At 41.6% G+C, this 144,179-nt stretch overlaps 5 protein-coding genes across 17 annotated transcripts; 1 reads left to right on the top strand and 4 right to left on the bottom strand.

Moving 5' to 3' along the window:
* Positions 1–9,006: 9,006 nt before the first annotated feature.
* Positions 9,007–25,129, bottom strand: rce1a (Ras converting CAAX endopeptidase 1a). The gene is made up of 8 exons (XM_069159036.1): positions 24,798–25,129; positions 22,153–22,255; positions 21,861–21,944; positions 20,809–20,887; positions 20,426–20,593; positions 17,170–17,241; positions 17,016–17,078; positions 9,007–15,843 (listed from the first exon to the last, which is right to left on the bottom strand). The coding sequence occupies exons 1-8, from the start codon at positions 24,965–24,967 to the stop codon at positions 15,614–15,616; spliced, it is 969 nt and encodes a 322-aa protein (XP_069015137.1). The 5' UTR covers positions 24,968–25,129; the 3' UTR covers positions 9,007–15,613.
* Positions 25,130–33,208: 8,079 nt separating this feature from the next.
* Positions 33,209–59,287, top strand: peli3 (pellino E3 ubiquitin protein ligase family member 3). 4 transcript variants are annotated; one of them, XM_069159035.1, is made up of 7 exons: positions 33,209–33,425; positions 47,507–47,707; positions 49,229–49,358; positions 50,952–51,053; positions 52,631–52,855; positions 57,683–57,871; positions 58,471–59,287. In XM_069159035.1, exons 2-7 carry the CDS (start codon positions 47,535–47,537, stop codon positions 59,068–59,070), a joined length of 1,419 nt encoding a protein of 472 aa, XP_069015136.1. In that variant the 5' UTR covers positions 33,209–33,425; positions 47,507–47,534; the 3' UTR covers positions 59,071–59,287. The 4 variants fall into 4 exon arrangements, with proteins under 4 accessions (XP_069015136.1, XP_069015134.1, XP_069015133.1 ...); XM_069159033.1 differs by having other exon boundaries at positions 33,339–33,425; positions 47,510–47,707; XM_069159032.1 differs by lacking the exon at positions 33,209–33,425 and adding an exon at positions 33,469–33,629.
* Positions 59,288–63,453: 4,166 nt separating this feature from the next.
* Positions 63,454–73,769, bottom strand: rab1ba (zRAB1B, member RAS oncogene family a). The gene is made up of 6 exons (XM_069159031.1): positions 73,426–73,769; positions 69,359–69,431; positions 69,091–69,186; positions 67,430–67,525; positions 66,185–66,316; positions 63,454–65,716 (listed from the first exon to the last, which is right to left on the bottom strand). Exons 1-6 carry the CDS (start codon positions 73,437–73,439, stop codon positions 65,522–65,524), a joined length of 606 nt encoding a protein of 201 aa, XP_069015132.1. The 5' UTR covers positions 73,440–73,769; the 3' UTR covers positions 63,454–65,521.
* Positions 73,770–76,743: 2,974 nt separating this feature from the next.
* LOC138203977 (ephrin type-A receptor 2) lies at positions 76,744–93,637 on the bottom strand. The gene is made up of 15 exons (XM_069159030.1): positions 93,341–93,637; positions 89,315–89,376; positions 88,181–88,799; positions 86,370–86,525; positions 85,923–86,255; positions 85,546–85,732; positions 84,533–84,624; positions 83,385–83,498; positions 81,982–82,062; positions 81,802–81,894; positions 79,936–80,057; positions 78,474–78,583; positions 78,044–78,203; positions 77,829–77,965; positions 76,744–77,661 (listed from the first exon to the last, which is right to left on the bottom strand). The coding sequence occupies exons 1-15, from the start codon at positions 93,444–93,446 to the stop codon at positions 77,310–77,312; spliced, it is 2,724 nt and encodes a 907-aa protein (XP_069015131.1). The 5' UTR covers positions 93,447–93,637; the 3' UTR covers positions 76,744–77,309.
* Positions 93,638–95,921: 2,284 nt separating this feature from the next.
* Positions 95,922–143,577, bottom strand: ehbp1l1a (EH domain binding protein 1-like 1a). 10 transcript variants are annotated; one of them, XM_069159020.1, is made up of 33 exons: positions 143,292–143,577; positions 137,263–137,320; positions 131,504–131,599; positions 131,330–131,383; positions 130,740–130,918; positions 128,666–128,811; positions 127,765–127,833; positions 127,216–127,458; positions 125,971–126,111; positions 124,606–124,740; positions 124,337–124,480; positions 121,659–121,883; positions 121,378–121,437; positions 121,188–121,293; positions 118,134–118,418; positions 114,111–117,965; positions 113,962–114,027; positions 109,425–112,540; positions 109,280–109,334; positions 108,875–109,084; positions 107,990–108,541; positions 105,255–107,561; positions 104,883–105,039; positions 104,446–104,612; positions 104,318–104,366; positions 103,700–104,209; positions 103,541–103,580; positions 103,347–103,390; positions 103,020–103,131; positions 102,761–102,860; positions 100,879–100,952; positions 99,755–99,869; positions 95,922–99,045 (listed from the first exon to the last, which is right to left on the bottom strand). In XM_069159020.1, exons 1-33 carry the CDS (start codon positions 143,393–143,395, stop codon positions 98,952–98,954), a joined length of 13,668 nt encoding a protein of 4,555 aa, XP_069015121.1. In that variant the 5' UTR covers positions 143,396–143,577; the 3' UTR covers positions 95,922–98,951. The 10 variants fall into 10 exon arrangements, with proteins under 10 accessions (XP_069015121.1, XP_069015122.1, XP_069015124.1 ...); XM_069159021.1 differs by having other exon boundaries at positions 127,216–127,449; XM_069159023.1 differs by lacking the exon at positions 99,755–99,869.
* Between the last annotated feature and the right edge of the window lie 602 nt (positions 143,578–144,179).

Below are 144,179 nucleotides of genomic sequence, written 5' to 3'. Positions count from 1 at the left end.
CCTATCATGCAGAATAAATAAAAAGCCTACAGTAACCAGGATGAAATGGCTAAAATGGACATATGGAGACATCAAAAGAGAAATACCGCTGGACAAGAACAGCTACAAACAAAAGATATCGGCATCTCTGGCATCCAGAAATCCCAGAGAGGCCTGTCAGGGAATTAAAACCATGACCAATGTTCCACACACAGGCAGAGGAAAATCTTCCCACATGGTAGTGAGGGACTAGAAAGGGCAAAACCAACTCAACACCTTCTGTCACTTTGAGAGTGGAAACAGAGCCCAGGCTGCCACTGGAATGCCCCGACTCTAACCAACCGTAGCATCATCAGGGTATCTGAAGTCCTTCCAACGCTTCACAATCTGTAACCCACGGAGAAGCCCTGCTCCGGACAATACCTGAGGGAGTGTTTTAAAACACTACTGAACAGTTAGCACCTGTGTTAACAGACATCTTTAGGTCTTCACTTAATCTTCACGAGGTCCCAACTCTATGGAAAAGATCTACAATTACACCCATGCCAAAGATTCTCTGACCTGCAGAAGCCAAACAACTTCTGACCAATAGCACTGCCATCACTGGCCATGAAGTGCTTGGAGATTCTTGTGATGAGTTTCAAAAGAACCTCATGGACACCCTGCAATTTGCCTATCAAACCTCTATGTGGACTTGATCAGCTTTTAACGGTATGCAACTGAGTATTTTAGCAGATATTCTGACCTCTGAATTTTCTCTGGAAGCCGTTTTAATTTCATGGATCCTGGATTTCCTTATCTGCAGTGTCCAGCAGGTCAGAGTAGGCTTTTCATTCTCTGACAAACTGATAACCTGCAGAGTCCCCCCCAGGGTTGTGTTTTATCTCCTCTATTGTTTATTTTATACACCAACTCCTGCACCAGCATTTTTCCAATTAGGCATTCTATTAAGTATGCAGATGACGGATGCCTTGTTGAGCCCTGTGTATGATGGGGAGGAGGAGAATGGGCCAGTTTTGGACAACTTCCTTAACTGGTGTCAGAAGTCAAACCTCCTCCTAAACCACCTCTAAAACAGGAAATATTCAGTGATTTTTAGAGAGATCAAATCCTCATGTCCTACGTTCATAAATGGGGAGCCAATAGAATATTTCGCTAACTGCAAGCACCTCGGCATCGTGCTCGATCATAAAGCTGAAATGGGACCTGTGGACTGACCACATAAACTGTAAGACACAACAAAGAATGAAAAAAAAAAAAAAAAATTGAAAATGAGCATTAATTTTTCATAGCAAAATAAAAAATTCTCCGTTTCAACATTTGTTATGTTGTGTTTGGTAAAGTTTTCTATTAAATGCCGGTTTACATGATTTGAAAACCATCGCAATCTTTTTTTCAATTTACATTTTACACTGCATCCCAACTTTTTTGGAAACGTGGTTTGAACATTTTGCGACATGACACATTTCTATTACCATATGAATGTGCACTCAAGTTTTTAAGACAGTAAGTGTGGGTATTGGAACAGACCCATTATTTCTATATAATTTGTAGTTGCTAATAGTCTTCTTTACGGCGTTTTGCTGCCTTTTGTGAACGTGAGAAAATGTGACTCAATTAACTGTGTCTGTTTACAGTCACTGTACCTCAGCCTTAACAAGCAAAAAAATTTGAATTTGATAAAACATTAAGTCTCAGCCTTCAGACACATTCTCAGCTCCTCAAATCCTGCTGGATTATTCATTATCATGAAATGCCTGAGGTAGAGGGAGGGAGGAAAGCAGGAACAAGAGCACGATAAACTCTGGACAGAATGACAGGCTGCTGTTTCATCATGCCTCAGCTGTATTTCTCATCGGAATAGAGGGGAATGGAGGAAGACCAGGAGCCCGAAAGGATCTGTTTATGGGAGAGCAAAGAGAGATGACAAAGTAAGGGAAGAAAAGCTGTCCTCTTTATCCCCTAAGGAGCTGGCCTTACTTCCTCCCTGAGCTACTTGAGGTTAAAACTGCTCCACTCAGCCCCAGCAGTCATGTACCCTCCATAAATAGATGCCGATGCTTCGGCGGAGTGGGAACAAGCTGTACCCATCAACCTGAGAAGCAAAAGAAAAATGAGAATCCCAAAATCCCATGGAAATCCCATCAACAGGACTCACAACATCTCTGAGGACCAACAGAAGCTGATGGTTTCTGTCATTCTCAGTACAGTCACCCTTGAATTTGATTATTCTTTTTTAACACCTATATATATGTTGGGTGTGAGAAAATGCCTCTGGTCATCCATAACATCTTTCTGCAATAGCAGTTTAAGGGCTATTTTCATTTGATTTCACAAACCTATAATTAATTATTAATAATATCTCATGTAAACATCCTTGGTTGATGGCTTGAATGGAAGAAGGCTCTTGTATCATCAATTATCAAGGACATAAATTACTGAATTCATTAATTTCCATAAAAATACTGAAAACTATGAAAACAGAACCAAGTTAAATATGATTCTTAAAACAGTTTATATAGTCTGGTTTCAAGTGAATCAAAAATAATGAGTGAACAGTGTGCTTTGGCCTCCTTTTGTGCACCAAAGTGATCCAAAGTTGTTAAAATATATCTTTCAATATGTTAAGGACAGATAGTTTAAAAAATAGATTATCTCTTCGAGCTAATAACAAATATATTAAAAAGAATTTCAAATCAATTCAGTACTACATAGGCCTATATAGTGCCTCTATATATATATATATATATATAGCCATTGAAGCCATATGGAAATGTAATATATGATATATGCCCCTTCATTAAGACTGATGCTACAATTAAGGATATATATATATATATATATATGAATGTAAGAAGGCTCTTGTATCATCAATTATCAAGGACATAAATTACTGAATTCATTAATTTCAGTAGTTCAAACAGGTGCCATTAATACAGGTAACGAGTGGAGGACAGAGGAGCCTCTTAAAGAAGAAGTTACAGGTCTGTGAGAGCCAGAAATCTTGCTTGTTTGTAGGTGACCAAATACTTATTTTACCGAGGAATTTACCAATTAATTCATTAAAAATCCTACAATGTGATTTCCTGGATTCTTTCCCCCCATTCTGTCTCTCATAGTTGAAGTGTACCTATGATGAAAATTACAGGCGTCTCTCATCTTTTTAAGTGGGAGAACTTGCACAATTGGTGGCTGACTAAATACTTTTTTGCCCCACTGTATATATATATACTAATTTCACATTTTTGGATGTATAGATCACAGACACCCTTCCCTAGTCCCTTAGCACAAACCACATTGTCATGAAGGCACAGCAGATACTCTATTTTTTTGCGCTTCACAAATTATGGAATGTCAAAAAACAAACTTAGTCAATTCCACCCTCGTACCATAGAAAGCACTCTTGCTGGAGGTATACTGATATGATTTGGCAATCTGACTGAACAGGACCACAAACAACTAAAAAGGACGATAAAAATGGCATTAAAACAATTTGAACACCACTGCCACAGATTTAGGACATTTATATCAGCTGTAAAAGGAAGGCACGTAGTCTCATGCAAATGTAACCATAATTGTAGTACGTGTTCCAAGTTTTGCTGACCACTCCTGGAATATTTTTCAGCCAGGATGTGATACAAATGAGAAAAGTATGTCTCATTATTGGCTGCAGGGATTCGTACAAAATTTGGTTTGCACAATCTTGGGTAAAAGTGAAAACCACAAGGCCCAAAAACAAGAAAATTGACAAGTGGGTAGGAAATTTCCCCTTCACTCAAGCCCCAAAACATGAGGTAGCATACCCACAGGCAGTGTTGTAATAATGAAATTTTGCATTTTGGCTCATATCTTTATAATTGTGTGGCCTAGAGCGAAAATTAGTTTTTTCACATCAGCCTCTAAATTTACTTCTACCCTTGCTTCACTGGTCTTCTGCTCCATGTTAAATGTTAAATTTTGCCCTTTTTCTTAAAAATCTTCTCTCGACTTCTCACAGGAACAACTGGATCAGTTGTTACAAAACTTGGCTCAGATCATTTTCTGACTTTTCAGATTTATTTTTTTTAACTACCCAAATGACTCAAAAAGGTGGAGAACCACTTGATTAAAATAAAGTTCACAAATGATTACCCTAATTACATTTGTCTTATTTGTGCAGGCGTTAAGGGACCATTGACAAGAGTAAACTTTCATGGTTTTTTTTGCTATGCCCCTGAATAGGGAATTGATGTTGGTTATACATGACAGAGCCAGAGGAAAGTTGATATTGTGTTTCTACTACAACAGTAATGCTGGTTTGATCTCCATTAAGGCTTCCCCTATTCTTCCACAGTAGTGCTTTGGTTTAGAACATTTTAGCCCTGTGGATTACGTTACCACCCTAAGGCTGCTGAGGAAAACACAGTTTTCTGTGTTTATGTGCTCAGTCTCTCATGAGATAACTGGAATTACACATTTTGGAAAGGTCTCCAACTGCTTGAGTTAGCTACCTTGCAATCCTAACAGCATGAATCGAGCAGAGGCACTTCCCGACGGCGTAAACATTGGTGGAATGGGTCAAGGTTATCTTTACTGCATACCACTGCAGCATACCCCACTAAATTTAATAAGCAACGTACGCAAGTCCATATACCGTGAGTTTAGAGGGAGGCCTCACTGCTGCAGGGACAGAGGTGATAGGTCAGATCACACTATACAAAACCACTTGATGGTATTATTCAAGGAGAAACTCCCGAGTTGTTGGCTTTGCTAATGCAACCTGAGAGGCAAGTCTGCAAATATGACAGGAAATTTTGTGTGTAAGATAAACTGCATTCTTGTTGAACTTCTGCTTTTCTCATGATTTCAGTCAAGGCGAGGGGAAGGTTATGTGTGTGTGTGTGTGTGTGTGTGTGTGTGGTGGGTTAGAGGGGGCGGGGAGGCAAGAAACTCACATATGTTAAACATTTTTAGAGAGGGAGATGAGGACAGACATCAGTCTAATGTCTGTGTGTGTGTGTTAACTGTGCAGTTATATTCAGAGCATCATTTGCCTGGCTTGACTTAAAAACTGAAGGCAAAAACTGAGAGCTTTCCAGTTTCTGTCTAAAGAGAAAAGGTACCAAAAAAAACCCTGCAAATTAAAAAATGTGTGCTGGATAGGCTATAGCACTGGTTGCCTGACAGTATCAGGGAGCGCTGGTTTTCGTCTTTACAAAGTAATGAAGGTACCAAATTTGGCAGTGTAACAACAAACGCGTAACTCCTTTTAAAACCTAAAATGTGCATGTCTATTTATGTGTAGTTAAGCAATTGTGACATAAATGTGTTAAAGGAGCAGTTGATAATTCAGAAGAGAGTGGTCTTAGATTCCACAATGAAGGAGGAGAACTTTCAGGTCCCTCCTCCTCCCTCTTTGTTGCACTGTAGCCCCGCCCCTCCCTGCATAGGAGGCTGGCGTTCACACACAGCTTCTACCATGGCAACTGAAGAGGCAACATAGCTCACACACTGTGGTAAGAAACATGTCCTCACAGTCAGATGCAACACGCCTTACAGTTGGAAGTTACTATACTTTGCCTAGAAATGTTGTCCTCAAGTCATTACCTTTTAATGTCGTCACAAGTAGTCTAACTTTGCAATCTAGGCTTTCTAAGGTGCCGTGGGCATGACTTGATGATAACCCAAGTCAGATACTGCACGCTCTCTCCTTGTTGCCAAGGCGTTGTGCTAGGAAGTAGTGGATTCTCTGGCTTACAAGTGGCGTGAGCGGTGTGAGTCTCTGATGAACTGTGAGTGTAACCAGTTATTTCTGAGAGAGTTGGAACACCTACTGGAGGTAACACTGCCCAGATGTTATACAGCCCAGAACCAGCCAGAGGTCGCAAGACATGCCTCAGATCGGCCTGTTGCCCATTTACGATCAGCGGCTCCAGATCGCAACAGTCACCTGTCCTACCCCATGGCCTTATCACATGTTGCTCCAAAGAAGCAGCTATCCATCCCTTGATTGGAGCTGTGTGCAGCACTCACTGGGGCCCAGCTGCAGAAACTACTATATGATCACTATTTGGTCTGATTCAACATGTTGCCACTTGTTGGCACCAGAGTCCGGCTAAAGAGCCGAGCTGCATGTGGATTCGTCAAGAAATGCAGCTGATGACATCCCCAGTAATGGAATTAGAGTCCCTAAACAGGTGGGGCCAAGACCCAGATTTCCTCCTCCCACGTCCAGGTAATTGGCCTTCCTACCCATCCTTAGACACAATGGAGACACAACAGGATGTTAGAGTATTGAAACGGTAGGCTATCTGTGGGATGGCTATCTCTGTCCCTTGATCCAAGACATCAGGTTGGTACATGGAGAGAGAGTTAGTAGATATCACGGCTAAGGAGGTCTATGGGGCAGCCTGACTGCTCCTTCCCCCAGGTAGTCGACCCAGAATCCAGAATGCTGGGAAGGCAAAGATGGAGACAATCAATTTATTTCTGGTGCATTATACCTTACCTGCTTATCTGTTGATCAAGCACATGTTAGATTTTATTTGAACTACAAGTGAGCCATTTAAGTTGATCATTTGATATTAAGTTGATATTTTAATTCTTCTGATTTGTATTTGTTCTCGTTATAGACCACACGGTACACTCATCCTTCAACCTGCCTGTAAATCCTGTGTGGTTGAAATACAGTGCTGTTGTGTTACAAATCAAACCAGTAAAGAACAGTTCATGGAATCCGGGCCTCCTGTGTGTAACAACGTGTAGTGTCCCATTTCCTCTCAGTCAAGTCATTGAAAGAGTTTATAACAATAATCACCTACTCTGACACTGGCCATCTCATCAGACAAATATTCCTTGAAGCCTGAACCCGGCATAACAGCTCCAGTGGACACGTGTGCATTGCTGGTCGGAAGGATACGGTGCTATGCAAAGTTGAGCGTTTGGAAGATGGAGTCCAGCCATTCTCGGCTGCTTTTCACTCTGTCTTACTGTCAGGTGCCCAAAGCAGAGGAATTTAACTGAAATGGATCTTCTCCCTGACATCAGAAGCCAAACAAATGTGTAGATCCCAAACTGTGGGACGGCCCCAATACGAGATAAATCAGATCCACATGCCTTGTCCGCTTTTTGCTTTCTTTTCCCCACCCATAAGCTCTTAAACATGGTCCCTGAGGAGGAATGATGTGCATGCTCCAAGCATGCAGTCCTTCCTTCCATATTTTTTTTATAATGCAGAGAGGAGTCATGCTACCACTACAAACAAGGGTCACATGCGTGTGTGTATATTTGTGTTTATACATGCACCTACTGAGACGGTGAGAGAGACGTACCGGGCAGAAGGGCACAGGTTAACAAAACAGAGTTCATAACTAGCCAGGAAGCTGGTATCGTATCACGGCTGCTTGGCTCGGTTTATTTACTGAACCTGGAAGCAGGGGTGACGCCATGCCCGAGAGCCACTAAGTTGTGCGTTGAGGGAAAAAGAAATAACATGAGGAGAGGACAGCTGGGGTGTTTCATTACAGAGAAAACTCTGCGGGACAGAGACAGTGCGGAAAACAGCACTGTCAGTGTTTGGAGATTTACACCACATAACATTTTTTAATAATGTCAGGTACTATAGGACGGACTCTTCAGGACACGGATATTTTATCGCCTGTGACTAGTAGGACCAAGAAACACTGGTACCTGGTACTCAGTGTTGGTAAGGTTACTTTAAAATGTAATAGGTTGCAAATTACAAGTTACACTGGTAAAAAAATGTAGTAGGCAATGTAACTATTTACATATATAATTTAATGAAAGTAACGTAGCTGAACAATAATGTCCTAAAAAGTAGTAGAAACTGTGCCTCTCTTTTTCATTCTCTCTGATAAAAGTAACATGCTCAATCTTGGCGCTGGTTCTGTTTGCCATTTAGATAATGCCAGAACACTATTTAATGGCAAAATCTTCAGAATATGACCAAATAAAGAGCAGAGGTGAATGATATGCAATTTCCTTCTTTTTGATACAATGCATGTAGACATACAAGTCTACAAGGGGAAAACATATAGAAACTTACCAAACCAATTGTGGACAAAAATGAAGAGTGACTGTTTCTTAAAAGGCACTAATTGTGAACAGAGAAAGTAATCAAAGGTCTACAGTCACATTTCTCCCTTTCAAACTATCACAGCATTCCAAAAACCCACACATAACATGTAATTCACAGACATATTGATACTGTGAAGTTGTATGTTGGCATTGTGCTGTTAATTTGGGATGAATCCTCCCACTTACGAATGAGCAGGATGCTTTTATTTTGAAAATGACAGGTATGCTACACACTTAAATCAGCAAAGCTTCAATAGCAGTATGTGCTGAAATGTAGAAACACTTGACGTGAACCATTCTTCAATTTTATTTCACAATCATAAACCCTCTTGACGGCAACAATAAACAGTACATAAGTATGAGTTAAAAGTTAGAGAAATTGCATGGCAATATGTGGAGTCCGGTTCTCCATGTATAAATTGTAATTTTATCTGGTTGAGAAATAAAAAATTAGTTTCTATAAGGTTTTAATGAAATGAACTACGTTGTAATTAACAGTGTATAACCTTAACTGGTTACAATCACATTGTTTTGACACAATTTTGACTGTTTAGTAGGAAAAGTTTGTCTTGTCTTGTCTTCTATACAGTTTAAATGATAGTTTATAGTATTATTTTATAGTTCTCACTGAAACTTTACTGTCTGATTAGATGAATGGCATTTACAAGGTCAAATGCCAAATGTTGCACTGTTGATGCGAGTGAAAAATAATGGATCCTTCCTTTGCCCATGCCTCACCTTTACACCGAGTCTCATTAAAATCAGGCAGTTTTTCCAAAACACTGCTGACAAATAAACCATAAGGAAAACACGGAGGTAAATAAATACATGTAGAAGAGGTTAAAAAGAAAATCATCAGATAGAGTAAAAATGGGTTATTGTTGATAAAGATACAAAGAAAGAGAACTAAACTGTCATGATGTTTTAGAGGCAGAAAAAAGTCATTTGCAGTTGTATCAAACGACATTCTTTATTTACAAATAGATATTTTGCAGTGATTTCAAAGTTCCTGTAAAAGATTGTCATTCTAAAAGAGGATTCTGCAGGTCTCTAACTTGAACTGTACAACGAATGGGACACTGAGCATAAAATACATGCAAATATCTGTACACTCAGTTCCTGTCACCAAAATAGATCTGATTACAAAATATAGTGCTCAATATAAACATCTGTGGAGTTCTGTTTCACCAGCTGTCAAGTTCTGAAAATGCACATTTGAAATTATTTGTCCTCTGGGTGCTGTATATGAAAATAATGATGCTTCTTAAGCTTCGCAAAAATAGACCTTTCAGTCTTTGTCGATGCTGCATATTATTACGCATGTTCATGTTCTGCATCTTCAGCAGCAAACACTTGGGATTGTTGACTAAAGAAGTGTTTTTTTTTTCTTTTTAGAGCAGTAAAAAAAAAAAACACACAAAAAAACTAGTGCTTTAGTCTGATCGTCTCATAAATGCCCGTAAGTCTGCGAGGTCAGGTCGGTCCCCGGGAAACTGAAAAGGTCAAGATCCGGCAAGGACAGTGAAGTGTCACTGAAAAGCCTGCACCCAAAATAACATGCGGAACGTGGTTGGACTGCAGCCTGTGTAGGAACAACACAACGACCGTACAATACTGCGTGTTTGACCAGCAAAGGAAGTAAAAGGAGCGACGGTAATGTGTGGCTCTGTGAGGTAAAGAAACTACTGTCACCTTTAGGCAGGAGGAGACACATGTCAGTTTTTCAAGCCATTGCTTCGTCACTTCTTTAAGATTAAATGCCACTATGTTTAGCATTTGAACATATCAGAATCTGGTGCCGTGTATTCCGTTAGCTCTCAGTGGTTATGACTTCATGAGCTTCTTTACAAATAAAATTGTAACTATTAGGGGGGGAAAAAAAAAAAATCACATCCTTCCCCACAGTTTGTTTAAATGTTTAGACCACTTCCCTCCGATACTTTGACTTGTGTTTGTTGGGAAAGCGCAGGTGTATGACTGATGGCTGAATTCATAGAGAGACCGTGCTCTTGTGCATGTTGGTTCACTGTCCTGGCTGACTGGAACAGAACCATCATTAATACACCTGTGCTTTCCCCTACAATGACAAGTCAAAATGTCTGCAGTGGAAAAAGGTCTATTTCTTCATCAAAGCCATCAACTTGTCTTTCAGACCCCATCACGACTGTAGTACTCAAGAATGGTTCTACCCTTAATTCACAGTTCCATAATAGATCTGACCAAATTTGCCTTCATTAACAATTAACATTTAAGGGTTGCTGTAATTAAAAACCTCGACTTAAAACTTAGCTAACTATAGACCTCTAACCAAACTCCCACCTATCTACATGCGAGATAAAAACAAATCACTGAGTCAACCGTCAAACATAAAAGGCATAGAGGCATGAATGACCTGTAATTTTCTAAATTCAGACAAATCTGAAGCTATGGTATCTAACCTAAACTCACCGTCTAACCACACAGTTACTCTGGACCTACAGCACGACCGCGTGGACCCTTGGGAGTTATTTTTTTGACCACGATATGTCCCTAAATTCTCACACGAACCACGTCTCTGAAAAGTTTCCAGCTGATCCAAAAGGCTGCAGCGAGAGTACCGACAGGATTTCATTTCTCCCAAATCAGCATCTCTTCATTGTGTGTAAAATCAAGGATGGGTGGCAGTGTTCGCCCAGTGCATAGCTCTATCTCTCCTCTGTGTTGTCTCGCTATGAGCGAGGGTAAACGGAAATCACGTGACTGCGTTTTGGTTACAACTCCGCACTTGTTGGAACTCAAACTTTTGATGACTGATGAGATGACCAATATCAAAATATTGCAGTTGAATATCAATGTAGAGAGATAGGACTGGCAGTTGCACACAGAAACCCGCCAAGCACGTGTCGGGACTCCTGCTTGCCTGAGCTGACTGACTCCCTGTTGACTAGCTGTCCATTAATGGCTTTAAATACAATCTTCTCTGGAATTAAATTTTTCTCAAAATCACAGTGATCTCGAGTAGGTTTGAAATGGAGGTATATGATCATTTCTACACATTTATTTTAAGCTCCCTCACCAGAATTAAAGAAAGCCCTATTCTAAAAATGCATGCATCACAAAACGTCTACAGTGAAACCCAAACTGGTTAAAGTAAACCGGCAGCTCTAAAGTTAGAAGGTGTTGTCTTGTTGGGATCAAATCAACAATTACAAGGGAGTTTCTTGTGTGTAATAAAACACGCCTGTCAACTAAAAGCAGAGCAATCAAATGCTCGTGATGTAAAAGCAGCAAGCAGAGTTGTGAGAGATGGAAATGGAAAGAATACTGTTAAATAGGAAGCTAACACCAATAAGAGTCTCTTCGCAGGGTCTTATTAGAGCTTGCGCATCAATCTCCTGTATTGGTGCGAAATATAAACTCCAGGAAAAATAAGATGGAGTGAATGATGGATTGACTATCTGTCAGGCTGATAAAAAAGATTGAAAGTCCTCGTAAACTCCCTTTAGTGAGTTTACAGCAGCTCTGACTCCCTCTGCTGGCACCTTCAGGGAACTACAGCGCAACTCGCATCCAAATCTCTGTACACACTACATGCCAAAAGGTTTCTACACTTCCTACAAATAGTTCCACAGCCCAAAATAATCTGTGAACAGATATGGCTGTTTCATCTATAGAATAGAAACTGAACCAGAAACCCAACCCACATACGGGATTTATTGCTTAAGACCCAAGCAGCCTACTTCTTCTTCACAGTACAAGTATAGTTTATAGTGCTTCTGCCATCCAAAGTTCTATCAGTCACTTTCAGAGGAACCTCAGATGTAAATAGTCAACATTTAAAAGTGGTTCTCTCGTTCTGCTACTCAGTCGTTTCACAGCAAAGCTCAGACACTGGCCGGCCGTGCCGATCACTCCTGAAGAAGGAAACAACAGAAAGGCAGCGATGCCCCCAATATCACTAGACAGGATTATTACAGAGGTCTATTCAAACAGCCATGAGTGAGCTCTTACTGAATTTTTTTTTTTTTTTTTTTACAACTTGAGGCCATTATCTCTACCTAATTATGACATTTCATCACAAGCTCCACAATTAATATAATCTAAACCACTTATCTAGAATGTATCTGGAATGTAAATGAATGAATCTCAACAAGACTCACCAAACCGCTGAGTCATGTTGTGATTTCCGATGGACCATTAACGGGAAATTGCAGATACACTTAATGGGTTCAACAATTGCAAAAATCTCCTTATTGCTGTACTACTCACAATGTAAAATATCATTTTAATGTCGACGCGAGGGTTGAACAAACGATCCCACGTAAGACGTACTGTACAAGGTCGCACCAGGTTAAGAGTTGTACATGTACTGCATAAGAGACGGCCTAAGAAATCATAAAACCGAATTTCAATCGAGACTTGGTTTAGCGACTAAGTGCCGACGGCAAGATGTTTGGAATGGACCGAAAAACAATTAGACACCGAGGTTAACACCATATAACAATCACCGTCTTTAAAACTGAGACACTCACAGACAGGTTTTGGTCAAATGCAAAGTCGATTTCAAGAGTTGCCCTGTTAGATGAACCATCAAAGCGCTTTTAAAACACTGTTTCCCATTCACACACACACTAATGAGGCTGAGCTGGTGCAAGGTGCTCCCCTTCCATCACAGGTACATTCACACACCGACGGCACGCCATCGGAAGCAACTCAGGGTTCAGTTTCTTGTCCAAGGACACTTAAGACACGCGGGATTGAACCGCCAAACCTTCCCATTAGTGGGCAACCCGCTCTACCACCTGAGCCACAGACCGCCCAGCCTCTGTCCATGCTGCACTGTGGACATACACACACCGACTTGTCTTGCACACACTATAACACCGTACAATAATGCACAACAGATCATGTAAACATTGACGGGTAACGTCCACACACCTGAACCTTTGAAGATGCCCTCTGCAAACTTGCAAAACAAACGAGACGCCAACAGCAAGACTTTTCGCATTCGGTTGAACAACACACACGCGTGCTCAGGACAGCTGTCGGCGCAGTTACAAATTCTAGGTCACACAAGTCCGAGACACGTTAGATCGGGACTATCCATCTCACGGATAACCACCCCTTTTTCTATGACGCACGAATCAGATTGAACCGTAGGCATGAATGGATGCGAGTGTGCATCTTGAGTTATACATGGTCTACATGGGTAACCTCTGTGACAGGGAGGTTCAGGGAAACCCTCTGTGTGTGTGTGTGTGTGTGTGCGTGTGTGCGTGTGTGCGTGTGTGCGTGTGTGTGTGTGTGTGCGCGCGCCAACAGGACTGCACCTGCTAAAGTTAAAAACAGGCTTCAAAATGTCGCTCTCCAAGCTGAAGCGACATGAGGCCGATTGTGAAAACCGCCAAATAGACCGACTTTAGACATCTTCGACAGATGCGACAAGTAATAAATCATTGTACTAGGCTGCTGTCTGGAGTTATAATTAAAAGGTAAACTTTAAGGGTTATTTAAACAAGGAATTCTGTGTGGCCCTGGAGTCCCCTGTGATTTTCTAGTTGGCCCTTTTGCTATTTAAATTGAATTGGCCTGTACGTGAAGTTTTTTTTTATTTTTTTTATAAATAGTCATTTAGTTGGATTTTGGAGAAGCGAGCATATGTGAAGACCAAATATTTACGGCTGGCCGACAGGGTGTCAAGAGGATGCGGTGGTACAAGTGTGATTAGTGGGGGCTCACACTTGGTTTCTTTGTGCAACAATTGCATTAGAAACAAAAGCATTTGAAAGCAGAGTCGTGTAATCGGCACGTGTGATCAACGTACGCGTGTTCCTCTACCGGAGCCATACAAATGTTCGATTTCTTTAGCTTTGCACTTGTGGCTAAAGCGCCAAGTCTGTGTCTCACAGTGCAATCACTGTTTCGTATTGATGGTTTTTTTTTTCTTTCTCACAGACCATTTAAATACCCCCCTTTAAAAGGATCTGCCGATAACATCTTGGTGCCAGATATCACAGGGAACCTTCACCTTGTAGAGACCAGGGTTTTTTTTTTTTTTTTTGGAGGTCAGAGCTGTTTTAGTGGCACAGAAAGGAGCCTCTTAAATGTGTTTTGGCTCATCGGTCTGTTCTGGATTTATGTTTTTAAGCAAACCTTCTAAACTCTAATGATTTGCTGCTTTTGCAAACAGAATACGAGTAAACTGAGTATGTGACGCTGCCGCCGTGACTTCTGTGAAATTGTGATGGACTAGCGATTTTTTTTTTTTTTGACTGATTAAAATTGTAACTTGTTACTTACTACAAAGGGCAGGAGGTCGGTGTAAAGTCAGCAAGAGGGTGGATGTTTACAACGGACAGGTAACGATACTGCACACCTTTGTTTTCTATAGGAACCAGTTTAAAACTGAACTGTACCTCTGATGTCACCAGCCGAGGCCGCTGGGGGACCTCGCGATGCACTGAGCTTCTTTCCTCTCGCTCTTTTACTCTCTATACACTCACCATGTCATCTCATTAACATCATGCTTCTCCTCTCCCATAGTTTCTGCTTATTGTCTGTTGCCACTCCATAAAGTTCCCTCGCTCGCATAGTTTCTGTTCTTTCTTTTGCGGACGTCTCCGGCCGTGGAGATGCACGTCTCTGCTCTGTGATTGTCCGCCCCACCAACAGTTCATGTTTTGGATCTCTCTGCTCTCCTTTCGCCCCAACCGGTCGAGGCAGATGCTCCGCCCACCTCTGACCTTCTGTCGGAGGTTTCTTTCTGTTAAGAGGGAGTTTTTCCTTCCCTCTGTTGGAGGTTTTCCTCCCTTAAAGAGGAGTTTTTTTCTCCCCCCCCCTCCTAGCATATGTAGGAATTGTTGGGTTTCTCTGTATAATGTTGTAAAGTTCTGCTGTAAGGACTTTACTGTGTTAAGTGCCATGAAATAACCCGTGTTGTGATTTGGCGCTACATGAATAAAATTGAAATGAACTTTGTTTTCTGATGATTTCCAGGGGAATGCATTATTGCTGACAGAAAAATGTAAAAAAAATAAGAAACAAGACTGGAATAAAGCACAATCTTCCTTTAAAGAGGACGGAGTCTGAGGGGCAAATGAGCACACCGGAAATGTACAATATGACGCTTCATCACAAAACTGATGACCTACAAGGATTCAGGGGATCTGAAGAGGACTTGTTCTCCAGTGTTATGTCAACAGTATCACATATCAGGGATACAGCATAGGACAAAGAAGCTTCTCCTTGGAACCGGACGGTCCGGACCTCACTCCCTGCAACGTGAACCCTCAACTAACACATGCTCTGAGATAAGCACCAGCTGACAACTGATTTATAATGTCATATTATAGTAGATAGGGGTCCATAAACCCCTAGAAAAATGGCAACAAGGTTCCTCACCGCTCCACGGCAACAGAACCCACGTGGCTGTCAGTGTTACCGGTCCAAACTGGACTGGGCCGGACCTGAACTCTAACTTGGAACAAAACAAAACAAAAACAAAAAAACAGCCTGAACTGCTCCATCAGCGGAAGGTGACATGACAATAGCAGAGAAGTGTGCAAGGTGAGGGTGGGGATCAGGAGAAGCAGACAGAGCTAGGGGAAGAGGAGAGGGTGCAGACGGGGGTGGGGAGGCCGTAGAAGGAAGGGTTGGTTAGGGGGAACAGGAAGAAGAAGAAGAGGAACACTCCTAGCAGGTAGGAGGAGAGGACGGTGTGGCGGTGGGGGTGCTCCAGGGCGGTATTGATGGCAGGGAAACCCATGTAATTACAGAAGGAGTGGCACAGGACCGGACCCATCAAGTGACCTGCAACAGACAGGGAGAGGAGCCGTTATCAGCACACTTCACCAGCGGAAACGGGACTCTTTTAAACTGCTGTATAACCCGTGAGGCAAAATGACTAGTAGAGATTACTGGCTCTACATTTTAGCATGTGGATAAGTAGCTCATGTAGACGGTGTTGTGTGAAACAAACATGTGAAAATCCAGAGGTGGAAAAAGCTTCTGGTGTTACTTAAATGTTTGAAGGCATAATTGGTTTTTTTTGGAGTAAGTCGCAAATGCTGAAGTTGGCATCCGATTTGCTGCCTTTCGAGGAGAAAGGTAAGGGGAAATCGAAATGTTGATACCAACAAAATAACCTGGCAACCGATTATCAATGTGTTAAGATGTCCCATTTAAAGCCATAACATTTGTAAGTACGAATTACAGGTTGCGTTGCTTGAGCAACATCGGCCCCTTGAGTTACACACTTTGTTGTTATCATTGGTCTGGCACATCTGTATTTTCTCCACGCACTTGAAACTCGAGCAGAAAGCTCGCATCGAGGTTTGGAGGAAATTTTGAGGAGCAGAAAGAAGCGTCAGTGAGCCAAATCTGGCAAGTAGAGGGATGGTGGGAGCAGCAATTGTGTTGTTGAGGTCGAGATATGCGTGTTTTCGATGTGCTGTGAGTGGACGTGCCATCAGGCTACAGTTCAGGTCGCTTGCATCAAATGTGTTCCCCTCAGGGATGATGATCTGATTCTTTTGGGGGGTGGGGGGGGATCTGGGAGAGTGACGTTCTGCCCTTTAGAAATGCCAGTGTTACTCAAGTTATCTCTCCAGGCTCATTGCTTTATTGCTGTGAGCTTTCTGAAGCATTTTAAGGAGCTTCATTGCCAATTTATCAGGTTTGAAACTAAATATGATGCGCGCGTGAAGGTTACAGCCGCCTCATGATCTGCGTACCGTTCCCCATGCAACGACAGCGGTCTCTTCCTGATCCACCCTCGTGCAAGAACCCCGCATCATGTTGTGTTCGTGGTGTTTATAAGTTCGACAACTTAAACATAGATGATTTAAAAACACCGAGGTGAATTTTTTTTTTTTTTAAACCGACGCACGTAAAAGCAATCCCGTTTAAAAGATCAGCGTCTGGATCCGGCGGACACAAACAAACCAAGTAAAGAACGTGAGGTGTAAATGAAAGCTCATCACCTGTTCTGATGAAGATGAAGGCGGTGTAGGCCCCGAACACGGCGGTGTAGGAGAACTGAAAGACTGAATCAGAAAACAAAAGACATCCCTCATCAGCTTCTTCCGTCCGACCGCCGCGTGTGATGCGGTCGGCGTGAATGCGGTGCCAACACACCTGCAGCGAGGAAGATCCCCGCCAGCGTCCCCTGTCTGAACCGCAGCAGCTCGATCATATGGTGGAAGTGAGCTGGAAGAGAGGCAACAACAGGGACTCAAAAAAAAAAAATTGCAGCGACGCGTTCGAACCGTGCCGCAAACGTTCGGCCCGCGACAGAGATTTCAATCAATAACGTGTGTGCTGCTGTCAAAAACGCAGTTTTTATGACCCCCCCCCCCCGCTTGCCTTCGACACAAACAAAAGGGCACATTTTCAAAACGACAAAGTTTGAGTCACGGCAGGTGAATCGTTTAGCGGGGACGCATCTACGCCATCAAATTCTCAGCATTGCTTTTCTGTTATTAGAGAAACCAGTGAAGTTTGAAATGAAGCAATCAAGATGTAACTGAAGTGTAAACATTCAGCTTTAATTTGAGGGGTTTAGAAAAAAAAAAATCTATTGCGGTAACTATTTAGGAGTTAGTCATGTATTACATACAAACCCCATTTTCACAAACTGAAAGTAATTGGACAATTAAATAATCAGCAGTTTTCATGGCTGCTCCCTCATTATTTCATGACACAATACGGAGATGAAAGGATCGGGATTAAATTCCAAGTGTTGAGTTTGCATTTGATAGCTGTTCATGGGAACTCGTGAGGTATTTAAAAAAAAAAAAAAAAAGGATCCCATAATTGGATTGACAAACAAAATAAACCTCACAGTGATGTCGGGAAACTTTAGAAGCGGCCAAATGAACAATTTGATTTCTCATTAAGTGCTAAGTGCAGTAACACTAAGGAAGAAAGTGGATAGTCAAAGAATTTATCAAAGAAAAAAAATAAAACATCTAAACTATAGACTTCAACAACAAGGGGGCCTTCGTGAATGCAAATACAATAAGTTTACATCGAGTTGCGAACCAACGGTAACACTCAAGAACAGAAACTATGAAGAACCAAGAAACCATCTAAAAAAAAAATCCTGCCAAGATCCATTAAGAGATTAAACCAAGATGAACTTGTGCTAGAATGATGGGATGAGAAAAGCATGGAGAAGGAAAGAAAAGGCGCAACCAAATTGAAAGGGATCTCCACTGTTGTATGTATTGTGTACAATGAATCACCAAAATTTATGGAAAAAGTGTAGTTTGTATTATTGGCATGCTGGGTTAGTGACAATATAAACAGGACCAGTAAAACTTGGACCTACTGGCTCAAACTTTTTTTCTGTTGAACCCTTTCATCACTTCCTCTTTTCATCATATTTGACATGAATTCTTGAGTTCTGGCCAAAAATGGGTTTTGTGAGGTAACCTCGACCGTTTGGCCATCACACTGGAATCAATTCCTCTTTTAGTCCGCGGAGTCCCCACATGGAACAAAATACAGCGCTGACAAAACCCCATCAGGCTCTGACGCGACACATTGGAAAACCACCTAGCCAGCTGACGTCCTTTGAATAAACGATAAAAAAAAAATATATGAATGCAGCTCTAAAGTTTCTGTGTTCATATCTGACACCTGATGCTTCCACATGTTTACAGCAGGTTCACTGGGTTTTGGATGTGCTTTTTTTTTTTTCCTCCACTCAGTTGTTCGCCTGAAGATTTCTGCCTGCTCTTCTTTTACTTTTATGAAAATACAGACTGAACTATACAGACGGCATGAGAGATTTACTGCGAACTTTGGTTGTAAAGCAGCTGATTAGCGAATTAAAACAGGCCAAAACCCTCCTCTCAGTTGATCTTTTTTTCCTTTTAGTTCATGACGTGCAATTTCAGACACGCATCAGACAACACCAGTTCATTGATTCATAACTAATTAATCTGACACGAGCCAATCAGATCCTCCCGTTTCAGTTATTAGGTTTAGAACCATGAGTGCTCAGACTTTTACAAACGTGAAATACAAAATACAGTTCTTACAGAGGGCTCATTGAAATGAGGCTCTCGTTCGGTTAACTGCCTGTTGCTTAAATTCCTCTTCTCATGTATCTGTTCACGTTATGTGCTTATTTACTCGTTTACTTCTGTGTTTATTTGCATACAGAGCGGGGAAGTGAGACCCGACCTCAAGCAGCCACTGGAGACGCATGCGACGACGCATGAAATACCAGTTGGGCTTAAAGCCGGCCACACGTGGTCTGATCTCACCAGGACGCATGTCGATGAAAGGTGGAAACAGGGTCTGAGAATGCCAATATTTTTACAGAGGAATGCCTTTTATCCCACAGCAGGCTTCCCTGCCTCGCGGTCATCATAACGTCACGTGTCGATAAATTCTCGATCTAAGTTTCAAGGCCCACATTGACAAAGTGACGAAAACGTCTTTTTTTTCCCACCTTAGAAACATCGCCGAGGTTTATAAATCAGACAGATGCCGAAAAGTTGATTCCTGCCTTCATTTCCAGCCGACCGGACTACCGTGATGCACTTTTTACTGGCTTACCGAGGAAAACAAGAGAGACTTCAGCTCATCCAAAACTCTGCAGCTCGAGTATTTAACCAGAACCAAGAGGAGAGAACACGTCAGTCCAGTTCTAGCTGCTCTGCGCTGTCGATAAAAAAAAATAATCTTTTCTCTCTGTGGCCACTCCGGAGCTCCGTATGAAGGCCATTAGTGCCACAATCCACCCGTATTTACAATTCAGTTCAGCACCGCTCCACGAAGCCTTGTTGCCAAAGATGCCATTTCAAAAGCGCCCACGTCCACCATCATTGTCTATTCACACACTCGTTTAACCCCACCGGTGCCACATGTTTTGCTCGTGTAGTTAGATTCGTTTATTGATCCGAGTGATATTGAAGGATTCGTGTTTTGAGTATCGGGACATTTATTAATTAAAATTAATATTGGTTCTGGATTCTGTTGCTATTAATAAATTAGTTAACTTTAAAAAAAATATACTGGTCATTGATTAATTTTGCTATATAAATTCTGCAGTCTGTGTTGGTCAGTGCTCAGATTCTGTCATGTATAGTTGTCTACCATTTGAGATGGAAATTAGAGTTTGGTTATTGGTCCCTGATACCAGGGTGGTGCTCCGTGATTTGTTAATAATTATTAATAATGTTATGAATAGTATGGTAATAACAAAATCTTCTCCCCCGAGGCGTGATATCGCATTCGTGAGCATTGGACGGGCAACAGAATGCCTATATATAAGCACAAAAGTAAAAATATATGCAAAGATCCATAAAAAGAGGTTTGGAAAATGTCCAAAAAAATTTAATAAAGATGCAAATTGCAAGTTGCAAAAACTTGAACTCACCTACTCCAAAAAAAAGAGGGCACGTGAAGATGGCAGTGGAAGGACCAGCACAGGGCACCAGCATCGGCAGCATGCAGGCTCTGAACACCAGTTCCTCTGTTAGTGGCGCCACCACCTGATTCCTCAACCAGCGCATGTCACTGACACACAACATCCAGAACCACGGGTCTGCAGGGAGAGCGATATACCGTATAAGATATGATACATGATATAACACGTGACATAAATAGGAAACGTAAATGTCAAATTTGAGACGTCGTCAAAAGCAACATGTTGTACCAATATTTGGATCACATTTTTAAAATCCCTGATGACGTAAGAATTTTTTATTTTTTTTTCTTAAATGAGGGGGGAAAAAAAATCTAGCTGGTTATCTAGCTCACCGAATGCCACTCGGACCCCATCTGTGAAGCTCCAGGGACAGTCCATGGCCAACTGTATGAGGGGCCCGAGAAACAGGACCTGCAGGATAGAACCACACACACACACACACACAGACAAAACTGCTGAGGAAGACCAAGAAGATGAAGGAAGTGCTTGGCCCAAGAAACACGAGGGATCAACATTAGGCCAGTGGAAATCTGTACTGTAGAGTCTGATGAGTACTGATGAGTGGGGCTGGTGACACTGTTGGAGATGTATTCAGGATTTGAGGCAACAGCCTAATCAACTCGGCATTTCCAGACGAACCAAGAAGCAAAGTGATGAGGCGCCGCATCAGACGACCTCGCCTCCAAAATGATCAACCAGTCAACACAAGTGCCCAACGTACGTGCAAACGGCTTCCTGTTGACTGATCACTTTCACACAGGCCCATACAACCTATTAAAATTAAATCTTGATTTTTTTTTTTTTTTTTTTTTTTCTTTTTTCTGCTAAACAGAAAGTGGTGGCCTGATTAAAAATGGAATCCATTCCACACTGCTACAAAAGCTTCAGATGACCACCTCATGAGTGCAGGTATGAGAATAAAGAGTGTGCAAAGCCGCTATATAAGCAAAAGATGGCTACCATACAAAATCTCAAATTTAACTCTTATACTTTGTTTAAAAAAAAAAAAAAATTCTTCCAAATGTTGCTCGCGTGGGAACTCTTGAATTAAGGAGATTTCTATGTTAAGTATCCTGAGAATACTTTTGTTGTGATTATAAATTTACGTGTACATGTCTTTCAATAAACTCCTGCACTCCAACTCTACTTTCATAATGGATATTACTACGTACCTTTGCTATACAATAACGTACAGACATTCTGCAGAGATCCCTGAAGAATGTCAACCATTACTTAGAAGTTAGAATAGGAAATGTTAAAGAGGAAGCAGTAGGTAGTTAAACTCATACCATCCACAGACGTGTCGATTTTTGTTGTCATATATATTCATTCATACATACATAGTGTACATCATCATAGAGTGAGGTGTGTGTGTGTTTCTTACCATGGTGAGCAACAGAGGAAGTACAATGGCAGGAATGAGGCCTTCAAACCGGATCCCCATGAGAGCAAGTAACGATGGTCCAGTCTGACACAGACACAGAGAGACACACACACACACACACACACACACACACACACACACACACACACACACACACACACACACACACACACACGCGTCAGTTTAGGATAACAAAAAAAACAAAAAGAAACGTTAATATGTCAGATAGCAATGTGATGAGCAAGACAGACACAGTAAAATGATGTTATCGGTTTCTGAGACATAAACTCACCGTGACACCTGTGAATTCCTTCCACGCCCACACAAAGAGCGGCGACAGACCCGACACAATCAGGACGCTCGTGAAGCGCCTCTTTATCACCGCAGGATGATCTCTGGGGACGGAGGACAGGGGGACAACAATCAGTGTTGCCACAAGTGCGGCTGACACAACCGAGCAGTGAAAGGTACTTGACCAGCCCTCACACACTGAACTGGATTGGGCAGGATTGTTTTCTCAACGATATTTTTTTTTTTTTTTTCCCCCATGACAATTTTATGAAATCTATTTGAATAAAAAAAAAAAATCAACTTCACCATACAACCCTGTTTACGCTGTGAAAATGTAAATAAAAACAGAATGAGATGATTTGCAAATCACATAAAGCCATATTTAATTGAAAATAGACCAAAGACAACATGTCAAATGTTGAAACTGAGAAGTTTCCACTGTGCTGCATCACCTCTTCTTTTAACAACACTCCAATTGCTGGAGTTTTTAAAAGTGAAATGTTGTCCCTTTTTTGCCTGATATAGGATTTCAGCTGCTCAACAGATCAGGGTCTCCTTTCTCGCATTTTCCATTTCATCGTGCGCTAAATGTTTTCAATGGCTGACGGGTCTGGACTGCAGGCAGGTCAGAGAGCAGCGTTGTAATTGGATCAAAGTATTCTTTACGTTCAAAACCAAAGTTCTATCTCAGTGTAAACAACATTTATCAGGTAGAAGAAACCAGATTTTGGGAGTTATTATAGACAATAAATGTTTATATAGGACAAACATACATGCATATACATACGATACAGAAATTGGTAACTTAAATGGGAAACACTTTGTCTAATAATCAAGAGGTGTGCAAGATATTTGACACAAACTATTAAACAAGTAATTCAGGCTTTGGTTTTGTCTCACCAGGATTATTGTTCAATAGTTTGGTCCAATACTTCACTAATTAATATAATAAAAATGCAACTGGTCCAGAATAAAGACACAGGTGGAGATCTTTCTTGTGGGTTGAGAAGTAACGTTTAATTTCGCAAGAATGTCTGTCTTGGTTTTGAAGTGACAAATCGATTGCTGTACTCATTGATAGTTTTCATTAAGAACGTCACAACAACAAATACTCCACTCATTTTACACAAAAAGCAGGCAGGCGACTAGAAAGCTGGAAAGGAAATGGCGTTCCACTAATTTAGAAGAATTTCACCTGGCCTGGAAGGATAGTCTAATATTATATAAGAAAGCTCTTCGTAAGGCCGCGACTTTATATTATTCATCACTAATAGAGGACAACAAGAACAACCTCAGGTTTCTTTTCAGCACTGTAGCAGGCTGACAAAGCGTCACAGTCCTGTCGAGCCCTCTATTCCTTCAGCTCTCAGCAGTAATGACTTCATTAACTTCTTTACTAATAAAATTCATACTATTAGGGAGAGACCGATTCTCTCCCTAATAGTAAGAATTTTATTAGACCCTTCCTGCCACCGTCACTGACGTCACGTTAAGCACAGCAGCCCTGAAAGCAACTGTAGGAACAGATGTAAACTTGGAAAATTTCTCTCCTGTTGAGCTCTGGAGCTCTGGAGGCAGATGGCTCCGTCCACCCCTGAGCCTGGTTCTGTCGGAGGTTTCTTCCTGTTAAGAGGGAGTTTTTCTTCCCTCTGTTGTTGGTTTTTCTCCCTTAAAGAGGAGTTTTTTCCCTACTAGCTTATGTGGGAATTGTTGAATTGTTGAATTTCTCTGTATGATATTGTAACGTCTTGCTGTAAGGACTTTAATTTGTTAAATGCCATGAAATAACCTATGTTGTGATTTGGCGCTATATAAATAAAGTTGAATTGAACATGAAGGACGAATGAAGACTTCATTTCAATGAGATAAGAAAGAAAGAAGTGTTAGTAAACGCGGCTGCAGCAACAGCAAAAAAAAAAAAAGAAGTGATATTCCACCAGGAGAATGTAAAAAAAAAGTTACCGATGAAGAAACATTTCCCAAAATATTAAAGGATATAAACAACTGCAGGATGTAAATATTGAAATCTATCAGTTACTTGTGATTCTTTACAATAAATGATGAGAGAACACGGAGTATCCGTGACTGTCAAGATAGTCGAGGTCGGGGCGGGTTTGGCTATGAGATCGAGAGGTGTCCGTCACATCTCCAACAGTCCAGCTGTTGACAGGTTTGGATCAGATCATCAAGAAGTCAAGCAGCTGTGGAGCAACTCGTCAAAGTGCATTTCCACATTGTTAACTGCAAAATGCAACGCGAAGCGCTCCATTCAAGGTAGGAGAGTGTTATATAACTGCAGCTGATCTACCTTATTATTCACGGGGGTGGCTGAGAGGGAAAATGAATGCAGGGCCACACTGCGGTCCTTGTTAGTGTCACTTTCAAATACTGTAATATGGCTCGTGTGCTCAGAGGAAGCCGTGTGCCTGTTATCATTTCTATGACATATCAAATAATAGTCATTTCAAAAGTTTATATAAAGTTAATAAAGCAAGAGAAGAACAGAGAGCAGCAATCACCCCAGTAAATAAAGCACACTGCGCTTTTTAGGGTCTCTATTAAAACTGTGTGTGTGTGTGTGTGTGTGTGTGTGTGTGTGTGTGTGTGTGTGTGTGTGTGTGTGTGTGTGTGTGTGTGTGTGCTCACCTCGGCAGGTCACTCCTCCACACGTACAAGCTGCCAACATAAGTACAAGCCAGCAGCAGGCAGGACAGGACCGACAGCGAACACAAACCATCCGGAGGCACGAAGTCGCCATTGCCGTGTTTCACCTCGTCCGTCAGAAGGTTTGGTGGCAAATTCTCCTCCTCCGCCATAACCACTGTCGGTCGAGACTAAACCAAACAACTTCTGGGAACCGGGACTGCTGACGGATCATCTAACAATTCAAACCGTCCGCCGACATAAGCGGCGAAGTTGTCAATAATCTCCTTTCCGAACGTGTGAGCTAACAGTAGCTAACCGGAATACCAGCTTCTCCGGCGCTTGGTAATTACGTCATCGCGAGTTCTTCGTAAACGTTCTTCTGACGTGTGGCGTCCAAGCGTTTAAGGTGCATTACCGCCATCTGCTGTATTGGAGTGTGGACAAGCGTTAACTATCCCCATTAAAAAAACAAAAAAAAACACCCCTTGCGATGGATTTCTAAATCCAAATTAACACATTTTGTTTTAAATTAAACTCCCTCTTTAACTTGTCTCACTTTCGTGTGTACTTATGTCAATGAAAAATGTCATTCTACTGACTCCTTTATTTGTTCATTCATCTATTGTGCTCCTTTTGGATGTCCTCACTGTGCCACCATCTCTCCGAACTCCGTAAAGGTGTCTCCCTGAGTCTCTCTGTGTCTCCCGAGTCTCCCTGTGTCCCAGCTGTGCTGCCATACTTTAATCACGTTTCTTCTGTTTTGCTTAATTAAATCATCTCCACACACTCCAGAGCTTGTTTTGCTCATTTGTCCGCCCTCTCGTTGCCATTTAACCCTTCCGTGAGCCGCCGGCCACATGAATGATACTAAAGTTGTCATATTTTTAAGCTTGTTGTTTCATATATTTCTTAAATAAATTCTGCCTGCTGCGAGGTGTGAAGGATTTGAGTGACATTAATGCTGAAATCAAACCTGAACAAAGACTGACATTTTTTTAACTTTTATCTTCCATCCACTGCAGTGCTGTTAAAATCGCCAACATCTCCACTGTAAACACGGACAGATGTTCTGATGTTCTCCTTTTAACTGAACACTGCAAAGTTGGTATACTGACTGCGAAACCACTTTTTCCACTATTTGGATCTTTGGATCCACCGGTACATGCTGGGACAAATTATTGATATGTTTGCAATCTATCATCCAACTCGACAGCAATATTGCCAAGATCTTTATGTACTTGCATTTTTTTTTCCAAAATGTAGTAGTAGGTGGTACTGATAATGATCCAATATGCAATCTGACTTGAGTAGTTTTGCACATCTGGTCTCACTTTTAGCATGGAATGACTTCCAGTCTGCTTTCCCTAACTTTCTCCTTGGAATTCTTGATCTTCATCGATGTCTATTCCAATTTTGATTACTGTGGGATAGTGGTTCAACACCTCCAACATACTAACAGCCGCTTTTCATTGGATGCTTACAATCTATTATACTTTCAGTATTGTGCGTACAACTGTAACTACCATGTTCTTTTTCCAGCATTAATACATAATGGCCAATTTTTGGCAACTGAAGCATCTTAGTGGTGACAGAACACAGAGCCTAACTCCAGAACTCATGTAAGCTATAAATACCTTGTCTGGGAGACAGTTTCCTCTCATCAAATTGTAAGATCTCAGACAAACTATCGTACTTTTCCTTGTTTCCGGTTCCATATGGTACGTGCCGTGCCCTCTAATGGGCTCCACTATTGATTAATCCCATCAAGGCTCTGCCTCGATCTTTTGTATTCACGACCAATCAGGACGTAGCACTACTGTAAAATTGGGCTGCTATAAAACCCCGGAAAACCTGTTTGTCATCCCTTTTTTTACTCAGCCATCCTGGAGATAGGCTCAATCTTCGAATTCTAGTTTTGCAGCCGCTGCGCCTCAGCTCTGCTAGGCTCAGACCCGCACCAGACCTGCTTCTTCTGCCTCGTTTGGAGCCTCCAGACTTCTGCCCGTGTCGTGCTCTCCAGGGAGGAGCGCGACTTGTAGGAAATTGGACTACTATGAGCAGCTGGGTGCCACAGTAGTAAATGTTAAATTGTACACAGGGGCTAATGCCTTTTTGAAACAGAATTTTTTTTTTCAAACTTGACATTTGTCACTTGGTTGAACCGATTTTGGTGTTCAAATGTCAATATCTTTTTTTTTCAACAGGGAGGGAACTGGTGGGTATGTGAGAAGACAGGCAGAGGTTCTTTGTAGTCTAGAGGGAAGTGAACAGAATGTTCAGTGAAGCCAGGAAAGCCAGGGACTGTGTGTGTGTGTGTGTGTGTGTGTGTGTGTGTGTAGGGAATGTCTGTAATAGTCCAGGGGATGGATATCTGGGAGTGTGTGTTGTCTGCGCTGGAGGAGCTGTAGGAGCTTGGGTGGAGAGGTGTCTGCAGGCAAGTGGTAATACTGACTGAGCGGCTGAGGGTGAGTGAGTCCAGGAGCTGGGTGGCAGGTGAGTGTGGCTGACGAGGGATGTGGAAATCAACTGGTGACCACTGAGGGTCAACATAGGACAGGCTAGACGAGGGTCGACTGGATCTCCATGCATCGGCGCAGGACTGCACAGGTGAGTTTTTCAGGCTGAGGGATTTCACCGGATTGAACAGCAGGAAAACCATCGAGGATATCAGGTCGGTTAACACGTGGCTGGTGGACTGGACTATAGCACAAAGAGACATGGATCAGACCTTGGCGAAGGACAAGAAGCACGACTTACTGCGAGCGGTCTGTAGCATGATACCGGGCAAACTGACAGAACGATCTGACGGAGATGAATCACAAGACTCTGGTCTACTACTGCCAGGAGGTGATGAGTCGAATTGAGCGCAGCTGTGCGCAGAGGAGTCACCATCAAAAGGGGTCTTTGGAGAGGACACCCTAAGGCCCACACCCATGAGGAGTCACACAAAACATCACACGAGCATAAAGAAAAAGACAGGGACCCAAGGGAACGCCATTTGCGAATGTCATCACATTTGGCACAAATGTTCACTTCGCCTCAAAGATGAAGCGATTCGATTTTGGTGGTCAATGGTAGGGGTTCATGATCACTGTGACCTCACATCTTTCCCATTTTTGAATCTCGGGAATGACATTTACTGGGACTCGAGGATAAATTTATTGCAACCCAGTTTCCAAAAAAAGTTTGGATGATAAAAACAGAAAGTGATGATTTGCAAATCATGTAAAGGCATATGTGATGAAATCATATTGTTTTTTTGGAAAATATTTGAATTTGATGCCAGTAACACATTTCAAAAAAGTTGGGACAGGGGCCTGTTTACCATTGTTTTGCATCACCTTTTTTTTTTTTTTACAACACTCTATAACCGTTCGGGAACTGAGGAGACCAGTAACCACATTTTTGAAAGTGAAATGTTCCCTGATACAGCCTGATGTATCAGTATTGAAAACCTGAACAGTTTCTCAACAGTTCAGGTTTTAGGTCTAGACGGAAGGCAGGCCAGTTTAACGGCCTGTTTCACAAAAGCAGAATGAAGAAAAGCAGGATAACAGAGCAAACGCGTAACGTTCTTCACTCCAAGTGAGCAGCAGCTTTTAATGGAGACATATGAAGATTTTAAACACAAAATATACATAAAAGGAAACACAGCTGCGATAATTAAAGAGCGTGAAAAGGCATGGCAGACAATAGCGGACCGACTGAATATCCTAAAAAGAAACCAAACAATGATTTTTACTGAAATTCATAATAAAATATTTCAAAGAGTTGGTTATTTGCTCAAATTATTATTGGTATGAATTACAGATCTCGCTCTTATATATTTTACATTTCTATATCGAGCCCATCTATTTAGGCCTATTTGTCTATCTGTGTAGGCCTATCTATATACTGTATGTATGTTGAGATGGATGGATGCATGCCTTCATCTGAAGCCTATATAATATAGCTCCTCCTATGTGTGATGGATTAACAGGATTTATGACACACAAAAAAAGAAGAAATTGGTGAAACACTTTGTCTTGGTCGGGCACACATCTATTAATGTTGATGCAGAGCAAATATGAAGGGACAAAAGAGAACCTGCAAACAGGTAAATGTTGAATACAAGAACATTTTGCAAACTGGTAAGTGTCTTGATTAATTATTTTTGAAATGTCTTATTGTCTCCACTGATTTTTAGCAGTGAAAACAAAGGTCTATGTGTCTGACACAGGGGGATGGTCCACCAGATTTCACTCCAATTCAACCAAGGAAGGCCTGTCTTTGAAGGAATCCGGGGGGGACAAGCACTGACTCTGTCCCACCTGCAGAAACTGCTCCCCCTTCATACAAGGTAGGAGACACTGTTCCTGTAAGACTGCACATGGGATAAATCTATGTGTAAACTCTGTCATTGTCTTGCAGTGTCTGGAGACACCATCACTTTTGTGGATCTCCCAGACAAAACTTTAATCCAGGAAGTATAATTTATTAAATGCCAGGCTTGGCGGCTGTCAACACTTGGTCAATAAAGTTTCTTGAATGTGGCAGGATGAAGCCACTTCTGGCTGTGACACCGGGTGGGAAGATGAGACTCTGTCACTGCACCCAAGAAGGCTGGAGGTATCATTTTAGTCATGTGAAAATGTTAATTTAGTCCATAATGGATACAAGAATAGCATGTGGGGCTGATAGAAAATATATTTGAAACAGGACCTTGAAGCTGGACAGCCGGAGACCCAGTCTGGCAACATGGTGAGTAGCCTACTACCTGAAGGACATCCACACCTTGCACAATTCCCTGCTTTGTTAAACAGAATACTCAAACTGTCAGACTTCTATACAGCATACACATAAAGAAACAAATAGTGCTGGCAGAGACAAAAACTCAAAGAAACTGCAGGATGTGGGCCTTGTCATGGTGATTAAATGAAAAAACTGGGAAAATTGGACAAGGAAATAGAAAAATTTGAAAGAGAAGTAAACGATACTGTGACAGAATGTATTAATGTGTTGATTATTTTTCTTTTTCTCTTTTAAGCTTTCAGGACAGGAGGGAACCCAGACAAAATAGAAGGTCAGAACAATGTGATGTCTCCTCCGTGTCTTTCATGAACGGAACAAATGGTCTAGTGAACGGTGACTAAGACCAAAAATTACATACTACAACGCAGAAACAAAACAAAACATAGTTGTATTTAAAACTAGTAGCCTATTCCTAGATAATGTGCTACACTGTCAAGTAAAATACAGACAGACATGTAAAATACAATCTTTTAGTTGAGAAAAAAACAAAACATCAACTGAAATAATTATGGACATATTGGTCTATGACCAGTCTGCCAGTGACATCATCTGGAAAAAGGGCAGCATTGTCCCAGTCCGTCTCCAGTGTCACTCTAGGAGCCCTCCCCTGTCTCATGGAGGCAACATTGTGGAGGACAATGCATGCAACAATTATGTCGCACGCCCTATCTGGCGTGACTCTGAGGGCGAAGGCGCTGGAAACGTGCCTTCAGAAGGCCAAATGCCAATTTGACGCGGACAGGCGTTCTCGCATTGTTCCTGCTGTCTGGAAGTCTGCAAAAGGAGTTCAAACAGCTGACAGATGTAACCTTTGTATCCCAGCAACATGCCAGAGAATTCACCTGACAACAAAAACATTTATTCTGTCAAAATGAATAGCAGAGTTACTCATCATGAGGTTCGAGGTTGATTAATTAGCCTAACTTTGGTAGCTTATACCTTGTGATAGTCTCTGGTCAAATTTTACAGGACTGAGCTCAGCCACTTCGCTTCAGTGTTGCTGAAGGCAAAGTCAGCATCAAAAATCATCTGAAACAATGCATGTTAAAGTTTGATGCACAGGATTAAGTTATTTAGTTGATACTAATGTGACCAGGTGATAATATCGAGGGGCCAGAATAAACTGGAACCGAGACTGATGTAGACCAAGATGTGAGCTTTACTACTTTATAAAAAAAAAAATAGCTCCAGTTAACTGGATAATGCAACTAAAACACAGGGAAAGATGAAGGGGTTGAGATAACTGTTTAATACAACAACAACAAAAAAATCAAATTAACCATAAATGAACAACCAAAGAAATAAAGAACGTGAGTTGAAACTGCACTGACAGGGAGACTGTTGGAAAGTAAGGTATACAACAAATAAACACCACTGCAGAACAAACTAATCGGAGCTAAAACAAACCATTTCACAGCACTACAATATGCTGAAACTTAAAAGAACTCAAACAAAACATGCATGAAGACTGCCACCATTTTGTTCTCCCTGGCAGAAATGAAACAACAAACGGCCCAAACAATTTTGTCTTTAAAACCAACTAAAACCTAACAAATGTTGGAAAAAAGAACAGTGGCTGGCTTCTCAGAAGTGTCTGGTAAAAGAACTAAGGAAACAAACAAACAAATTAATATACAAAAGAAACTTTACAACCACATTTTACAAACAAAAGCAAATACCTTCCAGGCCAGAAATAAAGCCCTTCCCCTCAGTTGGAAGCATGCAGATGCCTGGAGACTATTTATAAATTTAATTTTTTTTTTTTTTTTTTTAAAAAGGCCAAGTTAATATGTTAAAAAGACAATTGATTAATACATCTTTTATTTTGTCTAAAAAGCTAAAGGGCACAATGCATCTAGTAAAACCATGTTTTTAAACAAACAATTTAAAACAAAGGGAGCCTACCAAAATCAAAAAATAAAGTCGGGCCTCAGCTTGAGCTCAGGTGTGCAGGAAAAAGGCCCAGGTGAGCTTCCTGTCTCCCTTTATAGCCTCTCCTCCCTTCCTCCCTGGGTCCTAGTGCTCGACTGGTATCTGCCCGGCCACACTAACGTGCCCCAAAGTTACTTTTTTTTGTAATCTGTAGGCTACTTCATGTTACCTGCGATGTTGTACAATTTCTCCTTGATGAAAGACATTCTTCTGTGGCCAGGGAAGGTAATGAAGATGAGTTACTTTAATGTCAGATACAGACGTCTAATTAAAGTGGCACGCAGTGGCTTTGCTCAGATTTTCTGCATCCCCTACACCATATAAAAACATGCCACAGGCAAATCATCGTAGCCCAACACAAATCATGTGTGGCATGGTCAGGGCATGGCTCCGAGCTGTGCTCTGCTGAATTTTGGGACCCAGCAGTTGGCACAGATAGCGTAGGGCATCCCCTGAAAACTGATACTTATACAGGTATTCATCTGGAAAACCAAAGGGGTCCAATCTGTCCTGAAAGACTCCCCCTAATAATAATTGTTTCCTCATCAATAACATCCTCTATGAACGGAAAAGCCATGTAAGGGAGAAACCAGGAGAAACATGCATTTCCATGGGCTTTATATATTGCCCTTATAACGGACTTAATTGGAAACATCTTTGCAACTTTATTGCCTATTTCTAATCATATCAATAACTGCAATATGATATTCAACAAACCATAAATAACAACATAAACACCTGTTTTCATAAACATGAACCTAGTTTAATGCTTGTTTTAAAGCAAAATGGCCAACTTCCATTAGAACGTGGAATACATGTAGGAAACTGGTTTCTGATCAGAATAAACAAAACAGTGACTGAAAGGCATTGGGATTAAGTAAGCATGGCTGTCAGTCTGGTCTGGACCAGGCTAGTGGCACAGGATAAATCTCCACGGTAACTTATGCGCCATTGCTTTCGTGAAACTGAACCAAGGCTTACTAAGCCAAGATACCCGCAAAATCCCTTATACAGTGTGACGGCCCACCCTCCTCGTTTGCTGTGCTGCTCAGCCCGGTTTCCTCCTGGCTGCTTCCTGGGTGGGTCTTCAGGGGAATCAGCTGCACCTGAGAAGTCGGTGTAGCTACATCTACAAGGGCATGCTCCTTCACAGTGTTCTCTCTCTCTCTCTCTCTCTCTCATGCTGGGCAGCTCTCCACTTACACCTCCTCAATGGTAACCTCAGTTCTTTAGTTTAGGTTCGTTTTGCACTTTGGTGTACACCGTTACTTTTCTACACTCCCTGCACAATCCAAACCAGCCATTCAACTTAGACATCCGTCACATAAAACGGTGCAGAACATGTCTTGGCTGATACTTTGTCTTTGTTTTTATATATATATACGTATATGTATATATATATACGTATATGAAGAAATGCAGGCATAAAAACAAAAGAGGCCCGCGCTGTGGCTTTAGATGTCATTAGACATCTTTGGATCTTGGTTCTTGAACGTACCATGCGGGAACTACAAATTTACCAGGAACACTTGAATGCAACCCAATATTATGACAAGATGTGTTTTTTTCTTTTGCCAGAGAGAGAGAGGGCGAAAGAGCGAGCGAGAGAGAGGGAGGCGTAGGCGTGACATCGGGTTGTCTGCTATTGTATTCGGGAAGAATGGACGTGTCTCCGTCTCCGGTGTAACGTAAACGGAGGAGAGGCGATGCCACCGTACCTGATGCTCTGCGTTTATTTGGCTTCTTGTCCTTCCTCTCCCTCTTCTTCCTCCTCCTCACCCCTGTTCATCACGCTTCCCAGGCCGTACGGGGACTGACGGAGCCCGCGCACGCACTTTCCACCCACAGGAGGAATTACACACCGATCCGAGCCGGTCCCGGATCTCCATTGGCAAACATCATCGGGTACGGGCCTGTTTATCTCATCTCTCCCATCACCTGCCTTTATTACAGCAGCTCCATCTACCAAACAAGCAGATGGCAGGAGACGCCAGCTGGACTGTGTGTTTCACTGCTCTTCTGGGGAGGTGATGGAGGTTGTAGTCACTTCTTTATTTGTGGATTGTTGACTTTATCGCCTTTATTCCAGCTGACGTGCGTCCTTATGAGGTAAATAGATCGGTAAGTGATATCAAGCTGATGGAAGTGATGCAAACGAAGACTTTAGCAGGAGAGGATTTAGTTTGCTTTTTTTTTTTATCATTCGCCCCTACATCACTGCTGCTGTGTGTGTATGACAGGTAAATTCGTGTTTGTTCGTGAGGAGGGTGTGTGTGTGTGTGTGTGTGTGTGTGTGTGTGTGTGCGCGCGCGCTAGCCTATATGTAGTGTGTGTGTGTGTGTGTGTGTTGTCTGTGCTGTGGAATCCCCCAGTGTACAAACCCAGCCTGCGTGCGCTTCATAAATGACACAAAAGGCTGTTTATGTCGCCCAATAACTGCAATTGATTCGCCACAAAAAAGAGAGAAATCATCAGATTTTGCTTTTCCTGTATTTCCCGAGAAGCCTGTTCATACCGCCAGATGTGATCAGGTTACTACATCATGTCTGAACAGAGGGAAGAAGTGTACTCGTCCATCCACACAGTTGGCCCTGGCAAAATGCAATCCGCTGCAATCCGCACAGCGGAGTAGGAATAATAAGAGGAGATAGAGGCCATGTTTGAATCGTCCTGTAGCACAAATCAAACCTTTCGGCTGCATTAACGATCCAAATGTTTCCCTGCTTCTAGATGATTCCAATGTGCAAGAAGGAGGAGAGGATTTAGAGGGATGGTCACTCAAATTGTCTCATTGGCTGAAAATGAGTAGCAGCGCTTCTATGCTGTTCATGATCCAACACTATTATAGTTTGCTGAGTAATGAGTCATATTTGTAGCTTGCTGGGAAATGGCAGTTTACTCACATGGGCTGATGGACCCTCAGCGGTGATGCTGTGATTAGGAGGAGGCTGCAGGACTATTTTAAACCACACGGTACAGTCAATACCATCCGCCACTCTATTAATGGATATAATGCAGTTTATTGATGAAGAAATGATTAACGTGCCTGTTCTGGCATCAGTGATGTATTCTGAGTTTTGGGGAAAAAAATACAAATATGAACATTTTAACTAAGAAATGTAATCTATAAGAAGTCTATAAGAGCAGTGTCACTTTAACGAGAGATACAGGTGTTAGATTACGGAGCCGGTGTGACTTCTGAAAAAAGAACACTATCTTCTTCCAAATTTATTTGCACCCGCTCTATATTCAGTGCACTCTGGGGGTTTTGTGGCTATAACTTTGATCCTTATCCCCATTACAACCCAAAAAAAACACACACTACTCGTAGATTGCTGTGTTTCAGAGACTTAAGTGTAGCCGCCTCTGCTTGCCGGTGTTTCACCAGGAGAATAGTATTTTTTTTATTTTTTTTGTGTACGTGTGTGTGCGTCTGTTCTCACTTCAAAAGTAAAGTCATGGTTTCCACGTTTGTGTCTGTGCACTGTTTCAGACTCAAACGGCAACAATTGGACCTGAAACACAAGCACACAGGTTACTACAGAGATGGGTATTTGTTTGTGGGCATGTTGCACACGTGCATTAGGAAACATGATGGCAATAAGAAGCTGCTTTGTTCATTGTGTTTGGCGGGATCACATTGGAACGATCACATGAAAGGACAATCGGTGTGTGCAACTGTTAACAAGAACTGGGCTCGGGATGTGGAATACAGTGAAATCCTTTTATTCCAAGTTTCATTGCTTGAGCAACACCTGACTTGTTTTATGTGACCACTGGTATGGGCACATCCGTGATTTCTACGTGGAGATGAGCGGAGGGCGCTTGTAAAATTTTGGTATCAGACTCTGTAAAACGTCAACAGAAACTCTTCAGTAAAATGTCCTACAGTGAAGCAATGATACTGAAGAGGTGCATTGTGGAACTTAAGCATTTCTGAGGGGCCGAAACGTTACTTACCAACACTGTCATTTTTGTGTTTGCCAGCTAGCGGTCTTCTTTTCATCCGCCACTGGTGAACGCTGGTTTATAGCAAATTTTGTTTCTGTCACTCAGTGGGAATCAGTTGGAATTGGAATATATATTACACCACTGGTGTTCTTGTACATTTAAGCAGGATGCAATCAGTAAGCAGGACCCACTCGTAAAAACATTCAAAAGAACTCCACAGTGTACCTTTAGTAGGCCTCATCTACAATGCAATCTAATAATATGACTACTACTTGTAACGATATAATTAATGATGAAACAGCAATACTTGTAGCAGCAGCGTTATCATTTTGCAGTAACAATAGGCTGTCAGTGATATCATCACCAGTACCAGCAGCAGCTGTTGTAGTATCAGTAGTTGAAGCAGCATCAGTAATAGTAACGGTAGTGCACGTAGCGGGAGGTTTTAGCAGTAATAATGCTAAGAAACATACAAGTATGTATGTAATCAGTACCTTATTAACATTTATTATTGTTAGCTACAGTAGTAGAAATAACACCAGTAATTGTAGCAATTAGTAGTTAAAGAACTTTTAGCATCAAGCACTAGGTATAGTTTAAATTAACCAGGAAGAGATAGAAATATATCTTATTAGCTATTCACTATGCCTTATAATTGTGATACAGTTATTGTAGCAGGAAAAAAAATACAGGTTGAAGACAGTATTCATCATGTCAATGTGGGAGCTATTATTATTACTGAAGGCCATTGTATAAGCACTGCAAAGGACACGACAGGTAGATAGATTCTCAGTGACCTTCTGCCCGACATGTAAAGAATTGATTCTAAAACTACACTAAGTGCATCCAGATTTAGTAAAAACATTTTAAGGTTTGTTTCATGAACACATGATGATAACTGTGTATAAAATCCACAGCTTCAAACGAGAGAATTTGTGAGTATGTGTATGTCAGCAAGATGAGGTAACAGAGCTGTGAGGCTCTTACTAAGTTAAAGGGGTCAAACTGAGAGGAGGTATGCCTGCAATAACAGGAAGAAGAGATCTAAAATAACACAAATATTGTTGGAGCTACCTGTAAAATGATGTGAAGTGTTTTTTGTAGCTCTACTTCAAACCCATTTCAGTCTGAAGTCAATTCACTTCAGTGTTTTACCTAGGATAAAGGAGTTAGTTTGCATCTAGGGCAGGATCCTCCACACAGGAATTTACATGAATTTGTATTGAACACACCAACCGCAGTTCACACTGTACCATTTTAACACAACACAACATTTGTCCCCAAAATATCAAACTTGAATTATAAAGTGTGCACATAAAATAAGCCCCTAATGCTCATTAGTCCAGTCTTAAAATATCAAATTGTTGGATCAATCGTTGGGCCCAATTTCATGTTTTTATCGTCGTCTATCCTATGGCACCTTTAAGTGGAGAAGGAAATACATTCTCAAAAGGAACCAGTCCATACAGTTCCAATCAAAGAAGCTGTATATTAGCTCAAAATCTGCTATTTACCAAAACCTGACCTATAGATCATATAGGTTACAAATTATAGGTCCCACATCCATGTAAAGTTCCATCTGCAGACATTTATCCTTAGAGTCAGACATCATCGAATGTTAAAATAACCCCTGATTTAAATAGTATTTCCGATTGGCAACTTGTACGACACAGATATAGTTACTTAAGCTGAAGTTGAGTTTCCTCCCCCCCTCTCACACACACACACACACACACACACACACACACACACACACCATTTGCTAACATTATTATTATAAGTCTGTAGCATGATGCTCGTATTAGCCTCGCAGATTTTTCTTGAGTTTTCTTGAAATTTATGACGTAGGCCGATTTCATGTCAATGGCTGGACAAAGTATAGTGAGTTTGTAACTCAGAACCTGAACTCTCAGCACCGAATCATTGCATTCAGATATTTGTAATTGTTCTAGCAGAACGCCGATACGCAGCTCTTTACCACAGTGAATAAGTGAACTCTGCGAGGGGGGGGGGGGGCAGGGCTTCTTCTACGTTTCTGACGTTTTTCAGAAATTAGACGAGGTAAACCGAAACAAAATCAGCTAAACCCAAAGTAGGTTTAGGTGAAACAAGTCTCACAACCAGCTTGTGTTTTTAAATCCAAAAACAGAGGAGAAAAACACGTAGCGGTTCCAGCCTCGGTGAGGGTCCCCTCCTGAGCGTGGGCCCCGGGCTTTTTTGTAGAATTGCATGGTTCAGAACTGCTGAGTCATTTCTGATTATCTGTATTACAAACATGATGGGACAGCTTGCAAGCAGTTGTCATATTCATTGTTGCATGGCAACATGCACGATGTAACCTTATGGGCTAACACACTTCTCCCCACCGAGCGGGGATTTGTGTGATTCCAGCGCCTGGCCATAATAACTGCTGGTCACCGGTGTCACCTGTGTGACCCCTCAGAAGTCACGACATGTGGCTGGATTTATTGTCAGCTGTTTGAATCTCTTGTCGGCTGTTTTGCTGAAGTGCTTCGTAATGAGAGGGCAGACCAAAGGTAACCTTCTCAAACTTTCTCTTTTAATTTCAGGGTCAGGACTGTGTGCAAATGTCATGTAAACTGGCTTCTGCAAAATCCAAACAGAGCTAGTGAGGAGTGCTACAGGTGCATTTCATCAGAGTCCAAGTGTTTCTCTTTTGGTTACTTTCTTGCCCTATTTACTCATTTTCTATTGACGTACTGCATCCCGGACAGCAGGGCTATTTAGGAGCAGACAGGACTGCAGGACATATACTCAGTGAGCAGTGCGCACACACACACACACACACACACACACACACACACACACACACACACACGGGGGCACAGACACACACACACTAATTATCATTAGCAGCGACATCGTGCTAAATATATAGATTTAGGTTTTTTAGGTATAGGTTTTATAATTATGGAGAGAAACATCTTGATGAAGTTATCAATGGAGCATGCTGATTAAAGTTGCAGGGTAATACGGCAAGGCTGCAATTGTGACATTGCGTACAGATGATATGATGCTGTTTGATCAATTGCACCGTGGCAGCCCTTAAATGAATACCGTGATGCTCGGGGACATGCTTGTCTTTGCATAACAAAATCAGCTATTTGAATTTTCTTGAATGTGTTGTGTCAAATGAAGTGCAAAGGGATTCTCGAGGCTACACCAGAATGAACTCACAATATGAATTAAAATATTCCTCTTTTGTTGACAACTTTGTTTAGGACCAAAATACCTTCAAAGCAAACTACTTTCCCATCCTGCTAAGCTCTACTTTGTGTTTTTGTGCTAATTAGCACATTTGAGCATGCTAACTCATTGAGCTAAATCTGGCAATGGAAAAATGTATTTGCTTGACATCGGCATGCTTATCACTGGGGGGTGTGTTGGCACGCTCACTTTAACATTAGCTTAAAGCAGAGCTGAATCTCATTCGCATCATTTCAAAGCCATCGTAATTACAGATTTAGCCTAAAAGTGGCAATTATAATTGGAAAAATGAAGTCTGTTCTGTTATATAATAAATAATTAACAACAATTATAAAAAGCACTTATGTACAACAGCCAGTAATCAGTCTTTTGAGGAGTTTTTTTGTGATTGTTGCAATAAAAAAAATCTTGAATTTGTGATGCAGTTTTATGCTTTTTTTTTTTCAGTGAACTTGCAGGATTTAGCAAAGATTGCAAGGCGATGAAAAAAAAAATACTTTTTAACCATTACCTAATGGGAAAAAAACATTTTCTCTCATGAATGTCTTGGATGCTTTATGTACATTGCCATTTAATCACGAAGTCTGTTTTCAGTGTTTTGTCGATACCTCAGCCAAGCATCAAAGCTTCTTTTTTTATATGTTTCAAGATTTTCCACTGAGATATTTGAATGCATGAATTGAAAATATTCATAAACACAGGTGGATGGAAACACACTTGGGCTTCCCATGCATGTTATGAACGCTTATGAAAGTTATTTTGCTTTGTTTCAGCCGTAGACTGAATGTGTAATGATGAACAACAAACCAAAATATCTCAGCCTGTTTTTTTTCATCATTTAAAGCACTGCATAACAGTTGCCCAAAAAAAAAAAAAGGCAGGAGAGCGAAGTTGGAAATGTGGTCTTATAACGAGACTCAGGCATGCGTTTAATTACGAGTTGTATAGACCCTTAGACTTGTTAGAAATTGTGCTTCATTTGTGCATGTTTTGATGAATATTATTTCAAAAGTATTTAAAACATATTGCAGTCAGACCGTTTTGTAAAGTAGTAGCTATAGAAAAAAAAAGCCTTTTATTTCCGTGACCAGCAATTTTTGCCAATTTACCAAATTTCACAGCAAAAACTTCACCATAGCCAATTGATGAGCAATTTTTTTGTAAAAAGATGTTGCAAAGTCAGGCCTCTTTGATTGTAACAATTAAAAATAAAAAAAACTTTGAAATGCATGGTGTGACTGATAGATACCAAATATCTGACAAATTCCCCAACATAATGGACATTTACTAGTACAATGGAGGAGTAATTTACTACTACCTGTAAATAAAAAAATAAAAAAGTATTTATTTGTAGTTGTAGCCAGCTAGGTAGGACAATGATGTACCCAACCTTAGTACCACCAACAAGCTAGGAACTAGTCAACAACGAATCTGGGAAATTCATAACTCTGAAACCTGGTCAGAATTTAATATATAAATATAAGTAAAAGCCCTAAACATGCCATAGATGATATATTTTAAAACTGAATGGAACTTAATGTAAGCCAAAAGAGAAAAAGTGAAAGAGATGGAAAGAGAGGAGGCTGTATTTGGGTTGGATAACTATTCATAACACTGGCTTGTATGATTTGTAGCCTACAGTATGAAGTGTTACATAATGTTGAAGCAGACGTGCCCTCTGGCCATCTGTCTTAGTATGAAAACCTACAATTCAATTCAAATTCGTTTATATAGTTCAACAAGTATGTTAGCGACTGTGGGGTTAGAAAAACTCCCTTTTTGACACTTTTCTGTTTATGAATTACTGTTTCATACTTTTACAGGTTTGATTACTAAAAAAAAATCTGCTCTTATTGTTACAAACAATTGGCTTTAATCATACAGTAACACACTAACCGAAAGAACGGCCTCAGCTCCAGTGACTAAGAATACACGTGAGGACAGAAGTAGAAAATCTTTATTTAAACAGGCTGAAGAGGAGCAATAGTGTGATGAGTTTTGTCACGAGGCCATAATTCACCGCCGAGTTCATTTTTCACTGGAGTAAATTTAGCTCTTTGTTCATTTGTTTCTAGAGGAGACAATTTTGACTCTTCCTTTCTGTCTCTCCTTTTTTCTTTGTCTCCCACACACTTCACACACACTCAGCCTTCCCCTGCAGTGGGCAGTTATAGATAATGAATGTTGGGAGTGAAGGAAAAGGAAACCAGGAAAAGAAAACAGGACCGCAGACATTCCGCAGGATGGAAGGGGGAAATGTGGAGCCATAGTTTGAATGATAGAACGTATAGTTTAACGGGCACTTATGTGCCTGCTAAAAAGAAAAGTAGCTTGTAGCTTATAGTGAAATCTGTTTCCATTTGATTTTTTTTCAGTTAATCCCTTAGTCTGTGAATTTTCCCACAGCCGAGGTTTCCATCCTTAAAGTTTCCATGTTGTACAATTTCAGATTTGCATTTCTTTTTTGATGATAAATCAGGAATAGGTGCTACATAAACTGTGAAAACAATTCAGTTCACGGAGAAATGCACAAAACACACAAAATGGCTATCGGACATTGTTATGTCAGTGTCCTTGTTTGAGGAATCTATTACATTAGCTCCGTCACACCAATAGGGATGGCTATCAAAATTTGATACTTATCAGAAATGGTACCAAAGCGGCGCTGGAACATTGCATTGATAAGCTCTGACGTTAACAGTTCTACTATACTGGAGCGATTACAAAAAAAAATAATTTTGTGTTTATTATGGCTACATATTCTACACATTTTATTTGACCGACTCCGTTTCTCATTAAGACATTCGTCTATTTTCTTTATTCCCGGTCACGCACAGACAACACTAAAAAATAAGATCAACCTGAAGCATTCTTTAAGATATAGATGTGTAGAATTGTGTTATATATATATATATATATATATATATATATATATATCACAGTGTTGTATCACGTGTTGTCGAGAGTTCTTCACGGTACACTTCTTAGTGGTCAGCACAGTGGTGCTGTATTGTAATGCTGTGATACACAGTCTTATGTTGCTTTTATTTGTGTTGTGTAATACTGTGTGTGTGTGTGTGTTTGGAGCCCGAGCGCTGTCCTTCCTCCTACAGGCCCTCCAGCCAATCAACCCTGCTGCTATGGACATCATTCCTTTGATCTATTTCTCTTTATTATTCTTATTCTCTCCTTCCTTTGTCCTTAGACAGCTTTTCTTTGTTTCATTTTTCTCTCGCGTGGTCTTCCTGCTTCCCTCTCCCTCCCTCCCTCGCTCCCTCCCTCCCTCCCTCCCTCCTTTCCTCCATCCCTCCCTCCCTCTCTTTCTCTCTCCATCCCCAGAATGTGGCTGTGGGTTGATTAGAAAATGCGTGGCACTGAACAGGCAATCCATCACCCTGCCAAAGCCCGCCACTTCCGTGCATGCGCTTACTGACACAAATAACACACACACGCAGCCACACACACATGCTCCTCCTCGCACTCCTCTTCCTCATTTTCCTCCTCCCTTCATCATCCACACAGATACGTACAAGATTTATTTTTTTCAGGGAGACCAGCAAAATCTCACGTGCCCCTTTTTTCAATTCCTTCCTTCACCTCTCGCTGCCCTTCAAACCCACTCCTCCTCCTCCGCCAGTTACTCCTCCCTCTCTGGCTCCTATCGCCAACATGCCTTCTCCTCCTCATACTCCTCGTATACATCCACTCATCCATCCTGTGGCAATCATAACTCTTTGGGTTTAATAAATTATCCTCGAGGTATTTCTGCTCAGATCATCTACAGTTCAAAGGTGAAACAAGATGTGTGATGATGTGATGACAGCCAACAAATCTTTATATTAAAAACCATTTGTTTCTTTTATACTTGTACAGACATTTTTTTCCTTAGGTTTTTACTTTCTGTTTCAAGTCAGCCTCCTGTTATTAGCAACCAGAAAGTATTCCTGATGTAAATGCTTGCAGAGATGTTTTACATGTATCTTAAGAAAACCATGATTACAGCCTTATGAAGTACAATTACCTGAGTTAAAATGTACATGACACATATTTTACTATCTGACTTTAGAGTTTCAAGCATTTTATGTTTAAGTTTTAATCATCTAAATGTTGCTCCTGAAGAATCACTCTATTGGCCTGAAAATAAATTGACCGCAATTATAATACAGTCCCCCTTTTCTTATATTTGGTTTTGAGACTTTTTGAGGATATGAAACACTGACACTCTCCCTGAGATGCCATCAATCAATGGAGTAGACAGTCTGGATCAAAAAATGTTTAGTGACTACTTGTCCAACCCAATTCCAAACGAAGGGACACTGTGTAAAATGAAAATAAAAACGATATGATGATTATCAAATCACGTACACTCTTATCTAACTGAAAATAGACCAAAGACAACATATCAAATGTTGAAAGAGAAATTTTATTGTTTTAAAAATAAATTTAAAAAAATTAAGCAGCAACAGGTTAAAAAAAAAAAAAAGTTGGGATAGAATCAACAAAAGACTGAAAAAGTTTGGTGACGCTAAAAGAAACACTTGGTGGAACATCTCATAGCTAATTAGGTTAACTGGCAACCGATCAGTAACATTATATTAAATAAAGAGCATCCCAGAGAGGCAGAGTCTCTCAGCAGATGGGGAGAGGTTCACCACTCTGGGAAAGACTGTGTGGGCAAATATCACAACTGATAATTTATATAATTTAATAATAACATAAGATTACAAAGAATTTGGAGATTTCATCAACTACAGTACATGATATCATAAAAACATTCATAGAATCCGCTGAAATCTCTGTATGCAAGGGACAAGGCGGAAAACCAATATTGGATGGCTGTGATCTTCGGGCCCTCAGGCAGTTAAAAACAGACTATAGTGGAAGTCACTGCATGGGCTCAGAAACGCTTTTAAAAACTATTATCTGTGAACACGGTTCATCGCTTCATCAACAAATGCTGGTTAAAACTCTTCAATGCAAAGAAGAAACCATATATAAACATGAACCAGAAACGTCTCCTTCTCTGGGCCCGAGCTCATGGACTGAGGCGAACTGGGAAACTGTCCTGTGGTCTGACGAATCAAAAATAAATCATGGACACAGCATCCTCTGGGCTAAAGAGAAGAGGGACCATCCAGCCTATTAGCAGCAGACAGTTCAAAAGACAGCATCTGTGATGGTATGCGAGTGCACATTGTTAGCATTAATGCTGAACGATATATACAGGTTTTGGAGCAAAATTTGCTGTCACCCAGACTCTGTATTTTTCCAGGAAGGCTTTGCATATTTTAGAGAAACAATGCCAAACTGGATTCTGCATGTATTACATCAACGCGGCTCTGTAGTAGAAGACTCCAGGTGCTAACCTGACCTGCCTGCAGTCCAGACCTGTCTCCCATTGAAAATATTTGCCGTATAATGAAATGGAAAATACAACAAAGGAGACTCTGAACTGATGAGCAGCTGAAATCCTATATCAGGTTAGAATGGGACCACATTTCACTTCAAAAACTCCAGGTCCCCTCAGTTTCCAAATGTTTACAGAGTGATGTTAAAAGAAGAGGTGATGGAGCATAGTGGTAAACATGCCCCTGTCCCATCTGTTTTGAAACATGTTGCTTGCATCAAATTCAAAATGAGCATATATTTTCAAATATAGTATAATTTGTCAGCTTCAACATTTGATATGTTGTCTTTGGTCTATTTCTAATTAAATATGGGCTTACATGATTTGCAAATCATTGTTGTACTATTATTTGCATTTTACACAGCGACCTAATTTTTTTTTTTAAAGGAGGCTGTATGTTGTTTGGGCAATATTCGATTTTACAATGAATCCCTTTAAGACTACAGTATGACTACAAATAAACTGAACTGTATTTTTATTAACACAAATGTCTTTGTGAACACACAGCGTTCTGCCAGTAAGAGGAAGCCCTGCCTCTGAGTCTTTTTTTTCTTCCTTTGTCTTAATCTTAATCCTCCGCCTCCGCATCACTAGCAGAGTTCAATATCCAGCCAAAGCAACACAGAGCCTGCGTAACAAAATGGCCATTGGCTCCCTAAATCTGCCTACTGCCACCCATCATCTCAATATTAGAACAATGTCACCGCATTGGGTTCATCACATGGCCAAAATTCAATCACATTATATCATGACCATGCAGTTCACTCATTGATAATGTCGTCCATTTGAGTTATCTTAGCATTGATACATTGATAAGGATTTAAAAGAATAGTTTCTAAATATTGACACTGAATAATCAAACAGGAAGGAAGAGGAGGGCGTCCAAACTTGGATTAGTGTTTTCAGTATTGTTACGTTTTTTATTCCCAGGATGATTATCTAATCTGCTCAAAGGGAGAACAGGGCTTGTAGGGCTTTGTTATGCTTTTGCATCACTCACTTTCTACCGTGTAGGTGGTCTCGCCCACTTTTGATTAATAACAGGCTTAGGCATTAAGAACTGGCTTAGAACCTGTGTGCAGACATGGGAACTGAGCTATGTTTTGACTTGTTTAAGACAAATGTCAAAATATCTAAATGAGTCATACTGTATGTGGTAGAAATGATCCCACTCCTTTCGGCATAACATTCAATATTCATTAATTTCTCTACTCTCCTGCCAGTTAATTAAATACTTCTCATTTGACATTTTGTTGGTGTAGTGTGGATATCTGTTATCAGAAAATTGTCCAATGTGTTTCAACGACCGGGCTGCAATCAAAAGCTTTAAAATGCCATTGCAATAAGGTTCTTGTCTTGAAATGAAGGGTACAAAGAGTGAACCTGTTCCACCTCTTTGTTTGTCAGGAAAAGGTTACATTTCTCTTGGGCTTTGTTAAGATTCTTGGATGTCAATTGATGGTTATTTGGTCATCAACTTTGAACATGCGCTCTTGTTTCCAGCATTGCTACTTTCTGGGCTCCGTATCACTTGCTAGAGATCATAAAGTGTAATTTATCACCTCAAGTAAAATAGAGGGGTACAATGCATGCGTCATAAAGCATTAACAGGGTTCTCATATCCAAGCATCAGTTATCTGCCTTTGTGGTAAAAGCTGGATGATTGGTCCCAATCCAATCCTATTGCGAGGGGTCAGCTGTTTTGTAAAGGCAGTGGGTCAGAAAACAAAATGCACAACTGTTGCTCAAAGAAGATGACAGTTACCAGAAGAGCAAATGTTAAATGACAGTTTCTCCTAAATTAAATGCAATGGCTATTTTTGTAAGGTTTAAACATAGATGTAAATGAATCAATAGGTCAGCATGGGCAACGTTAACACTTGATCCAGAGCACACTTGTGCAAATAAAAATTAAAGTGCAGAAATAATGTGGTGAGTTGACTTCTTAATTTTAGATGTTATTAGTTGTAACCCATTAATTCAGTTAATTTCACAGCCAAAATGCAAAATGTTGTTATCTGTTCAGCATGCATCGCAAATCAACATCTTCATGATGAATGTGTGAAAGTGGACCGAATATTTGAGATTCAGAAAGAGTAACAGGCGGTAGTCTGTCAGCCAATAATCAGTCCAGCATTAACTGACTGACTGGTATCTTAGACATGCTGTCACAAACATGTCTAAGATACCAGCTAGCACTTAACACAACTCACAACTTCAAGAGTCCCAGCCTAAACATGGATGATGTCATTAAGACCTCATTGGTTACAACTGTGTGCTGATATAAATGACAGTATTTATTGCTGTTATATAGATTAAACTATCCAAGCTGTGCTTGAAAATTTCAAAATGTCTGCCTGATAAGATAAGAACATGAACACCTGAATTTTTGCACAATACTGCACAGCTGCTAATAAAGCTGCTGTAATGGGTAATTTTCCTGTCTTTGATATGTGCTTTTTTACATACAATCTGTTGTTGGCTTTGTCAGTGTGTTTAAACCCAAGTGCTCATTTTATCTACATTTATCATCAACAATTCTCAGTCAGAAATAAGTCAAAGAATTGACTGTTTATTGCAATACTGTGAGAGTTAGTCAAAATGTCTCTACTCTTTAGGCAACAAGGTTTCTGTGTGAGAACCAATCCCCACTTAGTAAACACAGACATACAATTTAAATTTCACTCAAACCAGTCTTCCTCTTCTGCCTGAGAGTAATCACAAAAACAATGTTTACATGTGCTTAAATCACAGGCTTCACTACAGCTAACTGGAAAATGGGAAAAAAAAAAATTCTTTTGATTCACTGTTTAATTGTTCACATTCAAATTACTTTTTACTATCAGAAATTGATCCATTTGGTCCAATAATTTTTGAAAATGAGCTACACAACACAATTGTCTTATCCCCATTCAAGTTAGCAAAGGGCTCGGCTCAGCATTGTGTGAACTCATTTGGCAATGGCTTGAATGTAACGGATGTTAATTTTTATGTATTTATGTCCTAGATTATAGGTTGAAACCAACAATAAACATAAAGCATGTGAGGAGGAGCTTGTGGTTGGAGGGAGGTGTTGATCTTCAGCTGATTCTGCTATTTTTCACCAGTTTATTTTCATTCTATTCTCACCGCTATATGTTTGGAAGGTGAAGTTTTAAAGGCCCAGAATATGTGTAATGTTGTCATACTGTTCATGTTGATCCAACACATTAGCATACTGAAAGGTATTTGCAGGGAACTCTTTGACTTATAGGAGACACATGATCACATACCAAAAAAGTGGCGTATGTTAATGCGTGTTATTCTTTCCAATTTGGATGAAATTTCTGCATCAATAATAAAAAAAAAAAAAGATGCTCTGACTCTCTTTTGTTCTTGTCCCCCATCCTCCCCTCCCCAGCAGCGAGCCCCAGTTGTGGCCGGTGGGCATGGTTTTGGAGGGTAGCTCAGAGGCGCTGTGTCCCCCCCCATCTCTGGAGCTGCGCCCGTCCTGCAACAAGAGCCAGCCCTCGCCTCCTCTGGGCTCAAGCTCACAACCTCACGACGGCGTTTTCCCTGAGGACAAGGAGCCGGTCAAGTACGGCGAGCTCATTGTTTTGGGGTGAGATACTGAGATGCATGTACCGTTTTCTACATACGTCTGCCTGTACCTGGGTCAGAGCTAAAGTCTTCACTGGTTCAGTCTAATCCAGTTTTGTAGGATCTTGTTCAATTGTCTCGCATCACAAGTTTGTGGTTCTGTGGATGATCCTCTTGAGTTCTGGTGTCTTTTTTTTTTTTTTAATTCATTGATGCTGATGAGATGAGTACCTACACTAAGCCAATCAAAGTAACTGACCAATCTGAGGAACTCATCAAGCAATCATAGGGTTTTAGAAAAATCAGACCTTTACATTTACAAAAAGAATTACAAATTTAGATTTGTTAGACCACAGGACAGTTTTCCACTTTGCCTCAGTCCATCTTAAATGAGATCAGGCCCAGAGAAGGCGGTGGATCATGTTTATAGCTGGTTTAAATCTTGCCTAAGTAATTCAATTCAATGTGTTGATATTAAATGTATCATATCAGATTCAGGAGCAGTTGCATATTGTGTTCCATAGGTTTAATCTATAGACCCTAAACTTCCTAATATACTTTATGTTGTGTAAAGGACATAAAATCTGCAGTTGGTTCTGCTGTTAATTTCTCTACACTGATGATTCTCCCTTGTTTGTGAGAGTCATACAGCTGAAATTCATCCATTAGTTAATATTTTGTTTGCCAGAAAATTAATTGGCAAAAATGTTGATAATCAAATAATAGTTGTTTTTTTTGTTCATAACAATACCAACCATTTAGTGGTTTCAGTTTTAAAATACTTTACAATAATAAATGACAAAGAAAAGTATTAAACAGAATAATTTTGGTTTTTAGATTGCTTAGTGGTTAAAAACAATCAATAATCCATTAATCAACAAAATATTTGAAAGATTCCATAATACAAAAGAATAATCATCAAGGAAATATTATTAGTTGCAGCCTTAGACTCCCATTACTTCTGGGTATATCTGATTTGATTTTCTTTTGCATCAAATACTACACTTGATTAAACCAATTTTTATGTCCCTTAAATAGTTTGCGCATGGTAGGTGGGTTAATATGTTCAATATATTCTTATCTGTTGTTCAAAAGAAATATAAAATTCTATGTGGCTATGGTACAACAGGCAGATTGTATAAAATCTCATATTATGTCTGATTATAATAAAAAAAAAAAAAAAAAGTATAGAACAATTTAAATTAATACAGTAGTTATCATTGCTAACAGGGTTCAGTATTTGGCTTCAAGCCATATGTCTATAAATGCCTACATGGCCAAGGATTTAAGTGTACATACAGTCATTTTTTTGGGTAAGTCAAAATCCAAAAATATGGTTTAATATCATGCTTTAATTTTATGTATAACTTCAACCTATAATCAGTTTATAAATGCGTATCATATCTTATGTTTGATGTATTAAGGATAACGAGATCAAAACAGCAAGGTAAAAAAAAAAAAAGTGAATTTCCCTTTTAATATCTTTTCATCTAATTATTGTGACTATTACAATTCAATAAATTTTTGTTCTTGTGCTTCGCAGGCACAATGGGTCGCTTGCTAATGGGGACAAAGGCCGCAGAAGAAGTCGCCTGGCTCTTTACAAGAGACCCAAAGCCAATGGGGTCAAACCTGATGTTATCCACAATGTCTCAACTCCTCTGGTGTCAAAGGTAAGAAGTCAGTCTATATAAAGTTAATGATATATTAAACATTGTTTTAGTTACCATTAAAATGTCGGTTTAAATCAGTGAATGGCGGCATATAGGTTTTTATAGGGATCCAACTTGTGCATGTTCAACGGTAGAAACGGTAAAGCACGTTCTGTCTGGCTGTAAAATGAGTTGGCCACAGGGTACCTACACATGGAGGCCTAACTGTGGTGTTTGGTGAGACAATAAGGCAGCATTAAATAAAAGATAAGGACTGGGAAATGCAGGTAAAACTGTGTGGAAAGCTTGTGATTCCACAAGAAAAAGGTTGTACCGGCCAGAGGTCAGGCATTGTACTGTGGTCAGGTAGCCAGCATGTAGTTTGTCACTGAACTGAGAGTGATGTGGGAAGAAAATATTGATGAGGTCTATGACAAAGATGACAAAGAACTAGCGGCTGAAGTTGAGGAACAGGGGTGAAGTACAAGAGTACATCCAGTAGAGGCAGGTTATCGAGGGTTCAATGCGTGGTCAGCGACAGGGGTATTGCAGGAGCTTGGAATGAGGGGGCGGAGCCTACAGTGGGCAATAAAGGAGATAGCGGAAGCAGCTGAGTAGGGCAGTCTTTGGATGTGGTCAGAAAAGGAATGGTATTGGTGGTCACGTATACCATGTAGCCTATGATCTTGTGGCTTTAAGCCGAGATAACGTTGCCAAAGTATGTAGGCACTGGTCATACTAGTTTAGATGTTAATCAGGTAGAGTAGTATTGAGGGGAGTCGTTCTGGGACACCAGGACTGCTGCTGAGCCTTCCCGAGGTGTCGTGTGCCGATCTCGACTAAACTCCGGTGAAGGGAGATTTGCCCACTTGATAACCCCAGTGACATACTGAACACTCTCACCTTGTTGCTGAGGCTTTGTACAGGGTAGTGTCTTACTTTGGTGTATGAACATAAAATGAGTAGTGTTAAAACAGTTAGTAATATTGAGTCAGTTGACCCTTGCAGTGTTATTCCACATTAGTATGGCGCTTGATATAGTGCTAAATGGCACTCCCCTAAAGCCCCACATTTCCATTTTGTTTTTCACTGAAACAGAAGATATTACAATCTGCCTCAGCTTTACTTTGTGTTTAGTGCTACTTAGCATGCTGACACTATAAACTAATATAGTGAGAATTGGAAACATTACCTGTACATTTTTTTTTTAATCAATTGTAAACAGTGTTCATCTTAATATCCAAGTTGTTACTACAACTGAAAGCTCTGATATTAGCTATTTGACAATAAAAAGTACAAAAACAGGAGACATCTGTGCTACACAATACGTAGACCTCTTTGACATAACGTTAACCGTGCAATTTGCTCACAATCTGTGGATCATTGTGGTTGATTTTCAAATGTTTTAAATTGAATTTTCGATATATAATTGTACTAGCACCATAGATGCTCTCTTTCCATTAGATCAAGCTGATGAAATGATGGCGGTCATTATCAATTAAAGTCATAGTTGTTTCTCTGGAAAAGGAAATGTCCTCTGGGCCGATTAGCCTAGAAGCCAGACCTTCAGCTCTCCTTGCCATGTCATGTAAATAGAATCTTTTCCTTTGGCAGGCACTCAGCAACAAAAGCCAGCACAGCATCTCCTACACACTGTCACGGAGCCACTCTGTCATTGTGGAGTACACCCATGACACCAACACAGACATGTTTCAGGTCAGTGTCTGCACACACGCACGCACACACACACACACACACACACACACACACACACACACACACACACACACACACACACACACACACACACACACACACACACACACAGACACAGACACACACCTCAACCTTTAATTGTGTGACCTACCCACCGTGGGATTAATAAAGTCTTAAATCTAAACAATAGAAAAAGGGCATTGTACAACAGAAAAATGAACAATTGTGGGACATCATGTAAACATGTCATGAAAAACTACCATAAGAGGATAAAAGACGCCATCTTTTCCAACATGGTTTCTGTGGATTTCGTGGAATGGAATGCTATATTAACACATTATCACATTTAAATTGGCACAAGCTTAAATGCGTCAAGTGGCATAGTGTCTTTAATTTTTTTTACACCCAGTGTGCAAAGTACCGTGCGACAATTGGTGGGTGGTACTTCCAAAAGAAAACAGGCACAACCCACTGGATCTAACAAGAACTAGAACATGGACTGTTTCGTTCTGTATTGGTCGACTTACTCTATTTCTATTTCTCTATTTGTTTAGTGATGCAAGAATATGTTCAAGCACTTTATAAAACTTTATCTGACAAAAGTTAAAGACTTCTGTTTTGCAGGTGAATTAATTTTAAAGACCTAGTTAAAACCCCATTTTTACCTTTGTTAACATTTCCATATGGTATATACATATTCCATATGATTCCATCCTTATTTTGCATGAGGACATATTCAGTTCAATTTAAACATATCCTGAGTGTAATTAGCGGTCAATACTGTGGCTGAGCATTTCCACTTTGGAACCGCAGTCTCAAAAACACAAATTCAGACCAGGGTTTCATACATCTCATAAGGAACCATTTCTGCATGTGTATTTGATACTGTTTTTCGTGCTTCCTCTTTGGCAGCGATACTAAGTGTGGTTTCTTTCTCCCTTGACATTGTAAACTCACATTACATTTGGGCTGATTAAACATAGTAGCTGTGTTAGCTTACAAATTTTACATTTTGCAAGTTTCCATTGAACTTTTCACTGGTGCTTAATGACAGCATGCCCCAGTGGGCACCCTGTCAATTACACACGTTAAATACAGTAAATTGCATTCAACTTGAATCCTTTGTTTACAAAATATTTGTATTATGTGATTTTAAAAACCTTACTTCTAAGTGCAAATATATAGAAAATAATTAGCCACAATTTTAAGACCCCCCCCCTAAAATTTCAATTAGAAATGTTGAGGTGGTCCCGTCTGTATCATTTGTGAGAATAATCCTGTATCAAATGATAACAGGACAACATTTCACTTTAAAAACTGCTCTAATTGGTTTCCTCAGTTCCCAAACGCATACAGAGGTTGTTTTTTTTAAACAAGAGGGAAAGCAACACTGGTAAACATGCCCCTGTGCAACTCCTTTGAAATGTGTTGTTGCCATTAAATTCAAAATGGGCATATATTTTTCATATAAAATAAAATATCTCAGTTTCAACATTTAATATGTTCTTTTATCTGTTTTCAGTTTGATGTGGGTTTAAATAATGTGCGATAAGGTGTTCCTCTCTCTTTTCTCTCAGATTGGCCGGTCCACAGAGAGCATGATTGACTTTGTGGTAACGGACACAGTGGGCAGCAGCGGTGGGCAGGGCGGGGGTGCGGCGGGAGAGGGCGGGGGCGGAGGCCAGTCGGCCCAGAGCACCATCTCCCGCTACGCCTGCCGCATCATGTGTGAACGCAGCGCTCCCTACACGGCCCGCATCTACGCCGCCGGCTTCGACTCCTCCAAGAACATCTTTCTGGGGGTGAGTGTTCTCTCCCCCGTTGGTGCCGGGCTTCTCCTGGTAAAGTACACAAGAAGGAACTGATAACCATGGCGACCATAGTGAGTGCAACAGGAGCGTTATAGTCATGTCACCCATGTGTGACATCATAGCTGCGAGGACGGGTGTCACTCCATCTGAGTTCCATCACTGTTCCTCGTGTGTGTGCGTGTGTGTGCGTGTGTGTGTGTGTGTGTGTGTGTGCGTGTGTGTGCGTGTGTGTGTGTGTGTGTGTGTGTGTGTAAAACACTTGTTAGTAGTGTTAGTCATGTGTGTTATGAAAGTACTGTTCTGCTCTGCAGTGAAACAACAGGAAGTCTCTCTTCTGACACACACGTACACTGTTATCATTTCCAAACTGTGTTAGAACAAAACCGCTACAGAACCAGTACAGATTCATGCAGCTACATTATTCTCTTCACTTCACATTACTGATTCACTAAAGGTCCCGTTTACTCTCTGGGTTTAGCTTGAGAAGAGACACTAAACGGTTGGATGAAAATCATTACAGTTATCCAACAGTATTTCTGTAGCAAACATCCAGAGGACGATTTAGATGGACTGATAACATGACTTATAACTTACTAATGCCTTCTGACAGCAACATGAACGATATCTAAATGAAAGTAACGTAAACATTACATCCACATGTTGCATTAACCTTAGCGTTTGTAGTTTGCTGCTTCTTCACATTGTAATGAGTTCATAAATCTGTTTTTTTCCAAGAACCGGTGACATCAGACAATTTTTTTCTGACATACTCATAATTGATTGTAATTAGCTTCTTATTATAATGGCAGTACAACAGTCAATACATTTGGGCAGTGGAGGAAACTTTTAGCAGGAGCTGCAGTGTGTGGTTCCACACATGCTGATGGTCAATAAATAGTTTTTTTTTTTTTCATTTGTCCATTCATCTGTCTTGACCATTATTGTTTAATATTTGTTTGTTGATGAAAAAACATTTGGTCATAGCTTTCTTCTTGAAATATTCCTTATTATTTAGTTTTTGTTTTGTGCAGTAGTGACCAGAGGTGCTGCTGTATTATTAAGGTCTTCTTGCTCAGGCCTCAATAGTAAGCTACGAGCCAAGTTATTTCCTGAGTAGAGAATTACGAGGCGGCCGCATCCGTCAAATTTTGTGCCGCCTCCAACTCTCGACAAAACTCAGACAGGTGTTAAACTTGGTAGATGTAAAGTCCGTCCAAATTCCCACTCCTTCTTCTCGGTTGAATTGCACAGGGAGTATTCATCAAAGAGATGCAACGCATATCAACTGCAAGGCTTAAACTTTCCAGAAATGTCAGTGCCTCGTCTGAAGAGAGCATTGATTTTCAAGTTGCATCATATTTTATCATCGTTACACTCTCCATTTCCCCCAGCGTCCGTCTCCACACCATCTTAATTGAATTACACACGAACTTGTAACTTCATAAGTATGAAACATTTGCCAAGACATAGCAGAAACACAGCTTTGTAATGATGACTGTCACATATTTGTACACCTAACTAATCACATTATAAAGAAGAACAAATGTCAGCAGAGTAATATCTTTTGTAATTTCTTCACAAATGTTTAATCTGCTGCTTCAAAGTTGAGTCCCTAAATACTGATCTCTTCCACATGTGAAAGTAAAGACCCGAATTTCCCTTTTAAGATGATACACAGTTCAACCAAAAGTATTTTTCACTAATCCAGGTTTTTACGGTACTCGTGAACGTTGTTGTGCGTAGTAGCGACTCAAATACAGCAAATGGACTACGGAGAAAAAGTTAAGAGTTGATTGAACAATGTTGAAAAGGGAGATGAAGGTGGTGATCATAGAAGCCCGAAGAGGAGGAATGTGTAGCCGGTTGCAGAGGGAGGTGAGTCGACGAGTGGGCAGGCAGGCAGTGAAGTAATGGTGGAGCTGGACTCGCTTAACAGTGGCTGGAGCTCCCAGGTAAGAGAAGGCGTTAGTAGGCTGACGGCAGAGTGGAGGTAATCAGGTGAGTGGAGGAGTTGGCAGGCGGTTGGTGGAGCGGTGACTCAGCTGGCTCGCTGAAAACTGGCTGGAGTGGCTGGAGTGTGTGATGTAAACCAGGCAGGCAGGTGGACGCTGGGTCGAGCTAAAGAACTGTCAGGCAGTGGATCATTCCAGGGCTGGAGCAGGTATATACTTCTTAAAGGCTGGGTGACCGACACATGGTCACAAACAGCAGACACAAACACTAAGAAAGACAAGACAGGGATCCTAACAGAACATCCCCCCCCCCCCCCCACACACACACACACACTTCGCGGGAACCCTTAGACTTAGATTTAGACGTAGAATTTATTAATCCCACAGTGGGGAAATTTAGTCATCACAGCAGCAAAGAAACACAAAAAGGTGCACACAATAAGAAAAATTGTACAAATGCGTATACATAAAATGAGATAGATACAAATAATTATTTTAGAAAAAATAAGAGCAATGAATAGATATACACACACACACAAACTATATAAACAAAAACAAATACAATAAAATAAATAAATACAGCTCGGGATGAATGGAAAGTGTCAGGTGCTATGAAATGAAATGAAATGAAATGAAATGAAATGAAATGAAATGAAATGAAATACAGTGCAGCGTTATTTTAGGGTGGTGTTGAATAGTCTGACAGCCGTCGGAACAAACAACAGGCGACCCGTCAGGCTTATCAGAATGGCGCCAATGGAACTCCCTGAACATGGCAGCATTCAGGATCCAGGATCTGGGACCTTCTCAGTCAACAAGGTACTGGAGGCCCCAAACCCTGATGCACATCCAACAGCTCCCAAACCAAAAAGGAAGGAGAGAACATCAATAAGCCAGATGGGCGATAAGGGTGTCTGGCAGGAGGGCATAGTGCGCTTGAAGGTGCCTTGAGTTGAGATACATGGAAAGAGGGGTGGATCCTCATGGAACTGGGGAGCCTGAGTTGGACTATGGAAGGATTGTTGATACCCTAAATTTCGAACGTGCCAATATAGCGGGGAGAGAGTTTGTGGGGGTCTGTCGCTGACCATGAGCTAGGTTGTCCTCTAAGGACATTCCCTTGAAGACTATGTTGGTAGGTGTACTGTGGAGATGGAACACATGTTGAATCAGGAGGTCTGAGGACTCTTGAGCTGAGGGAAGCTTGGGTAAGGTGATGAAGTGCTCACTTTCATCACCTTACCCACGCTTTGTAACACCAGCCCGTCACCTTGAGAACGACTGTATTCCTTTAAGAAGGCGGTAGACCGGTGGCGAAGTCTTAAGACAATGTGGGCTCAAGGGCGATGAGGTATGAGCAAAAGAGCTGCCCAGCAGGGGGCCGATGGAAGGCTTTGCTTCTGGCACAGACTGAACAGGCGATAATGAAGGCTCGAGTGTCAGTTTCAATGGACGGACACCAAAAGGTTCTTCGGAGCCGGGCTAAGGTGCGGCGAATGCCGGGATGACAGGAGAAACGAAAGATGTGGCCCCACTCTAGGACCAGAGAGTAGGTGGAATCAGGGATGAAAAGTTTGTACTATATTCCAGATTCTTGGTCTTGATCTTATTGCACACACTGGTTTTTCCATCTTGTACAAACAAACACAACAATCATGAACTCTCCTTCTTTGATTGATTGTTCCCATCATGTTATCGTACAACATGTATGGAACATGTCTGCATACGCATAATACCCAATTGTAGGATATATAGAAGCACATGGATGGTCCTCGATAAGGGCTTTATCCAATTACTCAGGATTTAACTAACAATAGCTTAAAGTAGCTAAATACTAAAATAATACTGGAATATTTTTTTCAAATTAACTAACCAGAATTTGCAATTTTTCCTTCCTTAGTACATGCAATAGCTTAGTAACCGGCAGACGCTGTTTGGGATGGGGTGGTCTAAGCATGACATCATCCCATGCAAGATTCATCAGCACCCCTGACAACTAGGCCAGCATTCGGAGAGATAACATCAGCAACACAGACACACACACACACACACACACATACACACACACACATACACACACACACACACACACACACACACACACACACACACACACACACAACTGAGGCTTGTAATTTATAACACCCTCAGCCATCAGGACAAATATTGTCCTTTTATTTAAAATCAGGCTCTGTCATTTGCTTTTAAACAATGTGATAAATGTGATAAGAATAATTCTCCAGTTGGTATCGTTAAACTGTCCTAGAAAACAAGATGACGTTGAAAGAGCCCCAGTTGAAGCTCAAAAACATGATGTCAATATGGCATTTCCTGTACTTTAATGTATTAATGTGAGGTGGGTCACAGTCTCTCCACAGTTGATGTTTTCTCCTATTTATTTGTCTCTTCAGTGGAGCGAAAGCTTTAGTAGATACTAAAGCCTATGCTTCATGTCATCATTTATTCACCAAGTCTTTTGCCATTTTTCTAGGTTGTGTTTTACTTTTACTGACCTGCCAACTGTTTGACTTCAATCATTTGTTTTTGCTACACATGCCCGAAATTTGAGGTTGCATTCCACGAAAGCTGATTTGCTGATTTCATAATAGGTCCCTTTTTGTTCTCTCAGGGGACAGGTTTATTCTTAGACGTGGCCGCCGCTCTGTGCATTAGTCAGTACTGTAGTCATTCTGTAATGAGCTAAATATAGCAGCAGAGAAACGCTGTCTTTTTTTTTCTCACCAACCACATCTGACATCCACCTCAACCATCATTTCCCTGTTCTTCCCCATCACTTCCCTAATCTTCCGTTTGCCTGCTGTGTGTGTGTGTGTGTGTGTGTGTGTTCATGTTGGGAATCTCTCAGGAACGGGCTGCCAAATGGAGGACATCCGATGGCTTGATGGATGGCCTGACCACCAACGGGGTGCTGGTGATGCACCCGGCGGGGGAGTTTGTGTCTGACCCAGCTCCGGGGGTCTGGAGGGAAATCTCAGTCTGCGGCAACGTCTTTGCCCTGAGGGAGACCCGGTCGGCTCAACAGAGAGGGAAACTGGTAAGATCAAGAGGGAAGACGTGTACTGTTTTGTGCATACCATTACAAAGACAGTGGAATCCTGCTGCTGGTGGTAGTTCGGAAGAAGTAGAAGTAGAAGAAGCAACCCAAATCTGGTGGGTGTCAACTGTCTACGCAAGACAGTTGCTCAGCGCTGCCGTGTGGTGGTAGGGAACGGTAATGCTACGAGATCTCCTCGTGCAGTGCACTGCACCCCTGCAGAGATGTTCCCGGTTGAACAAAACCCACCAGTATGTCCCGTAATAAACCATTCATTCTAGGGCTACACTAGTTGATACTGACATGGGTACTAAGTGGGTGGGTATTTATTTATTCATTCATTATTAGCCCCAATTCAATTTAGATGTGCAGATATGCAGTGCTCGTGTATTTTTCTTGTGTCGTTTTTAATCGGTCTTTGAATTTGTGCCGCACTTTGGGCAACCTTTGTTGTATTTAAATGTGCTATATAAATAAAATTACTCGACTTGGAAAAAAAAAGCCAGATAAGCACATTTTCCATTTGATAATGATATCCTTCCCCCCCCCGCCCCCCCAACATTCCCCACTACTTTTGCTTCCTCTGTTCTCCTCTTTAGGTTGAGAATGAGTCAAACACCCTCCAGGACGGTTCTTTGATTGATCTGTGTGGGGCAACCTTGCTGTGGAGGACCCCTGCCGGATTGCGCCACACCCCCACCCTCAAACAGCTAGAGTCCCTTCGCCAGGAGCTGAACGCCGCCCGGCCTCAGTGTCCTGTGGGCTTCAACACCCTGGCCTTCCCCAGCCTGGCCCAGCGCGAGATCGTCGACAAGAAGCAGCCCTGGGTCTATGTCAACTGCGGCCATGTACACGGATACCACAACTGGGGCTACCGCAAGGAGAAGGGTCCCGCCGGCCCCGGGGGCACAGCACCGGCCAGCACGGGGGAGAGAGAGTGCCCCATGTGCCGGAGAGTCGGCCCCTACGTGCCGTTATGGTTGGGCTGTGAGGGCGGATTGTACCTGGATGCTGGGCCACCCACTCACGCTTTCTGTCCCTGTGGCCATGTATGCTCAGAAAAGACAGTGGTGGGGTGGAGCCAGATCCCATTACCCCACGGCACCCACGCCTTCCATGCTGCCTGCCCCTTCTGCGGCACCTGGTTGACAGGGGAGCAGGGCCACATCAAACTCATCTTCCAGGGCCCCGTCGACTAAAGCCCGGACCTTAAAGTCACTCAGAGCAACGTGTTGATGGATCGGACTGAACAGGCCCTGATGACTAAAGACTGCTCTAGAAACAGGACGTACTGACGCAAGTACAGGAAAAAGAACTGTTACCATGATGAACTGAAAGTTACATGCAATAGTAGATGCCAAGACTTCACATGGACTATGTGGTGTATGGACAATATGTAAATAAATTGTGTTGAAATGAACAGTCTTTGGTTATCTTTTGTTCTCCTTTTTAGGTGCCTGCTCAGCCTTAGCGTTCCAGCAGCTGGACGGCTGTACACGTGTTCATATCTATTGTTCGTCCGAATCTATTAACACTACGGGAGCTTTCAACCTAGTTTAAGTGTCAAACAAGCGGTTTACGGTTGATTCTGTTTTTTGGTGAGAAGCGAGTTCAAAATAGACACCGATTGCCGTAATCGGGCAACATGAGTAACAATCTTATCGTATTTACATTTACATTTTACATTTCTCCTCATATTACATATCTCATCTGGCCTGGGAGCGCCTAGAGACCCCCCCCCCCTCCCCCCCCAGGATAAACTGGAAAACGTTGCAGTTTCCAGTCCACTCAAGTAGGTTAAATAATCTGCCCAAACTGTGGGTTATCTTTACAGCCTGTCTCACGTCTGACTGCTCATGCTTCTTCACACACCACACTTCATTGTAGCAACAAAAACAACAAAATATTATCCCTTTGGCTAGATTAACCTTGTAAGCAAAAAAAATACCCCTGAAAAGTGATTATTTGCTAGTTTCCCAGTTTTTATTTATCGGCACTTCATAATTCTGTATCTGCCGATCGGATATATAACCCAGGTTTTTCCGGGTTTACCCCAGGCTTTCTGTGTGTTACTTTCAAAGCATTCGGTGACCATTGGTTCCTCGGCTAGATTTTGAGTCCCTCTACAGGCCAGAAACACAAGATGGAGGTGGAGGATCCCAACATAGTGGATGTTTTACACATTAAGCGGGCAAATGTCTAACGTTGGCCCCCTGGACCTGCCTTGGCTGGTGCTAATCCGGTCTTCATTATCCCTAAAGAACCTTCACAACCTCAACATTGTGGTAATGAGGTTGCTGTACACATGTTTGCATGGACTTAGCTGGAAGAATATTAAGGCCTCTTCCTCGGGGGGGGTGTAGCCGGCATGCACGCTTACACTGTGGTAAGCTGCCAAGCGCCCTCGAGCTTTTGCTCCCAGTTTGCATCGCCCCATTGAGCTAAAAATAACTCAAGGTCACCAGCAGCCCCATGCCTCCCCACCAGGAGAGTAAGAGGGGAGGGGGGAGGGCGGGGGGGGGGGGGCAACTGCTTTGTCATCAGAAGAGCTGCACATCACCTCTTTAACAGCTAAAGAAATGTGAAGCACTGATGAAGCATTCAGTTTGTGCAGCTGGAATAACACCTCAAGCTGACACAGGGTTTTTTTTTGTTTTTTTTTAAATCAGTAAACCGCTGGTATAACATCTATTCAATGTCAAATATCTCTTTCATACCATTGCAGCATTTGCACTTGACGCGGTGATGCGCTGCAAGCTGAGCTGCCCGCACCTGCAGATGATCTGTCCGGTGCGAGCGGTTATTTAAAGGCCCATGGGGGGGAAAAAAGCAGGAGCACAAATCAAGGGTGCCTGCCGTGTGTGTGACAGGCAGCAGAGGACAATTACAGCATGTTGGCCTCAGTAATACATGCTGGCGGGGGGTGGGGGGGGGGGAATGGCACAACTTACATTCCTATGGATAGCGTGTCCTTTCATGTTTCTATTAGAGATTAGACATTTTTGGGAAAGCAGTTTAGTCCCAGATATTCCCTTTTTTAATATTTATTGTGTTTTTAATTTTATTTTTAACATTTCATAAAAAAAAAAAACATGGTTCTGTTTATAGAAATGTCAGGTCCAATATAGATTTAAAAATTATTTTTTTTTAAAAAGGGCCAAAAAAATGGTGTTGTGTATTTTGTGTGATAGTGGAAGCTGACATATTTCTTCCTGACTCTTACACTCCCCCCCCCCCCCACACACACACATTCTTAGGAGAGCTTTACTTTTTACTGAGGAGAAACATAAGACTTTAGTACACTCCCCTGCTGTTTTTATGGGTACTGATAAAAAAAACAAAAACAAAACATCTGCTCGTATGTTGTCGTTGACCATTTTCATCATTTTATTATATATATATTTATAATATGTACAGAAAAAACATGATCAAACTCAGCACGAAGACGGTGCCAAAGTGAACAAGCCACACAGAAAAACAACAACAACAAAAAAAAAAGGTGACATGCCCGGTGCTTTTTGGTAACAAACACCACCTACCGAGAGCCTCTATTAAGCCATTGAAAAGCAATGAACAAGAGTGCAAATGACGAGAAAAAAAAACACCCCCTTCAACCCAAAACGATGCCAAATGAAAAGAAAGAAAGAAAATCAAGTGTTGTTTCGTCAGAATCACATTCATAAGCAGAAGCCCCACCCTACATGTGTTTAAGCCCGCCCTCATCAGACCGCCCGCCCCCCCGCCCCCCCCCCGTCCAGTGTCCCCCTCATCCTTCCGTGGACTTGACAACACAGCAATAGCATTCAATGAATACATAAAAATCAGTAGACGTAAAAACGAAAAAAAAAAAAAAAAATCATCATCATCATCGTCGTCATCATCAAATCGCAAAGTATCCAGAACATATTGTGTGAGTGAGAAGTTTCAAATGTTTTCTTGTTCTGCAACTACTCAAGTGAGACTGGCGCGATGCCAGGACGCCAACATGTGTCCGAAAAGCCCTGGAATGTTACACGTGACTCTGCTCCGCTCTACATGCACACGCAGACGCAGACGCGCGCGCACACGCACACACGCGCACACGCACACACACACACACAAACCACCACCCACCACACACACTTTATCTCCAGGTGATGCCAACGTGATCAGAAGCCGCTGACATCATTGGCGATCAGCAGAGGTGAAACGTTCGGTTCGTGAGGCTTCACACAGGGAGGACTCGCGTCTGCTCGCGGTCTCTGCGACGCCTCACCTTCTTGCAGCGAAACAAGACGTGCGAGGAGGGGGGGGGGGGGGGGGGGAAACAAACCCTCGAATGACCTTTTCCTGGCGTGAGAGCGCGAGGGCCGAGCGAGGCGCAATCTTGAGCGATTCTTCATCGAGTCGCAGCGACGCGGTTGGCTGGAGGGGGAGGGGGAGGGGGGGGGGAGGGGAAGAGTTGGGAGTTCATATCCGGTCGGCGAACCAAGACCAGTCAGTCCCCTGAACCTCCGGACGCCCCCCCCCCCCCACCCCCCCGCCCCACCCAAACAACACAGCGGCGATGAAGCTGACCACGGCTGCTAGACCCCCCCCCCTCTCTCTTCCCCCCTCACGATAACCGAGGGGAAATTTAAAGTGAGGCCATAATGCTTATTCCAGTATGGTATTTTTTTTTTTTTTTTTGAAGTGCGAGCAGCTTCCACAACAACGTCAGTAGACGTTCCAGTTGTGGGTGAAAAAAAAAAAAAAAAAAAAAACGTTCTTCCGGGTTCTTCCACTCGAGCGTTTCGGCTACGGACGTCAGACGCCCTGTTCTACTTCCTGCGAGGGCAGGAAGTAGAACAGGGCGTTAAGGAAACAAGAGCTTTCAGCGCCGTGTGCACGGTCTTCACCTGCGGGTCTTAAGGACCGCGTTTGGTGGCTGGCAATGAAACTGAAAAAAAAAAAAAAAAAAAAAAGGAGCTCGGAGAAATGCCGGTTAGCGGATTCGTTGGCTTTTAAAAGAGGCAGCTCGCACGCGCGCAACGGTTATCCCCGTCCACGCGGCCCGTGGCATTTCCCTCCGAGCGCGTCCCGTTCGCAACGGCCGGAGAGTGTTTCTCCGCCTGTCGTTCGGACTTCGCAGGACTTTTTTTTTTTTTTTGTTCATTTGAAAAACGCGCCGCGGGTTCTGAATAATCGCGCGGTTAGAATACGAACGGGAGGCGCGGACACGTGAGGCACAAAACGGGAGGGCAAAAAAAAAAAAAGCGTCCGGCGGAGGGAGAGAGACGAGGCGTGGGGCGAAGAGGCCGGGCCGGGAGAAACAGGAAACGTCTGACGAACCGGGTCGGTGTCGGGGGGGAGAACCGCAGCTTCTTGTAAGACATCCCCCCCCCCCCCCCCCCGCCCCCCCCACACCCACCTCCCATCCCGCCCCTCAGCCCCCCAGCTTCAAACGAGGAAGAATGACACGGCATCCTGAAACCTTCCTTGTTTTCGCAAGTAGTCTTCATCAGAGCGAAAATAAAACCACAACAATAATAAAACGCTAACTGTGAGATAAATGAATGCCGCCAATCACTTTTTTGTTTTTTTGTCGCCCCCCTCCCCCCCTCCCCTCCCTCCCTCCCTCCTCCCGACCGTTGCGTCATGCCTCTTCAGCTGTGCGCTACCCCGTCTCGCCGTAACATTTAGTGTCATTATAGGAAGCTACCGTGCTAAACGTTTAAAGCGTCGCGTCACTTTTTTTTTTTTTTTTTTTTTTTCCTTTTGCGCGTGAAATTATTTCGACTGGCGGCCAAAAAGGAAAACAAAAAACAAGCACCAATCGTTACAGCCGTCACAACAGCCGCCCCCGTCCCAGCTCTGCGTCTGCAGTTCGTCGAGCTACCGTTTCTCCCTCCTTCCGGGCTCAGGAATCCCTTTTCGCCGTCCATCGGGGGTCTGAACTCGTCTTCCTCCGGCGGGCGATCACGTCGCTTACCGGTTTGGTTACGTCGTCAACCTGCACGAAGCTTCTCACGGTACCGCTTCGGCCAATTTGGACGCGTGAATTAGTGACGACGGCCACAATTTCCCAGCCAGAGCATCCCCAGCAGATGAGGGCGATCGCCGCCCTTCGTCCTCCTGCGTCCACTCGGGGCTGCATCGAACTCGTTTTGTAACTGTAATCTGAAAATCATGCCGGTGTGAAGAGACGTTAAAAGCGAGCTTTCTTTTCGCTTCACACAAACCGTTCCTGCGTATTTACAGCGTGCGCGGGGCCGAGCGCGTCAACCACGGGAAACGCCTGTCAATAAGAGACACGCCGTTATCTTGAAGGGGAGTGAGAACTCGGGTGTGTTCAAATGTCGCATCGTGAAAAGGAAAAAAAAAAAAAAAAAACACCAAAAAAACACACAAAAAGACGCAATTAAGCAGTTAAGACAAAGATTTGAGAAGATACATCTGCTTGAGTGGGGGGGGGGGGGGGGGGGGAATGTAACTCCTTCATAAACATACAGAGACGGAGGAAGAAGCAAAAAGAGAGAGAGAGAGAGAGAGAGAGAGAGTGGAGGACAAATAACCGTTCAGACGGTCCGCGAGTTGGGTTTCTAGCCGGCTCCGCGGATCACGTCGGGTACATCGGCCGCCTGAAGTGAAATAACAGGGATTGCTCAAATCATGAGGTATAAAAGAACAAAACAAAAAAACAAAAATCACTTCGTTTTCTGCCTTAACACAAATATGAGGAAAAAAAAACCCGGAGCAGATGCCGAAGATGGGAGGAGAGGAAGCTCCCCGAAAGGGCTTCCCCCCCCCTCCCCCCCCTCCCCCCGGATCCTCATCAGACACACCACCATGATGAGTCACTGTTAGCCAGGCTGCTGCTATCCGGGGGAAAAACAATTTCCACTGTGTGCAGAGAGCATCGACAGGGCTTCGCCGCGGTGACGTTTTGTTGTTTTTTTTTTTTTTGCCGGCAAAGTAATCCAGAGAGCAAAAAAAAGTTTTGGTTGCGGTGGGATGAGAAAGGGGGGGGAGGGGGGGCTGATGTAAAAATGAGATTAGCAATGATGGACACAGACTAAAGAGAAATGTTTGGCCAAAAGGCTTCAATTTCTTTACCCAATGACCTCTACCACAGTGTGTGTGTGTGTGTGTGTGTGTGTGTGTGTGTGTGTGTGTGTGCGCGTGTGTGTGTGTAGATAAGCTAACTGGTATCTCACCCTAATCTTCCACGGCCTCCATTCTACTCTAAATCAATACCAATCTTTTCCCGTGCCCTTTTTTTTTTCTTCCTCTCTCCCTGGACAGAAAGTTGTCTCGGTGTCTGTTGCTTGACTCCTCCCCCTCCCCCTCCCCACAACCAGCTCAACCTTCTTCTTCTTCTTTTGTTCCTCTTTGTTGTTAGGAACAACTAATGAGAACTGTATGTTTACCCCCCCCCACCCCCTGCAAAGTTTTCAATCCGCTTTCCCCCCCCCGGGGCGGGCGGAGAGTCGGGCGGTCGGGACGGCGGCTGTTGGGGGGTCACGAGGTGCTACGGAGGGGAAAGGCTGGCGGCGTGTCGTAGTGGCACAGGTGATGGAAAGGGGAACACAGACAGGAGAAGAGAGATTTTAGTAGAGGTCGTGGAGGTGGTGGTCGAGGGGTGGGGATGGGGGTGTGTGTGTGTGTGTGGGGTGGGGGGCGGGTCCCTTTTTAACAGCAGCCCCCTCCGGACTGCCTGACGGGGGTGCTCTCGATTTTTAAGTTGGGCTTGTCGCCGCCGGCCGTGGCTCCGGGGCCCATGCGCTTCTTGATCTCGGCGGCCATGGTCATGAAAGCCTGCTCTACGTTGGTGGCGTTCTTGGCGCTCGTCTCCAGGAAGGGGATGGCCAAAGAGTCGGCGAACTCCTGCCAGGACGGGAAGAGGGAAAAAAAAAAAAAAAAAAAAAAAAGGACCGGTCGTGAAAACCTTCCGCTCAAAGCACGCGGGAGAGCGAAGCTTCGGCGTAGTTAAGAGAATGATTAACAAACATTTCAGCCACTTTTAAAAGCCCTTTAGTGCTTCCACCGACCTCGCTCCCGTTTTATTGCTTACCGAATCATTTACTAAAATGATTCAATGACATGTATTTACCTAAAGGGCAAAGACAAGCGGGCTTTTGTTTTGAATTTTTCATTAACATCTTTTACTGTGGAAAAAGCTGCAGGAAAGTGTTGCATTTGAATTGACATTAGCTTGACAAAAAAACAAAAAAAAGTCTTAAAACAAAGACAAGCGAGTACGTTCACGTTTCTTCTGCTCGATAAATCGGTTAAGGAGGTACGTAAAATGCGTTTTTCCATCTCTCGGCGGAAACCAGCGCTGAGCGGCCGTACCTTAGCTGTTGTGTAGTCCACGACCTTCTTGGTGGTCAGGTCACACTTGTTGCCCACCAGAAGCTTGTTGACATTTTCGCTGGCGTAGCGGTCAATTTCCTGAAGCCACTGCTTGACGTTGTTGTAGGACTCCTGCAACAACGAGAACGAGAGAATTAGCTTTCAACATCCAGCCACCGGGCAGAGAAGAATTGGCCTGCGTGAACGCTGCCACTCGAAGGGCTCTAATTTTCTATTTGTTAAGACTGCGTCGGGATAGTGGCTCTGTTCTACTGTAGCAGAACTATAGCAATTGATTGTTTTTTGTTGTTGTTGTTGTTTTTTGTCCCTATTAAAAAGTCTGAGAAGATCATAACTTTAACTCGATACTGTTCCAAACCAAAAAATAAAGTTGTGGAATCGGAAAAATGCTCGTTTGTTTTACTTCTGATGAAACTGCTTTCGGAAATCTGAAAGCCACGAACGGGTTTATGAATACAGTTTAAAATCACATACAGCTCAGCTAATTATTTTAAGTTTTTCCACTTTTCCTGACATTTAAGCCACGTAAATATTACGTGTCTCAGGACCGTGAAGATCACCACTTTATTATAAAAATGTAAATAGTCGGGATAATGGTCAACATGATGATTAATTTCCCAAACTTGAATAATATCTGGTAACGCTCTCTTTAAATTGTTTTAACTATGGGAATTCTTCCACTAAGTTGCTGTAATTTTGGCACATATTGACAGAACTGGCGAGCACATTCCTTGAAGTCGGTGTGGTGTTTATATGGTGTCGCGGTGTTTATACTCTACGTGTGTGCAGTTGTTTTGTACAGATAATTGCGGTACCCTCTCAGGCTTCTAGAAAGTGCTGCCGAGGATGAATCACACTTGTAGAGTTACACAATTTGTTCCTGTTGTTTTGTTGACTACCGTTGATGTCAAGCCGGCACTGAGTTTGAAGGCAGGCTTTAAAATACATCCGCAAGTACGCCTTTAATAGACTCAAACGATGTCGACATACAACGTAATTTCCTGGAGTTATCCAAGCTGTTTAAAGGCACAGTCAACTTCAGAGTAAGTAAACTTCTGATCTACCGGAATAGCGGCGTGGTGAAAATAACCTGTCCGTTTCTGCAAACGAAATGCTGAAAAATGTCGAAATATGAAAAGCACCGAACATTTTGAATATTCAAAGGAACAAAATCATCAGTTTCTTTGTCCTACTTTGAGGAACCAGTCGTCACCGCGGACCCACCTGATCTGTCACGTCATATACAACTATGATGCCGTGGGCTCCGCGGTAGTAACTGGACGTGATGGTACGAAACCTCTCCTGCCCTGCAGTATCCCACTGAGAGAGACAGAGACACACAGAGACACACAGAGACACAGAGACAGGGAAAGGGAGAAGGCATTATATAAATCGATTCAACAGCTTCAGTCGGTCATAACAGGAAATTGAGAAACTTTATGAACTATAAACCCAAAAAGGACAATTCCATCCTCGTGAGCCTTTCGACAATCAAAAGATCTCATGTTGTGTTTGATGTGATCATTTTAAAATCACAGCTTGTGAAGAACAAAACATGCGGTGAAGCAGCTTCTCATTTGAGAGGCACCGGTTGTTCATTTTTTTCAGGTTAAAATGCCGAACGCAGCCGGTGGCAGCCGATATTAGCCGGGGGGTCCGTCGTAACCACCGGGCCAGTAAAAGTTTATCCAGGGAAGTCGGTTGGCCTGTCGCAGTCAGCGGCCAATCAAGAGCCCACGGCTTGGGCACGTTAAAAGACGATGTCGCCGAAATGCATTGATTCGGGAAGACAGAGAACCGCACACCTCCACCCGCACCCACGCACCAGTCAACCCCCACCAGACGTATGCTTTTTGAACACATATTATCAACCTATTTTTTTTTTTTACCTCCCCTGAGTGCAGCATTATTCTACTGAAGTGAACCGTGATGCAGTCTCGAGTTTTGGGGCATTTTAGGGTCACCGGCCCATCTGAAAATCGCCCCCCCCCTGCGGAGAGCAGCGTGGTTAAACAAGACACACGCACGCAATTCCAAAGCGAGGAAATCAGGTTGACGAGTGGGAGTGATGGAGCGGCGGGCCCACAGAAATGCTGATCAAAGCGGAGAAAAATTGTGAAACACAGTAAAAAAAAAAAAAAAAATCTGTCGCTGTACATGTAGCCGATATCATGAGCCACATTCTGTGGTAAGAAAAAAAAAAAAAAATTCTGCAGTCTCTGGAGCAAAGAAAAGGCTCCCGAGTTGAATGCAGATACATTTTGCTGACTGTAGTGACACGGATGAGCTGCAACCAGCTGCGGAGAACGAGGGGAGGACAGTCTTTCAATCTTCAATCATTTACATAACGTGTCAAGAATGCACCAATGTCTATTGGAATAACAACGAAAAGGAACTTTGTACCAAAGGCTTACAGACTTCTTAAAAGTTCTGGCTCTGAAAAAGCACCCAAGTTATTGTTCATTTTCTGCAGTGAGAAAAGGCAAAGTAGGTCCTGAGTTAAAACCCTAAAAAAAAAACTTAAAGAGATTTTGTTCATCTCTAAAATAACAGAAAGCAGAAGTCGGTTTAATTTAGTGTGTTTTTTTGTATGAGGCAGAGCGTCATCCAGTTAACAAACGAGCCACCTTAGAGATAGCACAGTTTGTTCCCTTCGCTAAAACAAGATCTAATTACAGCTTGCTTTGAATTCCAAATTGAACAAACGCACGCACACACACACACACACACACACACACACACACACACTCAAGCCTCTCATGTGTTTTGTTAACAATGGCTGGATCTGAGCCCTCCTCGCTCAGGTGAAGGTTACAAAGAGTGTTCTCTGTGTGTGTGTGTGTGTGTGCGTGTGTGTGTGTGTGTGTGCGTGTGTGTACACTCACAATCTGCAGTTTTATGGTCTTGCCGTCCAGCTCGATGGTGCGGATCTTAAAGTCCACTCCGATGGTGCTGATGTAACTCTCGGTGTAGGTGTCATCCTGCAGATAAAAAAAGGAGAACAGGACAGAGGGGGTGGGGGGTGGGGGGGGGTGGGGGTTCAGGCCAACAGGTAGAGGGAGTAAAAAGCGCAGGTCGCTGCTGGAATGGAAGGTATTCAACGGACCGGCAGTAAGGAAAGAACAAGTTTCACGGTGACCAAGGACTACTTACTGCAAAGCGCAGCAGGAGACAGGACTTCCCTACGCCGGAGTCTCCGATGAGCAGCAGCTTGAACAGATAGTCACTGGAAATAAAAAAAAAAAAAACAGTTGAAAAATGTTTTAATACTTGTACATATAATATTACCAGAATGTTGGCACGAACCCATTTTTTTTTATTCATCAGCTAAATTCATCGTAAAAATGACCAAAACCAACAATGTGTTCGTCAAAACTGGCACGGTCATTTTCCTGAAACGGTAGCGAATTGCAAATGTTACTCAAACGGGAGGGGAGCGCTGCATTTCTTCGTCCCGCTTGCAGCAGCGGGTTGATCCACATGCGGTTCTGCAGTGAGTACGCAGGCAGCAGGACAGTGGACGTGGAGCTCACGAACCGCATTGAGCGTGTTCACCCAGCGGAGCAGTGCGGCTCCTTGTTGTTAATAGTTCGTGCAGGAATAACTACATCAGCCATTGATGCACACGCGGGCACTTTGTTAATGGACATGTTTGCGGGATTTGTTACCAGAAAGAGAAATACAGTAGAGAACTACTGAGTGTTAACTGGTTTGTGCTAATTTAATTGGATTTACTGATCCAACCTTTTCTTTTCTTAATACTGTGTACTGTCCATTAACTAATACGTTTTAACGCTGTTTCCGACTCACTGGAATATATATATATATTTTTTTTTTTAAAGTAGGGCAACATTAGACAGCAGCCTGCCTTGGGCAACACCGAGTGAAAAAAGTACAGATGCTGTACCAAATAAGTAGTGACGTATGATATTCAGACCTGAATGAAAAGATCAAAACCCTTCATTTGAAATATGAGCTCTCCAGTCACCAAATTAAGCAGTGTGACGGGCATAGTTCATTCAGCAGTTAAGATTATTGAGGTTTGATAGCCAGCCCCACTCGTAGGTTCCCGCAAAATGATAGAAAAACATCACCCACCCACCCACCCACCCTCCACCCTCCACCCTACCCCGATCACTGGGAGGAAAACGTCACGTGAATCTGACACACAGCACAAAACAGGTGGAGAGAATTGCTCAATATGCCAGTGCTATTCTGGTGTCACAGGAAACTGAAACCGTGTCGTGTATCACAGCTCGGCGCCCGATCAACAACTGGCAATATTACACAAAAACACCGGATCCAACAACAACAACGTTGCAATCGGGTCGATAGCGACGGGTCCATATCGACACGCCGCTCATTCACGAAAACAAGCAATCCGCAGACCATCATGGCTGCGAAGCCTACGTTACCGTATCTACGCTTCCCACCGACGGTAGTCGCTTAATGATACAAAACCCAAGTTAGAATTTAGAAAGAAAACGTTTACTTTTCCTGATACTTTTAGAAATTTAAAAAAAAACCTGAACGTAGTCAAATTATGGCCGTCTGAATTCTTGTACGAATAAAGAAGCATGTGATGATCTGAAAACATAAACAAGCTGACGAACGGGATGAGAGGTTTCTTTCCTAAAACCTGGACAGATGATTAAGCTGGCTAGATTCATCCCGGTACCTTTCAGTCAGCTGTCACTCAGACCAGAAACAAATCTCTCAACAGTTATTGCAAGTTGTAATGGAAGTAGGCCGTTTATGAATGAATATGAGCCTGCATTAAAAAAAAATAAGTTCATGAAGTCTGCTGTTTATTATCTTGTTGTTGGATTATGTCAGCGATAAGGGCAATCCATAAAGCATGTGGAAATGTGTGGATGTCCATTTACAATGGCCTTAAATGACCTTAGCTATGACGGGGCGGGGGGGGGGGGGGGGGGGGGGCTGATAGTGAGAGGGACTTCCCGGTTGGCGAGAGTGTTTCGGGACAGGTCAAACCAGAGAATATGAGCCATCCCCAGGAATTCTCTGGGGATGGCGTATGCTCCCTGCGCCGACTGCTGGGTCTCAACGTTCAGGCACCGCGCAACACGGAGCAGTGCCCGCCGCTCTGACCATCCGACAAGACGATCTGGACTACCTGAGAATATTTAAGCGTAACCTCAAACCATCAGCTAAGACGGTTAAAACTTGGAAACAACCGGGTGTTTCAACTGCAGGCTAACTTAAGCTTTTGGAGACGCCTCGCCAAAGTTATGACCTCAACCTTATTGAAAATATGGAGACTGTGCGTAAGGATCGTGTCCGTGCCAGAAACCCCTCTCCCCCCCATTTTTTTTTTTTTTTTTTTTTTTTTTTTTACCTCTATTCATTCTGCCAGAAGCTTGTTAGTGGCCACTAAAAGCGTCAAGTCACGGTGAACCTTACGATGGGATGTTTAACCAAATATTAGGTGTGCTGTATTTATATTTTGGACCACGTGTCATTTTGACTGTGTAGATTTGAGAAACATTCATTTAAAATGGGTGTACCTAATTCTTAAAGATAAATGTTGTACACTCATTCGGCCTCATAAATAATAATAATAATACAAACATTTGTATCAATAAAACCTTTAAGTTTGGCTTGGGTGGTATTGAGGTGTTGAGTGTTGAAAGTCCACAACCTATGATCTTTCATGCCGCTTCTTTTTCTATTAAAATGACACAAAAGATGTTCTATTAACATGATTAAAATGAAGTGGACAACAAGAACCACCAGAGGTCAGTGATAATAAAGGAAACTGGAGCAACAGCCAGTCAAGAGCTGAGACAGATGGAGAGCGTTCAGGAATATTTAAAGGATCAGATCCGATGACACAGGTGAGCTGCTCAACATGGACTATTAGCTACAAGAAATAGGCGGCCACACGCAGTAATGCTTGAAATTGTTATTGTTCGTGGCGGCCTGCAACTCATTTTTCATGTGCGCTTCAAGTGCTGCGTCTAAAGGAAATTTCAGCAAAGTGGAGACAAAATCTTCCCACAACTTTAGTCCACATGACAAATTCCTGGATGATTAGATCTGCCGGAGCTTTAAATGTTCTTGCTGTATCCATAAGAGGGTGTCTGTTCTGTTCGCCTGTTTTCCATTTAACGTGCATGCCATTGAATATTTGTGATTGACATTTTGCACTGAAGTTATGTAAAACATAGAAATTTCAAATACTCCCTATCAATGGCAAGAAAACGAAAATTGAAAAGAATGCTATGTGACACTCAGCCAGGTATAAATAATAGATCCCGCCACCCACAATGTTTGCACCATTTCTAATAAGGAACTACACAGGGTAAGTTGTAAGAGTGTAAGTTTTGAGTTCATGACTTTTCAAATGCACTTAAATTGATGAATCAGAAAGTAGAAAAGGCATGAATAAAAAACATCCACAGGGCTGCCAAGCGCCTTTGATTGCCCGTCAAGTCCGCTATTACTACTGCTAATAAGTCATTAATAAAGATTTACACAACATCAAATAAAGTCTCGACAGTGGAGCTAATTTAGGTTGGCAAAATCCGAACTTTTAACAAATGCTTTCAATCGACAACAAACCGAATAGTTACAGGTACCAATCTAACTAACGATTGACGTGCAAAACTCCCCATCTGCACGTAATCCGCAATAAAAAAAACCAACAAAAGAAAAACGAACGAGTTCTACCGGTCTGAATGATGAACACCCTTTGCGTAGTTTGCGCATGTGCTTAGCAGAGTAAACGGACGTGTCCAAAGGAAAACACAAACAACAAACCGGGTTGTTTACTCAGGCTAACAGATCAGCCATATCCCCACATCTGGTGTTGTTGTTGTTGTTGTTTTTCTCTGCAGCGTTTCCTCCCGGCCGCGTTGACCCGAGTTTAAACTTTACGCGCTCGCGCCGCTCCGTTTATTCCTCTCGTGAGCGGGTCGCGTGCCGTACGTAAAGGCGCGAGCAAACTGTCAGCTGACGTTTCGAGAAAAAAAAAAAAACACACAACACCTCCGTGAGACTGACATGTTAAAGAAGCCGTCCGCGCCCTGTTCAGGAGAGCCAGCGGTCTCCAAATGAACCACAGTACAATTACAAATAGCACAAATAGTACAAATAGCCTAGCATTACGAATATAAGGTCGCGCCATATTACGCTTTCTGGTTTAACACAACAGAGGCTCGCCTTACAACATGAACGCGCTTGAATATAAAACTCACTATTCGGGATTCATGGTTTCACTCTGGACGGTGTGTGTGGGTTTTTTTTTTTTTTTTCCTGTCGGCGAATCGACTCTTCCTACTCCGGCCAGAAAAAAAAAAAGATGACTTGTAGGTCCGTGAATCCGAAGGCACTTAAGATTGGTTGTTAACCGTCTCCGTTACCGCCGCTTGGTCGTCCCGCTCGTATTCAACCTTTATGGTTTCATATATCCTCGAATCTAGCGGACATATCCTTGTTTCCTCCCCTCAGGCTGGTATATTCAACTGCCTTTTTTTTCCTTTTTTCTCTCCTGCCTTTCTGCGTCTGTTGCTCGCTTAAAGGTTCAAGATGGCTGCGCAGGTGCGGTAGTGACGTAGGGTGACGTGTCACTACAGACAAATCCCGAGCGTCGGGGACAAAGCGAGAACGAGAGCAGCGTCGGGACTTGTAGTGTATCACGGAGAGTTTAAGAAAAAAACAACTACATGTTGTACAGCAGCCGGAATTCACAACAGGATATCCACTTTCTCACACACACATAGATCAAAATTCAATCTTTTTTTTTTTATAAAACACAGGCTACGCACTTTTGTAATCTTAGTTACAGAGTGATTATATTCAATATGTTTTCACTCGTGTCATACTTTTTTTTTTTTTATTATTAAATATTTTATCATCTTTAATACTAAGTCACAGTTCCTCAATGAAAAGTCCTGTGACTGCAGGGAGAACCTATTTAAATTGGACTTTTATTTCTTAGCAATTCACATAGGCTACAGGAATGCAGAAAGTACGTAGGCCTAAATAAATATGAATAAATAAATAAATGTTGAAGTAGCCAATAAAGAAGTGTTGAGACGCAAAAATAGCCTCAATAACAGTTGGCATGTGAAAATGTGTGTATGTTTTTTTGTTTTTTTTTATATGTATCATTTATCACTGTATTTTTTTAATTTGTTTATACCGAGGTCATTTTTTTCCTTCATAGACGTGCATTTGATGATGTAGGCTTTTTTTTTTTTTTTAAATCCTCATCCCCAATGCTTCTACAGAAAAATTCCTGACATCTTATCATTTTTGACAAAGTGATTAGGCCTATGAAATTATGACTCCCATTCAGACAGGATATACAGTGGGTACGGAAAGTATTCAGACCCCTTTAAATTTTTCACTCTTTGTTTCATTGCAGCCATTTGCTAAAATCAAAAAAGTTCATTTTATTTCTCATTAATGTACACTCAGCACCCCATCTTGACAGAAAAAAACAGAAATGTAGAAATTTGTGCAAATTTATTAAAAAAGAAAAACTGAAATATCGCATGGTCATAAGTATTCAGACCCTTTGCTCAGTATTGAGTAGAAGCACCCTTTTGAGCTAGTACAGCCATGAGTCTTCTTGGGAATGATGCAACAAGCTTTTCACACCTGGATTTGGGGATCCTCTGCCATTCTTCCTTGCAGATCCTCTCCAGTTCCGTCAGGTTGGATGGTGAACGTTGGTGAACAGCCATTTTCAGGTCTCTCCAGAGATGCTCAATTGGGTTTAGGTCAGGGCTCTGGCTGGGCCAGTCAAGAATGGTCACAGAGTTGTTCCGAAGCCACTCCTTTGTTATTTTAGCTGTGTGCTTAGGGTCGTTGTCTTGTTGGAAGGTGAACCTTCGGCCCAGTCTGAGGTCCAGAGCACTCTGGAAGAGGTTTTCTTCCAGGATATCTCTGTACTTGGCCGCATTCATCTTTCCTTCAATTGCAACCAGTCGTCCTGTCCCTGCAGCTGAAAAACACCCCCATAGCATGATGCTGCCACCACGTTTCACTGTTGGGATTGTATTGGGCAGGTGATGAGCAGTGCCTGGTTTTCTCCACACATACCGCTTAGAATTAACGCCAAAAAGTTCAATCTTGGTCTCATCAGACCAGAGAATCTTATTTCTCAGTCTGGGAGTCCTTCATGTGTTTTTTGGCAAACTCTATGCGGGCTTTCATATGTCTTGCACTGAGGAGAGGCTTCCGTCGGGCCACTCGGCCATAAAGCCCCGACTGGTGGAGGGCTGCAGTGATAGTTGACTTTGTGGAACTTTCTCCCATCTCCCTACTGCATCTCTGGAGCTCAGCCACAGTGATCTTTGGGTTCTTCTTTACCTCTCTCACCAAGGCTCTTCTCCCACGATTGCTCAGTTTGGCTGGACGGCCAGGTCTAGGAAGAGTTCTGGTCGTCCCAAACTTCTTCCATTTAAGGATTATGGAGGCCACTGTGCTCTTAGGAACCTTGAGTGCTGCAGAAATTATTTTGTAACCTTGGCCAGATCTGTGCCTTGCCACAATTCTGTCTCTGAGCTCCTTGGACAGTTCCTTCGACCTCATGATTCTCATTTGCTCTGACATGCACTGTGAGCTGTAAGGTCTTATATAGACAGGTGTGTGCCTTTCCTAATCAAGTCCAATCAGTTTAATTAAACACAGCTGGACTCCAATGAAGGAGTAGAACCATCTCAAGGAGGATCAGAAGAAATGGACAGCATGAGTTAAATATGAGTGTCACAGCAAAGGGTCTGAATACTTATGACCATGTGATATTTCAGTTTTTCTTTTTTAATAAATTTGCACACATTTCTACATTTCTGTTTTTTTCTGTCAAGATGGGGTGCTGAGTGTACATTAATGAGAAATAAAATGAACTTTTTTGATTTTAGCAAATGGCTGCAATGAAACAAAGAGTGAAAAATGTAAAGGGGTCTGAATACTTTCCGTACCCACTGTATTTCAGTCGAGGAGGTGGAGTGATTTAAAAATGGCCTATCCTGGACAGTAATTTTTAAATTCAGTCTCAGGTTTAGGAAAGTAATTTTCCAGCCCCTTCATAGTAATACTTACAGCTGAAATTATATCCTGTTTTTTGTTGAACTGGCTCCTCCACCTGTAATTTAAATCCAGTCCTAAATAATACCTTCGTATTTTAAAAGGAGTCTTTGATGTTTTTTTTCCACCACTGGAAGAGCTTCATTCTTTGTCAGTTCAGTGTAAATGTTGTTGCCAATCTGATGGAAACATACTTAATAAGCCAACATGTACGAAAGAAATTACAGCAGTCATTAGAGCTACACCCTGTCAGCTCATTAATCTGCTTTAATGTAAATTAATATGCTGTTGCAGTAAACTGCTGTTTAATTACTGCTGTTTAATTAATAATCCCTCCCTCCCCCCTCCTCCTGCCGCCCTCCACCCCAACCCAGCCTTTAAAGGTCCCTGAGCGGTTTATACTGTACAAACAACTCTGTCAGTCTCTCTCACACACCTTAAATATAGATACGTGGAAAAATAATCGATGAGAAAATGAATTCAGTTTTCCTTCATTTTTATTTATATCACAACACAATATAGTAAAAATCTTTACAACAGAACCTTACAACATTGAAGAGAGGAACCCAACAATTCAACAATTCGAGCAACAGCTGTAGAAAAAAAACCTCTTCTTTAACAGGAAGAAAAACGTAGCTTAAACCAGAATCTTTTGTTACAAAGGTAACATATACAGGACAACTGATTATTAAATTATTGTTATTAAAACAGTGTTTAACTGACACACAGGTCTGCTCGTGGAAAAGTCCAAAATATGTGGTTGTTTAAAATTATCCATTTTACTCGCATGCAAACATGTAGCATTTCCTGTTGCTACTTCATTGTTGCTGGAACCTATCCCAGCGGATTTTGTGAGAAGGTGGCGTACACCACGGACAGGTTGCCAGAGCAGTATATAATAAATTATTTGTTATTAAACTCATAAACATTGTTCAATAGGCTCCTAAATTTCTTTAAATGAAAAAACTTGGGAGCAGATTGGGAAGAAGGTCAGCAGTTTATGCGAAGAATGATATTTTGTACATTATAGAAATATTGTCTTTGTTCAGTGGTTATAGTCCACCTTATCTACTAAGTCAGGAATACACTTAAGGTAGCCATCCTCTATTTCCACATCCTCGTCTCTGGCTGTAGCAGCAGCCTCCACGGGAGCAGGCAGGTAAATATTTTCCAACCTTCTCCCAGATTCTGTCTGTGGATCCTCGCAGGCGCCAGCAGCGGCGCCAGCAGCGGCAACAGCGGCAGCGACCCCCAGGCCCTGGTTGATATAATTGGCCTCTTGGCTGGTCTCCAGGACTGGCAGCTCAGAGAGAAGACCTTTCAGTGCCTCAACCAGTTCCCTGAAGGCAGGCCTCCGGGTCGCCTCCCTGTCCCAGCAGCTCCTCATGACTTCATAACTGGGTTTGGGGTGAGATGGAAGAACAACAAAAGGTGTAAACACTTCTTGGACTGTATATTAAATATGGATTAACCGATTACATAAAATATAAAAAGTCATTGTTTTAACAAGTTCTCTCATCAGATACAAAATGAGAAATGCCCCTGAACAAGCACGGGCACTCACAGCTTCTGATCGCAGTCCTCAGGTGGTTTGAGCCTGTGTCCAGACAGCAGCAGGTCCAGCAGCTCGTGGTTGTGGACTCCGGGGTAGGGAATCCTCCCACGAGACACGATCTCCCACATGGTCACTCCGTATGACCACTGAGACAAGGACAAGCAATCACAGTTTTATATACTACAAATGTAAAGTGGCTTTCAACCTCTCCGTGACGAACTCACCACGTCAGTTTTGGAGGTGTAGATGCACTCAGAGAGGCTCTCCATCGCCATCCACTTGATTGGCAGACGGATAGCTACTTTCTGACGATAATAATTGTTGCTGTAGATATTTTTGGACAGGCCGAAGTCAGCCACACACACCCTGAGGTCGTCACCCAACCTGTAGAAGAAACAATTACCTGCATCATCTGCAATGCTCTCTGAAAGTCTGACCAATGAACAAGAGTCGTGACACAACATTGTCCCGACACACACATAAAACACAAAGTCTCCTCTGAAGCCCTCAGTATGTCATTGAGACTTGAAGTGGCTTCCTTCCCAGATACAAGCTACGGGTGAATACCAATAGGTAAGAGACAGAGACACAGTCATATGTGAACAAGGACTCTTTGATTTCGGGGTCCTCTCCATCTCCTCCCAACAGACTCACATGCAGTTGCGTGCAGCCAAGTCTCTGTGCAGACACCCCTGCGAGCTCAAATAGTCCATCCCTGCTGCAATGTCAATTATGAAGCGCAGGAGAGTCTGGTGGGGTATAAACTGTAAGGAGAAGGTAGAGAAGATGGATGCTGTCATTAATCTGGAATATTCAAACATAAAGAAGTTCAGATGTGAGCAAATTTGTGGTTTGACGTGTGGTTGAAATCATGACTTTCAAATGCTGTTCAGACCGCGTCACTAATTCCACAATCAAATGCGATGCAAATTTTATTTTAAATGGGTTTACATGGGAATTGTTCAATTGCTGGGTTCCTCTGTATAATGTTATAATGTTGTAAAGTTCTGTTGTAAGGACTGTATTCAGTGCCATGAAATAACCTGTGTTGTGATTTGGTGCTATATGAATAGAATTTAATTGAATTCAGAGGTGATATTGAAAGTGCATGCCTACTAGTAGTTTTAGACAGATATTCTTCCCCTCTTAAAACCTAAATGTCACTCAAAACACCTCGCCCTCCTCATTGGTTCATTGCTCTTGACTTTCTGGAGCATTTCAAGGGTCTAAATAGTCGATTTCCTTTGTTTGAAACAAAATTTGATGTACACTCAAATTCAGTGTGATTTTCAAAATGTACACAGGCCAGTCGTCACAAAAACGTATGTAACTCAGGTCCTGATGTTGAGTGAGGTCGAGAATTTTTGCTTCTCCATGTTCTGTGCAAGTCACATTGCTGTGCTCCATTTGTGCGCAACAGGAACAGTTTAGGAACTTGTAGAAGGTCTTGATTTTTCTCCAGACACACACTGTTCAAGAAAAACCCTTGTCTCAAATAGCTAGACCTATCTCCAGGTTGGTGTATGGTTTGACTGCCCCCATACATCATTCTGGTATAAGGACAATTACTGCTCTGGCTTGTGCGTATTTCTTTTAACAATCACAATCATCTCAGGTGGTGCTAAACCCAGAGGGCAACCATGGTGCCCCTTTCAAAAGTGGTGCTGGAAGAGAAGTTGTTTTGGTGGAAAATTAGGAGGTAGGTAGACAGACTCTGGCATTAAAATGGGGAAACCCCTGCAAAAGACCAAAAAGAACCAAACAGACCTGCCCTGTTGTATGATTCAAATTGTGAACAAAACCTGCCATCGTTAGCATGCACTTTGCTATCTCGGAGGTTGTTGGTTGTTTTTTCTGTCATGACTGGGATTTTGAAAATGGTGATACACGGATAGCAGAAAAGGGGGAAGAATATCAACTGAAATGGTCGACCAATGCCAAGTTTATACCAACATTCCACGTTCATTGAGTCAGACTACAGTTATAACAAGACCCTTACAGAATAATGTCTCACGATACTTTGGTAAGCTTCCTGTTTGTACTAGATTATAATCATTTGTTGGGTGAAGTGTTGTTGAACTCCTTGTGTGTATCGAAGCATTTGTCATGAGCATACCATAGGAATATCACCGTAACGTGTCGCAATGAGGAAGCGCCGCAGGTCTCTGTGTTTCATGTAGGGCAAGACGACCAGAGGAATGGGCAGTGGAGAGTCCTGATCTCTCTGCAAAGTGACCCCTGCAAGAACACAAGTCTCTTATAAGGTTGTTGCTACATAATTGTTTACGGATTCAATATAGGTTAACGCAGATTAATGCTTTAGAAATTACAATGTGTAGACAGTTATGCTGCCAATCCGAGCTGCGAGTGAAATTTGCCAAAATGGCAACATTGCAGTAAAATGTAGCCTACTACTGCCTAATCTAATTAGAATTAATTTCCTGGCAGATCTACTTACCTTAGTTTTGTCTCTTAAACTGTGCATGCTGTGAAGTCTGCTAATATGCTAGTTTTCTTTCAGTGTTACGATGGGCAAACTGACTATTGAGTTGTATAGACAAGACATAAATGGTAAGTCCAAAGCAGTTGGACTTGCTTGAAGTTCTTTAAGGTGTTTCATCACCTACGTGACGAGAGAGCAGTCCCAGGCTTTTAGGCTCTTGTGCTCATTGATACCTTGAGAGCTGTTAAGGTCACATGTGACTTGCTGGCACAAACGGCCATCATGAGTCGTGAACTGCCAACATGTGTACATCTCTGCCCTCAAATGAAGGTCCCTTGTTCTTCAGATGTACAAGGGGCAATCAAAAAGTTCTGGGACCGCTCTAGTTGTGCCCAAATGGCAGACGTGCACAGCAGGGGAAAGCTATAACCCTCAAAGGGGAAGTATTCCAAGCTACATCACTTGATTAACATCAGCACCTGAGTTACACGCATTTTTGAGAATATTGGCATACTTCAGTTTGAGCGGAGGACGGAAAATCAGCAACATCAGCAGAGATTCAACCCATCCAGGCCGCTCTCTGTTTGCTCCACCTACCATCACGGAAAGGACACCACACCGCCAAAACCGGCAGAATGAGGAACAGCTTCTTCCCCAGAGCTCTGAGTAGGCCTAATTTACTTTACAATCATTAATTAAATGGGCCGAAACTGTCGGGCATAAATTGTTCTAACGTTTCATCACAGCTTTTTTTCCACATGTTTTGGGAGGCTGGCTAGGTTACAAAACCAGATGATTAGGTGAAAAGGCTGCTGCACTGTTATCCCTTTTATTTCATTTCAATTAATTTGTAATTAATCCGAGTGCCTTTTATATTTCATGGCTGAGAAGGTATAATGCGTCACGATGTGCATCAACTGCCTGATTCACATCTAATTCAATAGACAAGACTCAGCTTAATTTTTCATATAATTAACTGAATTGAAAGGTTCAGTTCCAAACATCTTGTTTGAATTATTTATGTTAGTGTGATTAAATATGTAGAACATCCACCAAACCTGGTGGATTTTGGATTCACGTGTGTTCTTGGCCACTGAAGCCTCTGCTGGCTGCGCTGCACTCAGACCTGGATTGAGGTGGCCAAAGGTCCAAGTGCAATTTTACCTCCACAGTGACATAAAAATTGCACTGCATGGTCTGAAAGAGGAGAGAAAGAAGCCAAAACTGGAACGACCGTCACTAAACGTAGGAGATTGTTTCTAAATCTTGAGATCCTTCCCTTTAGAAGCTCTACACCTGTTCTTAATCACATGATGCCTGGACAGCTCAACAACATGTTGTTAACAACATGTGACCTCAACCGCTCTCAAGCCGTTAACAACCCCACATAAAGTGAAAAGCCTGGAAACCACCGGTCAGTTAGAACAAAAGAAACCTGTAGATAAGAAATGAAACGGCTTCAAGAACTTCAAGCAAATCCGGTTGACTTCGGATAGCAGTCACACAGACCTGGATGACTGAGACTCTTCTCAGACTTACCCAGCAGTCTGACCACGTTTTCATGATCAAAGTTCTTCATGATCTCTGCCTCTCTCAAAAACTCATGCAAGTCTTCCTCACAGTGGATCCCAACTAGATGTGCAGCGACAGAGAACAAATGATAACAATAAGAAGTGGCAGAGTAGAGTTCCAATGAACAGGTGGGAGTTTAATGCACACCTCTCATCATCTTCACAGCCACTTCGATGACCACGCCTTCTTGTGGTGCGAAGACGCCTTGGTGCACTGAGCCGAACTCTCCTGTGGTGCAGGACAAAGATTTAAATGTTATCACTCACTCGCTGGCAGAGAAATCTTCTGAACCTTTAAAGACTATTTATCACCTCAGACTCAAAATTCTAAAGTTAATTTTGGTGGACAGTTTGAGAAATAATGCCATTTATCATTCAACAGTTTTTATTTCTACATATATACACAAGACACTATTCAGGTTAGTCCGTTTGTCATGCTTAGTGGCAAGTAACAATGCCTGTTGTTCATTGTTTTTAATACATTAAGTCCATTGTGTCTATTAAGTGTGATAATCCACACAAAACATTGGATTAACCAGCGGATGTTGAATTATTTCAGACTTTGGTTTCCTAACTCCTGTTTCCATTAGAATACCTATTATGCATCAATGAGCCTTGGGCACCCACGAATAGTGTCGTTAGCTTACCGGTTGGCCCTCTCTGGACCACTTTGGTTGGTATTAACCATTACATGCCAGGAAGGCTGCACAAGACCTGCCAATTGGAAATCCTCTTATTTAGTCATCTGGACATCACAATTTGACCCCGTTCAAAGTCTCTCAGATCCTTACGCTTGCCCATTTGACCATTAACACATCAACTTTAAGAACTGACTGCCTAATATTTCCCAGAAGCTGGTACCAGAGAATTTTTTGAATTTTTGCTTGAAAAATTACAATCAGTTCAAAGTGGTTGTCAATTAATTTTCCGTCACAGTTTCTGTGTGCTTGGGAAAATACAAAACCTTTCTTAATAAGATATATTTGGCATTCTACTTATTCAATTGGTCTTACAAGACATTACAACTTATGTTTAAGACTTTATTCCCCACTGTCGCATGAAGTTGCATCTTTTACAGTGTAATTCATTCTTTTTACATGTTTTTCTGTTGTATGATGTGATATCTGTTGTAGATTTTTGTGCGAGCTGAGGACATTTTTTTTGTGATACAAAGGTAAATAGTAAAGCTGTTGTGATATGTGACACTGAAATTGACATGCACTATGGGGGTCAATAGGGTCCCAAGAAAAAACATTTGCCCCAGTGTCCCCTCGGAGGCTAATCACTCAATGAAAGTTGAGTGCATTACATGCCTATACACCGCATCCTTACTTTTGCTTTGTTAACACCTAATGTAAACCTTGGACTGTACAAATGTCTAACTCCCTGGGGATGCTGGGCTCTTTGTCCAGTCAGGAAAGGTCCATTTTAATGTGTAAATACAAGAGATGGATGTTTGTCATCGGCAGCTTTAACCACCTGAATGAGAGTTTGCAAAAAATGATGTTTCTGCATTGCGAGGCTGCGACAGGATGTTGGTGTTGGACTGACCTTTGCCCATCTCCTTTCCCAATGTCAGCTGGCTTCTCTCAACCAGGACCTCCTTCAGACTGTCCAGCAGCCTGCCACTGACCCCCCCCAACAACTGGACCACTCCCTCTGCCACTGAAGAACATAAAACAAGAGATTCACACTTCAAATGTAATTGTGGTGGCGGGGCGTGGTTAGCTCAGCTGCAGGGGGGAGAGAGTGATGGAGTGGTTCAGGGAACGGTGCCGGGAAGAAGATAATTGGCACAGCTGAACTGAATCGGGGGATTGGTTTCTCTCCTTTTATAAGTGAGCAGGACCTGGTGAGGGGAAGGAAGGAGAAGCAGCGAAGGAACGGACGCTCGGATGCAGGGCAGGAGAGCGCTGGCATCGTGTTCAACCAGTGTGTGTTCAGCAAGTGTGGGTTTACCAATAAACGAAACCATAAACCGAACCTTGTGGCTCAGCTGGTCGTGTTGTGTCTCCGAGGAACCTCCACGGTAGCTAAGACGTGCTACAGCAATTTAAAAAAAAAAAAAAAAAAAGGTACCCAGACACCGACATCTGTGTTCCTTGTAAAACAGACATTATGGGTAACGTTTCCACTGAGGTTGGTCTTCCTCTAATATCTACGTGAATGAAATGAGAGGAAACATTTCCGATAGGATGTCTGTAGTATTTAAGGATGTCATGCTGCAGGAAGTTAGAAGGATTTTCTTTAATCTTATTAAATTCTTCTTTGTGCACGATTGACTGATTAAATGTATTTCTTGTTCAAATATTGTGGACCAGCAGTACTATACACACAAGTGGGGTGAATCTGTTGTTTAATTGAAAAGGTACAGAATTAATACGAAAACATAACAATCATGCTTTTTAAATGTCAAGTGTGTTGGAATCTTATTAATATATGTGAAGTGTGATTTGTCTCCTAATCTCTGCCATTTTCATTCTTCCTTGTGAGGCTTTCAATTCCAGTGAGAATGAACAGAACAGTTACATTTACCAGGTGAAATCAATGTTCTTATTTTGGCAATAAAATATTTCCCAGCAGCATGAAAACAGTGGAAGAAAACAACACTTGTTTGGTTGGAAGAATGACAGATTCATGATGAAATAAACAAAATGACAAAGAATGAACTTGTTCCAGCTCAGGACAACAAGACTTACTGTTGGACTGTTGGGGTGCAGCCTGGATGGTCTGTGGGTGTCGGAAAGACATTTCAGGATTCATTGGCAAAAGCTCTACTTCCTGGTCTAACCTGTAGAAAAGTTGAAATCTTATATAATTACCAGTAAATTATTATCACACTTCACTCATCATCAGCTTAAGCTTCCACTTTGTGGGACAAATTTAAATTTGTAGTAAAATGATGTTCTACATGATCTATTATGTTATGTATACGATATTATCTTTATCGCTATTATCTATGAAATTATCCCACAATTTCAAAACACAGTAATTTCACGATATATCCGGTCCCATTTATATTTTGAACAGTTTACTGTTATTCTTTTTTTTAAATGTATATACTTGTATTTTTTTCAGATTAATCAACATTTAATAATTTGTATTGTCAAGTGAAAGCATATTTTCAGACTTTCAATTCTTCTTGGGTCGGTTGGCTATAATCATTGCACACCTAATGTCTAACCCACTCGGAGGCAGTCAGAGCTCCCCTTTGTGTTTAACGTCAGTCACTGCAATAACGATGATGTCAACACAGGAATGAGACTGAAATAATTGAACTATAACAAACAATTACTTATATGAACAAAAATCAATTATACCATTGACTTTTTAGAGTTTCCATAATAAGTTACTTATCCTGACAATTGATAAAATACATTGAAACCAGAAGTTTACCACCAGTAGTAAAGGATGTTCACATATGTTGTTTGTAAAAGTGTTCCAGAGATGGATTTGTGGTTAAAACACGAAAAGGAAATATAAAATAGAAATGTATTAAAATTAAAAACAATGCAGTCATATCTCATACCTCCTCTTACCTCACCAATTTTCATAATTCCTCATGTTGCACACACTCACTCACAAAAAACACAAACATAAAAAAAGGCAGAAAAAACCTATTTGGTTATACTGTAATGCAAAAATGGAGACAAGATGAAAAGATAATGAAAAGCAAACAGGTTAAAGGAAGAGAAGTGGGAGGTCTCCTCACCTGAGTTTAGTGTAGTTTCGTGGCAGTGCACACACCACGATGGAGATTACAGCTATGAGCATCAGGATGCCAAATAAAACACCAATCGTGAGCCATATGGAGAAGCGACTCTCGGGCTGAGGAGGCGTTATTTCATCTGAGATGTTTACTGGTGGGCTCACAGTGATCACCGCAGGAGGAACTTTCCCTGTAAGAATCACAACTGTGGCTCAATTCATTTGACTTTAAAGATGCAACTACTGATTGTATTATAGCACCCAATTTTTTTCTCAGTGAAGCCAGATTAAGTCAAAGAGAACCAGACTACGGTTGCGGTACAGTGGTAAAAGCCCCTGGACTATGTAATGTATTGACATGAACTTGTTAGGCTTACATACATCTGTGAATAGTCACAACAGCTGTGGATGCATGTGGTTTCCCCTGCAGGGCAGATATGTCATTCCAGGCTTGTACTGACAGTCTGTAGTCATCCTGTGGGTTTAGTCCCATGATGTTGACGGATGTGTGGGTCAGCGCCGATGGCTCTGGCAGGAAAACTACATCGTTCACACATGCCTCCCACTGATTGCCAGCCCCTGCTTCTTTCTCGCACTTGACACTATACTTAATTTCCTGTCTTCCTCCCCGGTCATAAGGAGGGTCCCACGTCACCATCAGCACGGAGTCATTATAATGGAAAGTTGTTAGATTCACGGGGGCAGAGGGTGCCTCTGTGAAAAAGAAAGAACACGCTTGGATTTAAGCTTTAATGTTTAATAATGTGAAGCTTATGGATTAAATGCATTTCCTGTTTTCATCCAATGAACACATTTAGAGTTCCTTACTGGTGCAGCCGAGGTCATTGGGGTCACTCGGCAGCTGGCTGAAGCCCTGTTGACAATCACACCTCTCTGATCCCTCCCTGTGCGTCTTGGTGTTCGCTGGGCACATCCGGCATTCTCCGCTCTCATTGGTTGCTTTGTAGTAGCCTATCCTACAGGCTGGTGAGAAAGAAAGAGTGATCGTCTCTTTGCCACCACTCATACTGGGGAGTTTGATTGAAGCTCTACTACAGTAATGACTCCATGACATTTGCTGAGCATATTCATGGTCCCCAGAAGAGGGTCCCGACCATAGATTGTAAATAAAAGTGGTCGTAGCCTCCGCGTCTGAAAGATGAGGCCGATGCCTGAAGCTGCAATACCACTGAGTGACACCAGAGGTTGGTTTCAAAAAGCCGAGTCAATTAATTTTTTCCACAAGTTATTTCAGTTTTACTAGCTGTAGTTGATCCTTCTTAATAGCTTTCTGATGGTCCATCTGAAAATAAGGAATAAAATAATCATTAATTAAAAAATAAGCTTCAAAAACCCATGCTTTGGGGCGGCGTATCTGTTTGATTGACAGACCTGTGGTGCAATCAGGTTACAGCTATCAGTGGGCGGGACGTAGTATCGCTAGGTTTCCAATCACATCGAGTCAGATCCACCGCACGTGGGGGAAAGACCTGAAGTTTGAAATAAAATAAATCTTTCCGTCCAAATTACAGGCCGGAGACAGAGCTGAAGTACTTCAGCAAAAATTGTCAATTTTATATCTGGGAAATCAAAACTGTACAACAATCACAGTGTTACCAGATTAGTTATAATTAGTCAGGAAACACTAATATTATTGGACCCGTTCAAAAGCTCTTCCAAAGTTGGTTGAACAGAAATAACCTTCTAAAAATGTTAATGGTGCAGAAACCCTCACGATGGGGAGGGTTGAGAGGATTTATGGCATTCAACTTTCTCTAGGGTATAAAAAAATAATGACAGCCTCTAATCATGGACTGCTTTGAAGTGTAATTTTATGTCAGAACCCTTTCTTCTTTGTACGTAATACTTAATCTAATATGAATTTTTGATACCGTGAAGCTTTTCTGCTGTTGTCTGAAAGAACTTGACACTTTGCAGTTTGAAATTCTTTTTACTCTCATTTTTGAGACTTTTCGGCTTAAAGAGCGACTAAACTTATTAACTGATTCAACTGATAGTATATTCATTAAGATCTGTAAACTGATTGGTTGAGTAATTGTTACATATCTTTGTTGTTTATCGACTAACATACAGTACTGGTATACAGCACAAAATAGCTATTCTTTACCAGTAAGTCAGCCAACAACTTCTCTGTAAATTGTTGGCTGCTCTCGTGTCATAAGGGGAGAAAACAAAATGTAGCTATTGAACAGGGATCTGTTCTTAGAAGATACGTGGAACTCTGAATGATTGAACAACACAAAGGAAACGCCCAAAACAAAAAAAGATGAGATCAGACTGAGAAAAAAAAAGAGGATTATGGGAAAGAGGATGTGAAAGTCATGAGTCGTGGAAACTTATGTTGGAGCCGATCTAAGATTAGTTTCAGCGATATACTTAAAGTGTTTGCATCAGCAAATGACAGGAATGAGTTACTTCCTCTCCGAAGAAGTTGCAAACATCAGCTGCAGGAACATCATGCAAAATGGATATGTTGATGTTGTGATGTCTGGTCATTGATACACAAGCCAGGCAATGCTTTTGTAGCACGGTGAAAGGTTTCCAGGAATTCAAATCATTTTTGCTATTTATGCAGATATATCAAATGCAGGTGGGAATAACTGATTTTATGTCCTTACCTTGACAGGTGTTGTTCCTGACTTGATGCCCGGCTTCACAGGTGCAGCGTCCCCGCTGTGGCCCCCACACTCCGTCCACATTACACTCCCTCTCAGGAGGAGAAACCTTAACGGCTCTCTCTACGCACGAACCCAACAGGGGCCCCGACCCGGCTCCCGTTCTCCCAAACGACACCAGGTCAGACACGATGTCAGGGCACATCCTGTAGTAGAGTCTGATGGATGTGACAAACACACACGTCCCTGAGTAGGAGAAGGCGATCTGGAAGCCTCTGCTGCTGACTGGCCCCAGGCTCAGGGCCACGCTGCGATTCAGGTGGCTCGATAGTTGGTTTGGATTGTGTGTACCACGGAACGGTTTGGAGGTCTGGAGGTCCAGAACTGTCCGGGTGTCCCGTAATGTGGTGATGGGAGTGTCTGAGTCAGAAATGTGAACTTGCAGTGGACTGAGCTGACCGGATGACTCCTCTTCTTGAGCAAAAGCGATATCCATCAGTAGATAGCGGGCATTTTTACGCTCCATCCACCGGCTTAAAATAGTTCTGCTCATTCTTTGTCCACATGCTTGGAGCACAGGCACAGGACTCGCTCCTCCGACTCTCAGGCGGATTACATTCCACTGTAATGAAGCAATCAGTAAAAAGCTGATCTCACATGAACATGGCTCAAGAGCATCTTCCACGCATCTTTAAAACTTCATCTTCATTTTTAAATGAATAAATAATGTAACAGTGAATCATGCTACAATTTATACAACGACTAAATGCACATGTTCATACAGTTTGTAACGATAACTGGGTCCAACCAGTACCAACTCGTGCTCCCATCATTTATTAAATTATTTATATATTTCTGTGTGTGCAATGTTTGTTTGTCTTTTTTATGGTTTCGTTGAAAAATGTACAAGCAAAAAGTCAGAAAAGTCACTACAGTTATGATCTTAAGATATGGATCTGAAAAGCTAAATAACAGAAATAAAATGATAAATAATGACTACAGACATAAATAAAATAATCAATACATGCAGATTCACTGTTAGCCCAGAATTTGTCTCTAATTAAACAGTTTATTTTTCCCGTCAGCAGCTAATTAAGTCTTTATATGAAATTCTAATGTATCAGCAAACACACTTACTTCTTTTAATGGTTTAGAGGTCCATGCCAGTTGGGCTTGTTTGTCAGAATGGAAAATCTCCACTAAACAGAGGAAAGAAAGGTGGCTCAGTTACTCTGTTAGTTAGTTTTGCTTTGATTGGCAGACATAGAAAAGTTGTACAGCTAATAGTTCAGTATGTGGCTAATCGCCGGTCATTCTCACATTTCCTGAATGTTTGAAGATATCTTTTCCTAATCAGGGTGGGGTCTGACATGGTTTCCTCTTTCTCAATATAAAAAGCTGTTTGTGTAAATTTCAGGAGATTATATAAACTTTGGTGGACGGAGTTGAGCAGTCTTTAGTCGTTTGTTCAAATAAAATTAATACTTTGTGTTCACTTAATAAAAATTTTTTTTTAAAAAACATTAAAATAAAAAGATTTGCTGTGTTTTTTTGGATACAAAAATATTTTGTCATAAAACTTCCACAATTTTTTCTTTTTAAAAAGGCTTTATTTTCTATTTTATTACATGTAATTAGGAATGAAATTAAATAAAAATTAGGAAAAGTTCTATAGAAATATTGTGCTCCAAAAGCACAAATTATTGACAGAAATGTATGTGTCACTGCACTAAACTAGCTTTTGTGTGCAAGCTGTTATTTTCTGTTTATGTTATCACAAAAAAAAAAAAAATTCTTTGTCACACGATAGTCTATCACATCTCTCTTTTTACATATATAAATATTTCTTGGAGTTCTGTTTATTTGACCTCAAAATGAGTGTTGGATACACTTGAAGTAGGAAGTATTCTAAGATATTTGTACTTTACTTGTGTATTTCCTATAAATACTACAGCGACTTTACAGTTTACACTAATGCATTTTAAAGGGAAATGTATTTCTTACTCCATTTATCTGACAGTTATAGTAAATCAGTAGTTGCAGATTCAAGTTTTACATCCCACAAATATTGTTTTATTCATTATGATTCATCATTTGCCCATATTATTTGCCAAGGGAGTTCTCGTCCGCCATTATTATCGCTGTGTACGTTCCTCTATCAGCTGACACAGAGGCAGCAGTGGACACCATCCACTCCACTGTGTCCAAACTTCAGACTAAGCATCCTGGTGCACTTTTGGCAGTTGCTGGAGACTTTAACCACACCAGTCTGGATAAAGTACTGCCAACTTTTCACCAGTACGTTAACTGCCCCACCCGGAACAATAAAACCCTGGACCTACTGTATGCTAATGCCATGGATGCATACAGTGCTACTGCCCTTCCCCCCCTTGGTAGGTCTGATCACAACCTGGTCCTGCTGACACCAAAGTACGTTCCTCTGGTGCAGAGGCAGCCTGTGACCACCAGGACTGTGAGGAGGTGGACACAGGAGGCTAAACACACCCTGCAGGACTGCTTTGAGTCCACGGACTGGGATGTGCTGTGTGGACCACATGGGGAGGACATCAACAGCATGACGGACTGTATCACAGAATACATCAAATTCTGTGAACACTCCACCGTACCATCCCGGACTGTACGCTGCTTCCCCAACAATAAGACGTGGATCACCAGTGACCTGAAGGTGCTTCTTAATCAGAAGAAAACAGCCTTCAGGTCTGGGGACAGGAAGGAGCTCAGGAGAGTGCAGCGCCACCTGAAGGAGAATCTCACGGAGTGCAAGGACTCCTACAGGAGGAAGCTGGAGGCCAAACTCCAGCAGAACAACGTGAGGGAGGTGTGGACCGGTATGAAGGAGATTATTGGGTTCAAGGGGAGAGAGATACAACCAGGGGGAACCTGGAGAGGAACAACCAGGGGGAACCTGGAGAGGAACAATCAGGGGGAACCTGGAGAGGAACAACCAGGGGGCTCCCTGGAGAGGGCCAATGAGCTAAACTGTTTCTTCAACAGGTTTAGTTCACTGCCCTCATCTGTCTCCTCCACACCTCACACCTCCCAAACACCTCTGCTGCCTTTCCCCCTCCGTCCCCCCTGGTGAGCTGCATGGACACAGAGTCCTCAACTCCAAAGGGCTCTTCCTCCATCGACGCCATGACCCTCCTCTCCCCCCCATTCCCCCTCTCTCTGTGACGACTGGCCAGGTTCGACTGGCCTCATCTACCTGCTGCAACGAGCTCAGTCTCACCTGGATGGAACCGGTGGCTCTGTGAGAATCACTTTCTTTGATTTCTCCAGTGCATTCAACACCATCCAACCACTGCTACTGAGTGAGAAGCTGCCCTTTGCGGGTGGTGGGGGTGAACACGTCCACCGTCTCCTGGATCACTGACTATCTGACAGGCAGACCACAGTTTGTCCGTCTGGGCAGTGTGCTGTCTGATACGGTGGTCAATGGTATTGGAGCTCCACAGGGAACTGTTCTGTCCCCCTTCCTGTTCACCTTATACACCACTGACTTCCAGTACAACTCAGAGTCCTGCCATCTGCAGAAGTTCTCTGATGACTCTGCAGTGGTCGGGTGTATAAGGGATGGACGGGAGGACGAGTACAGGGCAGTAGTGGAGGACTTTGTGGAGTGGGCGGGAAGGAATCACCTGCTCCTGAACGTGGCCAAGACCAGAGAGATGGTGGTCGCCTTCAGGAGGAAGACGACAGCTCCACAACCGCTGAGAGTTCTGGGAGAGGAGGTGGACATGGTTGAGGAGTACAAGTACCTGGGTGTCTCCATCGACAACAGATTAAACTGGAAGACCAACATCAATGCTGGAGGACGCTGAGGAAACTATTATCCATATTGGATAATCCTGACCACCCTCTCCACCACCTGCTACAGGGACAGCAGAGCACTTTCTCCAAAAGACTCCTCCAGCTCCGCTGTCACAAGGACAGATACAGGAGATCATTCCTGCCCACTGTACAATAACTCACCTCTGGCAAAATCCATCACACAACAATAACACTGTTGTCTGTTGTCTGTTTTTCTTGGTTGTTTAAATATTAAAAAAAAACAAAAAAAAACAAAAAAAAACTTTGCACTATTGTTTAGTTAGTTTTAATTTAATTATTCTATTCTATTCTATTTTATTTTATTCTATTTTATTGTATATACTGTGCAATTTTATATTTAATATTTTATTCCTTTCCTGTATCTATAAATGCTGCTGGAGCAAAACAAATTTCCCCTTGGGGATTAATAAAGTAATTATCTATCTATCTATCTATCTATCTATGATGCAGCATTGTAGGCTTAACCACTTCATGGTGTAGAAAGTTGTTAAATCAGCTCCACCTTAACAAACTAAAGCATCAAAATGCAGCCTACAACAGTTATACATAAAGAATTATAACAAGCCAATTATATGTAAAAAAATCGATCACTTAAAATGGCCAGTCTGATGCATGTTTTTATCTGTACTTGTTTTCATAAGTGTAGATTTGAATGAACTTGTATTGTATTTTAATGTACCTGTATTGTTTTATTCATTTTCATTGCAGGCTATAGAAATTAAAATCACATAAAACCACATGGAGGACTCTGAACAGACTATGCTGGTTTGGGCAACACACATATCATCAAGCTCGCACCGCAGACTCCATATTTTTGTCTTTATATTTTCATTATTTCTAAGATTCAACATTTTTATAGTTTGACAAATATTCAGCTTTAATAGCATTAAGTCTTGTCATAACCATTTGATGTATATTCAAACCATTTTTTAATTACATGCCTCAGGTTTTTCTTGTGAAATCATTATTATGGATCGAATCAAACAATGAATTTTTAAAGCTGATAATTAATATGTTTTACCACAAAGTAATACAGAATACACACTTTAATTTTTCTCTTGAATATTAAGATGATCTTTCCAGTCCCCATATTACACAGGCCGTCTGTGTACATGTATAGTGGAGAGAGACAGCACATTACTGGCTACGGTAGAATCCCGTCTCTTGTGTTAGACCACACTTTAAACAGTACTTTTTGTTCACGCTGTGAAATATAATGACAGTGAGGGATCCTTTTTTTTTTATTATTATTTTTTTTTATCCTAAACACTTTCAGACGACTCTGGAATAGTAACAGTCCTGAACACTCACCTTCCTCAGCTTGATGCTGCGTGTCACAGCTGGCATCCAATATAAACATCCACAGAAGGACTAAAGAAGTGAAGTAGTAGTACAATATGCTATTACAAACAGACATGTTTCCAGCTCTCTACCAGTCCGGGTCACCGCTGACATCAAGTCTGTCACTCAGCTGAGAAATTTGTGCTGTAATGAACCTTCTTCCTCAGCAGAACACACCCACATCCATCGGTTCTAATGAGTTCCTGTGTGTGCTGCTCTAAGATTACAGCGTGATTCAGACCACAGCCAAACGTCAGCAGAAGCAGAACAACAATTCTAAGTTACGAAACTGTGATGAATACCAGAAAGTTCTTAAAATGTATGCCAGCTAACATAAACACAGTGTGCAGTGAGTAACTTAATGTGATCTACAACATGTGTAAAAATAAGAACGTTATTTATATAGCCCTAAATAAATATAGCAAATAAATATGACAGAATATGTATTATTTTGAAAATAAGTATTATTTAAAAATTTTAAAAAAAACTTAAAAGACACAAAACCACAACTGAGCTGGCTGGTTTGAGATCAGGAAGAAGATGGACTGTGAAGTGTCGGACACCTCGGGGAACAAAGTCAAAGTGTGGAAGTGATGCAGTGATGCATGATTTTTTTATTTTTTTATTTTTTTAAAAGGATGAACTGGGGGAGAGCAGGTCACAAGTCGTGGCTAAGGCCTTGTAGTAATTTGAATTGTCAAACTTATTCTGGGAAATAATAATGTATCGTTTAAAAGTTAGAACATTTCCTTTAATCCATCCATCCATATTCTTTTGCTCATGTGTGTTTGGATCGCGGTGGCAGCAGGTCGAGTAAGTCAGCCCAGACTTCCCTCTCCCCAGCAACATTTTCCAGCCCATCCTGGGGGATCCCACGGCGTTCCCAGGCCAGATGAGGAATATATTATATATATATATATATATATATATTAATATATAATATATCCCCTCAGCGGGTACCCTGGGGTCTCCTACAAGTTGGACGTGCCCAGAAAACTTCCAGTGGAAGGAGGCATCCTGATCAGATGCCTGAGCCACCTCGACTGATTCCTTTTAACGCCAAGTAGTGCCTCTACTATTATGTTTACTTTATATTTTGAAGCCTCGGATGTGTTCTAATTGACATACTTCCCTTAGTACACTAACAAATAGTGCTCTTACATTTTAGGACTCTTACTCGTGTAGTTCTTGAATGTTGACAGGGATGTGTTGTTTCAAACCGAACGGACTGGAAATAATCAAAGCATTTCTAACGCATCACCTGCCAACCGATCTGCTGGCTTTAATTAGTTTATCCAGAAATGAATGTGCTTTTGTGCCCTCACGTTCACAAACTCAGTGAAAACGAAGGCCTCAATCCGACAGCAGTATGGTGGTACTTAATGAGAAATAAACACTTTGTGTGGTGTTCAGGAACAGCTGCAGCTTCCTTAAATGCCTTAATTCGAAAATTCTTTACGTCTGTGGCTCCGCCCCTTCCTCTGCGTAGCCAACATGGCGACAGTTTAGGCTGAAAAGCATCCAGCATTTAACACTGATTTTTAATACCTAATTAATTATAGAATTATTTTCAGATGGACCGTCAGAACATTGATCAAAAGGAAGAGTTTAGGGAGTGACACCATAATGACGAATTAATAATAATAATGATTAATTGGCTTTCTTGAAGAAATTGTATTGTCTTGATTCCTGTTGTTCTGGGTTTTGTACCCTCATGGTTGAAATGCACTTATTGTAAGTCCCTTTGGATAAAAGTGTCAGCTAAATGAAATGTAATGTAAATGTAATGTAATGAATGATATTGAATAAATTAAAGTAGATGCTTTTTGATTGGGGGTGTATTGGAGCCAAAGGTTTTTGGAGCCAGCCCATAGCGAACATCATTAGCATTGCACTTTAAGACACTTCTGCATCTCTTTTCAGAGTCAATGCTCATTCTTACATACAGTCAATGGGGAGGCCCTACACAGTATTATGGTATTCCTAAAAAAAAAAAAATCCTTCCTAATATACTGTCGGCCACAAAAATGAGGCCAACCTGCCGACGCCTGCAATCTACATAAAACCTCTGAAGGCGTCCTATGGTATCTGGAACCAAGCAAGCAGCAGATCCTATAAAAGAGCAGTGTGTAGGCTCTAGTAGCATCTAGTGGTGAGGTTGCAGATTGCAACCAGCTGAACACCCCCTTGCCTCACCCTGTAAGAAAATCTGCAATGGGCAGGAAAATTACAAAAAAAAATGCAAAAGGCCGTCTCTACAACCAGCGTTTAGTTCGTCTTGTCTTGGCTCTTGAAGAAACATGGTGACTTCCAACTTCCGGAAGTTGCCGGTTGGAAGAACTGTGGATGCACAAGCGTTACCTCGGAGTCGTCTTGGAGTCAAATCCATCAATATTAGCGTTTTTACATCCTTCGGTTTGTCCTTACCAGAAGCTACGGAAATGGCTGATAACTACATGTTTTCATTTGGATATACGTACATATGAAATATTGCTATAAATGCTGTGGTGCGCTACATACTTGTCCCGACACAAATGAACATGAAAGGAAAAAAAGGCATTGAAATATTTTATATTTTCCAGACTTCACAAACAGTGCAAATGCAACGTAAAAACCACAAATAAAAACTTTCAAACAGCAATCCTTTTTGACAAACTGTAACTAATCCACACAACTGGAGGTCACATTCAACCAGCAGCACGACAACAGGAGAACTGCAAGTTTACACACAAAATAAAACCGGTCAGGCCCAGACATTTGACAGAACATCCATATGCAGAAGAAAAACACAGTAAAAACCTTTTTAGGCAAAGGACAAGGAAGAAGCTGCATTTCACACTTTGAAGCGATGGTGCCAACTCACAAATGTTAACGTGCTCGTGAATATATATTTTGGATTTGTCATGCAGAAACAATCACATCTTCACCGTTCTTTTCCGAAAAAACAACAACAACTAAGTAGCCTGGTATTGCCAGACCCACATTCACTGCATGAGTATCTGGGTGTGGGTACGTTGCATAGGGAACTGTTCGCAGTCGTTGCGTCCTACTGGGCTTCGACCTCGGGTAAATTTTGAAAGTATTTCGAGCAGCTTTAACCAATCAGTATGCGCCAAAAAACGAATTCAACGTCATCAAACTTACCCGCCACCACCGGTCGCTGATTGGTCCACCCTTCAGAGTGGCTGAGCGAACGTCGATGTGAACAGGGTGTCCAGACTATAAATAACAGCAAAGAATGCTGAAACTGTGAACAACATTTTTCCCCAATTAGTTGCAACTAAATCTCACATGTCAAGTCTCAGAAATGTTAGTATATATTAGTTTACAAGTGGTTAAGTGCTACTGTGCAAAAGTTTCTACATAGATGGAAATGCTGCAAAATAATGAGGATGATAAGCTTTGGTTTAAAATACTTGCTGATGAAGCAGACATAGAATATGTCGCTATCTGCAGTTGATATTTTTCTGAATACACAACAAAACTGTAAATGAATCTAACGAGTTAGTTAGAAGTGTCTGATCTGTTCCATGACCGTGGCTGCTCTCCTTTCCCTTACATTACATTTCCACCTAAAAAAAAATATACATGTGTATATATATATATATATAAAAGATGTAAACCCAAAACCCAAAAAGTATTTCAAATGAAATCACCACGATCAGTAAATGTGGGGGCGAAATACAAGTGGCGAGTTAAAACACTCATTATGTTGTAGGCAACCGCGGGTTCGACTCGTGTTTGTTGTTGACCACTTCCTGTAATATTGGCTTTAAATATGTCAAATGTAAGATTTTTAGTTTACAAATATTCCAAAATGAACTACAATTATCCACAGAATGTGATCGCAGTTCTGAAGTTATGTCAAATAAATATATGTATTGTGTTACACAAATGTCTACTGAAGCCAGCTTGTTAAACGACTATCCCCAGCCTGTCCTGTAATGCCACTGTGCACCCTCGACCTCTGATAGTGAGTCATTGTAGCATCCAATCTGCCCTCAGTCCAAAACTGAGAGGAACACGAGCGCAGATAATGACAACAAAACCTGTGTTTGGTTTGGCCCTTATGGTTTTTTTTTTGCTCCTATTGTCTCTTACTTAAAACATAAATATTCGAACCATCTAGAGTATAAATAAAAAACCGGACTGATACGCGTATGTAATTTGAATATTACCGATCCCTAAAGTTGCCTGCTTAAGTCCAAAATTCTGTGAAAATGCATAGTCCTTCCCGCACACACCCTCTCCCGAGCTGTTCTGAAGAAAGCTACATAACGATACCAAAAACCAAGATGATCATACTGCCAGACAGGGTTTTTTGACCGGGCGCTGGACAAGAAGGAAATGAAACCGACTTCACCCGACTAATAGCAGAGCGCAATTACATAAAATTCCACCGAAATCCTGAAACTCTGGGATCATGCGTTTCGAAGAAATGGATTGACCTGTCAAACCTTCTTGAACCCGTCTCGTTCCTCATGACTAAAACTCACTACGGTCACAGAATGTGATGGGTCAGATTCTAGCGAAACGCTGGACTGAGGGCAGACTGCCTGGACGCTGCACTGACTCACCGTCGCCCCTTCTTGTACAAAGTGGCATTACAAGACAGGACACGGTCTTTCTTTTACCCTGACCTCAATCAGGTGGTTTAAAGCCTGAAATTAGGAAAACTTCACCTGGATGAGAACACAGACTTATTAATTATTGTTTTTCGTGTGATTACAATGTCCTGTTGACAGGCGTAATAGATACAAAGCCGCTCATACGTGTTGGGTATTTTCTGAGGCTTCCTCGCCCTACTGTCATCAGCAGGTCCGGTCTCAACGTGTTAGTGCTGGTATGAATATTCAAGAGCCCACACCCACTTTACACTTGGCCGTACCAAACATTTTCCAAACTCACACACACCTTCAGTCTAACACGCTTCACATTCACGCCCACAATCTGTAACAACAGTGAATAAAAACACACCACAGAAACGGCAAAGTAAACGAGATATAAAGCAGCCCCGCTACGAGACACTGACACCGCCTTTGCTGAGTGGGTCAACGCGCTCCTTGGTGATCAACATCCTGAAAGGTTTATTGTTTAAATATATAGAAATGACGCAACTGCCCACTCTTTTTGATCTTCGGGTTATAAAATGGAACCCAGTGCCATATTTTGAAAACACTGAAAAAGGGGAAAGCGAACCCAAAAAAATGAACTCTCCAGTCGATTCGAACTCTAAACATACGTGTCGGGCATTCCTGTGCGTTTGAATGGATAAATGGCAAATTATCACGCACTTTGACACGACTTCGTAAAAAGGCACTTTATAAGTGCAGACCATTTATCATTTCTTAGAGTCCAACTCTGGTTCTCGATTATCTCTCCACTGGAACTAGAGCTCCCACTCATGCAGTGTTTTCTCTTGCAGAAGTACCCTCACTGGATCGGCTGTTTTGACAGTTCTTGGCCTCTTACCGCTGTCTTAAAGCCACTTCCTTCAGCAGCAGATGAAAGAGGACCGCATGCAAATGTTCCGTTCTTTCGGACAGGTGACCCAGCGTTCGGTGGCTCAAGGTTGAACGAATCACTGCATCACACACTTCTCTTTTTGCTGTTTAGCATACTTCCTCCTCCGCTGCTCTAAGCCGCGCTCCAGGCGCTCGTCCTCCTCCAGAGCTCTGAGGACCGGGAGAGAAAAAAGAGAGTCACAGGCTGGTTGTTTCAGACGTGCGTATCACACATCTGATGGAGCGGATCGAACCGTTCTTCAACTCGAGTCGGCACACCTGTCTGTCTGTCGGAGAGAAATCTTTCTGACCATTCTTGGTGTGTCTCTGTGATGTATTTCTACACATCTTCGTGAATACATTTCACCATGACACAACTGCTGTGCCGGACGGTAGCTGGTAGGAGCAGCGTTAAGGCCCCCCCCCACAGAAAGGGCTTTTTTTTCCCCGTTCATCTTCACTCCCAACCTCCCGACCTCCCGACATGCGCAACCACTACTCTGCTCCCGTTGCAGTTTCTCAGTGGATGAGGGGAGTTAACGAGGTGACGAGGCTGCATCCTATTGGTGCTAGAGGCGGCAGCTGATGCACGACACGTACGACGTATGACCGGTGACCCGTGTGTTTTAACCTTTGGGCCCGGGAGACCAGCCTGCGTGGCATGTGAACTTGCATTTTGATATTCGTTTCAGTGCCCATTTAAACAGGTTGCAGCGGCCGTACATCCTTTTAAAAAAAAAAAACGTTTTGCGCAGTTCCCAGTAAAAACGCAACGGGAAAAGGTCTGTCAACGTGTGAACCACCAGGAACTGTTGATATAGTAAATGTTGCACGTGGACTTTAATCTCTCTCCAACTGGTACACAGTGTGCGTGTCTCACCCTCTCTCCTTGGTGTCCATATCGTGGACCAGTTCGTCCCTCTGGTTGACCAGAGACACCAGCTCCTGAAGGAGCAGCTGCTCTCTCTGTTTGTGGGCCTGAGTTTTCTGCCACTCTGCATTACGAAGCAACAGGAAGATACAAAACAAAAAGGTAGAAGTGAGGCAGAGGAGAACAGTTTCAAGAAGAAAATATTTTTTAAAAAAATGCGGATCTACGATGTAAGGGGAGCATTTGAAAATAGTGCAAGTAAAAAAAAAAAACCAGTGTTCAGTCATAGAATGTAATAAAAGAGCAACGTGAAATAAATCGATTGTACGGGTTGTGAGGTTCTGCTGCCACGGACGGCCTGCTGGTGAGGAAGTCTACGGTCCGTGCCTGTTTTGTTTGTGTGTTGTGGATACTTTTGCTCTGTTCGCCAAATAAATGTTGGTGCGATTGCGCACGAAGCTACGTTTTCAGACACCACATGTCAATATGAAAACTCATCCTCGGGTCTGACGGCAGTGTTTGGACAATTCCTCTACTTTTTGATCCCATTCCAGTCTTCTGTGTGTCGTTTTATGTAAATTGCAGCGACGTCCAAGAAATGACCAAAGGGCCATTAGTAGTGCACCATCCCATCTCCTGCCTCCTTCCAAAAAAAGGCCCTGATTGTCTTTTAATGAGAAGGCAAATCTTCCTTTGGTGTACATAAACAGTTCCTTCATGAATTGGCAGGAGTAGAGCAGGATATACAGTCCTTGTGTTGAAGAAGGGTTTTGTCCTTTTGAACTGTTTTTTTTGGTTGTTGTTTTTTTAAAGGTTTTTCTGCTCAGAATATTCCATACTTCAATCTATCATTCCCAGAAGGCTTCTTATCTCACATGCTACACTCACTTCGAAGTTTCAGTATCTATTGTTACAAGGAGAAGTTATATGTGTGATTCGGGAGTTAAAATAGCCACGGATCTACAGTCACACGTATTCAAAGGCACTTTTCTCAGCAGACTTACACTCGGCAAAAAGCTTGGGAGCTTTGATAATTGTTGCATGAGCAAGGCTGCGATCTGAGCATCAATCCACAATCAGAGTTTTGACAGAGTGTCAGTCTAACATTGACTGTGTATGAAATAATGTCATACCTTCCATCGTCATTATGTCCCTCAGCTCTTTGTTTAACAGCTCGAATCTTCTTTCCAAGTCTTGTTCTTCCAGCCTGTCAATCACGGGACATGCATTACAACATGCGAGACATTTGTGTTGACAGAGGTCGTTTGTCACGTGGATTCAAAATGAACATACATAGTTAAGATGTCCCATTCAACTTCTAAAGAAAAAGTACTGGTGTGTTCCCTCTGTCTGATATATTCAATTATATGACGTCATTTGTACATTATCAGAAGTGAAGTATCAGTGTGTGGGCAGCATGTTCCTGTTGCTGCTGCTGCAGGTGGTGCTTGTTTCAACTACTTTATATGCAGTTTGCATACAGTGACACCAGATAAATCTAACGGGGTGGTAAAATGATAACTGGGGTAAGGAAGAAGAGACGAAATTGGGTACAAAAATGTGTTTTCAGTTTTTGGACTTTTTCCTCTAATCTTAAAATATAATATATAATTTGAACATCTATTGAAATAAAACCCTGTAAGAAGTTTGGAGGGGGAAAAAAAAAATCTCTATTTGCTGGCGCTGTTAACAACTCATACATGTAAAATGCGACCCCAACTACACACTACTTTTCGTAAAGTAATTGTGTCAGAACGTCAGAAAGCCGAAAAGGTTGGAAGCCACTTGTTTAATCTTGAAAACTGTGTTGTATTTTACAATGTTTTCTAATTATCTGCTGTGTCAAATCTTGATCTGAGAAGTAACCAAAACTGTCAAATAAAGTGAAGTAGAAAGTACCGTAATTTCCGGACTATAAGCCGCTACTTTTTTCCCACGCTTTGAACCTCGCGGCTTAAACAATGACGCGGCTAATTTATGGATTTTTCCCGCTTTCACAAGCTTCATGCCGCCAAAAAACTGAGCAAAAAAACACATTCTGTGACGGTGCTCAGTTTTTTTGGCGGCACGAAGCTTTCATTAGACCAATGAAATTGCTGAACGGGTTAAGGTGAAACAATGTAAGTTTTTAGTTTACTGTTTAGATTAAATCGAGCGCGCTCAAACTTCCCATCATTCTGATTACGGTAGTCATTTTGTCACCCTCATCATGGCAAAGACACGAAGAAATGCATACGATGCAGCTTTCAAGTTGAAGGCGATTAGATCTGGCTGTTGGAAAAGGAAATAGAGCCGACTCAACACAGAGAGAGCAGACGGCCGAGGTGTTTCAACCGTGCAGATCCGACTGAAAGCCAAAACAATCGCCACCGTAATGAAGTTTGAGGATTTTAGAGGTGGACCGTCGTGGTGTCTCAGATTTATGAGACGTAAAGGGCCTGTCCATCAGGGTACGGACGAGTCTGTGTCAGCAGCTCCCTCCCGACTACGAGGAAAAAGTTTCAAACTTCCGCAAATTCACTGAGCATACCATTGGCCCGCACGACATCATAAATATGGATGAGGTTCCTCTGACCTTTGACCTGCCTCTCACTCGGACTGTCAACAGGAAAGGCGAATCATCCGTCACGCTGAAATTTTTATTTTTGTTACAAGCCGTGTTTCGTTAAAGTCTGTGTAAAGTTCATTTGTTTCAATGTACCGGTAGGCACCTCGGCTTATAGACATGTGCGGCTTATTTATGTTCAAAATAATTATTTTTTTTAAAATTCAGTGGGTGCGGCTTATATTCAGGTGCGCTCAATAGTCCGGAAATTACGGTAATCATTTCCTTCTGAAATGTACAGGAGTACAGGAAGTATAAAGCAGCATCAAATGGAAATACAGAAGTACAGAACAAGTACCTCAAAACTCTTCTAAAGTACAGCATTTGAGTAAACGCGGTCACTTTCGTTGTGAATGATATACGCTTCATACAGCACATATTCTGCACACGCAGCAGTGTTGATGTCTTACAGTAGTTGCAGATGGTCCTGCCTCCGGATTAAAGCGTTCTTCTTGTTGACCAGCATGAACCATTCCTGAATCAGCCTCTCCTCCTCCACCTTGTCACTGCCTGCAGGATGAAATCACATGACGATGACCCCTGTCTTTGTCGTTCTCTCAACATTTCATCATTTGTACCCATAAATTCCTTTTTTTTCCCCTTATTGTATTATTTGTGATCTGAAATTGCATTTATCGTGCATCCATCTGCAGCCACCAAGTTCTCTACCTGTTTCCAGTAGTTGCCTGAGTTTCCTCTCCACCACTCCGGCTCTGTTATCAATGTGATTTTGTTCTGTTTCCAGGGCTTCTATCTGATTCAGTACATACTGGCTGGGGTCCTGGGTATACACACACACACACACACACACACATGCTGTAGCTATATAGCAGTAATGGTACATAATAAAATAAAATTAATGAGCACATAACCAATAATCAGAACAGAAAAATGTGCTTTGGGTAATTGCCAGGCCTTAAATATTTGGACACAGTTTCAGCTCGGAAACACTTCCTGATTTGTTCCCACAATAAAACAAGATGTTGCTTAACTGACCAGGCCATCTGGTCTTCCCTCTTCAACCGCAGACTCCGTTCCCTCTGCAAGACCAATACAGCAATAAATCAGGCAACCATAAACAATTGTAAAGCAGTCCAAATTTATCACATCCAATTCAAAAAAGTATCAAAAACAATGTAAAGTTATAAAAAGATTATTGAATGCAAAGAAAAAAAAACTCAAGAACTCACCAGTTTCTGACTTCCTCTGTTCCTCTTGCCCCGCAACAGCCTACAGAGGCAAAAAAAAAATAAATCCTCACACATTAGAGATAAGTAAAAGAGGAGGAAGGTAACAACGAGAGTAAAAAAGCATAAAAAAAAAACAAGAGCAGCAGTAAGGCATCATACCACTGTTATTTCTCCTTCCTCTATTGACCCACTCCTGCGTTGTGACCTACGCTTCTTGACCAGATCAGCATCTTTGACATGAGAGAAGCCGGACTTTGACAGGAAATGAGTCCTCGGCGGTGCCACCGGAGATTGAGCCCCACCGGCCCCAGCAACGTGCAGCCGTTTGGTCCTGGGAGGTGGAACCACGTCCCCACTCGTTTTACCGTCCTCTGTCGTGCTTAGGCCCCCATTCGTTTCGAGACTTACGCCTTCCTCCTGGAGCCTCTGGGTGCAGTACCGAACGGCGGACTCGGGGTCGTCTTGGGCCTCTCGGTCTGCTGCTACTGCATAGCTGGACTCGCTGCTGTCCTTCTCTATGTGAAGCACACTGAGCTCCTGGCCAGTGAAATGAGTGCGGATCTGGTTGAGGTAGGTCATGACGATGAGGCGGTCAGGCACCGCAAGCAAGACCATGTCTGAGGGCTCCATCAACCTGGAAATGCCACGTTCAGCAAAGCCATCAAAGGCCTGAGATACATAGAGAAATAGATAGATGGAAGGATTATATTAGGACTTACCAACCAACATTCATGCTACATTGGTAATTTAAGAAAAGGATAACAAATTGCTAATCACCTTCTTGTTGTTGAGCTTGATGTTATATGGGTCCAGCATTTCATAATTACTGGAAAAGCACAAAAGACGATAAAATAACCACATAAACGAGTGTATGCAGTTCGACTTGCGTGTTAACTGTTTCTTACATCTCTTCTGGGTGGAAGTGATGTAAGATGGCGCAAAAGGCCAAGCCATTCCTCCAGGAGGTGCTGAAGTTGGTGATCTTCACTCCTTTGTGGTTCTGCGTGATGCCCTGACACCATTCTAGAAGAGACTGACTGGACGTCACCAAGGTGGGACTGGCTGACAGGCTCTGGAACAAACAAAAAAAAAAGCACATTACTAGAAAATGATTGGAAGTGAAAATTTGTTCTAGGACACGAGAGAACAGGATCCTTCTTGAGCCATCAAATGAGCTGGTAAGTGAATATAGTGAATATAGATCATTATTACAGTTGAGGTAACTGGGATTTTTTTTTGGCCGCAGAAGAATAAAAGATTGGGTTTCTTCTGTCCAAGCAATATATTGCACACTACATCATGATCAATCATGAATACACAACTAAGGGCAATTTTAACCTACGTCTGCGGGTCTTTTCTGAGACATTGCTGCTTCATCAGCTTGGTGGACAGCGGCAACTTGTGACTTGCTATCGTCTAAGGAAGAACCACTCAAACGCTTCTTCCCACGAGGCACACATTCAGGATGACCTGAGGATTCCTCTCCTCTCTCTCTTTGCCTGAAGAAAAACACACAAAACAAAGCAAAGTGATAATTAAATTCCAGTTTCTTTAAAAAATATTTGTTCAATAAAACAAAACTCCTGTTGATAATTTTCCCAGACCATGCTGCTAATGACACCGCATACATAGATGATGTTAGATAATTAGAAAATATGAAAAACTAATGAAACCCTCCCCCCCCCTTACCTTAATGTGTATTGACTAATCTTACCTTTGATTTTCTGAACAACCTGCAGCTACATCTATAGACACAAAGCCAAAGTCCAACTCTTCGTCCCTCATTTCCTTCCTCATGTATACTTCCATTAGTTCATTGTCTTTATCATCCTCTATATGCAGCCAGTCATCCGGAGAAGAAGCAACAGTGGAAGCAAGCGACCTATTAACCTCTGCTTCGAGGACTTTTTCCATATCGTCCTGCTCAGACAAGGCCTCTGTGGCCTTTTCTGCATCATCTGTCGCAACAGGTTCATCTGTAAAGGTCCAGCCTTGAATGATTTCATCCAGTCCCTGGTCAGTATCTTCTACAGGGTGTGACTGAGTGAATTCTTCTCCCATTGCTGCTAGCACTTCCCTTTCCAACCGTAATGCAGCGTCATCCTCACCTTCGATCGCAACGAAGCCTCCTTCAGAGATCACACTTGCGTCCAGCGATGTTGAGCCTTCCCTTGTTTCCTCGCTAGGGACAGTTGTATTATCTGGGTTTGTCTGAGACACTTCCACTTCTACGGGGAACAACTTGTCTACAGGTGGAGTGCTTTCTGAATAAGTTGCACTGAGGCGCTTCTTGGCCCGAGGCAGTGGAACAGGCAGGCTTGGCTGTTCATTCAGTTGGATTGCTTCAGGATCAGTAGTATCAGCCACAGTGTCTGGCTGGCAGGAAGGTGGTGAGCAACAAATTGCAGTGTCATCTGGGAACGAATCACTGAGACGTTTCTTAGCTCTTGGTTTTGGAACAGGCAAGCTTGAGGGTTTGGATCTCTTTGCTGAAGTATCACAATCCTCTACTTGAACTCTGCTCTCACCGGTGAATCTGCTTTTCCTCAAGCGTACTTCAGTCACTTCTTTTTTAGATGTAGAAGGTTGATCAACTGAAGGAAGAGGGAGAAGGTCCTTACTCTGTGTCACCATGGATAAATCTTTAGTTGTTGAAGGTACGGATGAAGGACCCCCTTGTCTTGCCTGTGCTCCTTCTCCACTGGAGGCCTGAGGTGATTTCCCTGTAGGTGTAAAATCGTCTGGGAAGGAGCTACTAAGACGTTTCCTCGCACGAGGCCTCGGGATAGGATTAGCTGTTTGTTTGTCCTTTTCTGTGTCTGCTATCACTGGTGCATCCTCTGGTTTCTGAGAAGACGAGATAGTGGACACATCAACAGATGTGTCACCAGCTTTTGTTGACTGCATTATTTCTTCCATATTACCCACTGCAGTGCTGTCAAACTGGACTGGTTTTACAGACTCCTTATTTGCAGTATTAAAATTCTGTGCCTTTGTCCCCTTGTCACTATCGCTTCTGCCAGATTTTCCAAAAGGCAATTTCTTGACATGTTTTGGAAGACCAATCCTCTTGATGAGCGAAAGTGAAGAAGTTTGCTCAACACAAAATATCTCTTCATCTTGCTTTGGAGTGATGCTGTTAATTTCTTTAATTTTTGAGGGTCGAATTATGTGAGAAGAGGCCTGGACAGATGTATTTGTGTCTTTCTTGGGCGATCCTTGAGAGGTTTGTTCTGTGTCCTTTGAGCAGACCATTTCTGTGTCTGTCTGTAGAGATGCCCTCCCAATCAAATCATCTTCTTGAGGAACCTTTTGAATGACGCTGGTTGTGTGATAATTTCTTTCGGTCATTTGTGAAGGGATCGCGTCAGTAGCTGTTTGTCTGGCAGTGTCAACGTACAGTAATGGTTCAAGAGCACCAAATACATCAGAGCTTCTCTCACAATGTTGCTGAATAACAGGATCAGTATCCAAAGCAAAACTAAGTTGGACTTTCAAATCTTGTTGGTCGTGAGTTATTGGATCAGATTTCTCTGTCGAGACACACACCGGTATTTTGTCCGGGGCAGTTTTTTCATGAGTTGTAGGTGGAAAACTACGATCTCTTCTTTTCACACGAGGAGGAGGAACGACATCCACGGGTATCTCCACTGATTTAGCTCCCTCTTTGTGTTTATGGTCACCTGTGTGAGGTAATACTTGAGTGGTAACACTTTCTTTGTCATGACCAATCTGAGCACTACCGTCTCCTTTGACAGACAAACCATCGCATCTTTGTTTGTGGTCTTGATCACACCCTTTTTGTTGAAGTTCTTGAACTTTTCTCTTCTGCTTTCTGCCTCGTTGAGGGACAACAAGATCAGCTTGTGGTCCAACTGGACTAATGCTTTGATCATCTGACGGTTTGTCCAAGAGTGCATCTGAGTGCACCTCTCTATGTTTAGAAGCATCTGGAAGTGACTCCTTTGATGCAGGCTGCAGGGAAGCAGCCAACATTTCTTCCAAGCTTGTTTGTTGGGTGCTTGAGGAAAACAAAGGACAAACTTCAGAATTGGCCTTCTTTGATTTTAATATACATTTGTGCCATGCACACTATCTCTAACCAATGATTAATTAATCTACTCGACCAAAAAGACAACCCAAATCTTGCTACGCAACGTGAAAACACAAAGAAGCATCATTTCCAATATTCTTCTTTACATGCGCACTATAAACTAAAACATCACAGCAGCATAGACAAAGACAGATATTATCTTAGTTTATAGCACCGTTTCATAAAAAAACAATATCAGCATTCCACATCACAATACCAGTTCTAGCTGTTACAGAGAATTGACCATCACATTTTCCTCAGTAGAAAGCACTCAAAAGCAGAACGAATAAAAGTTATCTCCAAAACTGCAGAACATGTACACACCGTGCAACTAAACAAAGTCCAGCAGCACTCACCCTTTGTCCAGCTGAGGAGAAGACAACACTGCTCTAACCTCATCCTGTTCTACCTCGGTCTGGTGCCTTGCTAGTGAACTTTCAACGTACACTGACGTTTCAACAGAGTCCTGCCCTGTGAGCCATCTCTCCGTGGCATCCCGTTGGTCAAAAGAGGTCTCTTGTTCATCTACTTGCTTATCATCCTCCTTTGATATGTCACTGATATCTGCTTCTGTCAATGGCGGCCATTTCTTCATGCTTGCGCAACTTAAAAGCCCATCCACATCTTCAGTAGTTGCCGATGGAAACACAGACTGATCATCTACCAAGTTCCACATGTAAGGCTCCACAAAGGTTGGATATTGAAGCCTATTTTGAGTTTCAATGTCTTCAGACTTGACCTCTGCTTTCTGTTCGGGAGCAGCGCTATCCATGAAATGTGGATAAGACTCATCTGAAGGAGTCTTTGTCTTGTCTGTTAGGCCCATAGAAGACACAGCATTGGGTCGGTGATCAACTTCACCTAAAGCAGAGCTAGATGGCCCCAAAATGGATGCTACTGTTTCATAGCTATGAGAAATGAATGGATACTGGAGTGAGTAAATGAAATCTGGAACCATGCAAAAATTATGTATTCAATAAACAATGAATTGCTAATTATTGAAAATGAAAATTAAAGAATAAAGAGCAAACAAAACATAAGTATTGAAGACTAAATACCCATGCAAAATGCAGTCCAGTTTTTACTTTTTTCCAAACTAAAATCTGCAGTGAAAATATAATGACTTTAATCTATGATAAAATAGACCATAAAATATCAGTATCCATTTAGGATTACCGACAATCGATCCACGCTACGGTGCATGCCTCACACTATTAGTTTCAGACCATTCTTAAGCTTACCCTTTGTGGAAAACACCCACAATGGCCTTTACTAATCCAGACTTCTCTTCCCCCTTTGCTGACAAAGATGAATCTGCTTGTTTTTCAGGTATTGTTCCCTCTGCCTCCAATACCTCCCAACCCAAGACTCGCACTGGCTCTGATGTGTCCAATGATTTCTTCTTCACTGTTTGGGTTTCCACAACTGCAATCTTCTCAATGTGTGATTGACTGAGGATTCAAATATATAGGATTTTTCAGGTGTGAGCCACAGGGCTCATACAGCATCACAGTAAAATCTATAATGAAATACAGCCTTCACAGAAATGCTGAATTTACCATGCACTGTAAAGTCATAGTTTATTGGCCCAAACAGTCCATGTTAGGCAAGCAATAAACTGCTCTCACAGCAGCTCTTTTACTTACCCATTATCTGTGCAAAGTTCTATGTTTTGCTTTTCTCCGCCTTTGACTTTCTCCTCTGAGATAAGAGCAAACAAATGAAAATATGCAAAAAGGAACAAGACTAAAAAGATAAATTTTACCTCAATCTCAACACAAAATTTCTCACCATATAAAAGTTCTGTGCTGGGTTTGCTGACAGACGTACAGGGAGCACCAGGATTTCTTGTGTCCACGAGAGGTGACTGTGCGTGGGTCAATTCTTGTAATGTATGCTTTTCTGTGGAAGAAGCCAGTGGAACACTTGTTGTTTCTTCCTCTTTCTGATTCCATTGCAAAATACTGGGGAACCCAGGAATTTGAGCCAGATGTGGACACGATTGAGCCATTGCTACCATGTACTTCATTTCATCTTGTTTATGATCTTGGTTTGCTGGAAAATTTGCAATAAGAACCTTTTCATTCTGCAGCCTCTCCAACAAGATCATGTTGTGATGTGTCCTTGTTTGTATGTATACACATTCAGAGGTAAGCATTCTTGCTGATGGCAAGCCTGGGACACGTGAAACACATGGAGCAGATGTGTATATGCTGACCATATCTGGTGGCCTGTTTACAATTTCAGCAGAAGGAAAACCACATGCTCGGGCCTCTTTTGGGCAGGATGTCACTAATGTCACCATGTTTTTTGTGTTGTAACAACTTAGCTGGTCCTGTCCATTATGTGTTATGAGCGTTTCTGCCCTCTTTTTCTGAGGTTTCATCAAAATTGGTGTAGTTTCACTTTGCCACCCTGTGCTTGGGATTTTAGTCATGGATGCAAATCCTTTGATACTTGAAGCACTGGAGCAGCAAGGTGCAAAATGGATCATATTGGGTTCAATCTTGGATTTGGGTCGAGGTGCAGATGGAAATCCAGGGGTCCTGGATGCTTCCGGGCAAGATGGTGCGAAGGCTAACATTGTCTTCATGGTTTCTTCTTCTTGATTTTGACAGTCTATCACAAAAACTGCCTCTTTTGGAGGATAATCACACAAAGTGTGAGGATCGAAAAGCCACTGGAATTGTAAGACTCCTTCAAAGGATGCAAATCCCGGGAAACTGGATACTTTGGGGCAAAAAGGTATGAGACTTAGCACATTGTATCGGGCAGCAGATGGGAAGCCTGGAATCATTGAGGCTCTTGGGCAAGAGGGAATCAAAGGAAGCATGAGGTTTGGTTTGTCTATGTGAATTGGTGAGTGGTTAATCCTGAACTGAATATTCTTTTGTGGCCTGGAAATCAAAAAACCCCACTCAGAGGCCCATCTTTCTTCCTTCTGCCTTTCAACTGATGCAAATCCAGGTATAGCAGAAATTAGGGGGCACAAAGAAAGGAGGCTGACTACATTTAGACCATAATATTCAATTTTGGGATATGGAACAGATGGGAAACCACGAATACTTGACACTTTGGGACAGGATGGTACAAGGGAAACCATTGCTTTCATTGCTCTCTTATCTCTTTCAGATCTGTCCATCAGTGACACTTGCTCTTCTTTAATTTTTCGTTCAAACAGTGGCTCCTTGCTTATTGTCCATGCTTTTAAATTACGAGATGATGGAAATCCTGCTATTTGCGAGACCTTTGAGCATGAGCTTGAAAGACTGACCATATTTGTCATGTCAACAACAGTAATCATTTTGGCATTTGGTACAGAGGGAAAGCCAGAGACGTTGGATTCTCTTGGGCAACTTTGTGCAAGAGAAACAATTCCTTTAAGGTCTTTGTCAGCTATATTTGTTTCCTCTAGTATTAAAGACACTTTAATTTGCCTCTCCCATAATGGCTGATGAACGATATTCCAGTCTTTGCTGTTAGCTCTCTGGATTGATGGAAAACCAGCCATACCAGACACTGTTGGGCAAGATGGAAGGATATTGACCCCACTAGACCAATTATGGATCATTGTAGGTTCAAGAGCAGATGGAAATCCAGGAGTACAAGCTATTTTTGGACAAGTTGGAGCTAAAGCTGGCATGGCTTTCATTCCATCATTGTGAGGTCTTTCTTCAATCATGACTACATTGATTTTTGGCTGCGTTACTGTGAAGGGTTTGTGATCTGTAACCCAACTTTCGCTCAAATGATGCTCCAGCATTGATGAAAAGCCTTCAATTTGAGAGATCTTCGGACAAGAACCTAAAATACTCATGTTTTCTGATCCATGTTCTACTATGGTTGGCTGTGGAACCAAGGAAACGTCTGGTATGCAGGGATGCTTTAGGCAAGTTGCTACCAAATCTCCCACTTGTTTAATGTCATCCTGTTTTGGTGAAACTGTCATGGTGCAAAATCCAGGTTTCATTTCCTTTTCTAAAAGTGGTTCCTGCTGAAATACACATGATCTATCATCATTTGTGGATGGTGAACAAGGTATATTGGATATATTTGAACAAACTGAAGAAATAATATTCACACTTGGTCCATGAAAAACTGAAGTGTGTTGTGGGAACCCTGGATTTCTAGCCTCTCTGGGACAAGATGGTACCAGTAGAACCATTTCATTCTTGTCATTTTGAAGTATTTTTGATGCACATGGTGGTAATATTTCCTTCTTTTGTGACTCTTTCTCCCAAATTAACGTTTGATCTGTAAGCCAGTGTTTTTCTTCAATTAAAGGCAAATTGGATGGCATGCCAGCAATTCTTGTCATACTGGAACAGGTTTCCATGAAAGTAAATGGTCTGTTGTCTATTTCAGGCTTCACGTGATGTGGCACATATTGTGCACAAGGACAGGAAGAGTTTTCATCCACCATTTGTTCTACTAGATCTAAATGTCCCTCTAAATCAAGAGCACATTCGGTGGATGTAATTTCATCATCCATTGATGACTTATTCCAAGTAAACCCACTGTCCAGAACAGATCCAATTGCTTCTTCAGCAATAGTAGGGGATTCAAAAGTGCCACTGACTGTTGGGTCTATCGGCAACTGGTGTACCATCCCAGCTTCTGTCTTTCTCTTCATTTCATCATCATCATCATACAACAATGGAATGTCTTTTATCATATCCATCTTTTCCTCTGATGCTTTTCTAGTTTCCTCCAGAGTCGCCCTTGGTAGCTCCTCCCATTGGATGACCAGCTCCGTAGGACATTTTGTTGAAGTCCCCTTAGGTAGCTCCTCCCATTGTATGGTCCTGTTTGGAGGCTGTTTACGTAACTGCTGCTCAGCATCATTTATTTGGACTGCACCAGTGACAATTTGGCACAGTGGCTGGAGTAAAACCATATTTTCATCTCTAAGGAGAAGGCAAATACAAAGTTATAGTCAACATGTACTGCAGGAAGATGCCAAATAAAGCTTTATCATTACTGTGTTATTGTTTTGAAAATAGGTATTTTAGTTTCATGCATGCAAATTCACTACAGCCCGACTGATACTAGATTTTTGGGGCCGATGCCAACACCGATATTAGGGAGTAAAATAAAGTAGAAATCGCCATATCGGCTGATATTCTTTATATAAATATACTTTATAGACAATATAATATTGAAAACATTTTTTGCAATGATCCCTCAAAAATGGTTATCAAATATTTTAGTCAATTGTGACAAAGATATCCAGTGGAAGCAGGTTATTTTACAGTTTACTGTCTACACTGACTTCAGTGCATTGAAACAGTAGACTTTACAAGAGAATTTAATGATTATAAATAACTATTAAAAAGCACAATTTGGACAATTTCTAATATCTTTTTATCCATTAATGTTCTGTAAAAAATATTTCATATCGGACCAAACAATCGTCCGGAAAATATATATCGATCGGGTAATCAAATTCAGCACTCCAAACTTACGCCAGTCAGTATTAAAAAAATCTCCACCCCTTAGAGGTACAGATTTTCACACCATCAACAAAAGATCAAGCCAAACCTTTGCATAGGTTAATTGCACAACAGTCATTGTAGCAGCCACTGCTGTAAAGCAGGCGATTTACTGGATGGCTCACACAGATGGGGGGAAGGGAGGATGTTAAAAACCTCAGTGTTGACTTAAGTCACTACCTCCAAAAGATATTTAGAAAGTCTTCATCCTTAACAGAGAGAACTGTTCTCTAAACAACTTAGTGTCTTTTTCTGTCTGACTTCCTGCACCTAGCTTCATGGTGTCTCTTGCCATTTTTATTTAGTGATATTTAGTTATTTAATTTGACATAATTTACCTATGAACAGCAAGATATGCAGCCTAGCTCAAGAGAACCCAATGAACTAAAGCCATGCAACACGCATCACTACACTGATGCAATCTGACATAAGCAGAGGCCAAGTATTATTCTCTCTCACCTACTCTACCTCAATCAAGCATACCCTTGACCCACAGTACTATGACGTGCAGTAATGACATCCATTGACTCTACTGACAAAAGGTTTATTTGACTCCTCTAAGGGCAAGAAATCATGACCCTCCATCTTTTTCTTTGGCAACAGTATTTCCCTTCTCAGTATCTTTTTGACCCATCGGGATGTAACAATTTCAAGATGAGAGGGGAAAACTGTATAAATCTAGGAACCACAGGGTAACACAACTCCACAAATGACACACAATGAATACTGTACAAAATAGGTCTTAAATGAGTCGGCCAGATAATGTTGAGATGCAAATGTATTATTGTAAAAGTGCATCACATCATTGCATCACAGTGCAAAACAAGACAACCCACCTCTTCCTAACAGTCAAGAAGAGTGGCATATCAGGAATGGAGTGCCACATTCTGCAATGCAAGTTTCTGAAAACAAATTGAAAAGCCAATGTTTGAAAAAGGAATCCACTAACAATACTGAGAGAACTCAAACCCTCTAACTCACTCACCCTTTTTCTAGAACAGCTACATCTTCCTCAATTGGTATCCAAAAGCCCTTTTCATCTTTATACATCTCCAAAGGTGAGGACACGTAGGATTTTGTTTTCTTTATGTCAAGATCTGATCTTGTAGGCCTGGCCTCATCCCATAACATCTCAGTCCCATCAAGTCTAGAGCATAGTTGATCCATTTGGATTTTAGAATCTGATGATGGACGGTCTTTGACGCCTGCCTTGACGGGAAAGGTTGATGACTCGATTATCATTTTTTCTTGCATATCTTCAGGTACACCTTGGCTCGGGAACATAATTCGAATGGATCTCTCTCTGGCAGAAACCTTACAAAGGGATGGTTCTTCCAATGACAGCTGATGGCTCATCACGTTTTCTCTTTCCTTTACAATTCTTTTTGTTCCTGACTTCACAAACAATGGAGTTTTAACCGGCCACTCCTGTCCTGAGAGGTGCGCATGTGTTGATGGTAACCCAAGAATAGACGCTTTCTTTGGGCAACTTGGCACAATATTTACCATATTTGGAAATTGTTGAACGTCAGGCAGTGGAACCGCTGTGAAGCCAGAACTGAGAGCAAGGTTTGAACATGAAGCTTCAAGAGAAACAATTGCCTTCATTATTATATTTTGAGGAGAATCTTGCATTTTCATCTTCACCACTGGCCAGCCAACTTTGGAATCAGAAAAAAGTGACACTGTTGAGGGGAAACCAGCGATTCTTGACTGTCTTGGACAACTTGTCATCATATGAACCATGTCTGGATTTGCAATACCATCAACAACTTGGGGTCGTGGGGCGTCTGGAAATTCAGCACTCAGAGCTTGTTGTGGAAACGATGGAGGCATATTCATCATTATTTCCTTGTCTCTGTAGGGCGTTTCCTTAAGTGTAAAATCCTGATTAAAAACTGCATACCCTCTATCAAAAGGGTTTTCCCAAACTGCATCCTCTTCCACATCAAAGCCATTAAAATCTTTTGCACTATGTTTTGCTGGTAGACATGGATCTTTACTTTGTTTTGGGATGGCAGCTAAGGAATTTAACATGTTGGGAGCCTCTTGCATTGATCTATGTCCAGCCTTAGAGGGTATTCCAGAAATATTAGAATGTTTGGGACAGGCAGGCAATATTGATGCCATAATACTAACCACTGCATTTTCTCTAAAATACATCACAGGGTTATGTATTACTGATGATTTTCCTGGCTTTGTTAATGCCCTTTCAAATACTGGTCTTTTTATTACACTCCATTCTCTTTCATCAGACTCACTGTGGAATATAGAGGGTAATCCACAAACTCTGGAATGTCTTGGAGAAGTAGGTAGCAGATGTATCATACTTGGTTTATCTGCCAAAGTCTGCCCTTGCACTGATGGAAAGCCTGGGATACAGGTTGTCCATGAACAGGAGGGTAATATGGACACCATATTTCCAATCATATGACCGTCAAGATAGAGCACATTAACATTACCTGAATGTACCCTAAATGCAGAATGTTCTCTGGGGAGTAACAGAGACTTTCTTTCCATGAGCCACTCTAATTGTCCCGTGGTGTCTCTAAGTGGCATTCCAGGAACTCTAGATTCCTTTGTACAACTAGGTAGTAAACTCACCATAGTTTGGCCATCTGCTAATGTCAGCTTCAGAGCAGAGGGAAACCCAGGTACTCTAGCATTTTTAGGGCAGGAGGGTAACATGGCACACATACTTTTAGACTTGTTCTTATCAAAACACATAACTCCAGTTATAATCTGCCTTTCCCTTTTAAAGAGTGGCCTCTCCCACAGTGGACTTCTATAAGTAAACCATTCCTTGCAGCTGGACAAGCCAAGTTTTTGTCCCATCTTTGATGGCAAACCAGGGATTCCACTATATCTAGGATATGAAGGCCTCACAGTGATCATACTTGGTTCTTGTCGTGGGGCAGAAGGTAAACCAAAGAGTTGGGCTTTTTGTGGGCAACTTATCAGCATATTTACCATATCCTTAATGGTTTCTGCATTATTCGGTATCCACTGAACAATGTAAGCCTGTGTATTCCTTTTAACTGACTTGTTAATTAATTTCCTCAAAACATGCCAGTCTTTGTTCTGTGAATTGTCTTGATATCGAGAAGGCATACCAGGAGTTCGGCTCTGTTTAGGACACATTGCAACAAGACTGACAATGCTGGGCATTGGCTTTTGGATCCCTATGGGGATTTCCACGAGACAAGGACACGAGGTCAACATTTCCACTGAACTGACCATTTCTTTTAGGTATAGATCATGTTCAGGACCTGGAATCAAGACTTTACCATCAGACAATGGCTGCTCCATTAAAATATGCCCGATTGGAACCAAATCTTTACATTGAGCACCAACTGCCTCCTTAGAGGTTAAGCCAACGAATCTGTTTTTTCTTGGACTGGGTTCTTTGTGTGGCACAGAAGGAAAGCAGGGAATGGTTTGCCTTTGAGGGCAAGATGGTAACATATTAATCATGTGTTTTATGAATTCTTTATCCACATGTGACTTTCCCTGAAGTAGAACAGGATTACTTTTTAATTGCCGATCACAAATTAATTCCTTCAAAATATTCCAGTTGTCATCAAACGTCGCAACTCTTTGCCTGACGGGCATCCCTGCAATCACTGTTTGTTTGGGACATGTTGGTAAAATCCTGGTCATGCTTGGGGTATTTGAAGCCTTCTGCAATGGTGCAGAAGGAAACCCTGGAAAACTGTTGTTTCTAGAACATGTGGGCAACATGGCCACCATGTTTTTAATATTAGTACCACTGACAGCTTGTTCTTGAACACAGGGCACATGGGAAACATGTGTTTCTTTTATCTGCAGTGGCTTTTTCCACAGAGAACACCTGTCCCAAACATTCTTTTCAAAGTCAGTCACTGATCCAGCAGAAGCTAAACCTGCAACGCTGCTAATTCTGGGGCAAGTGGGTAAAAGACTAATCATATTTGGCTCATGTTTCAAAGTGGATGGGAATCCAGGAATAATGGTATACCTGGAGCAGGAAGATTTTATGGTAACCATTTCTGCAATTCCTGCACCACCCTCATAAAGTGAACATACATGATCTGAATGCAGGACTAATAGCAAAACCCTGCTGGGTAACTTCTGAAATAATACACTCCTATCATCTGGCCACCCTATGACTTCTGACTGATGTAAAGACAACATTCCAGGGATTTTAGAATATTGTGGGCAATTTAAGAGCAACTTGATCACACTTGGCACTCTTACTGTTCCTTCAACCTGAGGTTCAGGCTCTAAAGTGGACGGTAAATGAGAAACTGACTTTCCTTTTCGACACAATGGAATACGATTTCTCATAGATAAGTACGCACAGTTTTCTTCTGAATTGATTGCAGAGCTTGGTAGCACAAGTTCCTGTGCACCCCCTACATCTCTTTGACACAATGGTCTCTTATCCTTACGCCATGCTACATTTTCAGTTCTCCTTTCCTCCATACATTGCTCTGAGTCCAAACGCACAACAAAGTTTTGTGGGGAAGAGGATGCAAAATTTACATTAGTTTCTTGTGTCTGTTTTGATAAATCCCCTGTTGTGGGCTGCTGTGCTAAGAGAGAATCAAAGTGAGAGATAGGTCTCGAAGGGACTTTGTTGGAGGCAGTTGTGTTGCATGTCGTTTTCTTATCCAACACAGGTATCGGAACAGCAGGGTTGCTTTTTAGAGTGTTTCTTTGTGGCTTCTCCCATTGTGAGTTTGTCACAATAGACCGTGCTTCAGACTGACGCTCTGGTGTTTTGTTTATCACCGATGGAGGAAAAGCAGAATTGGCATCTGTGACACAAGATGACACCGAGGCAGCCATGTTCTCATTTCTGAAGGAGTAGAGTACACCAAAGAATGATGTCAGAACAAAAAGACTGAAACGCTTAAGAAAGCTTTTAAAATCTGATGTTATGATGATTTACTTTTACATTGCTTGTGTTAACAGAGTAGACAACAGAATAGGGAGGATTCGACTAACAGCACTCTGCCACACTTACCCTAAATCCATAGTTACGGCTTCTTTTGTATCAGCAACCTCTATCCTGTCTCCTATCAGTTTTGTGTCAGCGGTTGTATCGGTCTGAGGCAAGGGTAATAAAGGTCCCTGGAGTAATCTCGAAGTAGGTTGTGAGTTGGTAGGAGAAATGGGTATAGGTTGAGCAGGCTCTGGTTGGGCATCTGGATTCCCTAACTGCATGGACATCTGGGAAAAGTAAACTCTTGGTTTGATCAGTGGCTCCTTTCTGGGACTAAGGGTGAGAAGTAAGGCCATACTCTCAGGTCTGAGGGGCAAACAAATGTAGATCAGAGTTATGACGCAAGAAAAGTCTTCACCGCAGTACCATCGAGGCCAAATACAATTTCCAGTGTATAGCTTACAGGCAACTATGCAAAAGGGACATGGAACTACATAAAATACAAGTTGCAAAAATGTACTGCAGCATATTCAGACCAGACATTCAACGACCAAATAAGCCTTTTCGAATAAATCATGAAAAGCATGATGTTTGACCAAGTAGCAGAAACCTTTCAAAATAACACAGAAAAGGTCAGTCACTTGCTACATGAACATGACTTTGACTCACTTGTTTTTCAAAGTCAACATTAAAAAAAATCCTCTTTAAACTGCCATATGTTAGTCAGGTTGTTTCATGCACAGCTGCGCAAGCAGTGTGATCGTTTTTTTGCAGTGCCGAAACAAAGCCACAGGATTATTAAAAACAGTAGAAGCTGCACAACAGAGGCTACCAACTTCTTATATCTAAAAGCTCCTTCAAGCGTTTCTTTAATGTTTGATTTAATAAAGCAGGCCATCAAAGCAATTTCAAGTTATTTCCACTGCTGGTACATGCTCTACTTTACGTTACAACTTTGGCACCAGGTACTTTTCAGGATTTCTATTTCCACTGCAGATAGTACCCCCTCAATGTGGGGTCGTTACTATAGCAGCACCATGTGAAACTAAGCTGACATAATGTGCAAAGCCACACAGACACTCTTTGGATCCTTTCTGCACCCCATTAACTGACCATAACGTGGTTTTGCGCATTGCCAATAACCAAGTACTTTGGTGAATTAAAAAAATGTGGCTGCTAATGTAGCTTTGCCAGTTAACGATGATGGGTTTTTACAGGGTTTCCCATGTCGTGTACGCATGGACGCAGGGTAGGTGACGATTCTCTCTCACTGATCGGTGGTCTGCAGTTTTTTCATGTCATGTTTCAGTATCAGTATAAGTTTCGCTTAGAACCTCGGCGGAGGGGATACAAAAAAATAGTACCAAGTATCCACAACAACAAAAAGCCACGGAGCCATTGAGTTCCACAGGATTCTGTGCAAGGTCCGATACTTTTCACAATATACATGCACAGCATACATTTCCATGAGCAGTAGTTTTCTAACTTAGACAAAACTGACATTATCATATTTTTCTGTTAACTCCTAAGACACTCACAATCTAAACATATAGTTACTTTGGATGGCATTACCTTGGCATCCATTACAACTGTGATGAACCATACAGGTTATTTTTTTATCAAGATATGTCTTGTAATTCACATGTAAGCAAATCTCTTGGGCAGCTTTCTTTATTCGTGCATTATTATAAAAATCGGGAACATTCTGTCTCAGAGCAATGCTGAAAAATTAATCCATGAATTTGTTACTTCCAAGCTGGACTATTGTAATTCCATTATCAGGATGCCACAACAACTGTCTGAGAAGCCTCCAGTTGATTCAAAATATTTGCAGCAAGAGTACTGATGGAATTTAGCAAGAGGGCTCTCTTGCTAGGCTGGGTTTGGGAGGCAGACACCTCTTGTTTCTCGTTTTCATGTATTTGTAGTCTCGTAAAATGCACATATTTCAACATATTTCTTATTTTTCCTATTTCCTTTGGATTCTTTGCCCGCAACGGGCAGCAGCAGTGGCATCAGTATGTGGGTGAGCGTGGGAATGAGAGGCTATTCCTCATGTGCTTTGGACAAAGAGCTCAAAATAATGCAGCTATCGACCAACATAAACAACATGAGGCTCTTAACAGCATTAAAACGGGCAACATGAACCAATGTTTGTTTAAATGGAGAAACTTGACTATTACTGGAAAAAATATAATCAGTCACTGCAAATCTCTTCTGTCTTTGATCAAAATGACACCAAAGTTGCCAAATTAACAGTAGAAGAGACCAATAATGTTTCTACAAAGAATTGCAGTCGTGACAAAATAGCGTATGACTGTTCAGTTAGTTTTTTCCATATATAATTACAACACAAACATTTTTGGCAGTAACACACGTGCAGTGTGATTAATGTTTGTTGAAAATTATATATCTAAAGGAAAAATGTACCCCTCTGTACTCAAACACTGTTGGACTCTATGAGAGACTTCATGTCCCCATATTTTGCCAAAAATCAATTTAAAATTCTTTCAAATATCAAGAAAAGTATACAATCATACATATGCAAGATTATCAGCTTTCAGTAATACGTGTTTTTTTTTTTTCTTTGAGTTGTTCTGTCCACATGGAATGGGGACTCCCAGTATTGCTAAAAACTTCCTCTTTATCAACATCTTTATGAACAATTTTTATTTGCAAATCCCACAGACACAATTTAAATGCTGAGCATCCATCAACTAACCTGTTTAAAGTCCCTCTTAATGAACAATTACAGAGATTTCCTTAACTGATCATTTTGCCTTGTGTTGTTAAAATTGTCACTTTTATTGCTCTTGAGTGTCAAAGGATCTTTATCAGCAAACTAAACTTTAACTAATCAATTCCTACTAAGTCACTCTTTACCAGCTTTTCTGTTCCTTTGCAACCACATCATATGCTCCTCATTAGTAAAAAAGAGTTTCCTTTCTATCCTCAGTTGTTATAAGAAAATATTTCTACTTCCAATACACTTGAAACACAGCTCTGACACCATCACTAGTAACAGTCTCGGAGTATGTGGGGATTCAATTATTCCTTTACAGCCATGCAGACCACACCACACGTTTAGAAAGGCCAAACCTGTTGAAAAGCAGCCTTCTTTTTTTATTAACTCACCCTGCTGACGCCTTGACGACCTCGATCCCAAACGGCGTGTCTCTTTTCCATTCTGAAGCTCGGGACTGTTCTGGCCTCCAGCTGGCCGGAGGTCTGGGCTCAGGAGCTAAACAATTTACAGTGGCATGAAGTCAGCCATGTAGTCGCAGCATGCGGGCGCGACCACACCGAATTCTTTGTTCATGCTCACTTGTCGGTGATGTAGATTGGTTATCCTCTTCCCTCAGCACGCTCAGCTGCCTCCTGAATTCTACAAAGAAAGAAAAGCACAGACAGACAACAGACAGATCAACCTCAAAGTTGACGCCCATATGCCACCACACCAGCACAGCAAGTACAATGTATATTTTACCCATCAAGCGTTTACAGTAGTTGCTTTAATAAAATAAAACTACCAGCAGGGGGAGACATGTGCTCGTATATTGGATAGATTTAGACACTGACTCTAATCAGATCTTTTTGGTTCTGTACCTGCAACTTGCTCATTGGGACAGACTATGGCAGTTTCAGATATGTGAGGCTGAGGGGGAGGAAGAGAAGAAGGCCGAGAGAACTCATGAGCAGAGGAAGGAGTTAGAGAAGAAGGTGAAGGGGTCTCTACTGTAGGGGGGACCTGCGCTCTCCAAAAGGGGGCATATCCACACCCTCCCGGGGGTTTCTGATCCAAAGACTCTGCCGTGGGTGGAGAGGATGAGGCTGATAGGGAGGTAAAATAAGGAGGGGAGGGAGAAGACAGAGAAGTGAGAGGGAAAGCAAAGCAGTTTAAGAGATTTATTTTTTTTTTAAAAACCTCTAGTGCCTGTTTTATAAAATATAGACAAGGTGTTAAACTGAGTGTTGTTTGCTCACAAGATGGATATTAATTTCATACCAAAAAATGTGCAAGAATGAAAGTTGAAAAGGTAAGCAGGGTTTGTCTTTTACCACTTTAAGACAATATTCACAGAAGGACATGCATGTCTGGATGTGGACTTACTGTCAACAAATCCTGTGGAACAACCAGAATTAAGAATGACTCCTTTACAATCTCAAGCTCATTACTGTGTACTATGTAAACCTTTAAACAGTTCACAAATATACAGATTCATTTTTAAAAGGTCAGTCATTTCTTAAAACGGCTGCTTAATGTAGTGTTTAACAAAAGTTACTCAAACAGGAGAAACAGCAGCAGATTCAACTTTGGTTCTCTAGTGAGTATTTCTCACAGCAGGAAACTGTATGTTGAGATAAAAATAATCAGCAACGAGTGTCTTCGTGGTAATGACAGACAAACTGCATGCAGGTGATAATGCAACCTGATATGAGTCAGTTAGTGCAACTGTGGCTTACTGTTGTGCTTCAATTCACACAAGGGTTAAGGTTTTGATTGACACCAAACTTTTTTGTAGGGCTCAGTCATTGATGCTCTGACTCAGCACGTGGGATTTGTTGACAATGTGAAAAGTATGTATCACTCGGCTGACCCTTAAAAGGAGTTGTATTTAAGAAATTATGTTTGAAACTTAAAAAAATTCACTACATCCACGCTTGGTAGACGCTACAGGGACCGACGATCAGCTCCTAATGTACACAGTGCTGTAACAAGATGGGATTCAACTCTTACGAGTTACACCTTTAAAGACCTGGGTGCCACTAAATGGTTCATGATCAACCAGTCAATCACAAAGACAATGCTGGTAGATCGTACACCATTCAAAAAATGTATCCCTCCTCTCTGTGGCATCTGCCACTTGATTGATATAAAGAGTGACGAGTCTGCTGGTGCTGAGAACTCTGGTACATTAGGTTACCACAGAAACAAACTTATTACCGAAATACAAAGCAAGCTAATGGACAGCTTCACTGAGTGAACCAGCAACTGCACCTACCAATTCAAATTCATATGTAGCAAAACAGGAATATTACAATTAGTGCAGGGCCAAGTAACAGGCTGAAAACTTTCTTGGTCATGTCCTCATCACAGTGTTTGCCTGATCTGTCAAACAATAGACTCAATGTTTCAGGATTTTATTTTTTTAAATCTTTTTTAATCTCTTCGTAAATCTATTTTGTGTGTATATGGAGGAGCCTGACTCCAATTACAATGACTTTGTGCTACACAACAACTTTAACAGCAAATTCTTGCAGAGATTTCAAGAGCTGCAATCGGTCAAAAGGCAGTTTCCTTTTTCAGTTTCAGGAACTTCCAAAACATCAAATCTGAGCTGGAGAAGCAAGCAAAGGGATGTGCACAGCATGATAGTGCGTGTTACACAGAGCAGATTGAAAATGCCCAGTCAGACTTTGACAAACACAGGAGACGACACCGAGGTTGATTCTCTGGCCTAAAAGATTGGCGAGTCGAGGTTTTGTCTCTGCAGGTCGAAAATCCGTTAGTCACGGGCCTATGATGGAATAAAAATATTCAAACACAAGGAAATGTGCAACCTCATTCACTGCCTTTTCAACTCGAGTTATTCATGTGAATCAGCCAAGTCCAAAAGCTGTTCCACCATGACTGATGATCATTTTAATGCCTGCTACAGACTAGCTACCAGCAGCTACTGCCTGGGTTATGAAACTCCGGCTGACTCTATTTAGTGCAATTCATCAGGTTTAAATCTAGAGTCTATCTAGCTGTGAAGAGTCCATGTATTAATGAGAGATTTATGTTTATGTATTTTCAGCGATGGGATTTTTTTTGGGGGGGTCAATCATGTTTAGCTGATCAATTTAAAAAGTAGCTCACAACCCAATGTGAGGACACCCCTGATTTAAGCTGTCATGTAGATTTTTATAGACACATCTCATATGATGAGTCTATGCAAGTTATTTATATTGATTTTTTTTTTCTGATCCATGCAAACTGCTTGCAGCATTGATAATCAGTAAGGTGATTTACACACAGCATGTGAGCAATATTAAGTCAGTGAGTCCCACTTTTAACTCGGCTTAGGCTCTCTGAGAGTACATACATTCTGTCTTGTGTCATCTATACGCTGAATCAGTCGGGATCAATCAAAGCTACTTATTAGTAAATCAAATGTTGGAGCAGCAGAACGGGTTTAGATAAGGACAGAGAAAATAAATGAAATGGAGACGAGTACAGCAGGCTGATCAACAATGCAGTGTGTTAGTCTTGAGTTGGATTAAAGGCGGGGCAGCATTACATGAAATCTTTATTCTCTGCTTTTTCTGTGGCACTGGAGGTTGTCCAGGATCTTTGGCAGATAAATGCAGAAACTTAGGCGAGTGAGCGGGCTGTGCTAGAGGGGCCTGAGATTTAGGAGGCCTCCATTCAGTCTGCCAGGAAGCTGGAAAAAAGAGGAGAAGGGAAGAGAGTGCAAGAAGAAACACCAGTAAAGGTAGAGTAAGTGGGAAATAGCCTGTGACAGGATGAAAAACACCTGCCTGCTCTACTGTATCTCTGCCCCTTTACCTGTGTCAGGGGCAGATGGCAGACTGGTGGGTCTGGTGCGGGCAGAACCTGACTCCTGCACAGAGATTTGGCGAGTTTTGGGCCGCCTGGGAGCGGGAGGTAGTGCAGGTATCGGAGGGAAGGAACTTAGAGAAGCTTAGGAGGAGAAAGGAAAAAAAAAAAGGAAGGAACAGTTTGTGTGGCCAAAGACCAAAAGAAAAGAAAAATAAGAGGATAGGAAAGACAAATGGTGGGAACATTGTAAGGCCATATCCAGAAAGGATTATATCTGTAGGTGAGGTGGGGTGATTTTAATAATACCCATCCTAGTGATTTTAATCCATTCTAGAATGTATTAGAGTAATTTTTCACCCTCTTGTAATTTAAATCCACATCCTTGTATTTTAAAGCACCTGTCTGAGTTTTATCCTTTTCCTGCACTTTATGAGCCATTCAAAGTATGCCAAATGACTTATAGCAGCTCCTGTTTGTAATTCATCAGACAAGAGACAACTACCACTGGATTACTCAATCAATTAAATTAAATCAATCGAAGACTTAAAAACATGAGGATTCTCGGGCAAGAGAGTGATTTTGTAGTCAGATTTATAGACATTTATGTGCCTTCTGTTTTGGTTTTAATTAATTTGAAATTTTGCAATGAAACTTTGAAGCACAATATGATGTTTTAAGCTTGTTATACTAAAAGCTATGCAGTGAGACCGGAAGGATTCTGCACCATAAAGCTGACGCAACCAGTCAGTGTGTGAAGCTAAAGTTAACTGTCAACAATATCATCAGTCAGATATCAAAGATGTCACTGCCTTTTTAATGGTAAATAATTGTACCACTAACATTAAATGAGAGTTAAATTAATAACTTTTCCTATGAAAAACTAGCTACTTAGCTAGTTCCCATAGGTAAAATACCTAGCCAAGTTTACATTAATAAAAAAAAACATCAAGTGGACTTCGACAATTGCATAATTGGAGGTGAAATTAGGTTTACCTTACTTTTAAAATGGGATTTCTTTTCACAATAATATTTGGTAAAGTAAAAACATATCTTGTTTACTTTTAAGAAAATATATCTCCTATTATAATTTTAGTTCAAATATATCACACTTTAAAAAAAAAAAAGATGAACCAGCTCTGTGTAAATTGTCTTTAAATGCAACTTCAATAAAAGACTGACAGTCTGATACCTGGAATTAAACTATTTTTCTACAGGTATATAAAGTATAAGCTAAAAGTTTAAATGAATCACATCTTTAAAAGGAAGCACAACTCTTTGCTACTGAATGTAGTCGTCATATCTGTGGTATTTTGGATCTTTATCTGTTGTGCTATCGGTGGGAAGCCAGTCAAAGTTTTCAACTGAACAAACCTGTTTGTGAGGTACTGTCAAAAATAGCGGGGTGGAGAGAAGGATCAGGGGGTGGACAGGAGAGAGATGAGGTGGAGAGGGCTTTAGGAGGGATGAAGGTAGAGAAAGCCTCAGCCTCCCAGCTACGGGGCCTTCGAGCAGCTGAAATTGGGCACAGTGTCCGGGAAGTGGAAAAAAGAGAAGAGGAAAGGGGGGAGGGAGGATAAACCAAAAGATGGAGAAAAATGGTGATTCAGACATTAAAAATATACAGAATGGTAATAACAACCCAAACTGGTAAATTCTTGCAGCTTTACAACTGAAATCGACACTGTCTCACCCTGTTTTAAAGAACTTGTAAATCACCTAAAATAATCCTCAGGTTGGCTTTCAATCATAGACTGTATATAGAAATGGACGTAGTCTCCATGTCTCAAACATGAAGCCAGTGCAGAAGTGCAATACCAGATCAGACTTTCCGGCCTTGTTGGAGTCTGTTGAAAGGGCACCACCGAGGGACTCTACAGTTCTCCTGTGGGACTTTAACGCTCATGTGGGTAAAAGATGGACAAACCTGTGAGGGAACGGAATGCCTGATCTCAACCCAAGGTTGTTGTCGGACCTCCTGGCTTGGCCACAACAAACACCATGTTCAAGCGTAAGGTGGTTCATAAGTGTACTTGGTAAGAGAATATACCTTAGGCCTGAGATCAATAATTTACTTTACACCTGACCTCGGATAAGTGTTAGAAAGACAGCGTAGCATAATTGATTCTTGCACCAGTGCAAATATTTTTCTTTGGCCCCTCCCCTCACTCTAAACTTATTTCCCAGCATGCCTTAGTTCTTCCTTCATAACTTTTTTAAATTTAGCAACATATTTAAAAAGGTGATAGGTAGAAATTATATCTATTTTTGATAAAACATGCAATTTTGAAAAATGTAATGAAGACAAACAATGATACATAAAATGGGCTATGGCTCAAAATCATAAGTGTACAAGGTGGAAATATGATATATATACTTATTGCGCTACGTACTCTCACTATTAAAATGCAAAAGGACAGCTTCTGTCTGCCCATATGGAAAATTAGGTAAAAGTTACAGCAGGTGGCAGGCAAACTTAATAAAAAAATAGTATAGCTGCTGATAGGGCTGCTTGCTAACTATATAATAATTTATAATAAACTATGTAATAATGAATCACCAAAACTATCTGACCCTGAAAAGAACCACACAGAATGAGGGATATTTGTATGAGAATACCTGATCCGGCACTCGGCTGGAAGATTTTGGGAAGTGCAGGAGGGTGAGCGGGTGTAAAGGCTGGTAATGAGTAGGCATAGGGGGAGGGCCGAGCCTGCTGGGTAGCGCCGAGTGGTCGCGTGGGGGTTCGCAATAAGGATGGTGGAAATGAGGGGTCTGGGGGATCAGGCAGAGGAGGACTAGATGGGGCCGAGATGGTTGAGGAAATGCCACATGATCTTTTCCCGTCCATCTCTATGGTTACTGAGTGAAAGATCAAATATGACACGCACGGGGTGACAAGGTGAAGACAAACAAGATGGGGAGAGAGAGAGATTAAATAACAGGCAGAAGAAAACAGGAAATGAGTAGAGTTGATGATTAAAGTGTAACATAATCAAGACACATTGATGAGAGAGGAATTGCAGAAATGAGGTTTTGATGTTTACTCCGGTAAACATGAGGTAAACAGTGAGTGAGTAGAGTGGAAGAAGAGACGTGAAACAGGAAACAGGAATGAGGTGAGCAGACTGTTGGAGCAGACGGTAATATCAGGGAACTGAAAGTTACCTGCAGGGGCTGATTCAATTGCTGGCCTCCAAGCCACATCATGTACTCTTGCAGTAGAGGGAGCAGAGGCTGTTACACGGAGGTCAAACAACAGCAGACAGAATAAAAGAAAAGGGAAGATAGTTTTAAATAGGAAGCGAAAGAGGAAGCTGCAGCTGTTTGAAAAAAATAGTTCAAAGAGAAATAAGCGAGAGGGAGCGTCCTTGCCTTTGTCGTGACAGCTGATACAGAGTGAAAGCCGACTAGGGGGACAAAACACTTGGCAGGGAGGCTAAATCTACCTGCAGCACTTTATCAGACCAGGTTTGTTCGGAAGCATGTGCAGACTAACGCTTGGTGTAGTATTGAAATCGGCGTGGAAATCTTCAACAGCAAAACTCATAACAAAAGAATACGATGCAATATTTAGAGCTTCAGATTTCAAAAACGAAAAATCTCAAGACAAGAAAGGGCTTCATTGCAACAGATATTAATAGACTCTGTGTCTCGATATAACAGTGACATACCTACCTCAAACATAACCTCAAATTAACATTAAAATATGCACTCTGACAATATGGAGGTGTATAAAAACAGACAACTTATATTTTTAGTTCAAGCAGCCGGCTAAGCAAAAGTTTGAGGTTGTAACCAGCCTGAAAAAGCATGCATCCTTATATTTTAAACGGGGTATGGTGACCTTAAGAGTGTATATTAAGATGGACGACACATCACCAATTCCTTTATATGAATAACTGCCGGCCCGGTGGCCTGGGAACGGTAAATAAGTGAATGCAGGGTAAGAAACAGCCAATCAGAGACTGCAACATGAGCGTTTTTAGTATTTTGTCTCAGTCCGTCATTGCTTGTTAATCTGGTTTTATCAGAGCGCGGTGGCTCTTAGACGTGTCCCCAGTCTTACCAGTAATGTGAGTTGCTTGTCCAGTTCCAAAGCTGGCCTTTCTCTCCTCGCCATCTTCATCGTCGCTGTCATTAAAGTCGTCCAGATTGCCGATGTCGCTCTGTTTCATGCTCATGAGACTGGCCAAACTCTGCATGTCCTCGTCCCTGTGAAGAGTAAAGAATTCAATTCAATTCAATTCAATTTTATTTATATAGCGCCAAATCACAACACAGGTTATTTCATGGCACTTAACACGTTAAAGTCCTTGCAGCAAGACTTCACAATATTATACAGAGAAAACCAACAATTCAACAATTCCCACATAAGCTAGGAGGGAAAGAAGACTCCTCACAAACCATCACATGTCCAGTAATATCTATTTATCACTCTATTCACCACTTCTTTGAACTTCATTGCAAAGGTGAACAGACTGACGGAATGTGGACTTAAATGAATGTGGACAGTTGATTTAACGATAGCCAAACGTTACATATGTATTTGTAAGATAACTCGCTTCTTCACCAGTCATTTAATTTGGCAAAGAAAGTGAAATTATCCAGGGCTGGGTATCGCCACTGATTTCCGAAATCAATTCAATTCCAACTCACAAGATCCAGATTCGATTCAATTCGATTCGATATGGATTTGGTTAGAGATATTTCAGTTACAATACCAATTTTGCTTGGATATGAAACAGAATCTCAGAGAACTGATTCTGTAAATTTTACAAGACACGCTCTAACATAGTGCATTATTAAAAAAAAAAATAATATTCACATTAACCCTCGTGCTGTCCTTGGGTCAAAATGACCCGCAGCTGTGTTCAACCAAGTTCCGCTCGATACCAACTCCGGTTGGCTATTGTTGGCTGGGGACAGGATATGAAAGCTCCTGTTGGCTCAGTGAGATATCAAACCTGCAGCGTAATGCCCAAGATGCTATCTGACTTTACTGCTAACTATGTAGAAAATTATGAACGCCTGCTGGGAAATTTCAAATGAGCACAGTTAATTCTGAGTGTTATGGATGTGATCATGTGTTTTGCGCTGAGTACGTTACTGGATTGGATTTACTGGAGCTTTGCTGACCAAACCATTTGTTGTCAGACTTTGACGGATTGTTGCTGGTCTGTGAGACTTTACGGGCGAGTTACGTCAACACTGTAATTGTCTGTTTTGTATGATGGTGGTCTGACAAAACTGTTTACTGAACCTGCTGGAAAGATTGTGTCTTGACACGGTTAACGCCAATCAAATCGCAAGAATCTAAACTTTCCACAAACCTCTCGCATGAGTATACACGTGAACTTTAGTACTGTAGAAGTCGATGCCATTAAAACTCAGACACGAGGGTGGGCCGTCCAAACGTTACGTGGCTAAAAGAGCCATCTCGGGATTCATGAATCGATATCGGATTATTCAAGTGAAGATCGATTTTAATCGGAAAATCAAATTTTTTTAAACCCAGCCCCGTTATTGTGTCGCAGACTGTTAAACGGGACTTTTGATCGCATTTATAATATTAATTATTGTCATTATTGCAGCCAAACCTAAGAGGAGAAGCTCATTGTATTCCCCAGCTAAAAAATAAATGCAATTGCACACACTGCAGAAATTCCTAGAAAGTTACCGAGAGATGGCCATGCCTCTGCAACTTTACACCTCCTCACCATGCATCCAGCAGTAGGATCATTTTGATAATTGGGCCTTGAACGACATGTTTGTATCAATGTTTGTATTGACAGGGATCAAATTAAAACAAAAATGGGAATTCTATCTATACATTAAGTTATTTTTCTTGCCATATTGAGCTTCTCAATGGTTTCGTTCAAATCAGTTCAAATTTAGATATGAATCAATGAGTCTAATAAACTATCTAAAATATATGTCTTATGTCTGGTTTTAGCCGCACACATAGAAAAGCTAAATGTTTTGTTTGTTTAAAATGGTACGACAAGACATTCTTTAAGGTCGGCAGGTGTGGAAAAACTATAACGGTCCAAACCTTTTATTCCGCTGCTGATTTAAGGTCTATGAAATAACTTTTTTAAGAAATATTGAAATTACGTTGAGTTATTCCTGAGTCTACTCACGTGGCTTTGCCCTCCTTCAGAAAGATACAGGACAGGTTGAGTTTCAGTGTGGCTTCCACCACTTTCACAGACAGCGGGTTGAGCTTCAGTGTTACATCATACTGGGCCGGCGTGGCACTGGCATACTTCTTCATATTGACGTCGACTGAGGCCAACACTTTCCGACGACCTTTTGTCTCCTGAAAATGAAATCCAAAGGACAAGGAGTTCAAGTTTGAACACAAATTCCTTCTTCTTGACAAACAGCAAGAACACCGTGACCGCTCGCAGATTAAGTGGACATCAATTATCTTATCAAAAATGGCACATGTCAAGGTCTGTGATGTACAAGGCATAAAATGAACAGTGTGTTTTCATAGTGAACATGTTAGATGTGGGAGGAATGTAATTTTGACAAATGGTTATGGCCAATCCACTGGGTCGGACCATCTCCGAAAAGGGTGGCGTATCGTTCCATTCAGCAGTTGTGGGTACCTACATAAAACGGTCTATGCGGGGACAAATGATTCCTGGTAACAGGGTGTTGGGGGATGTGCTAGAACTAGCTATGACTTACAACTTCCAGGATTATTAGGACAGATCATACGTACATTTTCAATGACAAAGGTCCAGTCCTTGTCTTCAAATTCCTCTGCAGTGGGTTCCTGTTGATGAAGGCAGAATTATATTAGATTTTAGCTTTGCCATGACCAATCTAGATTGGTTTCCAAACTGTAATCCAGATGATTTATCAGCTGCAGCAACACAGAAACTAAACTTCATACCTTGAAGAGTGTGACGGTGATGTCTAAACTCTCTGGAAGCTGCCAAATCACCAGGCCTCTGTAGGGGTTTTTAATGCCTGGCTGCCAGCTGTGGAGCTGATAGAAAAGAGAACAGAAGCAAGGTGTTCAACGTCAACGTTGTCGTTGTTCAACATTTCCTTGCAGAGCAAACTTTGAATACTGCATTTTTATCTCTCGATAATTTCTACTCTTGGACTGGGTTGCATTAGCGATACAGTTATTGATCACAAATGAGGAATCGCAATCAAATTTTCCACCAGGCCACCGGGCCAAGTAGGAGGAGCGTAACACCGGGTTCTCTGCGGGTTATGGTTTTAGTTACTGAAGTCCAATAACGCACCCATGTGTCAAACTTCATGTTGATATAAGTATCTTTGTGATAAGTTAGCTCAGAAATTACGTTTAAATAGCGCTGGAATCTTTAGTGCTTTCTGTTCAATCTAATCATGAGATTGTATGTGACTTACTGCCAGAGCTAGGTGGGTTAGAAGAGAATTTGATTCTCCATCTGACATTTCATCTCCCTCTCACAGCACGTAATTGGTAGATTCCGGTGTGGTTTTTTTTATAAAGTTAATTTAATGCTGGTCTTTGAAATACTGCAAAAATATGCTCATTTTCAAAATCTTTTTTGTGAATGTTGATTGAATAGTGATATAATGTTGACGTTTTTAAAATGCTTGCACCACATTTTAATAGCCTAATTGTCACATCTACTACTACCAGTAGTAGCTAATAAAAACCATACAATTTACTGCTTTTCATAAAGAGATCAAATTAATATTGAGCAGAATTGAATTCAGCCCATTGGTCCGGCCCTCCACAACAGTCCCAGTTTCTCATGAGGCCCCTTGGGAAAATTAATTTCCCACCCCTGGTCTACATTGTAGCTGTTTCCCAATTCAGAGGTCGCATCCTTTGATGCTTTGGAGGACACCACCTATGAGTGCATGGCCTTCCCAGACCAGGTAGGTTGTGAAGGACGAACCCAAAATGAGACAGTCAGGCTGTCAAGTGTGGGTTCACACAGTGTGATCTCCAGTGTGTTAGAATGTGTTGTTCAACTCGATGAGGTACCTACTGACCGTGACTATTTTTAATAGGCAAGTAAAAAAAAAGTTGCAAAGAAATGTATTCAAAATGTTTTGTTGAACAGTTTTACCTGTTGAAAAAAATTTGTCAAAATAGGATTGTGAAGTAATGTTTCACCCTGTTAATCTAGCAGTTGTTTTGTAGTATTTTTTTGTATGATTTTTGTTGTTGTAAACAGTTGTAAAGATTGGTAGAAATGAATAAAACTCTGTATTTAACACATTTTATTTGAATCCATTCATTGTGCTTCACTTTTTGACCGATCTCTCAAGTAGAGAAAAACCTGTCCATCCTTTTTCTTTCCTTCTCCTGCCACTACCCAGCTTTCCTCCTCCTCTTCCTCTTCCTCTTCCTCCTCCTACTCCTCCTCTTACTCCCCCTCCTCCTCCTCCTACCGACCGCCTCTGAGGTCCTGTTTTTTTCACCGACTGCGGCTTGAAAAAAGCTCATTTCTGCAGTTGGACCCTGGCAGGTAATTATGTAAATTTAGTAAAAAATACTTTTAAATGAATCTCACTCAAGAGAAAAGCCTTGCTGATTGCAGGGACAATTTTGTCATCCTCCCCGACTATGATCCAAAACTCTAAGAATCTCACCACGACTGAGTTCAATGTGGCCTTTGGATTTTTGGAGATGTTATTTGTGACGTTTATCCAGAGCACAGAGCTGTGCTTGATCGATACCTTTCCATAATTTTTTAATCTGTCCTATGCCGCTACTCTTTTTTTATGACCACCATAAATCTTTCTCTGCGAAAGCAGCTGCCTTCCTGCAGGGGTTTAATCAAAAGCTGGACAGTAGACAGTAGATTTGGCACTAGTATTGCACGCACTTCACCGACCATCACACCATCTGTGGAGCATTCCCTCAAGTCTCCAGTCTCAGTCCAAAAACCCTCACCGAGCCCAAAGTCTTCTGCTCCCAAACCCCACGTCTCTCCTAAAATTAAACCCACCCAGGTGCCCATTCTAGATTCCCCTCTTGTGCTACAATTGCAATGAGAATGTTTGCAGATTTTTCTAATTGTAAGTATTCTGCATGCTTGCAGTTTTTGCAGTCAGTGGTTCCTGGCAAAGAGCAAATACAGGAACCATCCACTCCTATTAACATCCCAGAGCCCTCTTGGGCTCTAAAGGAGCATCCAGATTGCTGATTTTGTTCTTTTATTTGTTATCTAATGGGTTTTTTGCTCATTTATCCTGCCTCTTTTCCAGAACCCTAATCGGCAATAATCTCCCGTGTTGTTATCAAGATCCTGATGTTGTAGATAAACTCCTTACCGGAGAGGTCGAGAAGAGATACATGATTGGCCCCTTTTTTTTAAGTCCCCTTTCCCCAAATATCGCTTTAACCCCCCCACAGGCATCGCGACCCGGAAGCATTCTGGGGAAAAATGCATGATTATTGATTTATTAGCTCCTCACAATCAAAGTATTAAAAGTATTAAATCTAATTCCTCTGTCTCAATTTTGTAATATTCTACCATAGATCGCACTATTAAACTAGTTAAAATAGCAGGTAGAGGTGCTAAAAAAACGTTGCCTTTCGCATCCCACTTAGTAACACCTGTTTGAAGTGCAGCGGAAAAAGAAATTATACTCTGGACATCCTCTCTGGTCCCCGTATCTCTAACACTGTCTGAAGCCCTCTGATGCAGATTGCTAACAGATTGCAATTAAATTGCATTTAATATGTTTTTACTTGTTATAGGCCCATTGAATGTGACGCACTTGGCGAAATCAGGTCTCGTTTGGTCCTTTTTTTTGTCGCTCCGAGTCCCTGTACTATAAAACCACAGATCCTAATGGCGGACAATTTGACCGGTTTGGTTTTAACGCGACACATAAAAATCAATTGATATCTTTTTTCAGCGAATATCTTACTTACAACAGCGGATATCTTAGTTACAACAAGACTGAGCCAGCTAAGCAGTTTAGTGTTTATGTGCTGTATTTATTCAGTTTGAGAAACGATCTCTAGAAAGTAATAAAAACGGATTAGAAATCCTCTCTGTTGCTAGGGTCGTTGCTAAGGGTCGGACTACTTCCTTGAGTAGTAAACATCGCGTACATTACATAAGAGTCTGCTGACGTGACTGATTGTTTTCCAGTCATACCCCATGTGTTGCCATGGAAACGGAAATCACACTAATAAAAGTTTCATATTTTGAGAGCGACCTGGCCCACAATGTGAACGCATTTTGATTACATATTATATTTAGTTGGTAACTTGTCCATGAGTCACGCTTACAGGCCTCGGAGGAGGCGCCTCGGGTCCTGACCGCATCCCCGTCACGCCAATAATGACGTTAAAGCACAGCCTCTGGTGTAATATGGCTTAAACGATTCTCAGACGCTTGTTGCATCTATCCTCCGATGAGCCAAACGGTCAGAAAGCAAATCCTTGCTCGGGGCTCAGCTTTCCCCCCAATCTCTCGTCTTCACACAGAATGTTTCTTTGTGTCCGGTCGAGGATGCCTTGCCAGATGTTCCTCATTTTCAATTCAGCAGGCCGCTGATCTCCCTACATTCGGAAGAGAGGGTCGTGCTTTGCTTGCGCGAACTCAAAGAAAATGCGAGATGCTTGTCGCCTCACAACGTCTCACACCTCACAAAGTATATTTCCTTCGTATCAAGTCAGTTAAAAAAAAAAAACTGATCTTGTTCCGCTGCTCCGAACTGCAGGCGGCTGATTGCTATGCATTCATAAGAGAAAGTAGTTCTCATGCTTGTGTGAATTCAAAGACGTGAGACATGCTTGTCACCACACATAGACTTATTTCACACGTAGTATATTTCCTTTGTTTTCGGGGCAACACTTTATTGCCAGATGTTCATCCGTTGGATTCAGCATGTTCCCGATATCTTTGCGTCCAGAAGAGAAGGTCACGCATAGTTGGGAGAATTCAAAGGAAATGTGTCGCGCTTGTCGCTATATAATTTCAGTACATTCAGTCATAATAACCTAAGATTCAATTTGCATTACATAATCTATGCTTTACGTTATTTCAGGCAGGCACCTTTCTCCATCCAATCATTCCCAGACTCCCTCCAAAATTAGTGCGCTTGGTAACCGTGCCAGCGCCCATTCATTCATTCTACCTGTTCTGTGCTCTCCTCCACCTCCCCAGCCTTCTCACACATTAACAAAATGTTTTTCTTTGTTCATTCAAATGTCATGAATCTCAGGCTCTGTCAGGTTTTGTAATTTCAGGAATAGTCCTTGTCATGCTTGCTCGGATTGTTTCAGAGCATCACCTGAGCAGAGTCACGACCAAACGCAATATATGTCTTTCTGTTATAAATGGTGAAATCTGACGCGGCGTCCTGACTGAGGTGATTTTTTTTTTTGTGCAGGTTTCTCTGATTCTGGCGCTGCATGGTTTTGGATCTGCAGGCCCCACCAACCTACCCATTGTTTATTCTCTGTTGTCTCTCTATGCTGTTCTTTTTTTCCTCTGCTCTCCCCTCACCCCATCCAGCCGAGGCAGATAGCTGTCCACCCATGAGTCTGGTTCTGTCGGAGGTTTTACCTGTTAAATAAAAGAGTTGTTCCTTTCTATAAAGTTCTGAGGTTTCTGTTCTAACGACCTTAATGTGTTATGTTATGATTTGTCGCTATATAAATAAAATGTTATTGAATTTAATTGAATTGAATTAGTTGAGTTGAGTTGAGTTGAGTTGAATTGAATTAGTTGAGTTGAGTTGAGTTGAGTTGAGTTGAATTGAATTGAATTGATTTGAGTTAAGTTGAATTGAGTTGAGTTGAGTTGAGTTGAGTTGAGTTGAATTGAGTTGAGTTGAGTTTAATTGAATTGATTTGAGTTAAGTTGAATTGAATTGAGTTGAGTTGAGTTGAGTTGAGTTGAATTGAGTTGAGTTGAGTTTAATTGAATTGATTTGAGTTAAGTTAAGTTTAATTGAATTGATTTGAGTTAAGTTGAATTGAATTGAGTTGAGTTGAGTTGAGTTGATTTGAATTGAATTGAATTGAATTGATTTGAATTGAATTGAATTGATTTGATTTGAGTTAAGTTTAATTGAATTGATTTGAGTTAAGTTGAATTGAGTTGATTTGAGTTAAGTTGAATTGAATTGAATTGAATTGATTTGAGTTAAGTTTAATTGAATTGATTTGAGTTAAGTTGAATTGAATTGATTTGAGTTAAGTTGAATTGAATTGATTTGAGTTAAGTTGAATTGAATTGAATTGAATTGAATTGAATTGATTTGAGTTAAGTTTAATTGAATTGATTTGAGTTAAGTTGAATTGAATTGATTTGAGTTGAGTTGAATTGAATTAAATTGAATTGAATTAAATTACATTAAATTGAAATGAATTGAATTGATTTGAATTTCATTTAATTTAATTGAAAGTGTATGTAGCGTTTAATCGTTGACGCAGGCAAACAGGTTCAGTAGCTACGAAGATGTCACATATAGTACTTGCATATATTTCGTAACAACGAAGCCCCATATGTAAAAACTACACTTCACAATGCAACCCGTTTAGTTCAGCATAAATCTCCACTTACCGAAGAGTGACTGTACAAGTAAACTAAGTAGACTTTGACCTTACAAATGGGCTATGGGAGCCCTGTAGGGAGAACCGGCTAGTTCAGTTGAATTTGTTTCTCCTTGTATTACCTTTGTGCTGTGACGTCTGTTTCTCCGGATCCACACCACTCTCAGTTTGTCTGGTTGCCTGAATAACAACAGAGCACATAGTACAAAAGCATTTTAGTGTTTCTATTAAACCAACAAGCATGAATGTAACATGCAGGCAAAGTGTGTTCACACTCCACACACCCAGGTAAACATGCTCACAAGTTTCTGAGTGGAGTTTTCCGTTTCATTTTCTGTTTGACTGTTGAATTTGAGTGTGTAAATACAGTATATAATTATCTTCTGTACATTTAAAATTACACAAGTTCTTCTTTAGCCAGGCGTGATGCTGCCATCAAATTCAAAATCAGCAAAAAAATTTCATAAAACAATCAAATTTTCACCATTTCAACATTTGACATGTTGTCTTTGGTCTATTTGCAATTAAATGTGGGTTTATATGATTTGCAAATCATTGTATTCTCTTTTTATTTACATTTTACACAGTGTCCCAACTGTTTTGGGGAAACGGGGTTGTGACAGAAATACAGTGAATAAACGGCAGAATTTTATGGCAAAAATAAAGTGAATACTCGTGCAGATTATCAACCACCCAGCTGTTTCAATCCAAAACGTGAAAACACTACTGTCAGTATTGTCCTGGTCACAACGTTGCACGAATCTCAAAAGCAATGAGCGATTTAGTGAGACGAGTCATGAGAGACGAGCGAGACTGAAACAGAAATAGACAACTCCTGCTGCGCTGAACTTCACAGAGGCTTTACAGTAACCCTACACCTGCTGCACTATAATAGACATGTATCAGCAGCACTGACCTACAAACGCACAACAGGGTTTTTAAATACAGTGTTTAGTCAGCCGGTGGTTGGCAGAGTTCAGCTTCTCAAGGCAGAATAACTGACACATCAGACAGACTTGCCTGTAAACAACTCACGTAATTGTATTTTGGTCGGTTTTCCCAGACTTTCTGATATTCCTCTGTACTCTCCGTGGAAGTGGTTTTATTTGCTGTTCAGCTCAGGGAGACGGTTCGTCTCGCTGATCCACATTTTACGCATTCCTGTCATAGTGTTTTGTCTGCGATGTTTCCCGATAGGTCACCCATGAACACAGACACACACATATATGTAGTATTGAATTTGTAAAAAAAAACACACAAAAAACCGGAATCTCGTATGGGTCGCCTTGTAATACTATTTCGTACATTAGGAGGCGATAGTGAGTCGTTATGACGTCCAGGCAGTCTGCTCCCAGTTTGGTGTTTGGTGTTACACCCCAAAACTGGGACCTATGAGATTCTGTGAGATCCAGTGTTGTTAGGTGCCGGTTAGGTTTAAACATGAGGAGTAAGGGTAAACAAATTTCAGGGCAAACCACACAATCTGATTGGTCGTTAATTTTTTTTGGTGCAACACCGGCTCTGTGAGTGTCGGCAGTTTCGTAGAATTCACATATTCTTGCCTTGCCGAAGTAGTTTTTATTTTTCTAAAACTGATCATTGTAAAGTTAGATTGTGTGCACCCAGAATTGGGTTATTCCTAAAGTTTATGTTATAGCTTGCTTATCTCCGTTTTTACTAAGACCATAGTAGCGAGACAACCGCCAGAGCAAAACCAATATATCGACACCAATTGCAATGGTTTTCGGTAGAGTTTATGTTGCCATTAGCCACACTAAAGAACTAAGAAAGTGTCCGAACGAGGTCAATACGCCTGGTTTGCTTACTACATAAAACTGCTTTTAATTGAGCGAGCAACATAGGCTTTCTTACTCATCTAACTTAGCAAACAAACGAACAATTTCAGCAGACCAGGAAACGGTGTTTGAAAGTGTGAACTTTATGGATTGTTTTTTTGGCGGCACCATCAAAGTAGCAGCCCGCCAGGAATGTCCCACAGTGCCAGGATATACTTACTCGACTTTATACAATGAGCTTATTCAAAACAGTTTATTCACCAGTCTAGAAGACACATGGTAATATTAGCATTAAACTCGCTGTCGTCTGTCTCCAGCAGTGGAAATAAACACCAATGCTAACGCTTGTTTTCTGCTTCTATTCCTCATAACGAGAAGTGAGAATACGCCACTTCCTACACCTGTCGTGTGAACTGACGGCAGACTGTACAGTGACTTAATATAGCATGTTGTAGAAGAAAAGCCGTGACATCAACCAACCACGTAAACTGAGGTTCTGAAGCCTCAAGTATGGCATTTCAACCGTTGCCATCTTGGTTTTTTTGGAGCCAGAAGTGACCGTATGGACGAGCTGGAGAGGAGCGAACGGTGAATCTGACCGAATCTGACCGAATCTGACTTAGAGGACATTATGCCATCACATGGCATTACAATCAAGCAAGATATGAGGCCTGATATCTAATTAACCGCTTTGAGGCTATTTTCTGGAATTTCCGGCCAGAAAAAAAAAAAAATCCATCCTCGATTTCAACGAGTAATAACTCTACAACTGTAATACCAAAATGAAAAACCTTATGCTCTACGCATGAGAGATGGGAGATGTTGAAATACAGTACGTATATTTGTTCCCATCACCAGGCCAGAGTTTAATGGGAAAAACTCCCGGCAAAAGCTTGAAATAAAAAAAAAATCTACGTTTGAGTGTAAATAACAGCCTTATATCAATAAGTTGGTAAATATTGATGCTATTCAACGTGCTTTTAATATATTAGTTTTTCTTTCTGCATAATGGACAAAGAAATAAACAGCATCTTTAAAAAAAAAAAATGTCACTGATGAGTGAAACATTGGCAACACAAAGGCCATGAAATGAGATTAAAACAATACACAAAACATATTCCGTCTATATTTGGCACTACATTAAGTTTAACATTTTGGAAAACAATTTACAATACTTAATACATTTACAAAGTACTTAATGGACAAAGTAGGCTCCGACGTTGAAGTCCTGCTAAAAGGCTCTTGCTGCAATAAGTCTCATTAAAAACCGCAAAACACTTTTGCACCTTGGCAGCGCAATTCCAGCCCTTCCTCTTTCTGTCTGCCAAGTTTTAAATATTAAAACACAGGCAACAAACATAAGCAACCACAAAACAAGACAGACGACTGAACAGGAGCTGCGTCCTCGTTTAGCTCAACTATGTGCAGCTTTGCACTCCAACGATGAAAAAAAAAACCACCACAGACGTGCATATCACACGCCAGTAAATCAATAAAATGATTGAAGCTACGGGGGTCAGGTGACCACTCATTGGAAACCTCTTGTGGCGAGCTATCGTCAGGTGTGACTTTTACCGAGGGAGATATTCAAATTTAACCAAGCGAGGGCACAAAACCGTTTGTTCTTGAATAATGTTTTGCACTCTGAACTCCCAGATCATTCCCAGATCGCGACTGTTTAATAATTTGATTTTGATGAAAAAAATAAAAATAAAAATAAAAAAAAAAGCTACATAAAATCCATCCTTATGTCTGTGCGGCTCTAAAATGTCATGTCGTATTTTGTATTGTATCTGCAAGCAGTTATTTTGTTCATGTTGTGGAAGCGCGGTTAAAGGGTGAAAGCGTGTGGCTTCAGGTGATACCAAACGCAGAGTCACGTTTCAAACGAGATGTGTCGTGAAGTATGTTTATACTTGAGTACACTGAAATTTTATACCGTTATTACTCGGCCGTATTTTACACTACGCTTGCTTTGGTTACATATTCTGAATTTTCAACTGCTAGCGGTCGCAGATCACATTTTAAGCGGTTAATTATTACATTATTTTCGGAAGGACTGCGAGAACACTGACTAGAGGGAGGGAATATAGTAAATGACGTCATAATGACCTTATCGCATTTGTGTTTAATGAGAGAAGTTGCATGGTAGTCAATTGGAGCCAGAGGTTTTTGGAGCCAGCCCCTTGTGGCCCTCAGGGGTAGTGCACTTCAAGGCACTTCTGCACCGGCTTCACTTTTTAGATCCTGCAACTTTAACATTCAGTCTACGGTAGAAAGCGTTACTATGAAAAAGAATGGGGCAGGACTAGCTGGTTAGCATGCTAACCTCAATAGACGTTTGTGCAACACAACACATAGACATTTTTGATATAGTTATAGTCTGTTGACAATTTTATCTTTAATTTTTTTTTTTTTTTTAATGTTTTTAACAAAAAAAATCGTACATGTTGCCTTTTATGCTTCCCTAAATTCACAAAATAAAGTTTCTCTTATAGCCTGGATAGATGTGAATAAAGAACAATGGAAAAATAAAGTACACAACAATACTGACGCTTCGCGCAGTGGCAAAAGACGCCATTTCAGCACTGTTAAATAAAGAACAATGAAAAAAAAAAATAATATAAAAAAAAAATGAAGTGCAAATAATAAGAAATCTAAAGAAATTGTCGGCTATTCCGGTTAATAAAAAAATTGAAGCATTGTTACCAAGGCTACATCCTCCAAAAGTAAATAGGGCATACATACCTAATCAAGCTCAAGCAAAGTCCGTGCTGAACACTGGTGCGCACACACATCAGCTCAAATACATCCAGCAATTACTTATTTTTGAGCTAAAGATAGCCGGTTGGAAAATTTGAACATAAGCCTATAGCCTCGCACTATTTTCTAGTCTATGAATCACTTCGATTCCCAAAATGTTCATTAATATGAATTAATTTTGTGATTGATCACTTAACGGGTAAGTTGAATGATCATTTCAGCCCAAGTTAAAAAAAAAAAAAAAAAAAAAAAACTGTGACTGACTTAATTGTTAGAAGCCAAATATTTAGTGACTGGTTTGGTGGAGCCTCATTTCGTTGCAGCTTCTATTACCAAGAAAAAGGGCGTCCCTCCCCATCAAAGGACCGAAACACCCCCAGAGTTACTGCGTGTCAGTTAGCTCGTAGGTTTTTTTTTTTTATTAAAGTCCATTACGGTAAGTAAATAAGTACAAATCGGGGATGAGGTAATACTTTTCCCTGGGAAAACTCCCGAACAATCCGGGCAAGGTGACTCCACCACACGCGTTTCTTGTAAGAGTTTAGGGAGGGGCAGGGGTGGAGGAGGAGGGAGAGTGGGAGGAGGGTGGGGGGGGGGTGGGGTGTGATCGAATTAATTCATTCTGGCTGCAGCGCACGGTGGTGCTGATGGTGCTCGATGGGTGGACGTGACCGCATCCTCTCTCTCTCCACCTGTAAGACCCGACAGCAGCAATTATTCGGTCCTTTTCAGATACGACGATCACACGTTCCTACAGACAGGTTCGTCTCTAAGCCCGACTGTGTCACCACCACCACCACCACCACCACACGGGGGAAACAACATTGACTCAATATTAATAACAACAACAAAAAAAACAACAACAACAACAACAACAACAAAACGCGGAAGTAATGTGACGCGCTCTCTCTGCAGGAAAACGCGCTTTCTAGCCGGGAGAGTCGAGATGTTTTGATCCGCAGTCTTCACGGCGTGAAGCGTGACATTTAAGAAAGAAGCGTTTTTTCTCTCTCTTTCTCTCTTTCTCTCTCTCTCCGGAGATACTTGCGTCATCGTGACCGCCTCCCTTTAAGACTCGTGCCACGACAAGTACTTCGCAGGACTTTGGATGAATAACCACCATGAATATCCAAACAGCTCTCTTTTTTTTTTTTTTTTTTTTTTTTTTTTTACCAATTGCAGGGCGTTAACTTCCGCCTCCACGTGTAGCCTATATAGTGATTAATAATAATTAAAAAAAAATGGACTTTAAAAAAAAAAAAAAAGTCCATCTATGAGAGGTTACATAAGAGGTGACGTTTTAAGTGACAAATTAACGGTTGGCGTGTAAGTTGAACGGGATACAAAATGAGCCCTCGTGGGCCTTTTTTTTATTATTATTTTTTTTTTATTTTGCTCTCTCGCGCACGTTACAGTTGCCAAAAAAAAAATGAGTTTTGAGTTGAGTGGCATCACTTTGTCGTGCCGTAAACCGCCCCGTCCTTGTCAGTCCCTTTAACGCCACGTTAGAAGTGGAAGCAGTGAAGAAATAAATACTGACATATCCATAATGTTGGGAAAAAAAATAAATAAGAGTTATAACAGGTACTTACCATTTATTCGTACACTCTATTATCAGTTCTTGAAACGAAGCGGCGAACTGGAACTTGGACGCTTTCTTTCCGACTCGCTGGAGTCGCTTCCAAACCGAAGTCATGGTCGAGACGATTATATCAAACACGCGATAATACCGACATTAAAACGGAGGACTTGTCCGTGTGTGTGTGTGTGTGTGTGTCCCACTCCTTCTGTTCCTCGGCTGGGACGTCGCCGGGTGGAAAGTGGATGGAGAAACTCCCCCCTTGGTTCGCTGACAGTCCTTCACCGGGCAGCTCTCCGCAGACGGGCTGCAAAAAAAAAAAAAAAAAAAAAAACACAGAGCTGGCGTCAAGCTGCCGGCGACCAACCGGAACGCGGATGACCGGGATTTTCAAAATAAAGCCCTCGTTGAACGCAAGTTGGGTCAAAGAAGCAGGGACAAAACGTCTAGGGTTCGCACAGGGGCGTTGGACAGTAAGTTGTGCGGTTCTTGCGGACCATCTTGACTTAAGTAGGGAGAGCGCGTAGCTGGCACAAAGCAGCCGAAGTAAACAAACCGACAGTGAGGGAAAATATGAGTTTTGAAATGTTATTTTTCATATCCACAATCTCAGCGACTTTTACTAAAAACCAAGAGATTTTGATTTTCTTTTCCCTTTTTTTTTTTTCCAGTAACTTCATAAAAATCGTATTTACTTTTTTATTGTTATTTTTTTATATCATGCTTTAGCTGTATCTTCCTCTTCCATGCTGCTGTAACGGAAAAATGTCCCCTTGTGGGATCAATAAATTATATCTATCTATCTATCTATCTATCTATCTATCTATCTATCTATCTATCTATCTATCCATCTATCTATCTATCTATCTATCTATCGATCTATCTATCCATCTATCCATCC

This window comes from Embiotoca jacksoni, unplaced genomic scaffold (assembly GCF_022577435.1).
Source record: "Embiotoca jacksoni isolate LCO1_2020_lvr unplaced genomic scaffold, fEmbJac1.0.p SCAF_24, whole genome shotgun sequence".
NCBI lineage: Eukaryota > Metazoa > Chordata > Actinopteri > Embiotocidae > Embiotoca > Embiotoca jacksoni.
This window is presented reverse-complemented; position numbering and strand designations above follow the sequence as displayed.

Excerpts from the sequence above, each read along its gene's own strand:
- rce1a (XM_069159036.1), bottom strand. The coding sequence starts at position 24,967 with ATGGCGGAGGAGGAGAATTTGCCACCAAACCTTCTGACGGACGAGGTG. Across the intron at positions 22,256-24,797 it reads TGGAGGAGTGACCTGCCGAG|AGATCATCCTGCGGTGATAA; the intron begins GTGAGCACACAC and ends CTCCGTCCCCAG. Across the intron at positions 20,594-20,808 it reads TGGGGTCCGAGTGGCATTCG|ACCCGTGGTTCTGGATGTTG; the intron begins GTGAGCTAGATA and ends CTCTCCCTGCAG.
- peli3 (XM_069159032.1), top strand. Across the intron at positions 49,359-50,951 it reads CAACTCCTCTGGTGTCAAAG|GCACTCAGCAACAAAAGCCA; the intron begins GTAAGAAGTCAG and ends TTCCTTTGGCAG. Across the intron at positions 51,054-52,630 it reads CCAACACAGACATGTTTCAG|ATTGGCCGGTCCACAGAGAG; the intron begins GTCAGTGTCTGC and ends CTTTTCTCTCAG.
- rab1ba (XM_069159031.1), bottom strand. Across the intron at positions 67,526-69,090 it reads AGACCATAAAACTGCAGATT|TGGGATACTGCAGGGCAGGA; the intron begins GTGAGTGTACAC and ends TGTCTCTCTCAG. Across the intron at positions 65,717-66,184 it reads TGGACTACACAACAGCTAAG|GAGTTCGCCGACTCTTTGGC; the intron begins GTACGGCCGCTC and ends CCGTCCTGGCAG.
- LOC138203977 (XM_069159030.1), bottom strand. The coding sequence starts at position 93,446 with ATGTCTGTTTGTAATAGCATATTGTACTACTACTTCACTTCTTTAGTC. Across the intron at positions 88,800-89,314 it reads CCTCTAAACCATTAAAAGAA|TGGAATGTAATCCGCCTGAG; the intron begins GTAAGTGTGTTT and ends GCTTCATTACAG. Across the intron at positions 84,625-85,545 it reads CGAAACTACACTAAACTCAG|GTTAGACCAGGAAGTAGAGC; the intron begins GTGAGGAGACCT and ends ACTTTTCTACAG.
- ehbp1l1a (XM_069159020.1), bottom strand. The coding sequence starts at position 143,395 with ATGACTTCGGTTTGGAAGCGACTCCAGCGAGTCGGAAAGAAAGCGTCC. Across the intron at positions 109,085-109,279 it reads GAACTTTGCACAGATAATGG|TCAATCACACATTGAGAAGA; the intron begins GTAAGTAAAAGA and ends TTGAATCCTCAG. Across the intron at positions 108,542-108,874 it reads GTGGGTGTTTTCCACAAAGG|CTATGAAACAGTAGCATCCA; the intron begins GTAAGCTTAAGA and ends CATTTCTCATAG.